At 47.7% G+C, this 144,179-nt stretch overlaps 1 protein-coding gene across 2 annotated transcripts; it reads left to right on the forward strand.

Annotated features, from left to right (window-relative positions):
- Positions 1-20,062: 20,062 nt before the first annotated feature.
- LOC144805754 (uncharacterized) lies at positions 20,063-106,044 on the forward strand. 2 transcript variants are annotated; one of them, XM_078672233.1, is made up of 3 exons: positions 20,063-20,255; positions 35,555-35,674; positions 99,077-106,044. In XM_078672233.1, the coding sequence occupies exon 3, from the start codon at positions 100,387-100,389 to the stop codon at positions 102,514-102,516; it is 2,130 nt and encodes a 709-aa protein (XP_078528359.1). In that variant the 5' UTR covers positions 20,063-20,255; positions 35,555-35,674; positions 99,077-100,386; the 3' UTR covers positions 102,517-106,044. The 2 variants fall into 2 exon arrangements, with proteins under 2 accessions (XP_078528359.1, XP_078528361.1); XM_078672235.1 differs by lacking the exon at positions 20,063-20,255 and adding an exon at positions 28,566-28,593.
- The last annotated feature ends 38,135 nt before the right edge of the window (positions 106,045-144,179 follow it).

Below are 144,179 nucleotides of genomic sequence, written 5' to 3' on the forward strand. Positions count from 1 at the left end.
TGTATTCTTCTTTTCCTGGATCGTTGACCTCTTCTGGTCTTTTTATGTTGGGGTTCTGACGCTGTTGGGTTCTTTGCTCGCATCTGATGGTTAAGATTTCGCCGAACAAATTAGTGTTCCTTTCTGTTTCAGTTTCATTCTCACTAGGGATGGTGTTAAGAGAGGATGAGCTTGATGCGTTGGAGGCTGCTCCTGCTCCCAATGTTGTTTCAGGTGTCTTGGGTTTTCTTACTATTTGGTCGTATTTTTTTGCAAACGTGAAGACTCTGCCTTCCCTGTAGTCCGCTTCGTCACGTTTAAGTGGTCTGCTTTTCCGTTCCTTTATTTCTTTCTGGTGTGTGGTGAGGATGTCCTTGAGTATAGCGTAGTTTTTATCTGTAGCTTCCTTGAGGTTAAGATCTTTAATTTCTTCCTCCAATGTCTGAATTTCTGCTTGTAGCTTACACACTTTTCTTTCCCCGCTTTCAATGAGAATGTTGATTAGTGTATTTGAATTGATGGTCAGTGCTTCTTTCCATTTGCCAAGTAAGTTGTCGTCTAGGTCGTCGAATGTAGGAAAGATTTGTGAACGGAGTCCACGGGGAACGCTGTTCAGTCTGAGATATTGCTTGAGGTTGGCTCAGTCTCACCACCTTAAGTTTTCCGTTTTTCTGAGCCTTTCTAGTTTGATAAACTTGTCTTTTAGTGTATCTCTCCATAATGGGTTGCTGCTGGTAGAGGGATCTGTAGTTTGTCTACCTTTCTCAAGATTGTCGAACAGATCAGATGCCTCTTTGTCTCTATCCATCACCTAAGACACGGATGTATGGTTAGTGAATGCTGTGGAGCTGCTCAACTGTAATGACACTAATGAGGGTCCGGCTAGAGGTTTAAGTTGTACAGAATAGGGTGCTCACACAGTGCAGTTATAGTATATAGTGATGGATAAAATGCAAATTGCGTTGGACGGTGCTGCCAGTATAGAGGAAAACCCTGTAACCTCTCAAAGGTGGTCAGTCACAGGATGCCTAAACACCATACAAAATATACAACAGGTACTGGGCACACGTGTGATAAAGACAAAGTTAGTATTACAGTAGTTTTGAGACATAAAAACACGATGAACACCGGTTGTAAGGTGAAGACAGTATGTGATACTTTATACAAGTCTTCTTTTCTCTCAGTTGTTTAGAAACGCCAGCCGACACGTGTTTCATCAACAGGGCAATGCCTGTGACTCATCAGGGCTGTAAAACATATCACTGTAAGTAAACACGGTAATTGGGCATACTTGTGAAATAAAATGAAAAGAAATAAAATAAAATAAAAGGACTTAAGCCAGCAGTCCCAAAATTATAAGGGATTTGTGTCAAAGGGTGAAACATGGGATGTGCACGACAATAGACGGTGGGGATGGGAGAGATGAAAAATTTAACCAATAATAGTGACTAATTCAGCACATTAGAATAGCATGTGCAGACTGGAACCTAATCGTGTAGGGAGTATAAGTAAAAGTGAAGTGATATCTATTGAAATGAAATGAAATGAAATGAAAAGTACATTTATAAAGCGTGATTGCTGCCCAGAGGCGTCCAAGCGCTAGAGGCCAGAATAGAAATTGCTTGACAGAGGAACCTTGCAGAAATTATTGAGGGGCGTTAAACAGAAAGGTCTTCAGCTGTTTTCGAAATGAGAGAAGGTTAGGGTTGGATCTGAGGTGGAGAGGCAGTGAGTTCCAGATCTTAGAGGCATTGTAAGTAAACGTCCTGCCACCAGCTCTTGCCTTTTTTATTCTGGGAACTATAGCCGTACAGGCCTGGCTAGAGCGGAGGTTTCTGCTGGGAAGATACTGTTTTACTAGGTCCCGGGCAATCATTGGTCCTGTGTCCCAAAAGGCCTGATGGGCCATACACATGGCCTTAAAGATGACTCTTTGTCGTACTGGTAGCCAGTGCAGGCTGATCAAACCCGGGGGTGACCGTCCGGAGCCTCTCTGAAGCGGTCGCTCCCCTCGCTGCTCCCTGCTCACCTACGTGGTATCGTAGCGCTGTAATTTGCCTCGCACTGCTTTTAATCTTGCACTACCATAGTAACGCTTATTGCCAGACTTGAGCGTACTGATATATATAGAATCATCGTAGCGCTTTATTAACAGACCGTGATCAGAATCATCGTAGCGCTTCATGAGCAGACCGTGATTTGTATTGTACTGTGCCATAATCAATTGCTGTGCCACTCGCTTTGAATATTGTTGCCTGATTGTGCTGCCCAGTCGACATTGCTTAAGTAAGGTCGTGCCCAATCTCGTCCTGTTCCCACTTGTGGCTTGCAGCCATCTTGTTGTTTGTTTGTGGTGCCTCCCAGCCCGGCCCTCCACCCCGCTCCCGCCTCCCAGCTGCTCCTCCCTCGCCCCACCCCCGCCACTATCCACTTATGACAGATGCATACGCGCGCAGCGTTCACGCGCAGCGGTCGCGCCCCATGCGCGCCGAAGGCGCGCCAAAGGTAAGCCCGTCTACGCCCGTCCGCGCCTGGACCGCGCCCAGCGCCAGACCCCCTGGCCCCCGCAAATCCCATTCCTCCCGCATCACTTATGACGCCGCTACCCTCTCAGCCCTTAACCCCGGCCGCACACCACAATGCTACCAGGACACACCCATGGACCCTTCACCTGCCTCACCTGCAAGTACGATTGTACCAGGACCCACACCAAATCCACTAACTCAAAACATAACTCCGACAACAACCACCTAAAGTGCATCCGTATCAAACACCCGCTCGGTCCACAGACACTCCATTGAACTTTGGAACCTACTCAACACCACATCGCCGGACATCACCTTCCTTACAGAAACCTGGATAAACGCCTCATCAGCGCCTGACATCGCCATAGCTATCCCGGACGGCTACAAGATCATTCGAAAGGACCACATCAACCAAACGGGAGGAGGCATAGCCATCGTCCATAGGAACACCATCCGCATCAAGACCAGATCCGACGATAACCTCGCTACTGCCGAACACCTTCACTTCCAGATCCACACCGACCCCATGACCACACTCAGAGGCACCCTCATCTACAGACCTCCAGGACCCCGCACACAATTCAGCGAAGATATCACTGACTTCATCAGCCCACATGCCCTCCCCTCCGAGAACTTCATCCTACTGGAAGACCTCAACTTCCACCTGGAAAAGAATAACGACAACAACACCACCACCCTTCTGGACAACCTGGCCAATCTCGGACTCAAACAACTTGTTGACACCCCCACCCACCTTGCCGGACACACGCTCGACCCAATCTTCACCTCCAGCAAACACATCTTCTTCAACTACACCACAGCTCTCCACTGGACGGACCACAGCTGCGTACACTTCAACTACAAAAAGACCACGACCCACAACCCCCCACAACCTATCCCCCGAAGAAATTGGAACAAAATCACCACCGCCCAGCTCTCCTCCTCGCTTCACCTAAACCCTCCTGCCAAATCTTCGGACCTAGCAGCCACCAACCTCACACAATGGATCACCCTCAGCGCCGACGTACTAGCACCCTTGAAAAACCAGCAAATCAAGCAAGGTAGCAAAAAAGCCCCCTGGTTCAACGATGACCTTAAGAAATCCAAGAAGCTCTGCCGCACCCTCGAGAAAGCCTGGAGAAAAAACCCAACCACTGACAACCTGGCCATCTTCAAGAACGCCACCCGCAAACACCACCAACTGATCCGATCCACCAAGAAATCAGCACTCAAAGATCGACTGGACAACAACGCCCAAAACAGCAAGGAACTATTCAACATCGTAAAAGACTTTACCAACCCCACCGCCGGCACCAACGACATCACTCCCTCCCAAGACCTCTGCGACTCATTATCCTCATTCTTCCACAACAAAATCGCCGACATACATAACAGCTTTGAAAATCAATCAGAAGACCAGTCAACTCCACCCACCCCCGAACCAAAACAGCATTCTAACAACCTTTGCGCCTGGAACCCAATCACTACTGAAGACACCATCCGCCTGATGAACTCCATACACTCAGGATCGCCAACCGACCCATGCCCTCACCACATTTTCAACAAAGCAGACTCGATCATCGCACCCCATCTCCGCGATGTCATCAACTGTTCCTTCAACTCCGCTACCTTCCCGGAAATCTGGAAACATGCCAAACTCAGCGCCCTTCTGAAGAAGCCCACAGCGGACCCCTCTGAACTCAAGAACTACCGCCCCATCTCGCTCCTCCCATTCCCTGCCAAAGTCATCGAGTAAGCCATCAACAATCAGCTCGCCGCCTTCCTTGAATGCAACAAATCCCTCGACCCCTCACAGTCCGGCTTCCGAGCCAAACACAGTACGGAAACCGCCCTCATCGCAGCTACAGATGACATCCGAACGCTTCTGGACAACGGAAAAACAGCTGCCCTCATCCTACTTGACCTCTCCGCCGCCTTCGACACTGTCTGTCATAACACCCTCATACAACGCCTCAGCAATGTCGGAATACAAGGAAAAGCCTTGGACTGGATCATCTCATTCCTCACCGGAAGAACTCAGAGAGTCCGCCTCCCCCCATTCAAATCAAAGGCCACCGAAGTAATCTGTGGCGTACCACAAGGATCATCACTCAGTCCCACCCTCTTCAACGTTTACATGAGTCCCCTCGCATCCATCGCGCAACAACACAACCTCAACATCATCTCCTACGCAGACGACACCCAGCTGATCCTCTCCCTCACCAAAGATCCAAACACCGCCAAAACCAACCTACACGAAGGAATGAAAGAAGTAGCCGAATGGATGAAGAACAGCCGTTTAAAGCTGAACTCGGACAAAACGGAAGTCCTCATCCTTGGATCATCCCCCTCTGCCTGGGACGACTCATGGTGGCCACCGGCCCTGGGTACAGCACCCACACCTACAGATCACGCACGTAAACTGGGCTTCATCCTGGACTCCTCCCTCTCGATGACCAGACAAGTCAACGCCGTCTCATCATCATGCTTCAACATCCTACGCATGCTCAAAAAAATCTTCCGTTGGATCCCCACCGAAACAAGAAAAACGGTCACCCACGCACTGGTCACAAGCCGACTGGATTACGGAAATACCCTTTACGCCGGAACCACAGCCAAACTACAGAAAAAACTCCAACGCATCCAAAACGCCTCAGCCAGACTCATTCTGGACATCCCCCGTCAAGCTCACCTTTCCGGTCACCTGAAAGACCTCCACTGGCTCCCCGTCAGCAAGAGAATAATGTTCCATCTCCTCACCCACGCACACAAGGCCCTCCACGACCTAGGACCCGAATGCCTCAACACACGACTATCCTTCTACACCCCCACCCGCCAATTACGATCGTCCAATCAAGCCCTCGCCGCAATTCCGCGCATCCATAGATCCACCATGGGGGGTAGATCCTTCTCCTACTTAGCAGTCAAAACCTGGAATTCTCTCCCCACCCACCTCCGCCTTACACAGAACCACCTCTCCTTCAGAAAGCAACTAAAAACCTGGTCATTTGATAAGTAAAGCACCCCCCCCCCCCCCAAGCGCCTTGAGACCCTCTGGGTGAGTAGTGCGCTATAGAAATCTCTGAACTTGAACTTGAACTATTGTCTGCGTGGTAGCTGTCCGCACAATTCTGCACTATCTGTAGTCTGCGCAGGATGTATTCCGGGGCGCCAAGGTAGAGGATATTATTAAAGTCTAAACGAGACTGTATCAGCCCTTGGATGGCCACCTGCTTTGCCTCCATAGGCAAAAGAGGAAGGACTTTCTTTAGCATCCTAAGAAGTCCAAAGCAGGTAGCCGAGAGTTTTGTGGCCTGGGTGTTAAACGAGAGGGTTTTGTCCAACCACACCCCAAGGCTCTTAATATTGTCCTTGGGTACTGGGGGGGGGGCACCTAGGCAAGGGGGCCACAGGGAGTTGAAAAAGGTGGGGTTTGAGGGGCCCAGGAGCATCAGCTCCGTTTTATCCCCATTGAGCTTTAGGGACGAGGAGGTCATCCAGCCCTTTACCTCCTCTAAGCACTTTATTAACCCACCTGACGAGATGTTGAAAAGCGCGGGGCTTAAGGAGGAGCCTTGTGGGACTCCGCACCTCAAAGGTTTGCTCTTGGACACTGTATCTCCATCAAAACTTGGAAGGATCTGTCACTCAAGAAGGATTTGAGCCATAGCCAAGCTCCGTCCACTATTCCGACACTCGAGAGGCGGCGCAGCAAGGTGTCATGGCTGACCGTATTGAATGCCGCGCTTAGGTCAAGGAGGATCACTGCCACTGACCCTCCTTGATCTAAGATTTTTCTGGTTTCCTCAGTGACTGCTAAAAGGGCAGTCTCTGTACTGTGTTTCGGTCTGAACCCCGTCTGGGTGGCATCTAACAGCTGGTTGTCCTCGAGAAAGTTCACCAGCTGGAGGTTGATGTATCTCTCAAGGATTTTGCTCACCCAGGTGAGCAGAGAGATCGGCCGGTAGTTGCTAAAGTCAGAGGGATCCAGGTTGGGTTTTTTTTAGCAGAGCTCGGACCATGGCCCGCTTCCCGGCGGGAGGGACAGTACCAGAGATGATGGAGGCGTTCAGGAGGTTCATGATAGTTGGTAGAGTGAACTGTGATGCCAACATCATGACATCTGGAGGTGCTGGATCGCATGGAGACCCAGATTTTACCTTGCGAGCAATGGAATCCAGCGATTCAAGATCTAATTGAGGGAAGTGGTCCAGTGTTAGCAAGGGTTCCGAAGGAGTGTCACCTAGATTTATTTGATCCTGAGCTGTAGGGACGCTTGCTATAGGGGGGAAAGATGAGTAGATGTTATTAACTTTCTGGTGGAAAAAATCTGCCAGGTCATTACAATGGGCTGCTGTTTTGTCCTCATGCAAACTGGGAGAGTTGGTCTACGAAGATAATGCGTGTCTTCTGTGAGGAAGAACCTTGTATTGGTAGTGTGAGAGAGTGCTGGTGCAAGGATATGGCAGGGGCTATATATTATTGGAGCATAGCATAGGTGTCTTAGAATCCCTGGTCAAAATAGTGCGCCATGGAAAAACGATATTTATAATCAGAAGGATGGAAGTGAAATGGTTAACGGTGCTATGAGAAACCGCCAGATGTGCATGGTAATATTACGGCGTGGACAGTGATCAGAAGGCTGAAAATTACCGGATAACGTTGCGTGTGGACAGTGACGACGGCGAAGATAAACATGCTGTGGTCATTTCGATCTTCCCGCGGAAAAATACATGTGCACAGTCGGACAGCGAGTGCGCGTGGTCGACAGTGCACGTTACTTATAAAGCATTTCAACTGAATCAAATCGATGTACATGATCCTAAAATCTTAGCTATATGTCGTAAAGCAAGCACCCTCTGAGGTAGGCAGATAATAGCTATTCATTCAAAAACATAAGGCGGTTCGGAAGCCGCTTGAATTGGAACAATAGAATTAGAAGTTAGCAAAAACAGTCTTAAGTAGTACAAGACACGCTCTGTATAAACTGTAACAAGTGGGGGAAGGAAACACTGTGATTACAGAGTCGGCAGAGGAGAAGGATGTGGAACAGTGAAACAACTACAGTACGTTTGAATGGTGAATACATTGTATGTTAATTGGAGCCATTAGGGCGTTTACATTACGTATGGGGAATTCGTGCCTAGAAATTCAACTTAATGAAAAACAGTTGTTGGCAAAATGCCGGAACGGTTTACATTGTTTCTGCAGGTTTAGATTTTAAGACTAAAATATGATCCCAAGGGGAGTGTATAGATAGAAGAAAAAAGAAGAAGAGTGGTGTGTGGGGCGGGTCGGCAACGGTTGAGAATGTAAAAATATTACCTGTAAGAGACGCGTGGTTCAAACTATAAAGGGAAAAAAAAGGGGGGCAAATGAGGGAGAGAATTCAGTAAGGACACATCGGTGACAGGATGAAAGCATCAGAATTGTAACTATAATACAGACACTCACCGGGAATCCGGCGGAACTGAATATGACAGGACGAGGTAGTAGTCAGCAAGGGTATGGATAAAACCAAGATGTGCGCGATGCAGTCGGGTACGACTGATGCGGCGTATCCTGTTGGTGGGGAAGAAAATAAATGAGAACCGCTCTGCAAAAGGGTCCGGGCCGTGTGGGTTGGGAGCATGAGGGTGGTGCTGCAAGTATACAGGAGCTATGTCGTTACCTTCGGACAGTGGGATTGCTCCGGGCCGTAGTATGGCAATGTTCCTGAGAGCGAGGTGCTGCTCATACCGTCATAGAAGTACTGGCTGTGTGGAGTCGCGCATGCGCGCTCTGGAGTGCAACAGGAAGTGAGGAAGTGCGCCGTGGACCACTGGAACGCGGACTTGGTAACAGCAGTTAGAATGGGTGTACCGCGTACGGGATCATATTTGTACAAAGAATGAATATCGACTAGGCGGAATAATAACATTTCAGAATTATGTTAGCAATCCAGCAAATTGTTGTCTGGCAATGTAAAAATCACCACGGGAGCGTCCTGCAAGGGATCATATTGGTACATATTAAGGTGAAACGCTAAGCTTGAAGGAAAGTTAGAAATTATACATTATTTCAACAAAGTGTTATTTCGTACTAAGAATTAAAGAAACACAGTCTGAACAAAGGAAGTATTGAAATACTGGGCGGTGTATTGCAAGGATGCCACGGTTCAGTGTGTAAAAGGTGACCTCATGGCTCGTGACATGGGAGGGAAAAAGTCATGTCTGGGTCTAAAGACATATGTAAGAGGTGGGAAGCGTACGGAAGAGAAAAAACACACGCTACTGAGCTAGGATATGAAGTATATTTCACATGTCCAAAAAGTTTTGTAATTCAGAATCCATGTTCTGGCCGTACTTGACCGTGTGCAAACGCATGATCCAAGTGGCTTCCAATCTCCGTAGACGGAGTTCACGGTTTCCTCCGTGTATGTTGGGTTTGGCAATGTCTAGCCCAAAGAATTCGAATCTCTTTGTATGTAGATTGGCTCGCACATTTCGCTATGTGTAGGGCCATGGCATATTGGGGATCTTGCTGGTGCATGGTCCTGGCATGTTCTCCAATACGGTCTTTCAAGGGCCTGATTGTGCTGCCGACGTACTGGCTCTGGCACATACATTCCACGACAACTGAGAGAAAAGAAGACTTGTATAAAGTATCACATACTGTCTTCACCTTACAACCGGTGTTCATCGTGTTTTTTTGTCTCAATACTACTGTAATACTAACTTTGTCTTTATCACACGTGTGCCCAGTACCTGTTGTATACGTCTTAGGCTGATGACTGCTGGCCCATGCTACCACTAGGATAGCTTTCTATAAGGTTGACTTTACAACCATCATCAATAAGGGTTGATTAGACTGATGCAAGGTGCCCACTAGAACTAGTGAACATCATATGCCAGGCTAACTTCTCACAGAATACAGGAATACTAAACTCAAATTTCTATCTAGTTCCCTGGGTCAGTTAGGATTATAAAATGATATAATCAAACTACCCATTCTGGCCTTTGGGAGCAGGTAGCCTTGCAACAGTGAAAAACGAAATTGGCTGTAATTCACTATCAGGACATGCCACACATATTAGGGCATGTCCTACCTTTTACATACAATGCACCCTGCCCATGGGGGTACCTTGGACCTACCTTAGGGGTGTCTAATATGTAGAAAAGGGAAGGTTTAGGGACTGGCAAGTAGGTTCACTTGCCAAGTCAACATGGCAGCCCCAGGCTGCACACAGGCTCTGCAATAGCAGGCCTGAGTCACATTTTACAAGCTGCTCCTTGGGTGGCACAACCCGTACTGCAAGCCCACCAGCAGCATTTGATTTACAGGCCCTGGGCACACATGGTGCACTGTACTAGGGTCTGACAAGTAAATCAAAGAAGCCAATCATGGAGTCACCAATCCATTGCAACAATTTACAAGAGGGAGCACTTGCACTTTGGCCCTGAATAGCAGTGGAAACGTGCCCAAAGCATCTAGACCAGCAAAAACATAGCAAAAATACAGGAGGTAACAGCAAAAAATGGAAGGGAGACCCATGCCAATGGTGCCAGGTCTAACAGAGCACTTGTGTATGAGGTTGAATGAACTGCACCTGTAATATATTCATGCCTCTAGGGAGGAGAGGGATAGCCATGAGGGACAGCAGCACCTGCCAACTTAGAGGCTAGAGATATTGACTTGTTTTTGATTATGTAGTATGTAGTATTGGGTGCAATTGAGAGAGTAAAGTACTTTTTTTTGCCAAGATAAGCAGTGTGCCGGTCATTCATTTTATTAAGACTCTTGATTCATGGCTCAGCGCTGAGTTCAAGCAGCCGACATTACCAAGCTGGGAAATCTGTAACTGCTCGCCCTCGCTACCTTGAGAGTCAAGTACAAAAAGGATTTACTCAGCCCAGTTTGCACAGTCATTCTGGGATAGGTCTCAGGACATCAAAGGAAAATGACCTCAACCCAGTAGCCCCTGCCCACACCGTGCCACCTGAACTGGATTGAACATAGAGGCAGTGCAGTGTCTGCTTGTCCTCGTGACCCAGGCTGGAAAGAAAATCCCTTGCTTGGGTTTGTCAAGCTAAGGCCTTTGGTCTTTGGCAAGAGACACAGCAGTGTCTTGTCATTTACTTATACGTATACAGTAAATCACATACAGACAGCTTTCTTATTATCTTTTTCTTTTCTCTACTCTTCTATTTGCCAGTGATCAATACTCTGGACCTGATTTTAGGTCCAATGGGCTGCCTGTCTTGTGTAGAGATTTCCGCTGGCCCTGGGGGGCACTCCGTCCATTCAGAGGAGCCACAGTGGTTTCTCTGAAGGCATGGAAAGATTGGTGAGCGGCTGCCGTGTTTCAGGTGGCCACTCACCAACGCTGGTATTTTTTTTAAACACGCTCCCAAAGTGGGTGTTTGTTTTTAAAAACAAATAACTACCCACCCTCCCATTTTCTGCCAGGGAGTGGGTTTCATTTTAGAGGTTTTCTGTTCATGACCGCCACGTTTTCCCTGGTGGTCCTGAATAAGAGAAAAATACAGACAGCTTGATCTAGAGAGGAATGGTCGACCGATGTATTTACATGGATGCCACTCAAGTCAGGCTGGACACAAGACAATCCACCTGACTTGCACTAGGACAGGCAGACCATCCGTTTGTTGGACAGGATACTCCACCACGCTTGTGAAGGAGTACCCTGCTCACCAAACTCTAAATCAAGACCTTCATCTTGTCTGTGCTATGCATGTATCTCTAGGTCTGCTTCATTATGTCCATCAGTCTTTGTATTATCTACCTATTATTGAGAATTGTGTGTTTAGTACAGGTTTAAACTTGGTGGGTGTATGTGTGTAGGTGTGTATATACCCTGCGTTTTCATCTACACTTGTTTATGCTGTGTTTACACCCTTATTATTATTAAAAGTGTTACGTGCGACCAGGTGTCCCCTGTTCGTGACTTCTGAGGAACCCACAGGTTCCTAACAGAGATACAAAGGCGTAGGGGCCCTACAGGTAAACCTTTCCTAACCCTGTGCTACAAATGCTATGTACTTACTGCAGCAGGACTGGGCGCTCTAGGGCAGCAATTAAGTTGCTTGGCATTTATCTACCCTTAGCTAAGCCACGTAATATCGGCTGTAGATCAGGATGATTCTCTTCGATCAGAAGTAGCTCTCACTATTGAAAAGGTGGAGACCCTGGTATAACACAAACGCAGACATGCGGTTAGGCTCTACCACGACATGTAGTAAACTATTAATTTATGTATATGAAGGATTAGATTGCATTGCAGGTTAATTCTTATTTCACTATTTCATAGCTGCCAAGGTTTCAGATTGCAATGTGTGACATTTTCATAATTTCATTGTTATTATGAGTGACATTTGAACATCTATGAGTGACATTTTACCATGAGCAAAATCATGTGATAAAGATGAGGGAAACGTATAAAAATCAGAAATTACACTCAATTGAGTAATGGGAACCTCTAAAAAGATCTTAAAACTACTACAAAGCACCAGAAATGGAAGGGCACTACCCAGAGTTAGACTGCGTGACTGCAGTTCTCAGTAACGTAAGGCAAGCAGGCACTGCAGCTGGTCAGAAGATCTAATTGATTTGAACATTCATGACAGCATGCTAGCCTAAAAAACAAAGTTCATAGCATAGCAAGTGCAATTTGGAGATTATACCTTAAATCAGGCCTCTCCGAGACCGGCCAAACTGAATGACAAACTAACTTTGTTTTTCATTTCTGTTCGAGGACTGACTAAAGCACATCCTGAACATTAAACACAGCAGACACCATCCCGCATGCATACATTTGACACAGCAGACACCATCCCACATGCATACATTTAACACAGCAGACACCATCCCACATGCATACATTTAACACAGCAGACACCATCCCACATGCATACATTTGACACAGCAGACACCATCCCGCATGCATACATTTAACACAGCAGACACCATCCCACATGCATACATTTGACACAGCAGACACCATCCCGCATGCATACATTTAACACAGCAGACACCATCCCACATGCATACATTTGACACAGCAGACACCATCCCACATGCATACATTTGACACAGCAGACACCATCCCGCATGCATACATTTGACACAGCAGACACCATCCCACATGCATACATTTGACACAGCAGACACCATCCCACATGCATACATTTAACACAGCAGACACCATCCCACATGCATACATTTAACACAGCAGACACCATCCCACATGCATACATTTGACACAGCAGACACCATCCCGCATGCATACATTTAACACAGCAGACACCATCCCACATGCATACATTTGACACAGCAGACACCATCCCGCATGCATACATTTGACACAGCAGACACCATCCCACATGCATACATTTAACACAGCAGACACCATCCCAATGCATACATTTGACACAACAGACACCATCCCACATGCATACATTTGACACAGCAGACACCATCCCAAATGCATACATTTGACAACGCAGACACCATCCCACATGCATACATTTGACACAGCAGACACCATCCCACATGCATACATTTGACACAGCAGACACCATCCCACATGCATACATTTGACACAGCAGCCACCATCCCACATGCATACATTTGACACAGCAGACACCATCCCACATGCTTAACATTTGACACAGCAGACACCATCCCACATGCATACATTCGACCCAGCAGCCACCATCCCACATGCATACATTTGACACAGCAGACACCATCCCAAATGCATACATTTGACACAGCAGACACCATCCCACATGCATACATTTGACACAGCAGACACCATCCCACATGCATACATTTGACACAGCAGACACCATCCCAAATGCATACATTTAACACAGCAGACACCATCCCACATGCAAACATTTAACACAGCAGACACCATCCCACATGCTTACATTTGACACAGCAGACACCATACCACATGCATACATTTAACACAGCAGACACCATCCCACATGCATACATTTAACGCAGCAGACACCACCCCACATGCATACATTTGACACAGCAGACACCATCCCGCATGCATACATTTAACACAGCAGACACCATCCCACATGCATACATTTAACACAGCAGACACCATCCCACATGCATACATTTAACACAGCAGACACCATCCCACATGCTTACATTTGACACAGCAGACACCATACCACATGCATACATTTAACGCAGCAGACACCATCCCACATGCATACATTTAACGCAGCAGACACCACCCCGCATGCATACATTTAACACAGCAGACACCATCCCACATGCATACATTTAACACAGCAGACACCATCCCACATGCATACATTTAACACAGCAGACACCATCCCACATGCATACATTTAACACAGCAGACACCATCCCACATGCATACATTTAACGCAGCAGACACCACCCCACATGCATACATTTGACACAGCAGACACCATCCCAAATGCATACATTTGACACAGCAGACACCATCCCACATGCATACATTTGACACAGCAGACACCATCCCACATGCATACATTTGACACAGCAGACACCATCCCAAATGCATACATTTAACACAGCAGACACCATCCCACATGCAAACATTTAACACAGCAGACACCATCCCACATGCTTACATTTGACACAGCAGACACCATACCACATGCATACATTTAACACAGCAGACACCATCCCACATGCATACATTTAACGCAGCAGACACCACCCCACATGCATACATTTGACACAGCAGACACCATCCCGCATGCATACATTTAACACAGCAGACACCATCCCACATGCATACATTTAACACAGCAGACACCATCCCACATGCATACATTTAACACAGCAGACACCATCCCACATGCTTACATTTGACACAGCAGACACCATACCACATGCATACATTTAACGCAGCAGACACCATCCCACATGCATACATTTAACGCAGCAGACACCACCCCACATGCATACATTTGACACAGCAGACACCATCCCGCATGCATACATTTAACACAGCAGACACCATCCCACATGCATACATTTAACACAGCAGACACCATCCCACATGCATACATTTAACGCAGCAGACACCACCCCACATGCATACATTTGACACAGCAGACACCATCCCGCATGCATACATTTGACACAGCAGACACCATCCCACATGCATACATTTGACACAGCAGACACCATCCCACATGCATACATTTGACACAGCAGACACCATCCCACATGCATACATTCGACCCAGCAGCCACCATCCCACATGCATGCATATGACACAGCAGACACCATCCCAAATGCATACATTTAACACAGCAGACACCATCCCAAATGCAAACATTTAACACAGCAGACACCATCCCACATGCTTACATTTGACACAGCAGACACCATACCACATGCATACATTTAACACAGCAGACACCATCCCACATGCATACATTTAACGCAGCAGACACCACCCCACATGCATACATTTGACACAGCAGACACCATCCCGCATGCATACATTTGACACAGCAGACACCATCTCACATGCATACATTCGACCCAGCAGCCATCATCCCACATGCATACATTTAACACAGCAGAAACCATCCCACATGCATACATTTAACACAGCAGACACCATCCCACATGCATACATTCGACCCAGCAGACACCATCCCACATGCATACATTTAACACAGCAGACACCATCCCACATGCATACATTTAACACAGCAGACACCATCCCACATGCATACATTTGACACAGCAGACACCATCCCACATGCATACATTTAAGACAGCAGACACCATCCCACATGCATACATTTAAGACAGCAGACACCATCCCACATGCATACAGTCGACCCAGCAGACACCATCCCACATGCATACATTTAACACAGCAGACACCATCCCACATGCATACATTTAACACAGCAGACACCATCCCACATGCATACATTTGACACAGCAGACACCATCCCACATGCATACATTTAACACAGCAGACACCATCCCACATGCATACATTTGACACAGCAGACACCATCCCTCATGCATACATTTGACACAGCAGACACCATCCCACATGCATACATTTAACACAGCAGACAGCATCCCAATGCATACATTTAACACAGCAGACACCACCCCACATGCATACATTTAACACAGCAGACACCATCCCACATGCATACATTTGACACAGCAGACACCATCCCACATGCATACATTTAACACAGCAGACACCATCCCAATGCATACATTTAACACAGCAGACACCACCCCACATGCATACATTTGACACAGCAGACACCATCCCGCATGCATACATTTGACACAGCAGACACCATCCCACATGCATACATTCGACCCAGCAGCCACCATCCCACATGCATACATTCGACCCAGCAGGCACCATCCCACATGCATACATTTGACACAGCAGGCACCATCCCACATGCATACATTTGACACAGCAGACACCATCCCACATGCATACATTTAACGCAGCAGACACCATCCCACATGCTTACATTTAACACAGCAGACACCATCCCACATGCATACATTTGACACAGCAGACACCATCCCACATGCATACATTTAACGCAGCAGACACCATCCCACATGCTTACATTTAACACAGCAGACACCATCCCACATGCATACATTTAACACAGCAGACACCATCGCGCAAGCATACATTTGACACAGCAGACACCATCCCACATGCATACATTTAACACAGCAGACACCATCCCACATGCTTACATTTAACACAGCAGACACCATCCCACATGCATACATTTAACACAGCAGACACCATCGCGCAAGCATACATTTGACACAGCAGACACCATCCCACATGCATACATTTCACACAGCAGACGCCATCCCACATGCATACATTTAACACAGCAGACACCATCCCACATGCATACATTTAACACAGCAGACACCATCCCACATGCTTACATTTAACACAGCAGACACCATCCCACATGCATACATTTAACACAGCAGACACCATCCCACATGCATACATTTGACCCAGCAGACACCATCCCACATGCATACATTTGACGCACTAGACACCATTCCACATGCATACATTTAACGCAGCAGACACCATCCCACATGCTTACATTTAACACAGCAAACACCATCCCACATGCATACATTTAACACAGCAGACACCATCTCGCAAGCATACATTTGACACAGCAGACACCATCCCACATGCATACATTTCACACAGCAGACACCATCCCAAATACATACATTTGACACAGCAGACACCATCCCAATGCATACATTTAACACAGCAGACACCATCCCACATGCATACATTTGACGCAGCAGACACCATCCCACATGCATACATTTGCTACGGTGGCACTTTCAGGGCCGGGACCCAAGGGCCCCTTCTACTCTGTGGGTAGGGATGGTGTTGTCATACCCTTGCCATTAACGTCCATAGATACTATATTTAAACAACCATATAAATATATCTAGGTTGGCAGCCGGCAACTTTTGTGTTTAGCAAAGACTGTATACGGTCTTTTCTCACCCACATTGGTCCCTTGCCCACTCGGGCCAATCCATAACATGCTTCATCACCACCCCCTTTTCTGAATCGTTTTTGGCCACTATAGGTGTGGCAGGGTTTACTCAGACATGAGTCCCTTTCTCACTGCTCCATCAGGATTCAAGCAAGCCGGGCCGAAGAGGCTGAAATGCCAGAAACCGGTCCCCGGTAGCTTGTCTCCTTTCTGGTGAAGAATTGGCTTGGTAGTTTGGTCTGCCCTGTTCCCATGATGCACTGGGCCAGGGACAGACTAATTTGCATATAGCCAGGTTCTGAGCTGGGATGGGGCAGTGAGATAAATAACTGTGATGGATCAAGCCCTGATCTTTGGACTGGGTAAGAGTGGTCTGCTTAATTCAGACACTCTGTTCATCACCACCCCCTTTTCTGAATCATCCATAACATGCGGCATATCAGGTTGGAGACACGTGTAGACGTCGCTTGCGCGGGTAAGTTTAAAACTCGGCATCACGATAGGGAGACCTGTTTTATTTCAATGGTATGATTTTACCGTAATGAGAGTTAACGTTCGAAGATACTATATCAAAGCGACAATATAAACATGTTTATACTGGCAGCCGGTAACCTTTGTGTTTGGTAAAAACTGTATTCAATCTTTTCTCACCCACGTTGGTCCCTTGGCCACTCGGGTCAAACCGTAGCATTTCGGGCATTAACAATTGCCTATACTAATGTCTAGTATGTCCTCTAAGCGATATTTGATCGAGGGTTGAATCTAATTCAGCCGCAAAATAACATATAGATATAGAGGCTCTCAGTTCCTTTTTCCCTCTAGTTCAGCGTTGATAGGGACACTTCGATTGTTTTCTCCGTATTGGTAATGGCTGTATGATATACTCAGGTCAAACTAAGAAACACAAACACATAGTTTGTTACCATCGACTACAGTGTGATATCTTTGGGTAGTCACAGACCCAGTGCGTCACTTTGTATCAATAAGCTGGATGCTGAGGTGTCTTGCAATTTGTATACATTGTAGAGGTCCATGATATCATAACAAGGGACAACAGCCATCCATCTACTGTAGAAGCATCTCCGATAAGGGACTGATTTTTAAGCGGACACAGGTAAAGAGTATAGGCTCATAGATATCAATATTGAGTAAACCATGCTTTCCGGTCATCACATAGATACCCCTTGATTTACCTTTGTAATGTGCAGTGTACCGCAGACAGAGAATATAGGGATAAAAGGTCATCACCTGTGGACTGACTGTCAAGCGTATAAAGGTAGAAGCATCTCCGATAAGGGATTGATTTTTAAGCGGACACAGGTAATGAGTATAGGCTCCTAGATATCAATATTGAGTACACTATGCTTTTCGGTCAACCACATAGATACCCCTTGATTTATCTTTGTAATGTGCAGTGTACCGCAGACAGAGAATATAGGGATAAAAGGTCATTACCTGTGGACTGACTGTCAAGCGTTTACAGGTATAAGCATCTCCGATAAGGGACTGATTTTTAAGCGGACACAGGTAAAGAGTATAGACTCAGACATATCGAGTGCACCATGCTTTTCGGTCAATATATATTTCGGAGAATATATTGATAAACGGTCATCACCTGTGGACCGATAGTAACGTGTATGGACTCTTAGATACAAATATTAAGAAAGTGAAGTATTGTGTGTTTATCTCCATAGTTATCTTCTTGTCTATCGCTTGTGTGTGTAGTTTCCACATTCACCAAGGCCTTCAACATTAGGATCCCTCGCGCCAGGCTCAGGCGCTTTTTGTGGCAAATATGTCTTGTCACATATAGTGATCTATGTGAACAGGAAAGGCAGAGCTTTGCTCTTAAAATAGAAAATGCAGAAGAGAGATCATTAAACATGAAGTGTCCAAGTGTCCATCTCTCTTTCCAGACCCCTGGATCATTCTAGAACCAGGTCTCTTTGTACTTTCTAACAGTCATTGTTTCTTAGCGATCGAGATAAAATACCCTGAGAGTTTCACAACAAGGTTGACTATTAGGTATAAATAAATAAATAAATATAAAAGCAAAATCGAGCAGCTTTGTACCCTAAATACCAGATATTCTGTCTCATAAAACAGAACCCCTCTGATACCATGTCCCTCCTGCTCTTCATTAAACGTGTGGACCCGCGGGGTCAGAGGCCTCCCTCCCCTCTGCTCGTGCTCCAGTCAGTGGGGGCTGCGGGGGCTCCCCGGGGGCACCGGCCGCCTGTGAGGAGTGGGGTCCGGTGTGTTATTCCCCCAAGAGTGACGCGCGCGCTCACGCCGCTGCACGAGCCACCATCGCGCGCGAGAACAAAACATGGCGTCTCACGGCTGCGCACGCGCAGAACCGCGCGTTACAGCTGCGCACGTGCGGGGCGAAGACCCTACTTCCCATCACCGAGTGAGGACCTTGCACGGAGCGCAGCCTATGACCTGCCGTAGACAGAGGACGCCCAGCCTCAGTGCGCATGCGCAGAGCAAAGACACGCCCGCTCCAAAGAGAAGCTCTGCCCTGACATACCTCTCACCCTGTGCTGTGGCGCGAGGCGCCTCGTGCTCCGCGGCGGGGGGCAGCTGTTGCTTCTCACTCGTTGTATCCCCGCGCGGACACCGTCATTGTTGGGCTTCTTTGTGTCCCTGCGAGGACCCCGTCCCACCGGTGCTGGCTCTGAGGTGTGGCCCTTCCCTGCGCTCCGTGCTGCGCATCTTTCTTGCAACGACTTCTGAAGTTGGATTGCCCTAATAGCGGCGTCTGTCCTCAGCGCATGCGCAGTTAATCCAAGGCCTCTAACCCACGTTATGGGAAGCTCTATCTGTCCTCGGGGCATGCGCAGTTAGTCCAAGGCCTCGTTATCCCGCGCTATGGGGAGCAGTATCTGTCCGCCGCGCATGCGCAGCTGTCCACGAACCGCCTCTTCTCCCCGCGCTCATGGTTCAGTCCAGGGTTACACAAAGACCTTACAAAGCTCAACACGACCCACAGCAGGGAGCCCAGGCCCCCAGCAGGGAGCACAGCACCCACAGCAGGGAGCCAGACCCCCAGCAGGGAGCACAGCACCCACAGCAGGGATCCAGACCCCCCAGCAGGGAGCACAGCACCCACAGCAGGGATCCAGACCCACAGCAGGGAGCACAGCACCCACAGCACCACATTAAACCCCAGGTGAGGTCCAGAGATACAAACACTGTCTGGGGCTGGAGGGTCTCGAGCCTGCTCTCCGGGATTCATCTGTTGTTGTTGTTGTTGCTGTTGTCTGCATTGATCCTCAGACATGATTATTTTGTCTCAACAATGCTCATTGGCCCTCACTGCTGGAGTTGGGTCACTCTTTTGAAGACCTCAGCAAACGGGGACATTTGTTTCACCTGAAAAGTCTGTGATGAGAAGATCGACTTGAATTCCGTTTGTGGCTTTCACCAGAGTGAAGGGGGACGCCCCGCCAATCGAAAGTGAAAGAACGCACTCCCAGCCAGCACCGACTGCGCCTCATTGTCCCTGGGCCTGGGCCTGCAAAGCATCATCTGATGAGGATAAAACTCCCCCAAATATGTCTCAACCTCACTAGGGCCTCAGTAACCAGGCAGCGGTCAGCCAATGCCCATCAGGTAAACAAGCATTGGCAACGCACTCCCAGGCAGCACCGATGCGCCTCATTGCACCTGGGCCTGCACAGCATCATCTGATGAGGATAAAACTCCCCCAAATATGTCTCAACCTCACCAGGGCCTCAGTAACCAGGCAGCGGTCAGCCAATGCCCATCAGGTAAACAAGCATTGGCATAGCCAGTAGGTCTCGCCTCTGGGACCTTATACGTGTTTAGTTATCCAGCACAATATCCTTGGTGCAACAACATCAACTGCTGCATGGCTAAACACTTATAAGGTCCCAAAGGCGAGACCTATTGGCTATGCCAATGCTTGTTTTAATTGGTTCCTGTTTGTGCCTTTTAGAGATGCAAGGTTCTGTTTCGTCCTCCTGTCTAACTACTCCCGCATTTTGTTGATCTAGGTCACAGGTACTCGCAAACATTTTCGCAAAGTTTGGTCTGTGGTGTGACCGAGGGCCGCACTGATGCCAGCACGGTGTAAAGTCGGGGTAGGGAAACAAAGCATGTATATCTAGTGGCTGCCTTTAAGAATGAAGGTGTTCCTAAAGTTAACGGCCTAGTTACTTCCTTTTCCTAACTGCAATTAACCTTTAAATAAGTGTTTGCTGTATATGTACGTTTCTTTTTCATGTTAGTTCTAAGTCAAGTAAACGGCAGCCCAGTGCTGCTGCTGCCCAGGGGTCCGCAAGTAAAGACCTGAAGGGCTTTATGCGGCCCCCGGGCCGTACTTTGAGTATCACTGATCTAGATCCTCCCGGCGACCACCCCAGCTACATGTGTATTTCCATGTTCTTCGAAAAGGGGTCGCAGTTGAGCAGACAGGCTTGTCAAGTTTTCAAAGAAGTGTGAGTGTGACGAGGCTGGTGTATTTATTCACCACTTAACTAATCAATCTCCTGTCCCTCCGTCCTCACGTAAGCCACAATTTGTGACACATTTGCTATTTTAAGGATTGTAATAATATCACTTTTGTATATTTAAGTCCATACAGATACTGAAAACAGCAAACCGCAAGTACAAAAATGAAAAGTACAGGGGGCACGAGTCCTAAACAAAACAAAAAATAGGTTTCAGAGGACATTGCAAGTCTAATATGCCTCTCTTTAATGGTAATGAACCAAGATTCACGTAATATAAGCACGCACTTGAGCAGTGTATACCCTCATGTACATAAATAAAGAAGGCTTAAATGTATTTTGGTACAACAATGTGGGAGAGTTTTAATGAAACGTGGGGGAACATGTTAACATTGACTTTTATTGGGCAGAGCAAGTTTCCAGTGGGAAAAAGCTAAAATATTGTAATGCATGATATAGAATGAATATAGTGCTCTCTGAATCTGACTTGCATATCTATGTACTTTTTTTTACTGCATTGCATAGATATTCTACGCAGTAGTCTATTATTAATTTCCTTTTGCATGATAACTGTGCATTACAGTTAGCTTATAGATGCCACTTCTTCAGCTATTCACTAATGGTGAGCATTTTTATTTTGGTGCCCGTAAATATTCTCTATCTCAGTGCGACCCTGATAGTTGGCAGCTCACTAGCAATTCATTTGATGTTTACTAAATACCAGGCAGTTGAAGCAGTTGAAGTAAACCCACTACTTGCTACCAAATGGGTGTTTGGACCCGCAACAAACTGGAACAAGCATTTGCAAAGCAATTGGTCTCACATTTACGCAAGTTTGAGCTATTGGCATTGTAAATGACAATGCCTTTTATTTATGTTTTGGGTTTCAAAACATAAATAAAATGCTTTGTCATTTACAATCCCAATAGCTTAAACTCGTGTAAATGGCCTACCTGTTGCATTGCAAATGCTTGTTATCTTCAGTCTCATGGTCTTTTTAGTAACATTAGAAAACTTAAATTTGAAGCTTTTGTGTGGGCTCTTATGGCCTAGGGCGCTGTACACACAACGATACATTTCTAATTCGTTGTCAACAAAGTTTGAATTTGAATGATTCTGCCCAGGTTTAACCAAAAGCTGTCAGTTACTGAAACATTTTACATAGTGTATTTTCCTGTCAACAAATAAACATGTGTGTGGCATAAATGCCTTAGTGGCCGCTTACTTCCTTGAAGTACTATTTTCCTTACAGTAAAGTCCCCAATTTAATTATATTCAAATGGCATTAGATTTATGGAATTCCCCCTTCCCACCCCACAACAGAAGCAATCCTATGGATTACCTAGATACCTGTGTGTGTGGTTTAATTGTCACAGTTGTCCTTGAGGACTCAGATTCTGGTGTGCATTACTGGGTCAATGGTGAAGATGGACATATACTGTTTGAAGAAGTTATGTCCAGTGGTCCTTTTGGCAGCGGCTATAAACCACTCCCGCCTCTTTGTCCCATGCTCCACTGGCATCCCACTGATTTTTCATGGAAGATTAAATCTGCCCCTGTAAGTGTATCCCGCCCCTGGGAAGCCCGTGCAATCTATTCAAAGCCAATGGCCTGTTACATTAAACCACGCGAGCTACCGGGGCAGAACCCACAGAAGGCCGCCGCGGTGTGTGCATCTGCGGCACGGCGGCCGTGATCTCAGGGCTTCTACGCTTGGTTTCTTGGCCTCCAGGTGTAATATTACTGTAGCACCAAGGCCGCAGGCCACGGCTCTCATTCGGTCCATTTTTTTCGTAAATGTATTGTTTAGGTGAGGGGTTAAGTTTCTCTTAATTTCCAACAGGAAGAGGACTTTTCTGCGGATGCGCCCTGAAAAATCTGTTAACGTTATTCATTGCATAGGAAATTAAGGTGGTGGACATGGTGGTGGTGGTGGGTGCGGTGGTGGTGGTGGTGGATGTGGTGGTGGACATAGTGGTGGTGGTAGACTTGGTGGTGCTGGACGTGGTGGTGGTGGATATGCTGGTGGTGGTGGACATGGTGGTGGTGGACGTGGTGGTGATTGACGAGGTGGGGATGGACACGGTGGTGTTGGACATAGTGGTGGTGGACGCGGTGGTGGACGTGGTGGTGGTGGTGGCGTGGTGGTGGTGGATGTGGGGGTGGACGTGGTGGTGGACGTGGTGGTGGACATGGTGGATGTGGTGGTGATGGACGAGGTGGGGATGGACACGGTGGTGTTGGACATAGTGGTGGTGGACGCGGTGGTGGACGTGGTGGTGGTGGTGGCGTGGTGGTGGTGGATGTGGGGGTGGACGTGGTGGTAGACGTGGTGGTGGCCTCGTGGTGGTCGTGGTGGACATGGTGGTGGTGGAGGTGGTGGTTGTGGACGTGGTGGTGGATGTGGTGGTGGTGGATGTGGTTGTTGTGGACGTGGTGGTGGTGGATGTTATGGTGGTGGACGTGATGGTGGTGGATGTAGTGGTGGACGTGGTGGTGGACATGGTGTTGTTAGTGGTTGTGGTGGACGTGGTGGTGGATGTGGTGGACGTGGTGGTGGTAGATGTAGTGGTGGTGGTGGACGCGGTGGTGGTGGATGCGGTGGTGGTGGACATAGTGGTGGTGGACATAGTGGTGGTGGACATAGTGGTGATGGACGTGGTGGTGGACGTGGTAGTGGTGGACGTGGTGGTGGTGGACGTGATGGTGGTGGACATGGTGGTGGTCGACGTGGTAGTAGTGGACGTGGTGGACGTGGTGGACGTGGTAGTGGTGGATGTGGTGGTGGTAGTGGATGTGGTGGTAGTGGATGTGATGAAGGACGTGGTGGTGGTGGATGTGGTGGTGGTGGTAGTGGTGGTGGACGTGGTGGTGGTGGGTGTGGTGCTGGTTGACGTGGTGGTGGAGGTGGGTGTCGTGGTGGTGGTGTACATGGTGGTGGTGAACGTGGTGGATGTGGTGGTGGTGCACGAGGTGGTGGTGGTGGAAATGGTGGTGGTGGATGTGGTGGTGGTGATGGACGTGGTGGTGGATGCGGTGGTGGTGGATGCGGTGGTGGTGGATATGGTGGTGGTGGTGGACGGGGTGGTGGATGGGGTGTTGGTGGATGTGGTGGTGGTGGACGTGGTGATGGTGGTGGACGTGGTGGTGGTGGACATGGTGATGGTGGTGGACGTGGTGGACATGGTGGTGGTGGACGTGGTGATGGTGGTGGACATGGTGGTGGTGGACATGATGGTGGGGGACGTGGTGGTGGGTGTGGTGGTGGTGGACATGGTGGTGGTGGTGGTGGACATGGTGGGGTGGACGATGTGGACGTGCTGGTGATGGATGTGGTGGCGATGGACATGGTGGTGGTTGTGGACGTGGTGGTTGTGGTGGAGTTGGTGGTGGTGGATGTGGTGGTGGTGGACGTGGTGGTGATGGATGCAGTGGTGTTGAACGCGGTGGTGGTGGATGCCGTGGTGGAATTGGGGGATGGACGTGGTGGTTGACGTAGATGTGGTGGTGGTAGACGTGGTGGTGGCCTCGTGGTGGCCGTGGTGATGATGATGGACATGTTGGTGGTGGACATGGTGGTATTGGTGGATGTGGTGGACATTGTGGTGGTGGTGGATGTGGTGGTGGTGGACGTGGTGGTGGACAAGGAGCCTCGTATACCACACATATAATAATACAGAACAGAGCACCCTTCGAGTGGATGACAGTGTATGCCACATAACTTTCAAGCCAGTAACCCCCCATGCATGCAATCATCCTGCACACACTTTCCTTAAAGCGACTTCCTAGCTGGTGACCCGCATGCATGCACTCACCCTGCAAACACTTTCCTTAAAGCGACTTCCTAGCTTGTGACCCCCATGCATGCCTTCGCCCTGCACACACTTTTGTTGCAATAACTTCCTAGCCAGTGACCCCCCATGCACGCACTTACCTTGCACACACTTTCCTTGCTGTGACTTCCTAGCTGGTATTCACCATGCACGCACTCACCCTGCACGCACTCTCCCTGCAGTGGCTAGTGGCTACCTAGCTGGTGACCCCCTTTGCACACACTTTTCTTGCAGTGACTTCCTAATCGGCTGTGGTGACTTCCTAACTGGTGACCCCCATACACGCACTCCCCCTGCACACACTTTGTTGTAGTGACTTTCTGCAAGAAGCCTCTCTATGCACAATCTCACTGACACACTCCCTCTGATATAACGTCTGCACAATGGTTCCCGGTGCACACATTTCTCTGTAGACACGCGTCTTGCACGCACTTTCCATGAGGGGTGTCACAGCGATATATATACCGCCAGCGCGTTTTCAGGGTATCAGTGACGTATCACGCACTGCTGGCAACAGTTGTTCTCAGACACTACCTGCACTCACAGTCCCCTCACAATCACGCTGCACACACCTTCAACGAGCAGCCCTTCATCGCTGCACACAGCCCTCCAGCAGACAGTCATTATACACACTGGTTCACCCTCTCCTTGCTTCCTCACCACCTGCACGGATGCAACCTTCACACGGTGATTTCATACACTCACTATCACCCGTGCACACATCCAATCTCCCCACAGTGACTTCTTGCAGTGTGCGCCCTATTCACACCTCAACCACACGCGTGCACATACAGTCCCGGTACACAGGGTCTTCCCCTCCCATACAAACTCACTCCTTTCAAGATCTCACTGTGACGGCTCACTACCAGACCTCTGATCACTCCCCGAGTTACACCTTCAACCAGTGATGCGCTGATCGGCCTCCCTCCGTGGGGCATCCAATCTCACACCAGAGGGGCGCCCGTTTACACACTTATCACACTATCTGCTCCATCCTTTTGTTGTTGTTAGCCACTGCCATGGCACTCCTAACTGTGGTAGTGCCCCCAGCCGCCCCTCTTCAATGCCCTCGATGAAGTCTGCAGCGATCCCCTCTCGTGCACAGCTCCCAGGTACACGTAAGTGCCCTTCTCCCACCAGCAATGTCCCCTCTCCCCCCTTGCAGGGCATCCCTTGCCCCTGCAGCCCATGTCCCCGAACCCTGTGTTACCCTTCTAACCCCCGAATTACTGCTTGTCTACTACAGTGCCCTTTCGCTCCCTCTTCAGCACATCTGTTACCCCCACCAGGCTCAAGCAGTGCAGCTTTCACACCACCTGGAGTTCTTTCTCACCTCTAGCAGAGCCCCTCTCACCCTTAGTAGCGCCACTCTCATCCCCAGCAGCACCCCTCACAGCGTTCTCTCCCCACCCCACAGCGCCTCTCACATCCTCGCAGCACCGATCACACCCTCGCAGCGCCCATCACATCCTCGCAGCACCCATTACACCCTCGCAGCACCCATTACACCCTTGCAGTGCCGCTCTCACACCCTCGCAGCACCCATTACACCCTTGCAGCGCCGCTCTCACACCAGCTACAGTTCTCTCACCTCTCGCAGCCCCCTCTCACCCTTAGCAGCCCCCCTCAAGCTTTGAAGCCATTGCTGTTGCATATTTATCTTATGCAACTAACAACCATTGACAAAGCCAATAGTCCTGGCTTGTAGTAGATGTAATGTTACTTGTTATATATGGATGGAATGGCGAAGCAGCAAAATACCAGTGGGGCGACACACTATGCCGAGCATGGATTTTCAGTTTGGGTTTTTAAGCCACGCCCTTCATTACATCGACCACGTCCCTCTGGGAGCCATCACAAGGTTTTTCATTCCACTTAAAGCCCTTTCTCCGGTATAGTGGCTTCCTGCTGAACTGGGAGAACAAGTTCACTCAGACTTGGCAGTCAGCTCCAGAGAGACTAATCCATGCCCCGGCCCCTCATCCATTGGCACCTTGTGATTCTTACAGCGTTACAGTTCATATCTCATTCCCCTTTTTGGATTTTGTCATTTTAGTGTCATTTTGTTCAATACATTTTACTTTTTTTTTTTCTATTTTGGTTTGGGTTTTTTATTGTTTTGCATTTTGACTTTTACTTTTTTTGGTTTCTGCATAAATATTTGACATATTACCTTAAGTTAAGCCTGCCTGTTCCGTGCTTAGGTACCAGGGGGTTGATCCTAGGTTAATTGAATGGCTTTGAAAGTTGTGATTGTTCCTCATCTACCGTAAATAATAATTCAGTTTCTTACAGAAACTATCTGAAATTATCTGCAAAACAGGCAGGAGACAACCTACCAGGCTTGAAGCACCCTGTGGACAAACTGGAATATGAGAATAGTATTGTGTGGCAATAGAACCTCTAAAAAAATTCAGCTTGGAGAGGAACCAAGAATCACGCTTGAATGTCACAACTTTTTAAAACAAAGTAGTCAGGAAAGTGTGGTGAATATATTGCAGCTCTTTGCATTTTGGCAGCCCCAAGCAAATTTGAGAACAGAGTGGATGTATGTAGCAGAGGCGAGTCTGTTCACCCAATGTGAGTGGTGAGATCCGCTTTGCTGGTCTGCCTGAAGTTATGATGCTGCTGACAGTGGCCTGTCTGCTAATAGCGATGGCGTGACTGGTAGATCTATGAAGCCAAATAAGAGAAAGTTATCTTCCGACACCACAGTCTTCGTGACTGAGACCAGTAATACTGAAGACTCTGAGACTCACAGCAGTAATTTCTCTTTTCAGAGCGTTATTGCTGCAGATGGAGTAAATGTAAATGTAAATGTAGTATACTTGTAAAGCGCACAGCTGCCTCAGCAACGGGGCGTCCCGGCGCTGTATAACTCTGGGGAACCCGTCCTGGCTTTCCCTGTGGGATGGTCCCTTGCTGGGAGTCCCCAAGGTGGAGCCAGGCATCCCCGGAATTGGTGGGGCCGTTGTGGTGATTAGGCAAGCTAATGCCCAGAGTTGCCGAGTGGAACCCCTGATTAGAGTAAGCACCGAAGCGATAATTATCGAGTCCGCTGACCAAGGTCCATGACCCTGCCGCATCGGTAATTGAACCCTGGTGCCGGGCTGACTTCTGCTCTCAGGTCTGCCACCTCTAACCAGTGAGCCACACTACTCCACCAGATGGAGTGAAGCCCAGAAGTAAGCACATTACTAAGGTACCAACAAAGTTTAATTGTTCATTTGTATTAACAGTTTCTCTTTTGCAGCTTTTGGAAATGCATTTTCTAGTTTTGTTGCTTTTTGGTTAGTTTTTTATTGTAGGCTGTTATCTTCGGTTTAAAGGGAAAGATGTTGTAGTGTGTGACTGTGGTGTTGGATCAAGAAGAGACCTAAGACCAGTTCGGGGTAGGTAAGGTTTTATTTTGGAAAACGTCTTTTTATGACAGGTTGTCAAGGTGTCTCTCTGAAAAGCTCTGGGGTCTGTGATGGCGTCTGGTTATGGTCTTGTTTCCAGATGGTTAAGAAGCAGACTTCAGGGGATTTTCCGTTCTTCCTAACTCCTCGTTGGACTCCGCCATGGAAAAGAAAAAGGTACAGGTCGTCAGGATATGTACTCTATCTGGACTCTCCCACAGGGAACCGGGCAAGTGCAGGGGACACCCGTGCTAAGGTGCTAAACATTTTATTAAACGTGCGAGGGTGCAGAGGCGTGATTACTGGTGAGAAGGGGTATATTTACACGGTGAGGACAAAGAAAAGTTGGGCATATATTGTGGCAAACACGCGGCTACGGTTTACAAGAACCCCGTCTTCCACGGATTTGGTTGCCTCCTCTCGATCCTCTCGATTATCGGTCAGTGACGTCACACGCCAGGACATCTTCTTCCGCGTTTTTACCCACTAGGAATCCCGCGTCGTCATCAGGGGCTGGAGCTGCATACTCGTGTGTCTTCCAGTTAAAGGGGCCGTCATCCAATGCGTCGGCTAGTTCCCAGGAACAGGCTTCTCCCCTGTTCCAGTTATGCTGATAATGAGGCAGAGAGGGGGAGGAGGTCAGTTCACTACGCCACCACTCAACATTATTTGGTTCTGTTCCTCCCGTCCCCTGCCTAGTGTTACATTCCTCCCCCCCTGGTTTCTGCCGATTGGGAAGAATGAATTGTCTGGATAGGAAATCAGCTTTTCCATTCTCAGTGCTCTTTTGATGTTGTATTGAAAAAGAAAAAGGTTGTAGAAAAAGCAACCACCTGAGTACTCTAGGGTTATGGGCTTTGGTCCTATTCATCCATTGTAGCGGGCGTGATCTGTATAAAGTACAAAAGGCTTGCCTTCTAGGTAGTACTTTAATTTCTCCACCGCCCACCTTATCGCCAGGCATTCTCTTTCGATCGTGGGATATTTGCACTCCCTAGGATGTAGTTTCCGGCTAATGTAGAGGATCGGATGTTCTAATTCGTCCCCTCCTATTTGGGACAATACTGCTCCTAAGCCCATGTCCGAAGCATCCGTGGCTAAAGAGAAAGGTTTACTGAAGTTGGAAGGTATCAAAATTGGGCTTGTAGTTATGGCCACTGTAAGGGTCTTAAAGGCTTGTTTAGCCTCCTCCAAAGTATTTAGAATGGAGGAGGGTTTAATATCCTTTCTTAAAAGGTCTGTGAGCGGAGCTGCTGTCACCGCAAAGTTGTCTATAAATCTCCTGTAATGGCCTACAAGGCTTAGAAAGGCTCATGATGGCTTTTACTTTTTCCTCTTGAGGGGCTATAACACCTTCCCCCAACATATACCCCAGGTATTTAACCTTGGAGTATGCCGCTCTAGATTTTTTTGTGTTAATGTGTAACCCCTGCCTTGTGTAGGGCTTCCAGAATAGCTGTTAAGTGTGTTAAGTGGTCTGACCAGGTATTGCTGAAAATTACAATGTCGTCAAGATAGACGGAACAGAAGGAGGAAAAGGGGTGTAGGATGGTATTCATCAACCTCTGGAAGGCCACAGGCGCCCCATGCAGCCCAACGGGCAAGACGTTGAACTCATATTATTATTATTATTATTAAGTGAAATTTGTAAATAGCGCGACTAAACCCGTAGGCATCAAGGCGCTGAAGATGGAAAAGAAGAGGCTCAGAAATCACCCAAGGAGGAGTTATGGATAGGCATCTTGAAAATATAGGCCTATAGGCCCTCCTCTGTTGCAAAGGCAGTCTTTCGTTTATTTTCTTCCCTAAGGGGTACCTGCCAGTACCCCTTAGTGAAGTCTAGCATGGTAATAAACTTGGCTTCGCCTATCCTTTCTATTAAATCATCCACCCGGGGAATGGGATAGGCATCAAAGGAGGAGATGGTATTTAAAGCTCTAATGTCCATACAGAATCGGGTCGTCCAGTCCGGTTTAGGAATCATTACAATAGGGGACGACCAGTTACTTCTAGATGGACGGATAACTCCCAACTTGAGCATGTCCTGTACTTCCCTTTTTATATCCTGTCGTCATGCTGCCGGCACCCTGTAGGGTTTTTGTTTAACACATTTCCCTGGTTCTGTTTCTATTTTGTGCTCTATCAAAAGTGTTCATCCTGGCAGGTCCGAAAACATTGAAGAGAAGGGATGTAAGGTGTTTTGGAGCTCAGTTTTCTGGGCGTATGGAAGTTCTTCATTAACAGGCAGTTGTTCTAAGGTGCTTTGCTCTGACCCAGTAGGGATTCCGAATTGAGCTACCTTGAGTATCGGACCAATCCATTATTTTAATAGATTGATGTGAAAGGTCTGCCTCCTCGAAGGGGAGATCTGGACCCTGTAAGTGGTTCTCCCTATGGTGCCTACTATGGGATAGGGACCCAGCCATTCACTCCTGAATTTATTAGTGGATGAGGGTAACAACACTAAAACCCAGTCTCCCTTTTCTAAGGTTCTCCATTTCTTGCCTTTGTCATAATATTTCTTTTGCCTGTTCTGGCTATTTTCTAAGGAAGAGTATGCCAAATCTCTCAGTTTGCTGAGCTAGGACTACAGCTGTTGAGTATACTCTAGTAGGGTTTTCTGTTTGTGGTGTTTCTCTTGTTCCCAAGTGTCCTTCGTTATTTCCAAGAGGGATCGAGGTTGTCAGCCGTACAGCTGTTCAAAGGCTGAGCAACCTAAACTACTTTGTACCTGGGCCCTCAGTACATATAGTGCTAACGGTAGGACTTGGTCCCAGTCCTTGTGTTCCATGGAGAGCATTTTTTTTAGGGTTGTTTTCAAGGTCCTGTTGTACCTTTCTACCAACCCATCTGTTTGGGGGTGGTAGGCTGAGGTTTTTATGTGAGACAAATCTAGCAATTTACAGACTTCCTTCATCAGTCTGGAGACGAACGGGGTCCCCTGGTGTGTTAAGATTTCCTTTGGAAATCCCACCCTTGAGAATAATTCTATCAATTTCTCGGCTATGTTCTTAGCATTGGGGATTCTTAAGGGAAAGGCCTCCGGAAACCTAGTTGTGTAGTCCACTAGGACCAGGGCATAGAAATGTCCATTTTGCAGTGAGCTGTTGGGGTAGCACTAGTTTCTTTTGGATCACGGACTGCCTGCATCCTGAATCCAACAGCGCCCTTATTTGTCGTTGATTGACCGTTACCCTTACATAGATGGTCCCATCTCAGCGGTGTACATCACGGCCATAGGTATGTACCCCACCTCCATTGGTTTTTCAGGGGCCTTTCTTCTGGGACACAGTCTAGCGATATGGCCCCATTCGCCGCACTCGAAGCACTGGGGGGCTTTGAAAACTGGTTCCTTTCTTATGGGTTTCACTTTTGGCTGCTCTGGGCTCACTTTAAACTTCCTCTCGGGTTTTGGTACTGCGGACATCTTTGTAGTTTTTTCTTGGTCCCAAGCGAGAGACCTAGTCTGCGCTCGGGAACAATTGGTGGCCATCTCTACGGCTTGTTGGGCAGTAAGGCCACAATGTTGCTTAAGCCAACGTTGGCATCCGTATGGTAACGCTTCCAGAAACTGTTCCAAGTATATACTAGTCATTATCTCTTCTTTGGACCTGCTCTCGGGTTTCAGCCACTTATCGGCTGCCATTTTTAATCGGAGACATAGAGTCTTGGGGTTTTAACCAGGAATTCCTTTTTCTTTCCTGAACCGTACACGATAGGCCTCTGATCTAATCCTATGTGGTCCAGGATTATTTCTTTGATCTCTTGATATGGCGTATTCCCTGTGGCATTGGCCACCTGGTATGCAGCCTGAGCTTCCCCGGTTAACAATGGGGCCAGAAAGAAGGGCCATTTTTCTTCTGCCCAACCACAGGCTGCTCTTTCAAAGTTAGTCAGAAAGGCATCTGGATCCTCCCCAGCGTTGTATTTTTGTAATGATACTCCGAGGGATGCGTTGGGTGGCTCTTCGTTCCCCACCGGGTAAAGCACTGGGTTGTTGGACCACCTTATTTAAGCCTTCGATTTGGGCCGTAATGGTGTTCTTGAAAACTTCCCTGTCTGCTTGAGCCGACGTCATTTATCTTTCTACCGCCCATTCTAACTTTTCTTGTCCCTTTATAAGGTGTTGTATGATTTGGTCCATCTTCTGTTGCGGGATGGAAGGGGGATATCCCACTTCTGACACCTGTTGTGGCGTGGGATCAAGAAGAGACCTAAGACCAGTTCGGGGTAGGTAAGGTTTTATTTTGGAGAACGTCTTTTTATGTCGGGTTGTCAAGGTGTCTCTCTGAAAAGCTCTGGGGTCCGTGATGGCGTCTGGTTATGGTCTTGTTTCCAGATGGTTAAGAAGCAGACTTCAGGGGATTTTCCATTCTTCCTAACTCCTAGTTGGACTCCGCCAGGGAAAAGAAACAGGTACAGATCGTCAGGATATGTACTCTATCTGGACTGTCCCACAGGGAACCGGGCAAGTGCAGGAGACACCCGTGCTAAGGTGCTAAACACTTTATTAAACGTGCGAGGGTGCAGAGGCGTGATTACTGGTGAGGAGGGGTATATTTACACGGTGAGGACAAAGAAAGGTTGAGCAGATATTCTGGCACACACGCGGCTACGGTTTAGAAGAACCCCGTCTTCCTACCCAGCCCTCCAAACGCTGCCGTACCTGTTGTAGCCACACTCCTCCCTCGGGAGTGTGCCACGGCGATTCACGGATCCAGTGGCCTCCTGGCTCCCTCCTGTCGTCCTCGGGTTCGCCTCCAAAAGCTCCGTTCTCTGCTCCTCCGGGCCGCTCTCCCACTCTCGATCCTCGGACGGTGACGTCACACGCCAGGACATCTTCTTCCGTGTTTTTACCCACTAGGAATCCCGCGCCGTCATCAGGGGGCGGAGCTGCGTACTCGTGTTTCTTCCAGTTAACGGGCCGTCATCCAATTCGTCAGCTAGTTCCCAGGAACAGGCTTCTCCTCTGTTCCAATCATGCTGATAATGAGGCAGAGAGGGGGAGGACGTCAGTTCACTACGCCACCACTCAACATTATCCGGTTCATTTCCTCCCGTCCCCTGCCCAGTGTTACAGTGACCTTAATGCTGCAATTTGCATTTCATTACCATCATTTGTTTACTCTGGAGAATCTCCAGGGTGTAGGAGGTTTGCTGTTCCAGAGTTCTTTCTTCAGCTTCTGGGCAGTTATCACTCTGTGGCGATCTGTGGTCCTGTTTCTCTGCTCTTCTTGTAGTAGCTCTTATCAGAGCTTCATCCATCCGCCAACGATAATAAGATGCCAGGCATCACCCAGCACACAACACAGACTATGTTGGGCTACGTCGGCGCAGTTAGAGCGAGGATAAAGTTCTCCGGACCCATCAGGCTGTGAATGTACCCTAAGGGCTTACGATGAAATGAAGAGCTTACCTCCTTCCTGAGTGGCTCCAGACTGGTGTGTGCAGACCCGATAGCTGGCAGTACCCTGGAGTATGTATGTATAAATCAGATTATGTTGAAAGTAACCTGCAATATAGTGGCAGGCAGCACCCTGCCATAGAGTAGGGTTTCTCATAGTGTTTTAATTACTGACACATTAATGGAGATTGTCTTTTAACAGGCAGAAGAACAACACTGACCGTACATTTTTCTGGGTTTGTCTTTAAAATGACGTACACATTAGGAATGGCATTTCGTTCTGCTGGAATAATAACACAAGTTATCTTGCACTCTATGTTGTTGCATGAATTGTAAGCTGCAATAAATTCCATGTTTCATTCAAACAAGCTTTCTACAGGGCACATACATGATTTGCTGCTGTAGAGAAATAATGCTCCTGTGTACTGTGGCAGACTCAGAAATATTGAAAAACTTCATGATTTCTCTTTCAGTACTTCCTAGTAAAATCTTTCACTTTTTGACTCCTACATTTAGCAGAAACATAACTTAGTACCATTAAAATAGTTGTGATGGGGAACATTCATGTGGGGTTAGGACTGGCTCGACCAGAGAGCATGCTGACTTGGAGGAGTATGGAGTTGACCACATTGCCTGGTCCGGTGTGGAACCAAGCCAGCGATGCTTTGCTGCAGGCTCATTTGCCCTGATAGCTGGTCAACAGTTTGAGGAGGAGGAGGTGAAGAGCTGGCTAAGTGTGCCATGAGGCTGGCATTTCAGTACATCCCTGAGAAGTGAGCTTTTATTCGATGTAGTGTTCCTCTTATACCACGTGCAATTACTTCTCTCCAAAGCCTCAAGAATTCCTGGGTGTGAAGGGCGGCTGATTTTGATTGGGTGCTTGATAGTTTTCCAGAAACTCAAGTTCTTGATTGTTCATGTTTGTCAGTAGTTAATGAAACACGCCCAGGGGTTTTATCTCTTCAGTTGACACAAGCTGCAATAAAAGTTTCTTTCTCGTTGCAAGAAAATATGAACGGCTGACGAGCCTCTGTCTGTCAAAGAATGGAAGGGCTGAGGAACTGTCATTCATCTCACTGCTAAGCAGAGCAGTGTCATGCTTCACCCTCACTCAGGCCTCTGATTTTAACTAACATCGCTTAGAACACTGGGACTTTAGAACCCATCCGTTTAATGAGAAAAACAAAACTACAAGTCCCATAAGCAATAGTGGTGGAAGGTGTCACGCATGACCTGGGGCAACATCGATTCAGCACATCCAGTTCCATTTTTTAAGTATTTGACATAATATTGAATTTATAACCTTTGTTTTAATGATCTTGAGTCACCAGAATACTAAAAACTTCTTTTATTTTCAGGGTCAATTAAGTAATGGTCACCAGCTTGGAAGCTCTGTTCATTCTTCAGTATTTGTCATTGATCTCCACGTGTGGCTGGTTTGGTTCTGCCCCCTGCATCGTTCCCGATAACTCGCTCAGGTAAGGAGATTGTAACAGCAACATGATAACCCCATACTCGTCTGTAAGAAGTGCGCTCTGAGGCAGGTATCCGATCATTTTTGTGAAACAAGCAAGCGCCGATATCTGCTATGTACATTTGTTAAAATAAAACACAATCAAATCACAGTATACTGTTCCGGAGGTTCTGTCCCAGCGACATTATCTGTAACTGAACGCAGACACCCTAGGAAGCATATGCTTTTAAGACCAGTTGCATTCACTCACCTGAAGGTGACATGCTTCATTATTGGGCTATACTCCTCACCAGGCCGGCGCTACAATGCCTGGCGGGCACCACCAGAGGGCACTTTGTTGGAGATCTTTTATTAAGTATGCCGGATGAGCATAGTAGGACAGAGGATGTTGTGTCATAGGATGTGAGATTGGTGAAGTCTGAATAAAAGATCAACTATTGACCAGTTGCCGCAATATAGTTAATGTGATCATCCTGGTCCATGTTGAGATTAAAAACAGTGGCAGAGAAATTGAGGAACTAATGGCCCCTATCACTGTGTGAAAGTGTCGATCACCTATGAACCTGCTGGTAAGCTGGGGTCTATACTTCAGGTCAATGTTTTTCATGCCTTCTGTAGTCATGGAGCCATCTGTTGCCATTTAATCAGGACCAAATATGAGAAAATGGGTAAATGTGACCTAATCTTCTCCACAGTGTGAGGAGCTCTGTAACTCAAAGCCCTGCACCGTGCATAGGTGATAAGGTGCATATTAACATCTTATTACCACAGGTGAGCGCTGTCTAACAGAGTGCACTAGATACGGTAACCCTCCTAAAATTCAGGACCTATTGACTTATCCAATAGCGAGGACGCCGCATCAGAGGGCAACTGGTTTGAAAAGCACATGCTTCCGAGGGTGTTCAGTTAGAGATAATATCTGTGGGACTGAACCTCTAGAACATTATACTGTGAGTTGATTTATATGAAGAATGCGTATCCTGGACTGTCATTTTCTTCAACATTCCTCATCAGGCACTAGTCACCTCACACCTTGACTATGCCAATGGCATGTACACTAGCTTGTCTGTAGGGCTCTGTCATCGCCTCCAGACGGTTCAGAATGCTGCGGTGCGACTGGTCAGCGGTATCCCCCTACGTGAGCATATAGCGCCTCACCGTCATGAACTCCATTGGCTACCGGTCCAAAAAAGGGCAGAATTCAAAGCTCTGGTCCTAGCTCATCGTGCCTTGCGAGGCAAGGGCTCTGCCTATCTTGCCACGTGCCTGATTCCCTATAACAACTCCAGGACCCTACGCTCCTCTTCAAAAAACTTCCTCACTGTTACTAGATTTAGGAAATCTCGTTCCGGTGGAAAATCTTTCCCCGTACTGACGGCAGCTCTCTGGAATAAATTACCCAATGCCATCCGGTTGATCGAGGAGGAACAACCCTTCCGGAGAGCCATAAAAACCCACCTGTTCTGTTGATTGTTATTTTTTAACATCCTTCTATGCAGTATGAAGTTACACAGAAGCGCTGGGACACCCCGTTGGGGTAGCTGTGCGCGATACCAAAATACACTAAATAAATAAATAAATCTCTTGTGCTATGTAAAATAAAACACAACACACCGGGAGGCCAACACATCTATCATACATTTAATGCACAAATAGCAAAAGGCCAAGCAAACTACCAAATGACAATTGTCTTTGCAATGGACGAGAGCATCCACCCTAAAGCAAGTTGAAGTATATAATGCTAATGCTACACAATGTATTTTTATACACGTTTCTGAAGTACTGGGTTTTTAAGAACCCAGCGGTGCCAGGGGACACACCCAAAGACTTCGAGTTCTCCTGTCTCAGACTACAGAAACGCAGAGACTTCTTGGTGACTTCAAAGATCAAATTTATTGGCTGCAGCCAGTAATAACAGGTATCCTAGAAGACCAACACGGTGTATATTCTCATGAGACTGCTCAACCTTACAAAACCAGCCTTCCCCTTTTATACAAAATATTATGCTTCAGGCAAACATTCCTTATTTTACAGTTGACCATTCACATATTTCTTCGACAAAGAAAAGCAGAATCATGATGACAAGCTCATTTTCAGTTTGTTCAACCCACAATCAATTACCCGGCAAGGCCCAACACTTTTCATCAGATAATCGGCTGGACCCCTAATAAAAACGGGCACCTCCTCCTCGTAAAACAGGTCATAAAGAAAAGAACAGAGACAGGTGTGAGTAAGATTAGACATAGTTGTGTGCAATGAAGGGTTTATGGCATGCTGCGCCTTGGTTCCTAATCTCGATCGGCCACTGGGAAAGGAACTGGCCAAACAGGTTTGGCTTCGGGCAATGGAGTCAGCTTGCCCAGGTCACACAGAAGTCAGCAAAAGTGTACGTGTCCCTAAGACTCGTTTTCGCCTTAGTCATCGGCCTATGTGAGGGCAACCACAAAATGGCTGCCGTACTCAAAATGGAACCTGAGGGTTCAGAACGGAATCTCTGATTTTATGGTGATCTTGTCACTCGAATACGCCGAAAATACTCGTATATAGCATACTCGTCATTTTCGGTCTGCTGATACCAAAATCGTCATGCTACGATGATGTTTATAACATGGGTCCAGAATTCACGGAACCACATTTCTCCTAATACAAGTCAATGAAACATGAACACGTGATAGAAACAGTTACTGAAACAACACTAATGAGTAGGAGGCAGGATCTTCTCTCGAGAGAAATGTGAGGAGTCCGTGAGGTGCAGATAAAAGATACACAGACAAGCTGCAGAATTCACTGTTTCTGGAAATAACACTTCTGTTTGTCAATATTCGATTTACTACAAGATTTTATTTATTTATTTATTTAAGAAGCTTATAAAGCGCGCAGCTACCCCTATGACGGGGGTGTCCCGGCGCTGGTAGATTAACAGCTAAAAGTGTGAGTAGTGAGTTAAAGAGAGGTAAACAACCAGGTTTTAAGTTTACGTCGGAACAGAGGTTCGGTCTCAGTAAACCGCAGGTCAAGAGGAAGACCACAGTTTGGCCGTAATTACACCAAAGGCTCTGCCTCCGCACCTGGAACGGCGAAATCGAGGAACTACCAAGAGGCGGAGGCTATTGGATCTCAACGTTCTTATAGATTGAGAGAGTTTGAGTCTTTTTTGCAAGTAGACCGGACCAGAGCTGTTGAGCGCGCGGAAGGCAAAAACAAGAACCTTGAACTGGATGCGGTGGGAAATAGGAAGCCAGTGGAGTTTATTCCGGTATGAAGATATTGAGTGACGAAACTGAATATTTCCAATCAGCCTTGCAGCAGCGTTTTGTACCATTTGTAGACGATCTGTAAGGTACCGGGGAGCGCTGGCATAGAGACTATTCGCATAGTCTAAATGCGAAGTGATCAGAGCGTGAACAACGGTTTTACGACAGTCTATTGGCAAGTAAGGAAACATTTTCCTAATCATGCGGAGTTTGACAAAACAAGCCGAAGAGACTTTATTGATCTGGGCTTTGCAGGATAGATCAGTGTCAAACTGAAAACCAAGGTTGCGTACTGTCAGGGCAGGGGTAGGGGGCGGATTCAAGACAGGTGGCCACCACAAGGAGCTGGAGAGTGTTGTTTTTTGATTAAAAAACAAGACCTCAGTTTTGTCAGTATTCAGAACAAGGTGATTAGTGGCCATCCAGGAGCAGATGTTACTGAGACAGTTCCGAAAATTGGAGAAATTAGCATCAGAGTGATCTTGGAATGAAAATACTAGCTGAGTATCGTCAGCGTAGGAGATCACTCTGACCCCCAGGATTCGACCTCCCGTGCCAGAGGGCCTAAATAAACATTAAAGAATAAGGGGCTTAGGGCAGAGCCCTGAGGTACTCCACACAGGAGAGGTTTGTCCTCAGATTCAAAGGGACGGAGAAAGACCTTCTGAGTCCGGTCAGTGATGAATGATCTAATCCAAGTTAAAACCTTACCACCTATTCCCAACTGCCTTAGGCGGTTAAGAAGAATTTCATGGGAGACAGTGTCGAAAGCGGCGGACAGGTCGAGGAGAACCAACATGGCCTCCTCACCCCTGTCCGCACACTCCCGGATGGTCTCTGACACCTCAAGAAGAGCGGTCTCAGTACTGTAGCCCTAAAGCCCGACTGCGAGTCGTGGAGCAACTGCTCGGTTTCCAAGTATTTAGCCAGTTGGTACTGAGCCGTCTTTTCCAAGATCTTAGCTGGCTTAGGCAAGAGGGAAATCGGATGATAATTACAAAGTTGTGATGGATCAGCATCTGTTTTTTTCAGGATGGGAACCAGAGGGAAAAGACCCGAATTTAATGAAGAATTCCAAATGGAAAGAAGAGGGTTAATCAGGATAGGGGTAAGATTCCCCATTACCTTAGCAGGGACTGGATCTAGGGGAGACCCGGATTTGCCTTGGATAAATAATTTGGTGGCCAGCTCAAGAGTTAGCTCTTCAAAGGAAAATAAGCCTGTCTGAGGCACAATATCCCTCAGTGGAGGGGAGGGTAGAACAGGTTCGAAAGGTGTGATTAATTTAGTGATTTTTTCCTGAAAAAAATCAGAGAGGTCATCACAAAGCGCCTGACTAGGGGTGCACAAAGTAGTCAAGGCAGGAGGGCTGACAAAATCCTTCACAATTTTAAAGAGTGTTTTGGAAGAGTTCTCAGCGTTTTTAATTGACTGTGAGAAGTAACCTCTCATCGTGGCGCGTTTTAGTTTTTGGAATTTATTCAGCGCCAGCTTGTAAATAGCTTTGGAGTCGGCATCGTAAGTCTGACGCCATTTACGCTCCAATTGTTTACACCGGGTGTTTTCCTCACGTAACGCAGGGGAAAACCAAGGGGCCGAGGGTCTAGTTCGTGAAGAAGTAATGACGTTAGCAGGGGAGAGAGTATCGATAGCGGCCAACACGGCAGCGTTATATTTAACAACTTCTTCGTTAAGGTCCCTAGTTGAATCGAATTAGTAGGAAAAGCAGGGATCGATGGCATCGCAGGTGATTTTGTGCCATTTTCTCCCCGTCTCTCCATTCAAAGTAGAATGAGGGGGCGGGATGGGGACAGACAGGCCAAACGGAAGAAGGAAATGGTCCGACCAGGTAAGGGGCAGGGAGGGAAGGGATGAGATGCCTGGGTGATTAGAGAATATAAGATCGAGAGTGTGACCGGCAGTATGGGTAGGGCCTTTAACTAATTGGGGCAGAGTTAGTCCAAGTAGAGTCTCCGTAAGGTGAGATGCTTGAGCGCAAGCGGGATTATCAACATGTAAATTGAAATCTCCTAGTATCGTAAAATACGCATGTCTGAGGGAAAGATCAGCGATCGTGTGCAAGAGGAAAGTAAGTGAGGTAGCAGAGGCATTAGGGGGATTGTAGACCAAGATACCCGCCATAGTAATAATGGAAGAGTCCAGGATCGTGAAGTACATGGCTTCTATAAGCCCAAGATTCGGAAGTTTTTTAACAGTAACCTGGAAATGAGATTTCAAGATTATGGCAAGGCCGCCACCTGTTTTGTCGTTCTCACGGTTGATACCCACCAGACGGTAGCCCGGGGGGGTAGCCAGGTGAATATCAGGTTGAGACGAGTCGTTGATCCACGTTTCGGTAAGGAATAGAATATCCCAAGTCAAGGTGACAATGGATAACCAAATATCAGTGGCGTGCCGAGGGAGGGAGCGACAATTGACTAACGCTGCTTTTATCGATCTGGGGGAGCGGCGAGGAAAAGAGGACTCTATAGGGGAGGCACGACATTTGGAAGGGGAAGTAATCATGAAATCACAGTGACTACATTTAAAAGGCAGGTCAACCGGGTTGAAAAGACAGCATAGGTCGGGAGGGGAACAGGTACCTTGTCTTAAATTGAGGAGCTGATTGCGTGACCAGTGGATATTTGAAGTCAGAGTGGCAGGGGTTCTGGCGCTGGGCGCGGGTCCGGCGCGGACGGGCGCAGACGGGCTTGCCTTAGGCGCGCCATCGGCGCGCCCGCTGCGCCCGCCCGCTGCGCGGACGGGATGTCCGTCTTCTAATATCCAGTCTGGAGGAGGGTGGGAGGCGTCCAAGAGCTGTAACGCTACCCTGCCTCCCCCCAAGATGGCGACCTCGCCCTCAGCGACCGGTGTCAGCCCTGCACTGAAATGGCTGCACCGAAAATGAGACCCCCCGCTGCCCAAGCCCTAGAACGATGTAACTCTCGTCCAAGGAGTCAGCCGGGTGGGTGAGTAACAGGAAATTAAAACAGCGTCAATTAAAATATTTACATTTCTTAAAATAAACAATCGCGCTATTTCCTGCAATGTCAGCGAGTGAGGAGGGATAGGAAGAATGCCCCCGGCTTCCGCCTCAGGGGAAAGTAAATAGCAATAGATACGGTAGGTACCGCACTATTTCACACGCTCCCAATAGCAATAGATGCAGGAAAGTGTGCAGATGGACTTCACAAAATGAAATGGTTCTGGGCCCTAATAGAATCATGTAACTTTTGCAGGCATATTAAGGCGAACAGACACGCCAAATTAATATAAGAATATTGTAATTTGGTAATGTAATATATCAATGCACGTTGTGACAGTGATGTGTATGATGTGTAACAATTATCGGTATTAAAGAAACCAGTCTATCCAGTTATGCTTTCTCAATTCCTTCTTCTTGGAAGCCACCACTGCTGCTATCCAGCTGTATTCAGCAGTGCCTCCTGTGACCTGGAATCCTGCATTTAATCAATACCAAAGGTTGTCAATGCTTCTAGCCAACTCCAGTCACTGGTGCCACTCGCACCCCCACCACCCTTGGGCCTATTATTCTTTTAGCCAGCTCTAGTCAGTAGTAGCCCCTGGGACCTGTATGTAAGCCTACTAGCCAGCTCCTGTTAGTACTGGCCCCTGGGACCTGTTATCATTCTAGCCAGCTTGAGTCATTAGTAGCACCTTGGGACTAGTGATCATACTAACAACTTCAGTCAGTATTGGCCCCCTGAGATCTATTATCCTGCTAAGTAACTCCAGTCAGTAGTGACCCCTGTACCTTAAATCCTGCAAATATTCAAAGCCAGAGGTCAACTCTACTGCCAACCAGTTCCAGTCAATATTGACATGTATTTTTACCCTGCCTGTAATGAATACCAGAGGCTAGCGTTGTTGCTAGCCAGCTCCAGTCACCAGTGGCCCGTCACATATTATCCTCAATCGGATCAATGCCCAAGGCCTGTGCAGCTGCTAACCTGCTCTAGTCAGTAGTGACCTCCCAGACCTGTTATTCTGCATATAATCAGCAAGGCTTCGGCCATAATAATACTCACCCCACATCCTTATGGTATATTAGGAATGTAATTTATTTACATAATACGGTAGGTACTGCACTATTTCACACGCTCCCAAAAACAAAGAAAATCAAAATTTGCCTAACTGTTCAGCACTGTTAAAAAATGACCAAATCACACCACGCACTATAGCCTGCCACATCACATGGCACACTCAGCCACAACATGACAAGATACCACGGCAGGGATTTGGTGCCATTAATCCTCTGTTCGAGGCTTGTGTGCTGTAGATGCACATGCTTTCCATACTCCTGCCATCTTGTGTTCGGTCCGGATGTTTGCAAGTTGTTTTTCTTTGAAGAAGGCTTTACAATCACGAGGTAAGGTAACTCCACCTTTCGGTGATAGTGCGCATGGGCATCGACTCCATTGTTAGATTGTTTTTTACCCCAAATGGGTTCGAATGTGTATTGCTGCGCTCCGAAACCGCTCTTTGGGTTCCCCGCAGTCCACTCTACCCTCAACGGTATTGTTTCAGTACCCGTTTCCCTGTTCTACGCATTTCAAACAGGTCGACAAACTCTCCATTTTCGATAGAAAACCTCGTGGGCAACCGTCGGACCTTGCTGCGTAGGGCCAGCCATCTGCAAATGGAATGGACTTCATTCCATTTCTGTCCTGGGTGCCACGCCAAGTACCCTCGCACCGACCTACATCAAGTTTGTAAGGAGGAAGACTGTGGCGCTTGTAAGTCGTTTCGGTCCAAGAGGACTCTACCCGATCATCAGGCTCGATGACGAGAGAGGCAGCGTCAAAGCATTCAACACACTCTGGATATCTTCTGGGAAGAAGCGTCCGCCATAGAAGAAGAGGCCCATCTCTGTGCCAGAGCTCAATCGTTGGGGCATGCTGGGGCAGCCATGTGATTGCAATTCTACGTCATGCCAGTTCCATAGGCGACTGACCAAATGTATAGGTTATCTAGCGCCCTTCTGGCATCTAAAGAGGCCTAATAAACAGCATTTGGGTGTCAGCTCAATACTTCGTTGTGTGGCATGCACCATTTCTTCGACAGCTAGTTGCCAGAAGGAGTGTATTTCATCGCAGGACCATGGTTAATGTAAGAAATCAGACCCCACAGTGTTGCAGTGCAAGCATATATCTGGGCAAGACCTGACCATTCGATGAAGGTGTTGTGGCGTTAAGTAGGTTCTTTGAAGAAAATTATAATGTATCAGTCGAAAATGGGCATTAGTAGAAACCATGCATATTAGTTCCTAGCCCGCTGCCAGTCTTGATCTTCCATTGGAATGTCGGGCCCGTGCGTAGTGCCTACTGTATCTGATCGCATTGTTCTGTAAAGATGCATAATTAGGTGTCTACACGCTCCATATGTTAGCAGTATCTCAAGGGTTTCAGTATGCGGAGGACCTGTCGGATAGCATGGCCAGGTGTGCTTAGTGTTGTCTGCCAAGCCCGCATGTTGTAAAAATTGCCCCTGGCTTAGACCAAACTCATCTGGGTTCAATTTACCCTATGGCTTGCATCCCCCTCCCTCCATGCCTGGAAGGACATACTGAGTGCTATCTGCCTGATTGGTTTTAATATCCAAATTGGGAGCTCCCTATGTTATGGTGCGCGCTTAAGTACTCTCACTACAAACCATTGCCATACTCTGGCCATCTGTCGCACAATATATGGAGTATCTCTCGGTGTACCTGATTCCTCCATTAACAGCTCTGGAAGACAACCCGCCGCGTCCACCATTCCCACCAAGAGCCACATTTCCCAACTAGGGACTGTGTTGAGCCATCGAGCTGCGTGTTGCAATTGAACGGCATAATATTAGGGGTCCAAATGTGGGACCTCCAATCCCCCGCTGCATTTTATTTTATTTTTTATTTATTCAAAGTTTTATATAGCGCGAACAAGATCCTTACAGATATCAGAGCGCTTCACAAAGACAGGGTAGGGGCAGTAGGAATGAGCAGAGGTAATTGGAGCAACGTAGTAGTCACAAACATAATAGGATAATAATAACATATATAAAACATATCAATATACAATCAGTTAGACAAATAATATAAGACGACCATTGATCCCCCTACAGAGGTGTTCAGGTGCACCTTGGGTGTGTGGAAGGCTTATACCAATATTTTAGTATAGAGAGAGCATTGAGTGGGGGCATCGGGAGAGTGAGTCTGTGGCTCAGCGTGTATCATGTATTGGTCGTAGTAAGCAAGTAGCGTAGTAGTGTCCCCATCAGGTAGAGGTATAGTGCCAAAGGGCAAGGTGTGCATTGACACAAGGCAATGCAGGGTCTCTGATCAGCACCTATAACGTTCAGGAGAACTTGGCCAGAAGGATGTTTTTCACCTCTTTCTTGAAGAGTGCAGTGGAGGAGATACGCCTGGTTTCAGGAGGGAGCGCATTCCAAATCCTGGGTGCCATTCCTGAGAAGGAGCGCTTGTAAGTTTTCTCTTTCCGGAATCTACGCGGTTTCAGGAGTAGATTTTTTGAGCTTCTATTGGTTCTCGAACCTCCTGATATAGACAACTTTTGGGCGAGGTAGTTGGGTGCATTGTGGTGCACGGCCGCTTGTGTCATAACTGCAATTTTTAGCTGTATTCTGGCTTCAAAAGGCAGCCATTTTAGGGACTTTAAGTCTGGGGATATGTGCGAATGTTTTCTTGAGCCAGTGATGAGTCTCGCAGCAGCGTTCAGGGCGGCTCTTAAGGGTGCTGTTGTGGATAGCGGGAGTCGCTGAGGGCCACAATTCCGTAGTCTATTCGAGGGATGACTAACGCTTGTACAGCAGTTTGGAAGTCTTCAGCAGGGAGGAAGGGTTTAATTTTCCTCAGTGTGTTGATTTGGAAATTAGCTGCTTTTGTAGCTTTGCTGACGTGCTGCTGCATGTTGAGCTTGGCGTCCAGTGTGATGCCTAGGGATTTCGCTGAGTCCACGATGGTGGGTTGGACATTGAGTGCTGTTAGGTTGTTGAGCCATGTTTGGGTGGTGGAAATTTTCGCCGGGGGTGAGATGAGTAGGAACTCAGTTTTCAGAGCATTTAGTTTGAGGTGGTTATGGGCTAGCCAGGCTTGAGTGTTAATAAGCGTGGAATTCAGATGTTTGATATCATCCGGGGATTGAAGCTTTAGGTACAGTTGTGTGTCGTCGGCGTACATATGGAATTGGACACTGGAAGCTTGTAGCAAGGTAGTAAGCGGTTCCATGACAAGGTTGAACAATGTAGGGGAGAGGGAGGATCCTTGTGGAACGCCTAGATCTGCAGGCACAGGTGAAGATAGCACATTGTCGATCTTGAACTTCTGAGACCGGTTGTGAAGGAAGGACGAAAACCATTTGAGAACTGTTCCCGATAGACCCATTCTAGTGCTTAGCAGCTCCAGCAAGTTCTCGTGTTTGACCGTGTCAAATGCTGACGAGAGGTCGAGAAGGATGAGGAGGCAGGACTCATTGCAATCAAGAATTTGGAGGGCGTCATCAATTATGTGTGTCATAGCTGTTTCTGTGCTATGTTTCACTCGGAAGCCTGATTGATGAGAGTTGAGGAGGTCAAATTGGTCAATGTGTTTTGTTAGTTGGAGTTGGATACATTTCTCCAGCAGTTTGGCCAGGGTGGGGATATTGGTGATGGGCCGGTAATTGTTTAGGTCGGACGGATCAGCTGTAGGTTTCTTGAGAATAGGCGTGACTTGCCCCACCTTGAGGGAGTCTGGAATGAGGCCTTGTTGCAGGGAGCTGTTGATGATTTTGGTCCAGAGAGGGAGGAGCAAAGGGATGAAGTCTTTTACAGCATTAGCAGGTAGAGGGTCTGTGAGGTGATTAGAGGGCTTCAAGGTGCAGAGCAGTTTGTATATTGTTTCTTCCGAGTAGGTATCGAAGTACAGCCAAGATGCCTTGTTTTTAGGTTGAGTGTTAGCCATTCTGGTGTGGTTGGGGAAACGGCTTACATCCATGATGAGGTCATTTCTTATGTTGTCAGTCTTTAGCTTAAAGAAAGCAGCGAAGGCTTCACAGTGTGGGGCGTCGCTTGTTGTGCTGTTTGATGGTAGGGGTTGTGTCTTTGTTTGGGTCTTGATTAGTTCGAATAGTTTTCTTGGCCTGTTTTTTGCTTGGTCCAACTGATGGCTGAAGAAGTCCAACTTTGTGCGCTTTATTTTCCTGAAGTAGGCATTTCTCTTGCTTTTAAGCCTTTTGAGGTGCAGTGCTGAAGGGTCCGATCTCCAGGTGCGCTCTGCCATTCGCATAGTACGCCTGTCATCATTGAGACTATCGTCATACCAGGGGTTAGATGTTTTGGTGGAGACTCTCTTCAGTTGCAGTGGGGCGACTTCATTGACTATTGTATTCATAGATTCAAGGTAGTGGTCAGTCAGTGATTGAACATCCGAGCCACCAGAAGGGGAAAGGAGGAGATTGCCGATGTGGGGAGGCAGGGTAGATGGGTTAAGATTCTTCATGTCCCTCTTCCATGTTTTGGATTTGATTGGTTGAGCCGGGTTGGGTTTAACTTTTTCATTGATAAAGAAGGTGATAATGTGGTGATCTGACCAGTCGCATGGTAGAATCGCCTCCAGTTGTGTAGAATTCTCTTTGGCAATGATGAGGTCAAGTATCGCGCCTTTGTCGTGTGTTGGTTTATCGCATATTTGGGTGAGGTCAAGTGCATTGAGGAAAGTTTTGAGACTATTCACCACTGTGTCTTTCTGATCGTTCAAATGGAGATTGAAGTCACCCAGGTAGATTTGGGTGGTCTGCCGACCGGCATTGGAGGTGATCAAGTCTATGAGTTGTTGGGTGAATATGAGATTGTCACCAGGCGGGTGATAGATGAGATGTAAAGCACAAACTTGTTTGCCCTCACTGGTGATGTCGAGGCAGAGGAGTTCACAGGAGGAGAGGGAAGGGGAGGTGACTTTAGTAACGGAGAGGTTGCTCCTAAAAATGCATGCAATTCCCCCGCCCGTCTTGTCTGAGGACCTGTCTAGCCTAATGATGTGATAGTTAGGGGGGACTAGTATGTCCATAATCGGGGTGGAGGCTTCAGTAAGCCAGGTTTCTGTTAGAATGGCTAGGTCCAGATCCCTAGCTGAGACGAGGTCAACGATGTCGGAGGAGTGTCTATGGGCAGATCTGCAGTTGAGTAGGATGCATTTGAGTTTGGGATAGAGAAGGGTGGTCGAGCTTTCTAGAGTGAGGGGAACTTTTCTGAGGTTGTTAGGGACGGAACCTCTGTTGTTGAGTGTTGGGAGCCTCAGAGGGTTTGTAAGAATTGTGGGTATGGGGATGTGTGTGTTGGATATGTGTTTTATCGGACCTGGGCCATAAGAGCCTAGGAGAGAGCATAGGTCGCGGTCCGACAATGTGTTGAGGACACGACGGGGGCGGTGGGAGTTATTGCGAACGGGGATAGTCGGCCAACGCTGGTGTCGTTGGAGGCGAGGGTATGTAGAGCGGGTGCGTCGTTTGTCGGGTAGAGGGATGATAGGAGGTAGACTGGGCTGTGATGAGAGAAGGTCTTTGATTGCGTGGAAATCTATTTTGATTTGTAGAATATCCTCTTTGAGTTGTTGGAGGGTAGATAAAGTCAGGTCAGGAGGTGTATTGGGGATGGCGTTGGTGGTGAGAGCCATTGGCGAATGGTTGTGTAGTGAGCTGGAAAGCGGGCAGGGTATCGAAGGGGGGGATATACTCGCGTTGATGGAAGGTTCTGCGGTGCTAATGAGTGGGATGGCCTTCAAAGTGTGGGGTGTGGGTGAGGTAGGTGAAATAGGCGGTGGGTGGGAGGCATAGGTAGTGACGTCAGTGGGAGACGGAGACGGTGAATAGAAGAGCGAGTGGAGGCTGAAGACAGTGTGGGAGACAGGAGGGTAATGCGTGCTGAGTATAGGAGGAAGGAGAGAGGGGGATGCTAAGGTAGAGGAGACGGTATGTTCTGTATCTTTTGTTGGGAGGGTGAGAGTGTCGAGGGTGGGAGTGGGGAGGGAGCTAGGGCGGGAGAGATGTCCGCCGTGGGTGGAATGGGAGGGGGGGTGGATAAATTCCGGCTGGTGGTGTGTTCAGATGGTGGCGTGTTGTGGGTGAGAGTTGTTGTGTCAGGTGTGAGAGTCTCGGGGGTGGGAGTGGGGAGGGGGCTGGGGAGGGAGCGGGGTCTACCGCGTGGGGGATGGGGGGGGTGGATAGACTCCGAGCGGTGGTGTGTTCAGCATAAGTCCTGGTCAGTGTGGCCAAAGCCACTCTGCTATGTGTAATGGCCTTGTTGAAAGATTTAACAAGACCATGAAGGGCATGATCGTTGGACTCAAAAGAAGATGGGATGTCTTACTTCCATGCCTGCTTTTTGCCTATTGGGAAGGGCCACGGAAAGGAGTGGGGTCCTCCTTATTTTAGCCTATGTTTGGGTTTGCTGTCGGGACCACTGTGCCTTGTGAAGGAGGGATTGGAGAAACCTCTTGTTGACCGTAGCAAGATATAGTGGACTATGTGCTTGGCTTTTGCTCCAGGATGTATGAGTACGTGGAAAAAGCAAGCAAAAACATTGCGGCCAGCCTAGAGCTCCAGAAGCTCTGGTAATGCCAAAAGGCTGCTATGGTTGAGTTCCAGCCAGGGCAGATGGTGTGGGGTTTGGGGCCTGTGGTTCCTTGGGCTCTGCTAGGTAAGTGGAGTAGACCCTACCCTATCCTAGAAAGAAAAGGGGCGGTCACCTACCTGGTAGACCCTGGCTCTGACAGGAATCATAAGAGGGTCATCCATGTCAACCGTCTGACACCCTACTATTACATGGCAGATGTGACCTTGCTCATGGTTACAGATGAGGATCAGGAAGCAAAGAGTGAACCTGTCCCTGACCTGTCCAACAATCCAAAAGGTGGGTCAGTGGAAGGTGTGGTCTTGTCAGACACCCTACCTGCCCATCAGGAGACTGATTGCAGGCAAGTCCTAAATCAGTTTGCTGAGCTCTTCTTTTTGACCTCTCGCCAGACTGGCTGGTGTATCCATGATGTAGATGCTGATGGAAGCCTACCGGTCGAGAATAAAACATACAGGCCGACTGAACATGTGAAAGAGAACATCAAAGCTGAAGTAAGCATGATGCTGGAATTGGGAGTTCTTAAGCCTTCTGAGAGCCCCTGGACCTGCCCAGTTGTCTTAATCCCCAAGCCTCATAGCCAGGATGGTAAGAAAGAAATTAGGTTTTGTGTGGACTATTGGGGCATGAATGCTGTGACCAAAAGCGATGCATACCAAATTCCATGGGCAGATGAACTTATTGACAGGTTGGGAGCAGCCAAGTATCTGAGCATGTTTGTTCTCACATCAGAGTACTGGCTGATTGGTCTGACTCCAGGAGCAAAAGAAATATCTGCATTTTCAACCCCAGATGGGTATTATCAGTTCACTGTAATGCCCTTTGGTTTGAAAAATGTATCTGGCACTTTTCAAAGGTTGGTGAACTAAGCCCTTGCTGGATTGGAATCCTTGAGTGCAGCATATCTACACAACATTCATGTCTTTAGCTCAACCTGACAGGATCACCTGATCCACCTTAGGAAAGTACTGGAGGCTCTGAGAAGTGCAGGTCTCATTATCAAGGCATGCAAGTGCCAGATAGGGCAGGGAAAGGTTGCATACTTGGGTCACCTTGTGAGCGGAGGCCAGGTTCAACCCTTACAACCCAAGATCTAGCCCATTCTAGACTGGGTGGCTCCAACTACCCAGACTCAATTGAGGGCCTTCCTTGGCTTCCCTTCGACTATAGTAGGTTTGTGAGGGATTATGGCACCATTGTGGCACCCCTCACAGAACTGACTTCCAGAAGAATGCCCACTAATAGTGAACTGGACTGTGAGCTGTCTAAAGGCTCTTGACACGCTGAAGGAAACAATGTGCTCTGCAGCTGTTCTGAAAGCTGCAGATTATGTCAAGCAATTCATTGTGCAGACTGATGCCTCTGAACATGGTATAGGAGCAGTGCTATCCCAAAAACATGACCAAGGTCAAGATCAGCCAGTGGCTTTCATCAGTAGAAGGCTAATCCCCAGGGAGCAGCATTGAACTGCCATTTAGATGGACGCCTTTGCTGTGGTTTAGTCCCTTGAGAAGTTTAGGTCAGACCTGTTTGGCTCTCACTTCCTAGTTCAAACAGACCACAGGCCTCTCCAATGGTTAATGCAAATGAAAGGTGAAAATCCCTCATGGCTAAAGTAGTCCATCTCCATACAGGGAATAGACTTCGAAGGGAAACAGAGACCTGGGACTGCCAATGCAGATGGACTTACCAGGTTGTCCTATTTAGACGATGTTAAATGTTACGTTATGTTAAAAATACTTATAAAGCGCGTGCACACCACAAGGTTTCATGGCGCTGCGAACAAGGGAGTCCTGCCGCTAAGTGATTCATTCATAAGCCTGGCGAAAGAGCCCGGTTTTTAAGAGTTTCCAAAATTGAGGATATGATATCATCAATCTAATGTCCTGAGGGAGAGAATTCCAAAATTATGGGGCCAGGACCGCAAATCTTAGTCCCCCCAATTTCAGCGTTTAAAGGACGAAGTAGCTAGGGGATTCAAATGGGAAGACCTAAGATCCCGAGTGTGGATATATCTCTGGACCCGAGTAGATACAGACAATGGGTAGTTGCCACTTTAATAACTTGTCCAAGTCATTGGATATGGTACAAACTCCAGCCAATCAGGCTACAGCACCCTCTGGAACCTTCTCCTCAGAGGCTCAGGCTCTTGGATTTTCTACCGCACGTCGTGTGAAGGGAGTCTCCCTGAGCTCTGCTCAGTACCACTACCTTTTCCCTTCAGAAACTCTTCAGAATATCTTCACTGCTTTGTCTACTACAAAGAGGTCACTCATCAAACACTGTGAGTCTTTTGGGAAACTCCGGCTTCATTCCGAAGACCCCCACAAAAAGTGTATCTACTGCCTCCACCCTGAACATCAGGTGAGAGATTGTAAAATCTGCAGGACTTTTCCTCAAAAGACTTAAAGAGACAGAGAGGGACGTCTACTTCTGTGGTTACAGAAACTCAAGACCAAGGATAATCCCTTATCACATGTTGAGAGTGATTCCTCTCTCAGGACTGTCATCTTTAAGAAGAGGGCTAGTGAGGCGGAGATGGTATCTGCTAAGGTTAAGATGCTCAAGAAACACCACACCTCTACTCATGAAGGCCAGACTTCCTCCTCAAAAAGGGCTCCTGCTCCTTCTAAGGGACTACTTATGCCCTCTACGCCTCCGAGATCTGCCTCTAAGTCTCAGACGTCTTAGTCTATTCCTGCAACAAATTTGCCTAAAAAATTAGTTCCTCGTCGACAATGACTTCCGTCGCCACTTCTACAACGACGACTTCCACCTTCTCTTCTCCTCAACCTACAATGATTATGTCGTCAGCGTCCTCTCCGTCGACGTTTGTCATGGTGTCGGTGAAGCCTCGTTCGTCTGCCACCTCCCTCACGTCGTCGTTGACATAAAAGAGGTCTGTCTCCGGTCAGTCATCGACGGATGCTTCCTCGCTGACGAGACGGTCGATGGCTCTCAAGGCTCCACCTGCTTCGTCAACGGTTGCCTCGTCGACGGTTGCCTCGTTGACAGCACAGACACCTTTCCTTACGGAACTTCAACCACGCTCTTCGTCGTCGACCGCTGAGTCGGCGGCGGCATCCTTGGTTCCACCTTCAGCTTTGATGTCTCTAGTCCCCTTGAAATCTTCAGCAACACTTTTGCCGCCTTCAGGAACGACGGATGTTTCCCCACTTCAATGTCAACTTGGGAACTCTTCTTTGGATCTATTGCCATTTCAACCATCTCCAAATCTTTCTGTGGAGCCTTTTGACTATGGGGCTAATGAGGAGGTTTCGGAAGAGGATGATCGGTTCCGTGCTGCTCGTACTCCTTCCGAGCTTCTCATCAAATGACAAGATATTGATGATGACCAAGGATATGATTATTACCCTGAGCCTAATGCTCAACCACCACTTGAGAATCCAACTGTGCAGATGCCCATGTCTCTCATCACTAACTTGCAACATGTGCTTGATGACTACTACCGCCGATTTCCTCCCTCGGAGTCGGCCTTATCTGTCCCACAGACGCCTCTTCCTCTGCCTTCATCAATCATCGGGCTGCCCCCTCCGGTGGCATCGATGTCTCATCACCCGGAGGACGCACACACAACTGACGACAACAGAGAAGAAGGGGAGTGGGTGATAGATCCCTCCTTACTGAGTGGGACAATTATTAAATTCAGACTCCGTCACCTACTGACAAAACTGAGGAGCCGACCTGGCACACATCCCTGTGTGCCATTCCCATGAACACTGCTAGAGGGATGTCTTAAACAAATCTCAGGCAGTGAGTTAAAGTTCGCAGATTTATATATTGCAGCTCATCACCTGTGAGGGTTTACAGACGCTGTCTATGGGCACCGGGAGATACAGTGATTGCCCAGAATCACAGGATGTTGCGCTGAAGCACAGACTTGAACCCGGATTCCCAGTTCCCGAGTCGGCAGCTCTCGCTGCTGCACCACATCCCCTCCCCCCTGAGAGGGCATATCTGCATGAAATGCCCCTGATGCTCCTGCTATATCTTAGTCGATTCCTGGATATTGTAAGTGACCAGGGAAGTCATAGTAAGTACATAGGCTGGACACTCGTCATTATGAGTTTGCCAGCTCCATGATGGCTTCACTGAAATATGTGATGTTTGGCACCAAGCATCTCAACATAATAAACTTGTGCTGATTCAAGTGTAGATTTTATTACAAATTGCACACACAGGGCCCCTCAGAGGTGTCCCCTGAAACCTACCAATCCTTAGTGTGGTCATTGACTGGCCCGAGCCAGTTGTTACCACCTGAGTGTGTTCTGACCTCAGGGGAGAGTGCCTGTGCACTCTGAGGCTGAGAACAATGCCTTTCCAGGGTGGAGGTGTTCACATCTCCCACTGGACAGGAAGAGCCATCCGTGGTGGGGAGCTTCAGAGGTCTTGCCTCCTTTGTAATGAGACCCCAGCCTCTCCTGTTCAAGGACGCTGGCCTCCATCCTGTCCTCACCCCCTTTTTGGTGGCAGGACAGGCCGGAAACCTTTGGTAGAATAGGAGATGTGCCCCCCTCTGCCAACTACACCCCTCGGGTGCTGGAGGCTAGGTCAAGTACACTTTTCAGTGCCCACCATCTTGAAGATGATGGGACTTATCCACTTAGGGCTAGGACTGTGTCCTCCTCTCACAGAAGGTGGGCATGTTAGAGGGCCTAGACACCCAGGCAAAGGGCCCATTGGACACTACCTGTCACTCTCTTGTAACACCCTTAAATCTAGTTTTTAGGTGGCATCACCAGTCCATGAACTTCAGTTCCGGACGACCTAAGAAGAGTCAGGCACTATCAATCTGCACCAGCAGAGAAGATTGCAGAGAACTACTGTACACAGGTGTTCCAGGACCTTTTGTCTAAAGTAAAACCTGGGGGGTGTGTCTAAGATGGCGGCTTGAGCGGACGTGTTTCGCGTGGCTCCCCGGCCCTAACCCCGAAAATCCCGAGTAATTGCTGTGAAATCCCCCTGAAACTCCTCCACGCCGCTGCAACAGGGCTGGGCCACGAAGCGACGCACTTTTCGCCGACTTCTGCAACGGCGGTGGGTGCCTTCACACCGTAGAAGCCGGGACTGGCGCAATGGCGGCGCCGAACTGCCCAGCGGAGCCCGCGGCCTGACGACGATCCGCTGGAGTGGGATCCTGCCTTGCCGGGGACCTTAAGGGGCAACTGGCCCGCCGGCGCAGCGGGAGGCCAAACCTGGGCGATCGACGGGTCCGACGGGCCCGAGCACCACCTACGGCCCCGAATGGCCTCCACTACCTGAGGCCCCGGCGTTGGGCCTAGCCTGGACATCTGCGGGACTCGACCCCAGGCGAGTGCCGAACCGGAGTCCCCCACGCAGCATCCCTGGGCGGACGCAGCCCGCAGATTGCACCGATGCAAGGACCTGGGCCCAGACACAGACGAGGGGTCCTGACCCGGAGGGCCGAGTCCCACACACCAGCTAGCGGCCCTCCCGGCAGATAGGCGCCAAATGAGACTCCGGCGCCGGGCCTAGTCGGGAGGCGGGAGAACATAGCCGGCCAGGCGGCCTCCAGCTGTACCCGAGCGCACAGACGGGCCTACACCTGTACACTGGCATCGCACCACTGGCGCCTACGACTGGCAGCGACGCCCCGATGGGCTATCGGACCCGGTCCTGATGAAGTCGGGCCCACACTTCCGAGGCCCCCCAGCTCAGGTCAGTGCAGCGGCACCTTGGCGCACCCCCAATACCGCAGGAGGCAGGGCCTTGGGAGCTTGACCCTAAGCGGCCCAAAGCGGCTTATTGAGAGCGGTTGACCAGACCCCGGAGCCTGCGGCCTCGGGCCCACACGGCGGCAATCACAGGGAATAAGCTCAGGGCGCCTAAGCGAACTACGCCTTGCCGAGGTCCCTGCTATCGCTGAGCTGAGCCAAGCCTTGCCGGTGGTGTCCCGCTGCCACTGGGCTGACCCTGCCGGACCTGGCCCGACTGCGCAAGGAATAAAAGACTAGACCCAGACACCCTGAGAGGCCTACACCATAGGAGAGGGGGACACGCAAGCACCGATAGAACCACCCCACCAGCCCCCATTGCCTGCAGCCGCACGCAGCACCCCAAGGAACACCGGACTGGGCGGTGGGTGGAAGATACCTCGGGCCCTAACCCGCTGCACAGCATCATCCTGGACTGGCTGACGTAGTCCCCCCAAAGCGTCAACTCTGCACCCACTTGCACCCAGCTTCACTCACTGAGACTCTGGGAAACGCTCTGCCTTTGGAGCCCTCCTGATCCACCCCGATGACTGGGGTTTTGGCAAACACAAGTCGCAGAGAAGCACGCACAATACCGGACATGCTAGCCAAGACCGCCACGAAAGGAGATAAGGCCCGCACACCCCCATCGCCTACCACCCAGGCCACCGCTACACTGCAGGATGACGGTAGCCCCCCAATCACGAAGGCGTTCCTGAAAACCCTATTCAATACCCTGCGGGACGACTTTACGGCCCTGAAACAGGATCTGGCCGGGGAACAACGAGAATTGCGCAGAGACGTGGACAGCCTGGGTGAACGGGTGGAGGCAGTGGAGACCACAGACCAAGCTCGCAGCGAAGAAGTTGAATTCTTGCGGCAAGAGGTGCTCCAGCTCCGAGAACAACAGGTAGACCTTCAGGCGCACACGGAGGACCTCGAAAACCGTTCCCGGAGGAACAACATCCGCGTGCGGGGAATTCCATTAAAAGCCGAGGAGAACAGCATAGCATGCTACCTACAAGAGCTCTTCAGGGAGATCCTTAGGGAACCAGCCGACTTTGAGGTCCGCATTGACCGAGCACACAGAGTGGGGCCGAACAGACGGGGCCCTGCCCCTTCACCAGACGTTCTGGCCTTCCTCCCCGATTTCCCGCTGAAAGAACGTATCCTGAGGGAGGCACGCCAGAAGCAGCATCTAACCATCCGAGGCCACTCGGTGGCCTTATTTCAGGACCTCTCGGCCATCACACTACAGAAACGGAAATCCTTCTGAACTGTCACGACCTTTCTCCAAGAGAAAGGGATACCATATTCATGGGGCCATCCTTTTCGAATAATCTTCAAGTGGCAGGGTGCCCTACACCAGATGAGATCCTTCGTTGACACCTGTACCTTGCTGGGCCTCGACGCTGAGGAGGAGGAGCCGCCTGGGGGACTGTCGCAGAGGCGGCGAGGCGGGGGTCCCTCCTCATCGCAAGCTGATGGATGGCAGCAAGTAAGGAGACGACTCCACCCTAAAAAAGGCCTCAAACCAGACCCTGAAACAGTAGCCCAGGAACAGCTGCTATCCAGGAGGTGGTCAAGGACACAACGAGCCCGGACTGACGGAATGAGGTTTGGGGGTTGATTTAATGCATCAAATTCACAGAAGGGGTGGGGGGGACCGGGGAGCCATGGGAGCTAATGGTGCCGCGCTCCTCTACATTGAACCTTCATTTACTGACTCTACAGGCCTGTCTGACTCTGGATAGGCCTGGGACTATGACTCAAATTTGGGACTCACAAGTTGAGGTTGGGGGGTTATCTCTGGCTATTGGAGGAAGCAGCGTTGGGAAGTTGGGGTTAGGGTGGGATCCAGGGGTGTTGTGGGGTGGGGGTGTTGGGGGGTAGGGGGTGGGGCGGGCCCTCCTTGTCCAAGGCCATTTTATTTTGAAGTTCCAAGTCCTGTTCGGCGGGACACGCTACTTAGCACAGGCCACTCTAACCAGTTAGAATATCCCGCCCACTGACTATTCTTTCCCTCAATGTAAGAGGGCTCAATAACCCCATTAAGTGCAAGTGATACTCTCCCTCCTGGAATATACTGCAGCCGATATATGCCTTCTACAGGAGACGCATCTGCTGCCAAAGGACCACCACCTCCTTAAATCCCGAGCCTTCCCCTTGCAGTTTTTCTCCTCAGCAGCTAAGAAAGTGGCAGGAGTAGCAATATTGGTGTCCAGGTCCTTTCCCGGTCAGGCCCTACAGAAGGAAGCAGAGCTCAAGGGTAGGCTGCTAGTACACCGCTTTCTGATGGGGGGGGACGCATTCCTAATAGGTTCCATATACGCACCTAATGAGGGCCAGGAGAAATTTCTTCACGCAGCACTAGAGTCAGCCACCGCCAACACGCACCCACACCTGCTCCTAGGCGGAGATCTCAACATAGTGTTCCACAACACAGCTGACCGCTCTCACCAGCGATACGGGCAAGTAGGGGCACTCTCTGAGGCAGCTCGCACACACCTGGCTGACCTGGGTTTGACAAATTTATGGAGACGTCTTCATCCTCAAACCACGGCATACACTTACTACTCGGCAGCTCATAAGACATACGCGAGACTTGATTATTTTTTATGCTCCCCACAGCTGGTCCTCCGCGCACAAGATGTCGACATCCTACCGACCTCACTATCGGGCCATTCCCCGATGCTGGCATCCTTTCTCTTCCCGAGCACACCCGGCCCGCAACGGCACTGGCGCCTTCGGGACAATCTGCTCCAGAGCCCTCCTAACGTTAAACAGATATAGTCCGCCATCTCTCAATTCCTCACTCATAACACTAATGAAGACAATACCAAAGCCACCCAATTGGACTGCGCTTAAAGCAGTTCTTAGGGGAGAATTTATCTCCATAGCCTCGGCCAACAATAAGGAACGGGCTCAGAAACGGGCTGAAATAGCCCAGCGGGTTAAGGAGCAGGAGCAGATGCATCAACGCACGGGGGCGGTGCGAGCGTGGCACCAACTCTGCGTAGAGAGGAAGCTGTTGGCGGCCCTAGACCAGGATGTGGCAGAATACACCGCACTACGTCTTCGGCACGCTTACTACACCGGAGGGAACAGATGTGGGAAATTACTAGCGAGCAAGCTACGAGAGCAGTGCCAAAGGCAGGGTATCCGCACGCTTAGGACAGATCAGGGAGAGCAGATCACGGATGATGCCCATTGCCGCGACATTCGCTGACTTCTATGCCGACCTATACACGGCAGATGCACCCGATATGCTAGCAAGCCAGGGATACCTGGACGGAGTGTCTCTCCCAGCGTTGAACGAGGCACAGGCGGAGCTCCTGGATCGGCCCATCGGACTGGAGGTGGTGATAAAAGCAATATCCCGCCTCAAACTAGGGAAATCACCGGGCCCTGACGGCTACCCAGCGGCCTTCTATAAGACACTCTGCCATCAGGTGGCCCCGATTATGCGAGACCTCTTCAACACCTTTGATCAAGCAGGGGGGATCCCGGGGGATTTGTTGGAGGCGGCGATATCAGTTATACCCAAACCAGGCCGTGACCCTACCCGATGTAGCTCTTATAGGCCGATTTCCCTCCTGAATATTGACCTTAAGCTCTACACGGGCATTCTCGCAAATAGACTGGCACCATATATGCAGCAACTGGTGGAGCCTGACCAGGCGGGCTTTATACCCCAGCGCCAGACCAGTGATAACACCAAACGAGTCCTTCATCTCATAGAGGCAGGATCTCGGGCACGGCCGGACTGCATGCTGCTCACGATCGATGCAGAAAAGGCCTTAGATAGGGTACATTGGCCCTATCTAGAGCTCGTACTGCGGCGATTTGGTCTGGGAGAGACGCTCTGTAACCGCATATTCAACTGCTATCACCATCCTAACGCTACGGTTCGAGTCAAAGGCCACACATCCCCGAGATTCCCGATAGGCAGAGGCACCAGACAAGGGTGCCCCCTTTCCCCGATCCTATTTGCGCTCTATACGGAGCCGCTGGCGCAGCGGATCAGGCACCACGACCTCATCAAAGGGATCAAATTTGGCGAGGACATTCACAAGATTAGCCTATATGCTGATGACGTCCTGCTTTCTCTGACCGAACCGATGCAATCCCTTAGGGCCCTTTTTATTGAGCTCCATGCCTTCGGAGCGGCATCAGGTTTTAAAGATAACATTGAGAAATCAGAGGCCTTAAACATATCCCTATCTGCGGAAGTGCTCGCCGACGCCAAAGGAGAATTTGACCTGAAATGGTCCGACTCCACGATCCCGTATCTGGGAGTCCTCTTGGGCTCGACCCTGCAAGCTACCACGGAGGCGAACTACACCATGCTCCACTCCCGTTTCACAGACGAACTCAGGAGGTGGAAGCGGCATTCACTTTCCTGGTTGGGTCGGATAGCGGCCATCAAAATGACCCTGTTGCCACAGTTTCTGTATGTGTTCCAGACACTCCCGCTGTGCCCCCCAGTGGGCTGGCTTCAACGAGCACAGACAGATCTGGCACGTTTCATATGGAACGGCCGCCGTCCACGATTTAAGCACACGATCGCAGCGCTTCCCCCTGAACACAGAGGTGTGGGGGTTCCTGATCTCACTCTGTATTTCCAAGCAACACAACTCCGCACCTTGGTTGAATGGCATCAGCTAGAGTCAGGTAAAACCTGGCTCTTCCAAGACCATGCGGTGGCAGCTAAGCCTCTACAGGGCATCCCGTTTCTGCCTAAGGGACATAGACCACCTAACCTCTATGCGTCCCACATCACGAGCACAGTGCTGGAGATATGGGACAAGGTGGCGGTCCGGCATGAACTGGCCTCATTCCCCTCACCGATGACCCTGCTCTTTGATAACCCCGACTTTACTCCGGGCCTGGACCCCAGGGCATTCACGGATTAGAGACGCACTCCCTGCAGGGAACTGGGACACATGTTTGATTTAAATGGGATCCTACCCTTTCAGAAAGTAAAAGAGGATTATGGCATTACGGAAGAGGATCGTCTGCCTACCTACAGGTACGGCATTGGGCCTTACAACCCACGGTCAGACCTGGTGCACAACGCTTCCTCACCGCATACGAGAAGTGGCTCCTGACACGCTCCTCAGATAAGAAACTGATCTCAGACTTATACCAACAACTCCTCCTCACCAACAAATTCACACACAACGCGGGGAGGGTCCGGTGGGAGAGAGACTTAGGAAGGCAGCTCACACACAAGGAGTGGGGGGGTACATATCACAGGGCCAGACACTCAGCTTATCACACAGGCCTCACAGAAACTCTGACTAAGGTAGCCACCTATTGGTACCACACACCAGAACGTCTACACCAATGGGACTCCTGTGTTAGTGACCGGTGCTGGAGGAGCTGTAGAGAACAGGGCACATTGGAGCACCTACTATGGAGCTGCGACTGCTTGCAGCCCTACTGAAAATCCATTCTAGATGAGATAGACTCCCACCTAGACACTCAACTTCCCAGATTCCCAGCATATGTCTTGCTCGGCCTCCCTAACACGCTAATGTACCCATTGAAGTCCAGGAGAGGGCGACTCATAGCAATAGCATTGGGGGCAGCTGTACAGAACATTGTGACACTCTGGCGGTGTGCTCAACCGCCCCCGCACACTGGCTGGCTACACAGACTCTGGACAATATTGGGGATGGAAAAGTTATCTCTAGCAAAGACGGGACAGAGCGAAGAGTTCGCGACTCTTTGGCAGCCGTTCCTGACTCTGCTTACTGGCGAATTCAGGGAACTAAGTTGCCCCGGTTACTTGCGCTTAATGCGACTGGCTGACACCCCAATTGAGGAAGTAGACGCCCGGCCACGGAAGCGCGAGTCCATACCCAGGGTTTAACATACATCCCCATACCCGAGATGGAGGACTATCTCCCTGCACTTGGTTTTTCTTTTTCCTTTTTATGGCTTTGCCTTACTGGACAAGGAGGGGACGAGGGAGGGAGTGGGAGGGGGCGGAAATCGAGACCCAAGCTTCCCACGACAGGGGCCCTGTTCCAGGGACGCCGCTTGTATTTCTTTTGCATTCCAAATGATAGAAGCTCCCTGTATGTGGCTCAGTACTGATATACCAATTGACAACTGTGGTATCTTTGTTTTTTCTGTTCTGATGAAAATAATAAAAGATTTAAACCATAAAGTAAAACCTGGATCCCCTATGGACTGCTGCCCACTACACGTCCTAAAAGAAGCCTTCACCGGCCTCCCGGGTCCAGCCCGCTCTCTTCTGAATGAGCCCCTAGTCCAGGGTTGCGTCCCTAAGGCCTTTAAAGAGGCAATTGTGGTTCCCCTTCTGAAGAAATCAGGGGCAGACCCCCCGATCCTGTTGAATTACCGCCCATTCTCCTTGCTGCCGTACTTGGCAAAGGTACTGGAGGCTCATGTGGTAATGTAATGTAATGCACACTTGTATAGCTCAGCTGTCACCCAAAGGGTATCCTGGAGCTTAAAGATTACCAACAAGCAGGGACAGAGCAGAATTGTCCAAGATCACTTATCTGGGGAAAAGTCTAATTTTCAGTTCCTTCCTGAGCCGAGACAGGGCATTCAGTTGCCTAAGTTCCAGGGGAAGATCATTCCACAGCCTGGCTGCTGTAAAGCTGAACGATCTTCCACCCATTTGAACCTTTTTTTGCTCGGGGGACATAGACCAGATTCGCAGAGGAAGAGTGCAGGGATCTGGCGGGGGCATACCATACAAATTTCCTTTGTACGATTTTAGGCCCAGTTTTGTGTACAACCCTGTGGACAATAAAGAGTGCCTTAAACTGTACTCTCTGTACAACGGCAGCCAGTGGAGATCTTTTAAGGGCAAAGAGGCCGGGTCATTGGCAATTTAGCCGCCATAGTCTGTATTCTTTGTAATTTCTTTAACAAGGAGCCTGGAGCACCCAGTAGGAGTGCATTACAATAGTCTATTCTGCTCAGGACAATACTCCGTACCACTAAAGGTCTAGCGGAAGTGGGTGGTGAAGTGCCTGTCCAATTTTATTGAACAATCCAACTATCGCGACTCACATTAAGCTGGGTTTCGGCCTGCCCACCAATGGAGACCGTAATTCTGGCGTTATTGGACTCCCTGCGAGAGGGGTACTCCTCAGGCCCTGGTGCTGATGGATCTCTCGGCCGCCTTTGACACGGTCGATCATGGTATCTTGGTAGATCGTGTCAAATAGGCTGGCATTCAGGGCTCATCCCTTAGCTGGATTAGCTCCTGTCTAGAGGATCGATCCCAAGCAGTCTAGAGCGAGAGTCCACCATGAGCTGACCTCTTATGGACTTCTCAACGTTACCTGCAGCCTCTGCAAGGAGACCCCCTCAACCGTGACCTGCTCTGGTATGCCTTTTCTGACACCAAAGGGCACCCCTGCAACCACACGTCCTGGGCTTTGGTGAAGAGGACAAATGGTGTTTCTACATCCCAGAGAATCAAAACTTACCATGACAGCTTTTGGTTTCCTTCGACCAGCCTCCTGGCCTGAGCCGGCAGATATTTTCCAATTTGGCCTGTCTTTGATGCTGTGTTGGCATCCTGAACCCGGGCGTCCCCGTACCGCTGGTGGTGTGGTGTTGTCATGGTGCTGCCTTGGGCCATGTCCAGTGTTGGCCTCAACCCCCAGAGACTAGTTCCCCCAAGCCGCTGTTACTTACCTGTAAGCAGCCTCTGTCCGATTGCCCCCGTCCCCCTTAGTTTGTATTGGGTTTCCAACCTTGAACTTGCACCTGCACCTTGGCGCCCCATTGCCGCTGGTGGTGCACTGTTGGTCCTGAACTGAACCTTGTTCAATACTAACCTTAACTTCCGAAGAATGGTCTTGTAAGGAGATGTTCCCTGTATGTATGTTGAATGTTTTCTTCACCCCATAGGTTAACATTGCAAAGTCTGGAAATTGCACTAATTGGCCTCTTTTTATATTGAACAGAATTTCTATTGCAAAACGTATTTACTCTAGATGAAATTCTGTGGTTCCACAAAATAAATGTAACCAAGTGTCATTTTATAAATTGTTCTCAAATTTATTCATGAGAGTGTGTTATTTATTGCCCCTTTGTGTACAACACTGTGTGTCATTTATTGCCACTGTGTGTACAACAAATGCTTAACACTACCCTCGGATACGTCTAACTGCTCCCCCACACTACCACAAAATACCATTAGTATTATGTTCTTTAGCCTCTGTAAAATCTCTGGGGATCCACTGGACTCTCTGCACACTATACCTCTTTTTGGCATAGTATAGTGAGAGCCGACTCCCCACGCTCAAGTACTCACACTCAGACATAGACAGACAGACAGACACACACACTCTCTCTCACACACACATTCTCACACATACCCTCCTTACCTCATACAAGAAACATATGTTTTGCTTCTACATGACACCTTCAACTAGGACCATTAGTAAATAGGTTCATGCAGAATGCAGAAGATCCTACGAGTAAGGATATCTGTGCAGTCATCCCCATGACAGGAAAGAAGAAATGGAAATGAATGAATAAAATGCTTTAGGAGGCTGAGCACTCTTAAATTAAGAAATGAATGAAAGATAAACCAGGAATAGAGAGAAACAAAAAAATAAATAAGAAAGAGAAAAAAGAGTAAAATAAAGATAATAAAAACAAGGGAAATAGAAAGTACGAAAGAAAGAAATGAGGCTCCCATATATTATATTCAGTAGTGCTTGTAATATGGCGGCCAAGATATCCGTCACGTTTGTGTCTGAGTAACCAAGGCCAGCGAACTCTAAATCAGGCTCTTGACACTTTGCAATGTTGCTGCTGTTAACTGTGCACACTTACTTCCTCAGAAGTCACGGGCAGGAGACACCTGGTCGCCTGTAACATACTTTTTATAATTACAAGGGTGTGACAGCACCACATAACACTGCATAAACAACAAGTGCAGATTAAACCACAGGGTTCAAATAAACCCCCACACACACCGTAAGATTAAACCACACAAGCCTCAGTAACAGGTAGATAATACAAAGACTGATGGACATAATGAAGCAGACCTAGAGATACAAGCATAGCACAGAAAAGAAAAAGGTCTTGGTTTAGAGTTTTATGAGCAGGGTACTCCTGCACAAGCGTGGTGGAGTATCCTGTCCAACAAACGGATGGTCTGCCTGATCTAGTGCAAGTCAGGTGGATTGTCATGTGTCCAGCCTTTCTTGGGTGGCGTCGGAATAGAACGGATGGTCTGCCTGACCTAGTGCAAGTCAGGTGGATTGGCATGTGTCCAGCCTTTCTTGGGTGGCGTCGGAATAGAACGGATGGTCTGCCTGACCTAGTGCAAGTCAGGTGGATTGGCATGTGTCCAGCCTTTCTTGGGTGGCGTCGGAATAGAACGGATGGTCTGCCTGATCTAGTGCAAGTCAGGTGGATTGGCATGCGTCCAGCCTTTCTTGGGTGGCGTCGGAATAGAACGGATGGTCTGCCTGATCTAGTGCAAGTCAGGTGGATTGTCATGTGTCCAGCCTTTCTTGGGTGGCGTCGGAATAGAACGGATGGTCTGCCTGATCTAGTGCAAGTCAGGTGGATTGTCATGTGTCCAGCCTTTCTTGGGTGGCGTCGGAATAGAACGGATGGTCTGCCTGATCTAGTGCAAGTCAGGTGGATTGGCATGTGTCCAGCCTTTCTTGGGTGGCGTCGGAATAGAACGGATGGTCTGCCTGATCTAGTGCAAGTCAGGTGGATTGTCATGTGTCCAGCCTTTCTTGGGTGGCGTCGGAATAGAACGGATGGTCTGCCTGACCTAGTGCAAGTCAGGTGGATTGGCATGTGTCCAGCCTTTCTTGGGTGGCGTCGGAATAGAACGGATGGTCTGCCTGATCTAGTGCAAGTCAGGTGGATTGGCATGCGTCCATCCTTTCTTGGGTGGCGTCGGAATAGAACGGATGGTCTGCCTGATCTAGTGCAAGTCAGGTGGATTGTCATGTGTCCAGCCTTTCTTGGGTGGCGTCGGAATAGAACGGATGGTCGGCCTGATCTAGTGCAAGTCTGGTGGATTGTCATGTGTCCAGCCTTTCTTGGGTGGCGTCGGAATAGAACGGATGGTCGGCCTGATCTAGTGCAAGTCAGGTGGATTGGCATGTGTCCAGCCTTTCTTGGGTGGCGTCGGAATAGAACGGATGGTCTGCCTGACCTAGTGCAAGTCAGGTGGATTGGCATGTGTCCAGCCTTTCTTGGGTGGCGTCGGAATAGAACGGATGGTCTGCCTGACCTGTGCAAGTCAGGTGGATTGGCATGTGTCCAGCCTTTCTTGGGTGGCGTCGGAGTAAATACATCGGACGGCCATTCCTTTTTAGATCACACAGTCTGAAGTATTTTTCTCTTATTCAGGACCACCAGGGAATACTTGGCAGTCGTGATGAGAATTTCTTTTTAAATGAACCCCACTTCCTGGGGGAAAATTAATCAGGGAGAAAGTTCCAAGGGTGTGAGGGTGATAAGTTATTGGTTTTTAAAAACAAACTCCAGCTTTGGAAGCTTGTTTTTGAAAAACACAAAAGTTGGTGAATAGTCGCCTGAAACATGGCAGCCGCTCACCACCCCTGCGGTGCCTTCAGAGGAGCCACCATGGCTGCTGCTCCTCTGAAGGGCCAGAGAGCGCCACAGGGCCAGCAGAGATCTCTAACAAGTCGGGTGACCCTTTGGACTTTAAATCAAACCCATAGCCTTGACAAATGACAAATAGAGTAGTGGAGAAAATAGAAAGTTAATTCGAATGCTGCCTATATGTGATTTCTTGTATGTGAATAAGTAAATGACAATGCGCTGCTGTGTTCCTAACCTTAACGATGCCTTTTTAAAAACAAATCTGCTATATAAGTCGCATTGGTTTATCTCAGCAATGTCAGCTTAACAAGTTACTGGTTATGTTAAATCATGTCATACTGGAAAAAGATAAAAAGCAAAAAAAAGAATTGTTGTCTAGAAAACATAAAAGGACCAAACTTCAGCTTGACAAAGCAAGCACGTTTCAGTCCCGCCTATATGTGCAATCCAGTTCCGGGGCCACGGGATAGGCGGGGGCTACTGGATTGAGGTCCCTTTCCTTTGATATTACAAGACATGTCCTAGTAAGGCTGTACAAACTGACCAAGTAAACCCTTATCTGAAAGAAACAGGTTAGTGTTAGATTCCTTTCCTTAGAATATCCCCAGGCGTAAGGCTGGATCTGGAAAGTTTTCCTCAGCAGTACCCCTGCACATCGCTAAGCGTCGTCTGCGGCTCCGCGTCCGTTGTCAGCGTCATGATCGCCAGGATGACGTCGTCGGAGTACTTAGACTCCGCTCTCGCGCGCTGATATCAGTTCTTCCTTTTTCCACGCCAGCATGCGCAGATCCGGGAAGAGCAGTACTCTAGTCATTTTTTTACTCGTATCGTATCGTATCGTAAGGGGTGCTTATAGAGCGCACTGACACCATGGGTTTCCTGGCGCTGGTTGGAAGTAGAGGGGACAGACAGACTAGCCAGATTGGGGGAAGAGCCAAGTTTTTAAAGACTTACGAAAAAGAGTTAAAGAGTTAGAAGTTTTGAGAGAGAGGGGGAAAGAGTTCCAAAGCTTGGGGGCCAGGTAAGCAAATCTCCGGCCACCAGATCTAAAAAGCTTATAGGGAGGAACAGTCAAGAGATGGAGGTGGGAGGATCTCAGATTGCGGGATGAGCAATAGGGTCTGATGAGGGATTTGATGAAGGCAGGGCAAGGGCCAGCTAGCGACTTAAAAATAAGGCAGCCGATCTTAAAGGCTGCCCTGGAGCTAACTTCAGATCAAAACTAACTTTTTGATCTGTTTTGATCACTTTTTTGAGTCGACTTCGACTCGCAGTGCCAATAGGGATGCCTGGGTTTAAGCCTCGTGATACCTGTCACCGCCTGATGTCGGTGACCGACCCACACCGTTGGTGCCATTACTGCCTTGGGCCCGACCACGATGACAAGTCGTGCCCCGACTGCTAGGCCTTGACCTCGAAGGCTAAACGGGAGTGGTCCTGTAAGCTGCTCGAGCTCCTGTAGTCTGCTGCATGCCGCTGTAGGTCCCAGTCGAGGAGGAAGTCGAGGGACTGGTCGCGGAGCCGCAGTTATCGCCCCTCGTCGAGTTACCACTACTCGTCGGGCTCCAAGTCCTCCGGTAAGTCGAGGCATTCGAAAAAGAAGTCGAAGAGACGTCATCGCTCTTCCAACTCCCCCCGACACTCGCGTGACTGGGTCTGGGTTTCGGGCGACACCCCCCGCGTGGCTCCACCAGAGCCGTAGGCGCCACGTCCAGCTTCATACCCGCGGTCCCTGGGCTGCATGCGACGTCGGAGGAGATACATGATTTCATCGTGGCCATGAGGACACACTTCCCTCCGTCGGAACAGGGCAGCTAAGGCCTTGGCTCATGAGCTCCCTGTCGTGGCCGTGAGGACTAACCTCCTCACTTAGGTGCTCAAACCGCAGGCAAGCTCCTCGGAGCTTCTGCTGCGGTTTAACGAAGCCATCACCGATGTTCTGATGGGCACCTGGTCCAAGCCCTCTACAGGCCTCCCGGTGGATTGGAACGTGGCCTGACGTCACCGCCCGGCTCCGGGCGACCCCTTCTTTCTGTCCTCCGGATCGGGAATCCAAAAGGTACGATCAGTTTGGAAAGAAATGATTCTCCTCTCTGAGTTTGGGGCTGCAGTCTGTCAACACCGCCTGCCTTTTGGGGCGTTACACCCACTCTCTGTGGGATACGGTTGCGGACGTGCTGCCACAGTGTCCGGAGGAGGCCCGGACACGGCTCGCCCAAGCCCTGGCGGGTGGGCGGGATGCGGCACGGTACTCCATCAGGTGTGGACTTGACACCACGGACTCGCTGGGCAGGGCGATTTCCATGACGGTGGCGATTCGTCGCCACGCCTGGCTGAGGTCTGCCCATTTCTCGGGAGAGGTCCAGGCCACGCTCATGGACATGCCCTTCGATGGCCGTCGCCTGTTTGGCGACAAAGCGGATAGTGTGCTAGAGCGTTTCAAGGACTCAAGGGCTACGGCCAAGTCCTTGGGCCTAGGCCAGCGCCAGCAAACTTCCGCTTTTCGTAACTTTTGTGGCCAAGGAAGGGGCGCAATACACATCCAGCCAGCCACAGGCCGCAGAACCAACCTCAACGCTTTCGTGGACGTGGTAACCGCTGTGGCGGTGCAGGGGGACAATGGCAGGGTCAGTCCACATCCACTCTCGCAGCATCTGCCTCAAAGCCTTCCTAGTCCGGCATTTCAGGCCCATTCGACGCAAGTGAGGGGGCAGGGTTCGCCATCACCACCTCCACTGGTGTGCCATCACGTCGGACAGGTGGGTGCTGCAAATCATCCGAAGGGGCTACTCTCTCTCCTTCGAGGCGACCCCTCCAGCCATGCCACCGCAGTACCACTGCATGTCGGGGGATCACTTGCAACTTCTGCAAGAGGAAGTTATGGCCCTTTTGGCCAAGGGGGCTGTCAAGCTCATTCCTGGGCCAGAAGTAGGGTGCGGTTGTTATTCCCACTACTTTCTGGTTCCCAAGAAGGACAAAGGAGGCCTACGCCCTATCTTGGACCTCCGGAACGTCAACAGCTTCCTCCGGAAGGAGAAGTTCAAGATGCTGACATTGGCTCAGGTCTTAGCTGCCCTAGACCCTGGAGACTGGATGGTGGCGTTGGAGTTGCAAGACGCCTATTTCCACATCCCCGTCCTGCCGGCCCACCGGCGCTACCTGCAGTTCACGGTAGGCCACGAGCACTTTTAGTTTACCGTGCTTTCCTTCGGCCTTACCAGCGCCCCTCGGGTGTTCACAAAAGTGATGGCGGTGGTCGCAGCTCATCTGCGCAGATCAGGGGTTCCAGTCTTCCCTATCTCGACGACTGGTTGTTGAAGGGGGCTCGCCATAGACAGTCGTCTCCCACCTTCAGACTACAGCCGACCTCCTGCACCTGCTGGGGTTCTCCATCAACATACCGAAGTCACACCTGTGCCCCTCTCAGAAGCTCCTCTGCATCGGCGCAGTTTCGGGTTTATCCCCCTGAACAGCGGGTTCGGGATTTTCAGGCTCTGATTCCAATCTTTCAGCCTTTATCCCGGGTCTCGGTCAGGTTGACGCTGCGGCTCCTGGGGCTGATAGCCTCCTGCATCCTACTGGTCCATCACGCCAGGTGGCGGATGCGGGCTCTGCAGTGGGACCTGAAGTTTCAGTGGGCACAGCATCAGGGCAACCTGTCTGACCACGTCCTGATCTCGGAGGGCGCTGCGAGACAGTTGCAGTGGTGGCTCACGGACCGCGATTGGGTCAGCGGCAGATCCCTCTCCCTTCTTCAACCGGAGCACGTAGTGGTGACGGATGCATCCCTCATGGGATGGGCGGGCCACATGGGAGAGGAGGAGTGAAGTACCGGGTTTTTAAGAACCCAGCGGTGCCAGGGAGAACACCCAAAGACTTCGAGTGCTTCCTGTTTCAGACTACAGAAACACAGAGTCTTCTTGGTGAAGTCAAAGATCGTATTTATTGGCTGCAGCCAGTAACAGGTGTCCTAGAAGTACAACAGCATGTAGGTTCTCAGGAGACTGCTCAAAATTACAAAGCCAGACTTCTCCTTATATACAAAATAATGTGCTTCAGGCAAACATTCCTTATTTTACGGTAAACCATTAACATATTTTCGCTACAAAGAAAAAGCAAAGTCATGATAACAAGCCCACATTTCAGTTTGTCCAGTCCATAATCAATTACCCGGCAAGGCCCAGAACTTTCATCAGATATTGACGGACCCCTAATAAAAACGGGCAACTCCTCCTCGTAAAACAGGTCATAAAGAAGAAACAGGGACAGGTGTGTGTGAGATTAGGCATGGCTTGTGTGAGGTGATCGGTTTATGACATGTTGTGCCTTGATTCTGATCTCGCTCGGCCACTGGGAAAGGAACTGCCCGAACAGGTTTGGCTTCAGGCAGTGGAGTTAGCTTGCCCAGGTCACAGCGGAGTCAGCAAAGGTGTACGTGTCCTTCAGGTTGGTTTCGGCCTTAGTCATTGCCTTATGTGAGGGCAATCACAAAATGGCTGCCCATCACAAAATGGAACCAGAGGGTTCCGGATGAAAAATCAGATTTTAGGGTGATTCCGTCACTCGAACATGACGGAAATGCTTGTGCATAGTATTCGAACCATTACCGGTCTGCTGATACCAAAATCGTCGTGATACGACGATGTATATGACACGGGTCCAGAATTTTCAGTACCACAGACCCTCCTTTTGCCCTTACATAGGCAATAACCTATACTCACGCTAATCTGTGTCCAGGTCTATATTCATAAAGTCATTGAGATGTTGCTGTAGCATCATCCTATTACTTAGTTTGTTTCTCGATACAGGTTTCCTTACACACGATGTAGCACAGAGGCCACATATTGCAGGAGCACATTGTATACATAGACAGAACAGGAAAAGAATGGCTACGATCACCCCAATGACTATCAGAATCTTCCATCCCCAGGCAGATATCAGTTCCCGGAACCACCCCATCAAAGACCAGTCTCCTTTATCCACGTGAATGGATTCAGAGATCTTATGCAGTTTGGAAATGGCCTGGTATACTATCGGAGCGTTGTCTGGGATGAAAATGCAGCAACTCGATTGGATCACTTTACATACCCCACCTCGGTCTGCAAGTATGACGTCTAATGCGACCCTGTTCTGAAGAGTCATAAGGCGATCCGACTGGAGCTCAGCAGTCAAATTACTATGGGCACCGGCTGTTTCGATGACAGTGGATTCAACCATCTCCGGCCACCAGATCTAAAAAGCTTATAGGGAGGAACAGTCAAGAGATGGAGGTGGGAGGATCTCAGATTGCGGGATGAGCAATAGGGTCTGATGAGGGATTTGATGAAGGCAGGGCAAGGGCCAGCTAGCGACTTAAAAATAAGGCAGCCGATCTTAAAGGCTGCCCTGGAGCTAACTTCAGATCAAAACTAACTTTTTGATCTGTTTTGATCACTTTTTTGAGTCGACTTCGACTCGCAGTGCCAATAGGGATGCCTGGGTTTAAGCCTCGTGATACCTGTCACCGCCTGATGTCGGTGACCGACCCACACCGTTGGTGCCATTACTGCCTTGGGCCCGACCACGATGACAAGTCGTGCCCCGACTGCTAGGCCTTGACCTCGAAGGCTAAACGGGAGTGGTCCTGTAAGCTGCTCGAGCTCCTGTAGTCTGCTGCATGCCGCTGTAGGTCCCAGTCGAGGAGGAAGTCGAGGGACTGGTCGCGGAGCCGCAGTTATCGCCCCTCGTCGAGTTACCACTACTCGTCGGGCTCCAAGTCCTCCGGTAAGTCGAGGCATTCGAAAAAGAAGTCGAAGAGACGTCATCGCTCTTCCAACTCCCCCCGACGCTCGCGTGACTGGGTCTGGGTTTCGGGCGACACCCCCCGCGTGGCTCCACCAGAGCCGTAGGCGCCACGTCCAGCTTCATACCCGCGGTCCCTGGGCTGCATGCGACGTCGGAGGAGATACATGATTTCATCGTGGCCATGAGGACACACTTCCCTCCGTCGGAACAGGGCAGCTAAGGCCTTGGCTCATGAGCTCCCTGTCGTGGCCGTGAGGACTAACCTCCTCACTTAGGTGCTCAAACCGCAGGCAAGCTCCTCGGAGCTTCTGCTGCGGTTTAACGAAGCCATCACCGATGTTCTGATGGGCACCTGGTCCAAGCCCTCTACAGGCCTCCCGGTGGATTGGAACGTGGCCTGACGTCACCGCCCGGCTCCGGGCGACCCCTTCTTTCTGTCCTCCGGATCGGGAATCCAAAAGGTACGATCAGTTTGGAAAGAAATGATTCTCCTCTCTGAGTTTGGGGCTGCAGTCTGTCAACACCGCCTGCCTTTTGGGGCGTTACACCCACTCTCTGTGGGATACGGTTGCGGACGTGCTGCCACAGTGTCCGGAGGAGGCCCGGACACGGCTCGCCCAAGCCCTGGCGGGTGGGCGGGATGCGGCACGGTACTCCATCAGGTGTGGACTTGACACCACGGACTCGCTGGGCAGGGCGATTTCCATGACGGTGGCGATTCGTCGCCACGCCTGGCTGAGGTCTGCCCATTTCTCGGGAGAGGTCCAGGCCACGCTCATGGACATGCCCTTCGATGGCCGTCGCCTGTTTGGCGACAAAGCGGATAGTGTGCTAGAGCGTTTCAAGGACTCAAGGGCTACGGCCAAGTCCTTGGGCCTAGGCCAGCGCCAGCAAACTTCCGCTTTTCGTAACTTTTGTGGCCAAGGAAGGGGCGCAATACACATCCAGCCAGCCACAGGCCGCAGAACCAACCTCAACGCTTTCGTGGACGTGGTAACCGCTGTGGCGGTGCAGGGGGACAATGGCAGGGTCAGTCCACATCCACTCTCGCAGCATCTGCCTCAAAGCCTTCCTAGTCCGGCATTTCAGGCCCATTCGACGCAAGTGAGGGGGCAGGGTTCGCCATCACCACCTCCACTGGTGTGCCATCACGTCGGACAGGTGGGTGCTGCAAATCATCCGAAGGGGCTACTCTCTCTCCTTCGAGGCGACCCCTCCAGCCATGCCACCGCAGTACCACTGCATGTCGGGGGATCACTTGCAACTTCTGCAAGAGGAAGTTATGGCCCTTTTGGCCAAGGGGGCTGTCAAGCTCATTCCTGGGCCAGAAGTAGGGTGCGGTTGTTATTCCCACTACTTTCTGGTTCCCAAGAAGGACAAAGGAGGCCTACGCCCTATCTTGGACCTCCGGAACGTCAACAGCTTCCTCCGGAAGGAGAAGTTCAAGATGCTGACATTGGCTCAGGTCTTAGCTGCCCTAGACCCTGGAGACTGGATGGTGGCGTTGGAGTTGCAAGACGCCTATTTCCACATCCCCGTCCTGCCGGCCCACCGGCGCTACCTGCAGTTCACGGTAGGCCACGAGCACTTTTAGTTTACCGTGCTTTCCTTCGGCCTTACCAGCGCCCCTCGGGTGTTCACAAAAGTGATGGCGGTGGTCGCAGCTCATCTGCGCAGATCAGGGGTTCCAGTCTTCCCTATCTCGACGACTGGTTGTTGAAGGGGGCTCGCCATAGACAGTCGTCTCCCACCTTCAGACTACAGCCGACCTCCTGCACCTGCTGGGGTTCTCCATCAACATACCGAAGTCACACCTGTGCCCCTCTCAGAAGCTCCTCTGCATCGGCGCAGTTTCGGGTTTATCCCCCTGAACAGCGGGTTCGGGATTTTCAGGCTCTGATTCCAATCTTTCAGCCTTTATCCCGGGTCTCGGTCAGGTTGACGCTGCGGCTCCTGGGGCTGATAGCCTCCTGCATCCTACTGGTCCATCACGCCAGGTGGCGGATGCGGGCTCTGCAGTGGGACCTGAAGTTTCAGTGGGCACAGCATCAGGGCAACCTGTCTGACCACGTCCTGATCTCGGAGGGCGCTGCGAGACAGTTGCAGTGGTGGCTCACGGACCGCGATTGGGTCAGCGGCAGATCCCTCTCCCTTCTTCAACCGGAGCACGTAGTGGTGACGGATGCATCCCTCATGGGATGGGCGGGCCACATGGGAGAGGAGGAGTGAAGTACCGGGTTTTTAAGAACCCAGCGGTGCCAGGGAGAACACCCAAAGACTTCGAGTGCTTCCTGTTTCAGACTACAGAAACACAGAGTCTTCTTGGTGAAGTCAAAGATCGTATTTATTGGCTGCAGCCAGTAACAGGTGTCCTAGAAGTACAACAGCATGTAGGTTCTCAGGAGACTGCTCAAAATTACAAAGCCAGACTTCTCCTTATATACAAAATAATGTGCTTCAGGCAAACATTCCTTATTTTACGGTAAACCATTAACATATTTTCGCTACAAAGAAAAAGCAAAGTCATGATAACAAGCCCACATTTCAGTTTGTCCAGTCCATAATCAATTACCCGGCAAGGCCCAGAACTTTCATCAGATATTGACGGACCCCTAATAAAAACGGGCAACTCCTCCTCGTAAAACAGGTCATAAAGAAGAAACAGGGACAGGTGTGTGTGAGATTAGGCATGGCTTGTGTGAGGTGATCGGTTTATGACATGTTGTGCCTTGATTCTGATCTCGCTCGGCCACTGGGAAAGGAACTGCCCGAACAGGTTTGGCTTCAGGCAGTGGAGTTAGCTTGCCCAGGTCACAGCGGAGTCAGCAAAGGTGTACGTGTCCTTCAGGTTGGTTTCGGCCTTAGTCATTGCCTTATGTGAGGGCAATCACAAAATGGCTGCCCATCACAAAATGGAACCAGAGGGTTCCGGATGAAAAATCAGATTTTAGGGTGATTCCGTCACTCGAACATGACGGAAATGCTTGTGCATAGTATTCGAACCATTACCGGTCTGCTGATACCAAAATCGTCGTGATACGACGATGTATATGACACGGGTCCAGAATTTTCAGTACCACAGACCCTCCTTTTGCCCTTACATAGGCAATAACCTATACTCACGCTAATCTGTGTCCAGGTCTATATTCATAAAGTCATTGAGATGTTGCTGTAGCATCATCCTATTACTTAGTTTGTTTCTCGATACAGGTTTCCTTACACACGATGTAGCACAGAGGCCACATATTGCAGGAGCACATTGTATACATAGACAGAACAGGAAAAGAATGGCTACGATCACCCCAATGACTATCAGAATCTTCCATCCCCAGGCAGATATCAGTTCCCGGAACCACCCCATCAAAGACCAGTCTCCTTTATCCACGTGAATGGATTCAGAGATCTTATGCAGTTTGGAAATGGCCTGGTATACTATCGGAGCGTTGTCTGGGATGAAAATGCAGCAACTCGATTGGATCACTTTACATACCCCACCTCGGTCTGCAAGTATGACGTCTAATGCGACCCTGTTCTGAAGAGTCATAAGGCGATCCGACTGGAGCTCAGCAGTCAAATTACTATGGGCACCGGCTGTTTCGATGACAGTGGATTCAACCACCCTTGTCAATTGCCTTATGTTCCTGCTGTTCACCATAGGCCCCCAAAACGGCAGAAAACCTTTTACAAAATCACAAAATTCGTGTCCGGCAGTGACATCTTTACTGATGACACCTCTAACTATCCTTGTCCTATAGTAATCCGCCGTGGCCGTGTAGGTGGGGGGCAACAAGAACGAGACAAAGCATGTGCCTGAGAAGTCAGGGGGCAACCATGTATAGGCTCTATCATGGCAGATGAAATAGGTACCCTTAGCTGCTAAGAACGAAGGGGAATTTCGAGATGCAAAAACATATGTTTCAGTGCAGACGCTCTTCCCCAACTGAGCTCGCGGATTTTTGCCATTACCTTGCAGACATAGGTGACCCTGATGGGGTACAATCCAAATCGAGGAGGATCTCTTTGCTTGCTGGTTCTCACTCAAAGCAACTCCATATTTTGTTATTTTCCATCTAACGTAAGCTTGCAACTCATCCCTAGGAATCGTTCTGTACGAGTCAATTGTTCTGCTCATATTTGCTATTCCTACTACCAATGCTTTGTTGCTTGAGTTACTTTTTGTGGAACGTGGGGGGTATGGTTCGATGGCAAATATGAACATTGTCTGAAACGCCCACAAAGAACAATTGTAGCTAAATGGTAAGACCAGGTTTGGGATACCCTTATCTGTCATATGCGGCATAAGACCACACACCCAGCAGTTAGTTGTGTTTACTACTAATTGGTGTTGGGGTAACAGTTGAATGAAATAGTTATTTAAAAACTCTAATCTCCTAGAGGACTCATGTTCAGGCAGAGGGTGAAAAGAGTGCGAGGAAACAGTAGGAGGAGGCATGGGCTATGTAGTGGGTGCAAATGTCACTTGAAAAGTGAATAGAGCACATCCTATTAAAAACATCATTACACCAAGCAACATGAAAGTACAAAATATCAAAGATCTTTTCTTCGTCATATATTTACACAATTCGTCTTGAAAGTTCGTTTGTTTGGCAGGTCTCTCCATCTTAAAAAACTCCATCCTCTCTAATTTGCTGCCTGCGGTGGTAGGATGTTCAATGCTAAAGAGTGCTTCTGTCAGTCCAGGGCAACTCCCTTAGAACGACCAGAACTGTCGACCTAACGTCTTCAACTGCACTCCAAAGACTTGGGCAACCGCGACCCTAGCAGCAGAACCGGATGGCGGTTCGAAAAACAAAAATAAGCAAGTTTCTCAGACAAGAGAGCTGCACAATCAAAAAGTAAAAAGAAATATTTTATTTGTCCATAGTCATAGTTCTTGGCCTCAAATTGTAACGGTTTCTTCCAAGTACTGTTTGGTCTTGGAATAAGAGTTCAGGCTTTGTAGTGTTCAATCGAATTGACGGAGGCACAGCTTCTTGCAAAATATTGTCGCTTTCCTGTTCAGTAATTATTCCTTTTACTCGTGCATCGCTAAAAGGTAGAAAACGCCGCACAGTCTCAGTTTCAGTGTCAGCGATCCCCTCCTGGACCCTACGGTCGTATGGAAGAGGTAGTGGGACCCTTTTACAATGAATGCCGTGGATCCAGTGTTTTTTCCCTTCCACTCAAACAGCTGATCTTGTTGAGAGAAGGACTAGATGAGGGCCGGTCCATGCGGCTGGTCATTCTTTGTTCGCTGAAAAGTTTTCCCGAGCACCCAGGATCCAGGATCGATCGGATGCCCCGGAGCTTCAGAGGCCTGAGGTAGAGTGTCGTGGACCTGTTGGTGTAAAACACGCAATTAGCCGTCAATTCACACAGGTAATCAAGCAACACGGGGTGTTCAAGTTCGCTAAACTTTGTTGGTCTTGGCACGCCCCAAATATTCGCCGGGCGGCCAAACACAACCTCATACGGACTCAAACCCATTCGGGAATGTACAGTCATTCTCGTGGACAGGAGAGCTAGGGGCAAGGCATCTGGCCATTGTAAACCAGAGCTATCTTGAATTTTGGGCAATTTCAATTTAAGGGTGCCGTTATAGCATTCTACTAAACCAGCTGATTGGGGGTGATTTGCAGCGTGGAACTTTTGTTGAATGCCTAACCCTTCACATACTTTCTTCACCACTCGAACCACAAATTCACTTCCATTATCACTCCAGACCATTCTCGGCATTCCAAATCTGGGGAAGAATTCCTTGACAAGGGCTTTGGCTGTGGATAATGCAGTATTATCCTTCAGGGGGTATGCTTCCACCCATCTTGAAAAGGCACAAACAACATGAGTACGTATTTCAAATCGTTGCACCTCTCCATGTGGATGAAATCTAGCTGCAAAACCTCGAACGGATACGTTGGAGGCGCAAAATGACCAGCTGGAGTTGGGGTTCCCCTACCAGGATTGTATTTCAGACACACCATACAATTCTTGACCACATTCTCTGCACACTTGGGTATTCCAGCATTTTGCCATACCGGGGCCAACAACTTACAGATCCCTTTCACACTGATATGGGCCATTCCATGAGCCATTGTCACCACTGCAAGCACATACGCATCAGGCAGCAACCATCGCTGATGCTCTGACAATTCAACCCAACATCCATTTGTATCCAATTTACCCGTACTTTCTCTCCACACACTCAATTCTTTCTCTGTAGCTTCAGCTTGAATGGATTTCACACTCTCAATCGTATCTTCACACATACCAACGTCACCAACCCATCGTGCAGGACCTGCAACATACATTCGACTCATTACTTTCATTGCAGTTTCTTTCGCGACTTCATCCGCAAACGCATTTCCGCGACCAACATCATCGGTAACCTTTTATTGAGCACTGCATTTCACAATCGCAACTTGTAACGGCAAGGTCAGTGTCTCGAGAAGCTCATTCACCAACTGACCATGCTGGATCTTAGCACCATGTGAAGTCAGGAACCCACGTTCTTTCCACAATCGTCCAAAACTGTGAGCCACACCAAATGCATACTGGCTGTCCGTGTACACATTCACTCGTTTTCCTTTCGCCAACACACACGCTCTTGTAAGTGCAATCAACTCGGCTGCTTGCGCTGAATTGTGTGGGATGCGTGCAGCTTCAACAATCGTATGCAAAGTCGTCACAGCGTATGCTGCAGTCGTATCACCATTCAGCAACTTGAAATACGAACCATCAACCCACAAAGTACCATCACATTCTGGAAGAGGAGTATCTTTAAGATCTATCCTCCCTTTTGTTTCTTCTTCTGTCTTGAGACTGCAATCATGCTTTTCAACCTCATCTGTCTCTACTGCAATCAGCAATAGCGTGGCTGGATTCAGAGTATTGCACCTCTTAATGTGCACATGACTCGCTAACAGTGTCAGCTCATAACCCGACAATCGAGCACTAGTTAAGTGCTGTGTCTTTGTTCTGTTTAGCAGAGTGTCCACTGCATGCGGGACCATCACAATTAGCATGTTATTCATCACTAACCCAGCAGACTGTCGAATAGAAACAGCTGCTGCCGCAGTGGCTCTCAAGCAACTCGGCAACGCCTTAGCTACCGGATCTAAAGTTGACGAAAAATACGCGCATTAATATGATGTAATGCCCAAGAAAGCACGTACTTCTCTCTGTGTCCTTGGCACACTCAATTTTGCAATTGCCTGAATTCTTTCTGGGCTCAGTTTCCTTCCCTCCTTCGATAAGAGATGACCTAAGTAGGTCACTTCTTGTCGACAATATTGCAACTTTGATAGAGACACTTTGTGATGAAGATCAAACAAATGACGCAACAACGACAATGTGGCTTCCTTACAAATCTCCTCAGTATCTGCAGCGATTAGCAAATCGCCGACGTACTGAATAAGAGTAGCGCCGTCAAGTAAAACAAACGTGTCAAGCTGTGTTTTCAATGCCTGACTGTATATCTATGGACTTTCACAGTAGCCTTGAGAGGCGCGTTTGAAGCGGAAGCTTCGGCCTCCTAAACTGAAGCCAAAAATATCCCTGCTCTCCTCGGCAATCGGGATGCTGAAGAAAGCATTCTTCAAGTCAATCACTGAGAACCAAGTTGCGGAGGCTGGAATCATAGTCAATAGGGCAGTGATATCAGGGACAACTGGAAATTGTGGCACGACTATTTTATTGACCTCTCTAAGATCAATCACAAACCTGTAAACAGGCAGAACAGGACTATTACAAACGTTGCCCCTTGTCTCTTCAATTACATCCTTTTCAATCAGATCGTAAATTATCGCTAACAGCGCCTTCTCACCTTCGCTAGAGATCTTATATTGGGGAATGCGCGGCATTCTAACATTGGCTTTCAATGTCACAACATATGGTGGTATTTCCAAGAGATCCACATCATTAGGACCAGTAGCCCAAAGAATATCCGGGAGAGAAGACAATTCTGTCGGAAGTTTATCCTTCGACAAATACATCGGTGAAACCACTCTCTTACCCAGTGTAAGTTGTACTCCCGAAAGAGAACAGTACAAAGTCGCATATAATCTTTTCAACAGATCCAATCCCAACAAGTTTTCACCATAACCTGTTGTAAGAATAAGGGGTGCTTCGAATTCACAAGGTCCAACAGAAAGAGACATGGGACAAGTAATCGGGTTCCTAACCGGGGCGCCAGAAAAACCTACTGAAACATTCATTTCGCCAGACAAAGGTGCGCCAGGGAGTTTTGAGTGCATTATAGAACTCTTGGTAGCACCAGTATCCAACAGAAAAGGTTCCGACACACCTGATGTAATCACCTCAACATAAGGTCCACTCTGATCTACTGGAACTGAAACAACTCCCTCTCTTTGTCCAAGGCTGTCCTAGCAATCATTACTTCCCATATTCTCATCTTCTGCATAGTAGTCATCAGCATAGTACTGAGCTGTTCTACCAGACGCGTTATTCTGCTGGTCAAAACTATTCATTGAATTCTGAGGCGGGAAGGAACGTGTGTTCTGGGGGAAATTTCCACGCCCCCTACCTCTAGGGGCTTGTTGAACACCTCGACCTCTCGCACCAGAAGTACCATTCGTGCGCTGTAACAAAACTGGACAACTACTCTTGAAATGACCCTCTTCTTCACAATACGCACACTGATTGGGTCCATACGGTAAACGTTGTTGAGGAAACTCGTTTCTCTGCGAGTTCCTCGAATACTGCTGAGGTTGCTGATAATCGCGCTGACTATTAGTGCGGGGTGGATAAGCTTGCTGCAGGAGGACTTTAGTCTTCAATTCCTTATTTTTCTTATCCGCTTTCTCTAACTCATCTTTGCGCCTATTCTCATAGTACTGGACGTAGCTAAAATCTGCGCTGACGTGGAAACAGCCCAAGCACTCTCCGAATCCTTCAACTTATTGCACAATTCAGGAAGCAAATTATGCACAAATTTGTCGACAAACAATCTCTGGCCACCCTCGGTAGCCATATCCTGACCACTATGATCTACAAAAGTCTCTTCAAACCGTGTAAAAAAATCGGATACAGTCTCATCTTTCTTCTGCTTACATGCAGACAACTTGTCCCAATTAACACGCAATTCGGGCATCAAAGTCTTCATATAAGTAATAATTCTACCAGGGAGTTCAGCAATCAAATCATCAGGCTTAGCACCGCCTACTTGCCCGTTGTCGGCATTTCTAAGATTAACCCACGTTTCACCTAATTCCTGCGCATGATCTGTGTGATGAATCTTACTCCAAATAGGTTGTGGAACAACATTTCCAAACAACATGTCGATGTCCGCCAAATTCATAATACATGAACCCACAGTCAACTCTTTATAGTACCTTGCTGGATTTTTGCACGGGTCAGGCAAAGACTGCTTAATGGCTAAGACTTCAGCGCGTTTCCAGGGGACATGCACCCATACACGCTGGAAATGAGCCGGTACAGCTGGTGGATTATTACCTGGACCAGCGACAACCGCTTCTTTCCATACCGGAGGGACCTCTCTCATTGGATATTGTCATGCTTTTCTCTTATCTGATGAGTCAGACTCAAACAAACGCTCAGAAGGAGTGTCACCACGGAACGACAAAATAGTCGCAACTGCTCTTCCAACACCCTGGGGACCCACAATGGACCCTTTCGCAAACTCCGAACGCACACGATACAACTCATCGGGAGCTTTACCTACTTCTGCATCCCACTGTTCATGGAGAAATCCACACATCGTCTCAAAAACGTACCGTTGCTTCGGTTCTTCCCATTGAAGGAAGACATCCATATCACCCTCCAGATCATACTGAGAAGCATACATAATCCACTTACGCGCCAAATGATCCAAAACTGTACGTTCATCTGTGTCGGGCAACTGACTGTCTATGCTCACTAACTGGAGACATACTCAAATGTCCCCATAAAGGAGAAAGAAGACAAGACAAGGCCGCAGTCATTTTCCGTCTTGCAGAAGGAGAAGGTGAAAGAATGAGAGAAGACGGAACAATAGTAGAGGAATCCAAGGTCGAAGCAGAAGGAGTAGTGTAAATAGGCGTAGGAGTAGCAGACGAAGTAGGAGGCAAAGTTGGCGGCCCTTGAGAAGGCTGCGCCAAAGGAACAGTAGCCAACGGAAGAGGAGCTGGCTGTGGAGGAATCGCAGGTGGCACAACAACTGGATGTTGCGCAGCTAAAGGTGGCGGTGGTGCCGTAGCACTCTGTGCATAAGGGGGTGGCGAATTTAACAGATGTGACATTAAAGGAGCTTTCTCAAGATCTTTCCTCGTTTCCGGTTCTTTAGTTGGCAAAACTGGGTAGCACTTATCTATCGCTAATTTCCTAATCCTATGCATTTGTTCGCTCTCTTGCTCTTCCTCATTATCCCTAAACGCAACAGCAGCTTGTACCATTGACATACCTCGTTTATTTTTTTCGGTAATTTAATTTCTTTCTGTTTGGCTTCTTTGCGCCATATGCGAAAAGAGTCAAACATTGCCGGCCGGGCTTTCTTCTTAAAAAGTTTAACCTCAAGACTATCCAAAATCTCTATGTCAAAACTACCGTATTGGGGCCATTTTAAATAACCATCTCTTCTGGTGTAGCGGGTCCATATTTCATTATATGCAATGGGGCCTACGCCATGTTTCACATATAGTTCGTAGGTTGAAGTTCCAATCGGAGGAACCGGACACGAGTCCTCCAATCGGGAATCCCTATTACAACCAAGACAAAACAAATTTCCAAGTCTGCTAAGACCAGGCATCTTCGCTCTCTGGTCTAGCTTCAAACTTCAAAGGATTATCGAATACGATAGTCTCGTGAATACACGAGTCCTTTGGTTTTGGCACTTGCAAGTTCCAAACAAAGCGATCCTCGAAGGGATACCAAACAAAACTAAGGACTGGGAGACGCTCCACTTATACTTAACTGAGGTATCGATGACGTCACCAGAAGACTCTTCTATCGTTTCGCTCTACCAATCATCAAGGGTCCAAAACAGGGCGATAGTCAGGGCAGCAGTCCTTCGTAGCCGTCGGGACGCGGGGAACCTCGCAGGAAAGACTTTCGGACCACGTCGACATGCAGGGGTCGATGAAGTGGTAGGCCGTCCTCCAGAATTTTCACACGAAGCTCCTCACGAACCTCTGGCTTGGACCGGTACCACTGATACCGCCCTACGTTGGGCGCCAACTGAAGTACCGGGTTTTTAAGAACCCAGCGGTGCCAGGGAGAACACCCAAAGACTTCGAGTCCTTCCTGTTTCAGACTACAGAAACACAGAGTCTTCTTGGTGAAGTCAAAGATCGTATTTATTGGCTGCAGCCAGTAACAGGTATCCTAGAAGTACAACAGCATGTATGTTCTCGGGAGACTGCTCAAAATTACAAAGCCAGACTTCTCCTTATATACAAAATAATGTGCTTCAGGCAAACATTCCTTATTTTACGGTAAACCATTCACATATTTTCGCTACAAAGAAAAAGCAAAGTCATGATAACAAGCCCCACATTTCAGTTTGTCCAGTCCATAATCAATTACCCGGCAAGGCCCAGAACTTTCATTAGATATTGACGGACCCCTAATAAAAACGGGCACCTCCTCCTCGTAAAACAGGTCATAAAGAAGAAACAGGGACAAGTGTGTGTGAGATTAGGCATGGCTTGTGTGCGGTGATCGGTTTATGACATGTTGTGCCTTGATTCTGATCTCGCTCGGCCACTGGGAAAGGAACTGCCCGAACAGGTTTGGCTTCAGGCAGTGGAGTTAGCTTGCCCAGGTCACAGCGGAGTCAGCAAAGGTGTACGTGTCCTTCAGGTTGGTTTCGGCCTTAGTCATTGCCTTATGTGAGGGCAACCACAAAATGGCTGCCGGTCACAAAATGGAACCCGAGGATTCCGGACGAAAAATCCGATTTTAGGGTGATTCCGTCACTCGAACATGACGGAAATGCTTGTGCATAGTATTCGAACCATTACCGGTCTGCTGATACCAAAATCGTCGTGATACGACGATGTATATGACACGGGTCCAGAATTTTCAGTACCACAGGAGATCAGATGCCTCTGGTCTCCGGCGGAGTCCCGGCTTCATTCAACCTTCTGGAGCAGTGGGCGATACGGCTTGCACTGAAGGCATTCCTTTCCTCTGTCCGGGGTTGTGTAGTGCAGGTGTTCACGGACAACACCACCGCCATGTGGTACTGCAACTAACAGGGCAGGGTGGGGTCGTGGACCCTTTGTCAGGAGGCTCTGCGCCTCTGGACATGGCTGGAACGCTAGGGCATCACCCTGGTGCTTTAACACCTGGCAGGTTCCCTTAACGCCAGGGCGGACAAACTCAGCCGTCGGTGCATGATGGATCCCGAATGTCGTCTGAACTCGGCGCAAGGTCTCTTTCGGCAGTGGGGAGAGCTTTGGTTAGATCTATTCGCCACCGAAGAGAACGTGCAATATCATCCGTCCTGCGTTTTGGAATTTCCAAGACGGCACTCGCTTGGAGACGCTTTTCGTCGTGAGTGGCGCTGCGGTCTGTTGTACGCCTTACCGCCTATACCACTTCTGCCCAGAGTGCTGAAGATCAGGCGAGACCGAGCCCAAGACATCCTTGTGGCTCCGGACTGGGCACGAAGATACTGGTATCCCGAGCTACTCAGCACGTCAGTCGATCCCCCGATTCGTCTGCCTCTTCAGGAGGACCTTCTGTCGTAGCAGCAGGGGACTGCCCTCCACCCGTACCTGTCCAGTCTCCACCTACATGCGTGGAGATTGAGCGGCGACAGTTGAAGCCATTTGACTTGATTCCTGAAGTCTGTAATGTGATTCTGGCAGCCAGGCGTCGCTCCACAAAATCAGTATACGCCTGCAGGTGGAACAATTTTGTGGCTTGGTGCACAGCAAAGGCTGTGGATCTACTTTCTGCCCCCTTTCATAGGTTCTCCTCTTCCTTCTTTCTCTTGCCCAACAGGGCTCTACTCTGGGCACTATCAAAGGCTATCTCTCTGCCTTTTCAGCCTTCTTGAGGCTTCCTGATCAGCCTTCTCTTTTCAAGTCCCCAGTTGTAAATAGGTTCTTGATAGGCATTACTCACATGTTCCCTCCTGTTCCTTTCGTGATGCCTCAGTGGGACTTGACCCTTGTTCTAACCTATTTGATCTGTGCTCCTTTCGTGCCACTTCACAATTGTTCTCTTCATATTCTGACTCTTAAGACTGCATTCCTGGTTGCCATCACCTCTGCCAGGAGAGTGAGTGAGCTCCAGGCTCTATCTTCTAAGCCTCCTTTCCTCTCTGTCCATCCGGACAAAGTTGTTTTGAGAACTCGTCCTTCTTTCCTGCCCAAGGTGGTTGCAACCTTTCATATTGGGCAGTCTATCAGCTTGCCCACCTTCTTTCCGCCTCCGCATCCCTCGAAAGAGAGGCTCCACCATCTGTACCCAAAACGTCCTCTCACGTTCTTTCTAGAACGCACACGCCAGTTCTGGGTGGACGACCAGCTCTTTGTTGGTTACGTGGGCTCTAAGAAGGGACGGGCGGTGGACAAGCGAACCATCTCAGGGTGAGTCGTGTTGTGCATCAAGGTCTGTTACTCCTTGGCGAAAAAGGAGCCTCCTGTTGGGCTGAGGGCCCATTCCACTCGGGCCACGGCAGCTACTACTGCCTTGGTCAGGGAATAAACCCTTACAGGACATGTCAGTCAGCTACTTGGTACTCACTGTACAAGATTGCTAAGCACTACTGCCTGGACAGCCAAGTCCGGAGAGATGGTTTTTTCGGCCGTTCTGTTCTCCGGGACTTTCTGGTGTGATATTGGTTCGCAGACCCACCACCGGGGTTGGTATTGCTGGGGTATCTATTCTAAGGTAAGGAATCTAACACTAACCTGTTTCTTTCAGATGCACAAGTTACTTACCTTTGGTAACGATATATCTGTAAGAAACAGTAGTTAGTGTTAGATTCCTTACCGCCCCACCCATCCTCCCCGTTCTGCGAACGAATATCTAGGGTTAAGGACTTCCCTTTCAGGGCCCTAGTTTTATGGCACCAGTGTCGGTTTCTATCGTGGCTCTGCGTCCCTGGCGCGTAAAGCTATATGCAGAACTGACGTCAGCGCGCGAGGGCAGCGTCTAAGTACTCCGACGTCATCCCGGCGATCACGATGCCAACGCTGAATGCAGAGCCGCAGACGATGCCAAGCGACGCGCAGGGATACTGCTGACGAAAACTTTCCGGATCCAGCCTGACGCCTGGGGATATTCTAAGGTAAGGAATCTAACACTAACTACTGTTTCTTACAGATATATCGTTACCGAAGGTAAGTAACTTGTGCTTTTGTACTTGACTCTCAAGTTAGCGAGGGCAAGCAGTCACATAATTCTCAGCTTTGAAATGACGGCTGCTTAAACTCAGAGCTCAACAATAGATCAACAGACTCGATTGAATAAATGACCTGCACACTGCTTATATTGCCAAGACACATGTACTTTTTAAAATTCTTTTTATTGAACTAGTGCTCAATCGATAGTGTTGACACCGAAAATGCGGTGCACATTAGTGAGAGTGCTAAGACCAAAAAGGCAAAGTCTGCAAATATGGAGTGAGTAACATAGCTTGGCTTGTCCTGATACTCCCTGGCCAAATCCCACTACATAAAACTAGATCGCAAAGATGGTACATATTTAACTTTCACTACTTCATGGTGCGTCACATGGCCCGGTAGCTCTACCATCCCTCCCATATCTTTTACCATTTACAAGGGCAGCCCCTACTGGGATACACCCTGTGTCCACCCGTTGACACCAATTGAGATCTGCTTCCCAATCCTCCAGCCTGGGGGGGGAGAGCTGGCTCCCCATCGGCTGCAATATTACGCTTGCCAACCGCTGAAGCCAGGGCCAGTCATATTCTGCTAAAACTATGCCATGTCACTTTACTTGTAATATTCAGGAGGTGCCATTTGACCCCCATGGGGGATCACTAGTCCCATGACCTGGGACATTATTCTCATGATCTCTACCCAGTAGCATTGAATTACCGGACAGCTCCACACCACATTAAAAAAGCCCCCCCCCCTCACATTCCCCCTACACAGAGAGGTGGCCGCTCACCCTATTCGGTGCAACAAAGCTCTGGAGTAGTAGGTCCTATGTAGAATCTGTAGTTAAATTAGACCAAAACGAGTTCTAATTGCCACCTCCCTGGCACCCTGAATGGCCTCAACCCAATCGCCCTCGCCAAGTGTGCCTGGATCCCTCTGCCACACAGCTCTCCGCATCCCCAAGGGATCCAGAGAACTGTAGATCAACTTCCTATAGATGGTTGAGATTGCTTTTTCAGTCATGGGATTAGTTAGCAGCTGGTCCTCCAGTGGGGATGCTTCAGGCAACTGCCCCCCTTCCCGGATGTGACCTTGCAGAGCGTGATCCACCTGCAAATGTCAGAACCGTTTTTAGTCACCTAATTTATACTTTTGTTGTAGGATCGTGAAGGACACAAGCACCTGTCCCCTCCACACATCGCCCAGCCGTTCTAAGCTAATCAATCCCCATTTTGTGAAGCCCTGCAATCCTCCCACTGCACTTAAGAGATCACCATCATACAGTGGAGTAATTTCAGTCAGCTTACCTTCTCAGCCTAAATTCTTGGTAGCCTCTCTCCACACCCTTACCAATGTTTGGGTATGGGTAGGTAGGGTGCCCTCAAGCTTTCTTCGATAGAGCACCGGGGTGGGGTAACCTCTCTTGCCCATGGCCAATCTATCTACCCGGTAAGCAGGATCCTTACGGTCCGCAAATACCCAGTTGTTGACTGCCATCAGCTGCGTGTCCCAGTAATACTTGAGAATGCTCCGGACCACCAGTCCACCTTAATGAACTCCCCTCTGCAGCTTACTCAGTGTGAAGTGCCACCATCCCACAACAGCAGCCAAAGTTCTCAGACTACCTTTTGAAAGAAAATCTCTGGTGGGATCTTAAAGGAAGTTTTTTGCACGATGTACTAGAGGCCCTGGAGGGTGATCACTTAAAATAGGGCGACCCGGCCCAGTAAGGAGAGCGGGAGTGCCCACTAGTGTGGGGCATCCATGCGAAGCCGATCTAATTTCGGGAGTACGTTCCTGCCTGTGGCTCTCTTGTAATAAACACGCCCAATATTTAAAGCCATGTAGTACCACCCGAACTGTGCACCTAGAGTGCAGCCGCAGGGTCCCTGCCACCAGCAGGAATATTAAGTACTTCATCCAATTAATCTTATATCCTGAATAATCTCAAAATATATGAAAAATGTGTAGGATTCGTTCACTCAAGAAGGCTGATTACGTGTCCTGTAGCAAAACGTCAGTGTAGAGGGAGATTCTCTCCCCCCACTGATCAACTGGAGTACCCCATATGAGAGGTCCTGGCGAACCCACGCACGTGTAAAGAATATAGGAGATAAGGGACATCCCTGTCGGACGGCAAAGACTCGGGAGACTGTGTTATTGACGCGCATGCACGCTAGAGGGGCCACATACGAGAACTTGACAGCAGCACCACTGGTTCAGCAAAGGAATTCCCCGTTGCATTTGGTACTCCATTAAGGTGTCGGGAGATTTAAGCGCCTTCCCTGGTGTGGCATAAAGACCGATTGATCAGGATGATCCACTGTTGAAATTACTGTCCGCAGGCAGATCGCCAGGGCCTACGCAAGGACCTTAGTCTCAAAATTAGGCAGGGCGGTAGGTCTATAAGACCCACACTCAGTTGCTGGTTCGTCCATTTTTGGGATGACCGCCACTTCAGACGTTCTTTGGTCCTCCAGGAGACTCCTTATTTTCAGGCAGTCTGAAACCTCCTCTGTTAGCATTGGCAGGGTCAGGTCTTTCAGGAAGTCTCTCCCAGTATTTCCGTCCCCTTGTTGTCAGTGTCCTCAAGGATCCAGTTCCGTCCTTTGTCTTGTCTCTCTAACCATGTAAGCAACTCATTGGCTTTATCACCCACATCATAGAGACAATGCTGGGTAGCCAGCGCATGAGTGCCCGCTATTTTCCATTACTGCTCTTAATGTGTGCTGCTTCAGTTGATGGTGTAATGGGAGAGAAACTGATTCCCCACTTGCCAGACGTGCCTCCAGGAAAGCATATTCCCTGTTCTGAGCCTCGCACTTCAATTTACGTTCCTTCAGCATTCCCCCAATCAAGGCTTGTGTCTGGCCTCGAATCACTGTCTTGAATTCATCCTATAGCACGCAAGCTGATTCAACAGGCCGCCCGTTCTCCTTAAAATAGAAGTCTGCTCCATCTCTCATACGAGCTTTCAACGTCTTGTCTTATAAATATCATGGATCAACCCTTGGGGGTAGCATGAAGTCCACAACCGGACCATCGAGTTGCACCTCCACCAGCGAATGGTGGTATGTGTGTAGCGGCACTATAATCAACTTTATGGACAGTCTGGGTGAAAAGATAGTGCAGGCATGCCAGACTACCATGTGCAGCAGACAGGTGCGTCCGGTTCTGATACCCCCTTCCCTCTAGGGGCATTTAGGAGTATATAGTATAGGTGCAGTTCTGTCACTCCAGTCACCCCAATGCGTTTATGCTCTGTCGTAAGCGTCTTACCCTTTCACAGGATGAATCAGTCTTGTCTGGGTCTCTTTCCTATTTCCCGGCACTTGAATGGCACGCCCGAAGACTCGAGAGAGCAGTGACCCACCAGCAGGCTTTTGTGGAGAGCTTTTGTCCTGGATATAGTGCTGCATTCAGTAGGGCACCCACTCTGTTTTTTCTTTGCAGTTGCCTGAAGATCAGCAGTCCCAAGGTAGCAGTCACACTAGGCCTGTCGTTAAGTGTAGCCCCTCTGGAGGCCCGACCGTCAGCAATTGAGCCCACACTGTGGCCGGCTGGACCACAGGCGTAAGCTCAGACAGGGTGTTCGACACTGGAATAAGTGTAGTCCCTCATGGGCCTCTGACACAGAGTAGTCTGGAATTCAGCCACTAAAAGCCCAACACAGGCTCTCCAGGAAGCCAGTAGATTCAGACCCTGTTTTGTTAGGAATTTGGCAAATGCAACCTTGAACGGGCGGGTTGGCAGCACACAATCGTCCAACTGGGCCTCAACAATCACGTTGTCGTAGGGTACTATTTTCTGCCCTGAACTGTTGGGAGAGTCTTGGGGGTGGAGGTGGGGGGTGTCCCTTAGACTAGCACTCTCACATTGCATTTATCCTACGCACACCAATGCCCTAAACACGCACTTGATGTTAGCTCAAAGTTTGGGCACATGTATAGAAATGGAGCATTACATGGGTGTGTCAGTAGAAAGCCACTCCGCTGACCATTATGCAAAGATCACATCAGGCTATTGATCCTTACAACAGGGTGCATTGCCACCACCGCTCTAGCTGTTAAACCCATGACAGTCCTCTGACTTAAATAAGGGCACAATTGGTGTGACCCTCCAGGTCACAGGACCGGTCCAAGACCTCTCATAGTCCCTTGTTAAAAGTTGCACAGTGCTGGAGTGGCAGAAAAATCTCATGTAATTGTTTTTTTTTACTTTGTGGTGGATTTACCCCAGTAACGTCCAGTTACAAGTTTGACGCCATGGACTGGGCAGTTGCCACAAGGAACAGATTCTTCTGCCTGTCAAACCACATGCCTTTCACTATTTCATAGTGTTTATCTGCTTTTATTTACCACTTGTTTTAAGCAGGTGGTAGATATATGCATGTGGTTGGTTGGGGGGAGATAGGTGAAGCAGGGTAGGGAAGAGGAAAGCATTTTCTAACAGAGGGAGTAAGGTAAATTTTATTTGCATGATTAACAAAAATCTTACGATTACTGCATTCTTAAAGGAAGCACACCAATTTAAATACAGACCAACAATTTTAAAATTTCAAAAAATCCAAATTAGTTTTCGTAAATAACATAAACACAATTTATAGACATTACATCAGACCGTCATCTTTCCAGGACTTAATATCAATTGTGTCAATTAATATTTCTGTAATTTATGTGTGATGTCATAAAAATAGTCCTAAATGTTGTCCTTAATTATCTTAGACTTCCAGATTTCCTGTCGGCAACTCACAAGTATCCAACTTCTTTTTAACAAGTATTAAAAATGTAGTAAAATTGGCGTTCAGTTTAATACCCGACGGTCTAAAAAAAACTACCATGGCATGTCTGCAGGTACGAACAACTCTGCCAATGAAGCAGTTTTTCAAATATCGTTTTCTTTCCGCCGTCATTACTGCACATATACAACAAAATGCAAAATACTTTCGTCCCATATGTTGCATAGGCTGCACATAGTCGGCTTAGATGTTCTCAACCAGTGCACTAAATGTTTTAAGCCAGGTAAGTTGCCGGATCGTGCTTTCATAAAGGTGTTTTTGGTTTGTAGAGACCATGGTATTTCTAACTATGGTTGGACCTTAAGACTTGTATATTCCTGGACCAACATCCATGCGTGGGATCTAGTAATAAACAGTTCTTTGTCTTTTAAAAGTGACATTTTTTTATTTATTTTTATTTTCAAAAACCTTTATTAAGGAATATCAACATGGCAGACACAATACACCGTGCAGAACCGCCGTGCGCGGTAACAAGATAAATTACAATACAGACATTGAGTTGCAATTGGGTTACGTTTACAGCAATTCAGTAAAACCAGGAATGTTAAAGTCACAGAACCACAGTCCAGGGCTACAGCCTCCCAAGGGGAAGCACGCATCAAAGCACAATGACAGATGAAAGTCTAAAGCAGCAGGGGTGCTGATGGGAAGTAGGGGAGGTGGGAGCATTCACTAACCAACACCGGCGGCCGCCACGGACCCAGGGCCGGCGGCGAGAGCAGGAGAGATAGCGCCGCTGGGGTGGGAGCGGGAAAGGAGATAGACGACCGGGGGGCCCAAATGTCGACAGGGCGGGACCTGGCTGGCATTAAATAGCAAAACTCAGAGAAGAGTCTGGCATCGAGAGACATCCTCGAACTAACTCTCGACCCTAGGAGCAGGCCGCCGACCCCTACACATGGCCATCCTACGTCTGGCGAGTACCAAACGCATCGAAATCAGGCGGCGGGAAGCATCAGGGCAAAACTTAACAAAGCCAAGAAGGCACCGGGGAGGGTCTGGGCGCACTGCAACACCGGTGATGTCAGAGACGGTGGAGCACACTGCCTGCCAGAACTCAGAGACCTTGGGGCAGAGCCAAGCTGGGCAAAGTCTGCGGCGGGAGCAGCGCAACGCATACAAGTATCGCCAGGGGTGAGCTCGAACCAGTGGAGCAGCACTGGGGTGCGGTACAGTCTGTGCAAGTACTTGAAGTGGATCAGGCGGAGCCGGTAATTCGGGGACAACTTTTTGGTTTGGTTACAGCAATACAACCAGTCGGCCTCCGAAATGTCAATTCCAAAGTCTGCGCGATCCGATGAGATGGGGGGCAGACCCCAAGGACAAAGCGTACAGTTTGGTGACTAACTTGTGCGGCGACGTGGAAGTATAAATGAACTCCAGAGCCGGGAGAGTGGGCTGGGGCTGAGGCAATGTGGAGTGCAGTTTCTGGCAAGTGGCACGTAACTGATAAAATAGTAGCGTGTCCTGCAACCCCGGAGACTCTGGAGTTCTCAGGCCCAAACGCACCGCGTGTCGGGACATGCTGGAAGACTGGAGTGAAGGGAAATCTGGGTGATCCGAAAGTCAGGCGCACCCATCCCACCGGCAGACATAGGGAGGGTGAGGATATCGTAGGCCACCCTGGGTTGTTCACCTGCCCAAATACTCGAAATGACTAGAGAGCGAAGTTTGTGAAAGAAATGAGAGGTGAGGGGGATAGGTATGTTCAAGAAGAGATAGAGGAATTTAGGCAGGACCACCATTTTTGGTATGGCGATACAGCCAGCCAAGGATAGCGGCAGTTGGCTCCATGAAGGGATTCTGGATTCAAGCCAATCAACAGCCCACCCTAAGTTTGACCTCCACAATTCATCCAAATCTGTACTTAACCAGATGTCCAAATAGCGTGTGGGGCCAGATGCCCACACAAATGGAAAGTCTGGTGTGAAGGGGACAGTAGCATCAGTCAGGGAAAATAGGACCGACTTACTCTAGTTCATCTGGATGCCCGAAAGCCCGCCAAAAAGTATGATTTCCCGAACCAGGGGGCTAAGGTTTTCCTGGGGGTGGCAGATATATAGGGTGACGTCATCCGCATACATTGAGACCAGGAGAGAGCGGGAAGAGAAACCAATGTCCCTGTGTGTATGGTGCTGCCGTAGCCTGGCAGCCAGGGGCTCCATGGCGATGGCAAAAAACATGGGCGATAACGTACACCCCAGGCGAGTGCCACGGGCAATGTTGATCGGGTCGGATACCTGACCATTAATGCAGAGACGTGTGGAGGAACTGGTGTAAAGGAGTTTGATATTACGCAGAAAGTGAGCGCTGAAACCCATACGCGGTAGAATGCTGAACAGGAACGGCCACTCCAACATATCGAATGCCTTGGTGGCGTGGAGCAGTGTGGCCACGGGTGGCAAGTTAGGGTTAATTTGATGCCGTACAGAGAAAATGGTCCGAAGATTATGTGAGGTTGCCCTGCCAGGTATGAAGCCAGATTGATCAGGGAGATTTGGCGAAGATTTTATTATCTATGTTTATTGGGTTGGGTGTCATTGTCCAGTTGCTGCAATATCATAATTATCAAATTGGTCGCCATTGTTCTTCGTAATTATATACGTTGATTACTACAAGAGATGTAATTATATTTTGTTCCTTGTATCCTATTTTGACAATTAGATAATCCTTTTGACTTGGGACGTCCATTTCACTTTCCATTTTTAGCTCAGTTGATATAAAAATAGCCAAACCCCTACAAGGTCTGCCATAGTTACTTGTTCTCTTAGCTAATGAGTAATAACCCTATACCCTTCCAATCTAAAAAGAACTAAAGCCCAAGTCTCTTGTAAACAAATGATTTGAAAACAGCACAATGTAGCGAGTTGGTTATTCTGAATCTTTGCTTGAACCCCCATTTATATTCCACGAACATAATCTGACCCTTTTATTCATAATTGTTGGCCCCCTTAAAAAAACTTCAGATTGTAGATGTCAGTCCTGCCTGACATTATGGAGGGCTGCTGTTAGCCAACCTAATTTGACAGTGTCAAATAATAGGTCTACTTTTTTTACCTCTAATAATGTTAAAAGATGCCCGTTGGTCATACCTGTGGGTTTTTTAATATTGAGTATTTCTTATTATTATCGGTTCTCTTTGGTTATGATTTTGTAATTTTGTTGAAACCAAAGGGCTAGGATAGGGAGGTTGCAGGGGAGTCTATTTTTATTCCCCAGTCCTGAAAGAGATTATGTTCTTGCATAATAAGGCTGGCGGCAGTAGAAGATGTCCAAATTACTAATGTTGATTTGCGATTATTATTCTTGATGTGTGGAATTCAATTGATTCTATGTCGGTACATTTAATTTTCTTTAATGAGGGTACTGCATTACACAATTTTAATATGTTCCCACGAGTCATGATATCATTATTACCCCTAGATTTATATTCCGGCGTAGAAATTACCTGCACCACTCCTTTTTAATCTGGGTTGTTTAATTTAATTTGTTGCAGGTTTTTTTCACCTTGAGCATGCTCAATTAACCTTCCATTATGATTATTAACAGTTTGAGACCATGATTGTCGATGTTTATGTAACTGCTTCGTTTCGGTTCCCAGATCTTGTGGTAATTTAATATCCTTCCAGGTTTTTAACAAATCTCTATTCGTTTCATCCCCTCCGATACTCTCACTCTTTGCTCTATTTGTTTCCAATTGTGATGGCTTATTCTCCACCTGCTTATTACATTCCTCCACTTGCAGCATTTCTAAGGACTGAATTTTCCCATACTCTATCATATTTAATACTATCCGCTTGCTTGTTTAGGCATTTATTTTTCATAACTGCATGTTCCGAAATAGAGGGTAAAGGGTTTTGTTGGAGACATTTCTTTACCCTCACCTTCACAATATGATATTTGGTCATGGTTGTTTCCAGTGTTCAATCTCACTATATCTGATGCATTTGTATTTTTTTACACTTTTAGAAGCTTTATTTCTTGCTTTCCATTGTTTTTTCCTCTGACTTTTTGATAGTTAAACTTCCGGAGCTGCGTCTGTCATTGTTGATTGTGTCGAGCATAGATTTATCACTTCTTGATCTTTTGTTTTATCATCTATTTTATCTTTAACAACAACAGTATTGTCTTTACATTTTATTGTATCTTTAGAGGGGCAGTCGGTCTTGATGGGTTGAATTCCCACATAAGGAAAATTCCCTTTTACATCGTCAATTATTGTTTATAAAATATCCAGAATGGTAGCCAGTTTGTTAATTAGTGGGGCACAACTACACTCTGCATACGTAGATATTGGCTGAGATTGTGCCCTTACTATTAGATTATTTTGTGTTGTTATCTTCTGCTCAGTTCTGGCAACAGAGGATGCCGTAGCACTCAAGAGATCTATTTGGCCCTCCTTTTTGTTGGACTTATATGTTAAAGCTTCCAGAGTTAATTGCGAGGTTTTGAAGAATAAATCCCAAATTGCTCCAGCATTCCCACTTCCTGGTACCTGAGTACCTGGGCTATGGTGTTGCCCATTTATGAATGATAGGTCCTTATACTCCTCTTTTTGTGGTCCTACAAAATCATGTCTCTCGTCACAAGAATTAATGAATTGTGGACTACTATTCAAAACGTCTTTTAGATACGGAGTACTCCAACGCTGCAGAGTTTCTGGGTTGCTGTTGTATTCGTCCTTATTAATTTGAGATCCGTTATTTTGATTACATTTCGGCTGGGCCTGTTTTTTAACTGAATTTATTTTAGACAGAGTAAGATCCGATTTCAGTGCTGTATTGGCGTCCTTTATGATTTTCACCCCACCATTTAGTTCATTTGGAGCTTCTTGCTCTCGTTGATTTATTTGTCCTAAATTAGATGGTTCCCCTATCCCGTGAGCTGTTCTGATTTTCACTTGCACTTCTATTGGCATTGGATGCCTAGTTGGTAGTAATTGCTGAGTATCTCCCATTGTTAAATTTGTGCATTTTGCGTCCTCTTGTTGTGAACGACCAGTAAGTGGAATAGTTAACATCTCTAGGTCCGTTATTTGACCCCAATGGTTGACTCGGTCCTTAGTTGAATTTGACATTGGTTCGACTTCAGCTTCAGACTCAGGGTGGCCTGGTTCACTTACTCCTTGCTTAGGGGATATAATATTTTTTCTACTCAGTGGTTTAACCGGAGTTTGAAGATCACATGGGTTAGTTAGCAATTTTAGCATAGCACCGGTTGGATCTTTCATAAAATCAAACTTTGACGGCGACTTTCCCAGTTTCCCAAATGTATGGACCTTAGATGATTTAAAGGACTATATGTCACCTGCCTGTTTTATTTTAAACGTATCTAATATTAGTGTTTGTTGTATTTTTCTTTTCCTTTTGATAGGAGGGAAAGGTGGCCGCTCCTTTCCTGACCTCATAATACATCCTCTAAGGTGAAGAAGTCTTGCTTCTTTCAGAGAATCAAACAGGCCAGTGACAAGACCAAACGGTGCTTTGATTGGACAAAAACACCTCCAAACACCTCCAAGGGAAAACACCCCCAAAGCACACCTCCGTACAGAACCCGCTGGTGCTGCTGGTTACCTATTTAATTAACTAATTAATTAATCGATTGATTAATATCCGATCTCCGGGTAGGGCTGTAGTCTAGGCATGCAGAGTAATTCAGGGGTCGAGGGGTGCTTCAACAGGATCAAAGTCTATTGTCACTTTCCCCTTTGCATAATTTCTCAGATTTTGTATTACAGACTTATTACAGACTGAAATGGCTCAGCGACTTACGAACCGATCAACCTTAACTACTCGCCACATGCCACACATCTCTTGTCACTTGTCACTCACCACTCACTGTTCATTGCTTGTTCGTTGCTATTCATCGCTGTCAATAGTACAAGGGAGAATTCTGGCAATCATTCAGGAGCAGTAGCGGGATCCAGAGCCAGTCCACCTACAGACGGCAGATGTAGGCACTTCCCTCCACTCCTTTTCTCATCTCTGCTCTGCTCAATGCTTGGTGTATACGTAAAATCAGGCGGCAGTTCCCTGAGTTCTGAGGAATGATTGAAGCGTGCGATGTCGGACCATAGATGCGTCCATTCCTCATCGGAAATAGGACGGTGAATTAAGTCTTCCCACATAGACATATACCGGGGGCGTGTGGAAAGCACTGTTTTAAGGAGGAAGCTATAGATAAATGAGATCACCCCTTTCATGTTAGCAGTCTTGGTGAGAAAGGCCTCAAATTTTGTGAGAGGTCGAGTAGCAGCCTCCCGTATCTGAGGTGTGAGGGCCCAGTGCATTTACTGGATATACTGATATCTTTCCGTGTTCTTCAATACAAAGTCCCTTTGACATTGATCAAAAGTAAGGGGATCAAAATTGTGGAACCAATGTATTAGAGCTAAGCAGCCTCCCCTTCTCCAGGCATCAAAGGGTCCCTCATGTTGGGCCGGGGGAAAGCTGGATTGAAATGGTTTGGAGTAAATGGGGATGGAAAAGAAGTCCATCCCCGATGTCGCCCGAAATTGAGTCCCATACTTTAAGAGTGGTGCTTGTAGGGCAGCTAAGGTCACCCTGACAGCCGCCTGGAAGAGAAGGGAGGCTCCAGCTATTTTCCTATGGCACTCTCGTCTTTGGAGACTGCTTAGCCTAGAACGTATGGCTGATATTTTCAGGGATGATGAAAAGAATTTTGAATTTAAATGGGGCCCCCTTGTCTCATTCCTCTCCCAGGGCCGTCCGTCTGCGGTGTGTCCCTCCACCATCAGAGCCCGCCATCTCTTCCAGTTTTGATCACAATCCCAGTGTCGACCAACCTCTCATTAGTATGAACACGCCACCACCACGGGTGAGGTGGGGAGTGTTTTTTTTTTTTTTTTTTTTCTTTGTTCCTTGTTAGATTCATAATTACTTATCCCATGTTACGATGAGTTTTTCCACGCCTTTTGTCTATTCCGCATACAACACCTCGGTGGAGCAACCTGGAGAAATTACCGTTACAGAAGGACGTTGAATTTTCTTTAGACCTATCTGCTGGCTTAGCAAAGTTGCATGATCTTCTTTATCTCTATCTCTCAGCTCCTGGGCACTTAGAAGCTGTATCTTTCATTTGGCGTATCTAATAAGAGGAGGAGCTGATTTATATTGATCAATGCACTTTGTCCACCTGTTATAATTCTGTTGAGGCTTTCTGATCCCCTGCGTGGGACCAAGTGATGATGTAATTTTTGCCTGTAGACAGCAGAAAAAAAAATTAATAAACACATTTTTGACATAAATCAGGTGGCAGGCCAAGGCTCCTCTGTGCTCCTGGGTGCCCTGCAGCAGCCGCTGCACGAGCAGCACCAGCAGCGCCTTAGCACCGCTGTGCCGGCAGAGGCCGTTCCTGCCTCCATCGCAGATCCGTAGAACTTAAAGCGCCCTTATAACAGGACGCGGGTGAAGCAGGAACCGGTCACAAAACAAACCCTGGCAGTCGTCCCAGGCTCCGCTCCGCTTGCTCGTCAACTCCTCCTCGGCTCAGCCCCTCGGCTCTAATCGATACGCTCTGCACTCAACACCGTATCACAGGCCGACAACAACTGTGAACACCAACAGAGGGAAGAATCGTGTGTTTCCCCCAGTTAGTGAAAAAAACAGCATAAGTCTTGGCTGCTTCTGCTGCACCCAGAGTCTTATGCGTCTTTTCAGTCTGATTTTTCTGTCTGGAAAAAGATTGTGTCCTGGTTTTCTGCACCCGGTAAATCCAGGTGCAGAAAAACCTAACAACTGATAATCAAGTGGAATAAAATGAACACATGAAAGTCCGCCTTTATTTCATTGCCCTTGATTCATACTCTGGACCATAGTTGAGGGATAGGTCTAGGTATAGTCCTCGCAGCACACAATAGATTTGCTTGAGGCAGAGGCCAAAACTCAAAAGTCAGGAAACCAGATACAAGTAGGTGGTAACTCAGGGCAGGGGAGAACGCCTGTTGTCCGTGGAGGAGTCATTCCCTTCCCAGAAATCTGCATTACAAATTAATTAATAGTATATATTTTTTTAATATCTGTTTGGTGCCAGTCCATATGACTTTCATATCTGCCTTTGGGATTCTATGTTGCAACTCCATAGGGTGCATGTATCCTTTGTGAGCTTAATAAAATGTTGAAAATTCTACAAATCCTCACTCCTACATCCAATTACTCTCATGCTACCATTCTACACTCTGCTCTGTCTGAAAAACAGCTCAGCAAATTCTGCATTGATTTGGCTTGTAAATTATATTTTTGGAAATGCACATGTATTAACTATTTAATTTTAATACTATAGGTGATTGAAATTACGGACGAAGAAAGCAAGATTTGAATGTCAGTGCCAGAAGAAGGATTATTTTGAAAAACTGAAGGACATCCAGCATTCTACGTTTAAACAATTTCCAAAAATCTAAGTGTGGCGAGGAAAGTACTATACCTGTAAGTGAAGTCTCTAATTTTGCATTTCATTAACCCAGAGCAAAGCCATATCTGTGCACACAGCATCAGAAATAATGTAGAAAGACTGCTTCAGCATCCTCATCTGAAATATTATCAGAAAGACAAATTGCCTCAGCATGACAGAATAACGTTCATCCAAAGCATCATGTAATTCTAGAGAGGAAGCACACACTGCATAAAAAGTTACAACTAAAGGTTTCTTCTGCATACCATCAAAGAAAAGACACTGAAAGAAGACTCCGAAGCTGACACGTTAACAACTAAGAGATTGGAAAATCGCCTTTGTTCAACAACCGTTTTAACCAGTTATGCAAGTTTGAGACTATCTGCCTCGGGATATAACACCTTGACCCACTCTGCTCACTCTTGCGAAAACCTTAAAAATTCACCACTTTATTGTGTTAATGACCATCTCAGATTGTTTCCTTTTTATTGTGTACTGTTCTGTAATTCTATGTAAATCGCCTCAACATTATCTGTTGTGCAGTAGTGATATGTAAAACTGTTAAATATAAAAATGGATTAAAGGAGCACAGTTGCGCTATAGCTAATGTAAATAAATCCTCATCTTCAGAACTACAAACCTTAACCTTACACCAAACATAGAAAGGGTAGAAGGAACTGATGTTCTGCGACTAATGATCCACAATAGTACTCTGCACGTTCAAACGCCCTCAGTTACTGCCATTACATCAGTGCAAAAAGGTACTTATCAGTTTAATCATTAAATATCAGACTAACACCTTATTATTGCATTGCTAAGAACCTATACAAATCGATTTGAGAAAAACTTCAGTCACAAATTAAGTTGCTGCCGGAGAGGCTATAACCTAAAGACTATTATCTGCTAGGAAAATTTCAACAGGTGTTACAGGACTGCTTCCCGACATTTTTTGCTCAATTCAAGTGTTGAGAAATTTACACACAATTTCTTTTAGAGATGAGTGCTGAACATTATCTAAACAAGCCCGACTCTAAAATCGAGGCAAAATAACCGAAGTTGGGGAAAAAAGTTACCTGTGTCAAAAAGATACAGCCATAAATCTTATCTCACAGAATTTGACAGAATGCACACAGGGGTAAACCACTTTCAGTGCAAAGTATGCCAAAAAAAGTTTCAGGCGTAAATCTTATCTCACTGAGCATATGAGAATCCACACTGGGGGAAAACACTCTCCGTGTAAAGTATGCCAAAAAAGTTTCAGACGTAAATCTTATCCCACTGAGCATATGAGAATCCACACTGGGGAAAAACCTTTTCAGTGCTCTGAATGTCAGAAAAGGTTTAGTTTCAAACTGAGTCTATATCGACATGCATTAACCCACTCTGTGGAAAAACCTTACCAGTGCGCTGAATGCCAAAAAAGATTCAACCAAAAATCTCATCTCACTGAACATATGAGAATCCACTCTAGGGAAAAACCTTACCAGTGCTCTGAATGCCCAAAAGATTTCAAACTTAAATCACTACTAATGGCACATGTGAGATTCCACACTGGGGAAAAACCTTATCAGTGCTCTGAATGCCAGAGATGTTTCATTGACAAATGGAGACTCACTAAACATACAAGGACCCACTCTTGGGTAAAACGTTATCGGTGCACTGAATGTGACAAATGTTTCAGTGAAAAAAGCAGTCTCACTCAGCATATAAGAACCCACACTGGGGAAAAACCTTATCAGTGCTCTGAATGTTACAAATGTTTCAGCCAAAAAAGCAGTCTCACTGAGCATATAAGAATCCACACTGGGGAAAAACCTTATCAGTGCTCCGAATGCCAAAAATGTTTCAGCCGTAAATCTTATTACACTGATCATATGAGAATCCACTCTGGGGGAAAACCTTACCAGTGCTCTGAATGCCAGAAAAGTTTTTGTAAGAAACAGAGTCTATCTCGACATGCAATAACCCACTCTGTGGACAAACCTTATCAGTGCCCGGATTGTCAGAAATGTTTCAAAGACAAAAGCAGTCTCACTCAGCATACAAGCTACCACTCTAAGACTAAGGAAAAACTTTATCAGTGCTCTGAATGCCAGAAATGCTTCGGTAATCAAAGCACTCTGACTCAGCATACAAGAACCCACACTGGGGAAAAACCTCATCAGTGCACAGAATGCCAGAAATGTTTCATTGACAAAAACAGTCTCACTCGGCATACAATAACCCACACTGGAGAGAAACCATATCAGTGCACGGAATGCCAGAAATGTTTCAATGAAAAACGCGATCTCACAGTGCATATAAGAACACACACTGGGGAAAAACCTTATCAGTGCTCTGAATGCCAGAAAAGGTTTTGTTACAGACAAAGTCTTTCTCAGCATGCAATGACCCATTCTGTGGAGCAACCTTATCAGTGCTCTGAATGCCAGAAATGTTTCGGTAATCAAAGCACTCTGACTCAGCATATAAGAACCCACACTGGGGAAAAACCTTATCAGTGCTCTGAATGCCAGAAATGTTTCAGTTTAAAAAGTAGTCTCACAAAGCACATAAGCACCCATACTGGGGAAAAACCTTATCAGTGCTCTGAATGCCCAAAACATTTCAACCGTAAATCACTTCTAACTGTACATGTGAGATTCCACACTGGGGAAAAACCTTATCAGTGCTCTGAATGCCAGAGAAGGTTCAGTGACAAAATGAGACTCACTAAACATACAAGGACCCACACTTGGGTAAAACGTTATCGGTGCACTGAATGTGACAAATGTTTCAGTGAAAAAAGCTGTCTGACTCAGCACATAAGAACTCACACTGGGGAAAAACCTTATCAGTGCTCTGAATGCCAGAAATGTTTCAGGGGAAAAAGTAGTCTCACACGGCACATAAGAACCCACACTGGGGAAAAACCTTATCAGTGCTCTGAATGCCCAAAAGATTTCAAACTAAAATCACTTCTAACTGCACATGTGAGATTTCACACTGGGGAGAACCCTTATCAGTGCTCTGAATGCCACAAATGTTTCATCCATAAAAGCCATCTCACTCAGCATATAAGAATCCACACTGGGGAAAAATCTAATCAGTGCTCTGAATGCCTGAAATGTTTCAGTGAAAAAAGTAGTCTCACACGGCACATAAGAACCCACACTGGGGAAAAACCTTATCAGTGCTCTGAATGCCCAAAAGATTTCAAACTAAAATCACTTCTAACTGCACATGTGAGATTTCACACTGGGGAAAAACCTTATCAGTGCTCCGAATGCCAAAAATGTTTCAGCCAAAAATCTCATCTCACTGAACATGTGAGAATCCACACTGGTGAATAAAATTATCAGTGCTCTAAATGTCAGAAAAGATTCAGAGGTAGAGATGGTTACAAGTGCCATAAGAAAACACACTGTAGGAAGGTGGATATCTGACTATGGTTACCCCCAACTTTTTGCCTAGTGTTTAGCTGGTTTTCAACTTAGTTGGCCTGGGATCCTGCTATTCAGGGCCCCAGGCTATCGGCTCTCTCCTTAAAATGGACTCCATGTACCTTAGGTACATACACAATTGGATATTGGTTCACCTTATGAGTCCCTGTATAGTGTACCCTAGGTACTCAGGGCATAGGTGCAACCAAGGCCTACCAGGGGCTGCAGCATGTTTTATGCCACCCCTGGCTGGCCACCCAAATAGACACAACTGGCTGATCACTCAGCTGGGGCAAGGTCGTGTAATTACCCCTTGCTTAGGTGTAGTATTCCTATACCTACATACATATAGATACATAGTAATAACTATAAGTCACTCCTATGGCAGGCCTTAACAATCCTGAAGGCAGAGTGCTTGGTTATATGTGAGATGGTGCTCTAGCATGAGCTGAGCCTGTCTGCAGCGTTCGGAACTACTTCCTTATAGCTGTTCTATGATATTGCCATACTATATACTCTTAAGTGCATTATAATCCTCGCGGTTAATGCTAACTTTGGTCTGGCTTTATCGAAACATGTCGTGTAAGGTGTCATACGCTTTGGAATACTACCCCCTCGCCAATTCTGGAGACGGGGGTAGCATTCCACTCTTCTAGACGGAGAAGACATGTTAGTTCTGACGATCACGGTTAAAGTTAACCAGAGCCCCAGCGTTACAAAAAGAACGCTGCTGCCCCAGACACAAGTCTGGCCTCCTGCTGCTGGGAGTCCTTCCAGCTAGGGATGCCTGGACAATAGGTTTACTGCCTGGAGAGGTGCGAGCGCCGCCCCATACAGGAGTTTGTATATTAGGACAGGGAGGGTTGAAAAGAAACACACTGTCTGGAGCACTCTAGGTGCTCCATGCATACCCCAGTTCAAACCGGTTGCTGGGGCAACCCTGCCCCAGCTCTGGCGCGAAACTGGAGAAAGGAAAGGGTGGTTAACCACCCCCCTTCCTGGTCCCACCAATAGGAGGGACCTAGTAGGTAAACCAGCCCACTTTAGTTGTATAAAGATAGGAGCTGACCCAGGAGACTTTGGATTAATCCTGGAATCGAACTGAAGACGAAACTCTGGACCCTTCGACATTCACCTGAGCTGAAGACTGAAGAATCTCCCTTGTGGCCAAGGAGTGACCACCCTGGGCAACCAGGCACCATCCAGCAACTTGAAGGCTTGCTTTGCCCCCGTTCCCGCCGGAACCCGAGCGCAGTGCCTGACAAGATCCTGACTCCCTGAGCCCTCTGACCCCACTGCACGACTCCAGCACAGCTGAGCACTGTGGACGGCGTTAGACCTTGTGGACCGGACATCTTGAAAAGTCCTTCTTCTTGCTACCAGCGCAGCTCCTGAGGCATCCTCGAAGCTGTGCACTGGGGACTGAGACACCCCGAGACTGAGCACCACCTGCACCGAAGATCAGCCCTCCGCATTCCATGTGTTCTGCGTGGGGCCCTTCTGTTTGTGTTCTACTCGACGCGTTGTCCCGGTTGCTGGCCAGTTGGCTAGTAGCCCTGAGACGACTATCCTTTAAGAAATCCATCGCTGGTCTGGTTGCTCCAGACTGGCACTTGCTTCCCTGAAAAGGTGAAGTACCTCAGACCCTCCTGGTCTGCACCAGAAGCCTTTTGTGTATCCTGGGTGGGTTACCTTTGCTTAGGCTTGTTGGCTCCGATCTTGAAGTCGACCCCTCCTTCTGCGAGAACCTTCGTGGGACAGCTCCTCGCTAGCGTCTGGTCGTCCTCGACCCCTCCTGGTCCATGTGGCTGCAGAGACCCGCTTCAGAACAGCACCTGATTGCTCCTCGACGACGTCTGGTTTCTTCCTGGTTTCACCCGGTCACTGGCTAGTGACCTAGACTCGTCCCCTCTGCTTTTAGGTCCTTTTTCAACTTCGATCCACCCTTGGATCCACCCGGACATCTTCCTCCTGGTCGCCTGCAGCATCTTTCTTCACGGCTCCATTGGAATCAACGGCGAAACCCGACACACTTTGACACCTATGCACCCGCAACCCGTGGGTGAGGTAAAGCGAGTACTTCGGTGCTCCTGCAGGGATTGACTATCCTAGTGTCCAGATTTGCTTGTAGTTTCCTCCTATCTAAACCGGAAGTGTCCTAAAACTATATTTACTTACCTTTTAAGTTCCCATAGGCTTTCTATTGACTCCCGCGTGAGTGTTCCGACTCTGCACGCGCCGCCTGTGGGCCTCCTACTCCTAACCTAAGGGTCAGATAGTGTAGCCCCAGCGATGCCCTAGGCCTTCTCCTTTCACAAGTCGTGGTTCTTATACCACTTACTTAGTATATGGTTTTACGCGCCCCTAGGGCCTAACTGTAAATTGTGCTATTTAAAGTATTTCTAAGTGTAACTTGTTATGTGCTTTTGCTTCTGTCCTCATAAAGAGTGCAGAGGAGTGTGTTAGTGAATAAATACATATACATTTTATATATATCCTGTGAGGTGCCCCTTTCATTTGGTATTCAAGGTGTTACATATGGTAAAACAGCTGGCTTTACACGCCCTCTAGAGTTATAGCCTAAGACTGCTCTGTCCACGCTACCCCTAGGATAGCTGGTCTATAAGGTGTCACGTGTTTGTAATTATACCTTCACACTGTGTTAAGTTAGCATGACCGTTTTACAAGTTTAAAAGCCATTTTCCTTTTCTGCTGCCTCTGCAAACGGCACATTATGTTATTACAGCTTTTCGCCCAGTTGCATATTTTGCTTGACGCGAGAATAACAAGGTTTGCTTGATAATCTATGTTTGTACAGTGAGTGCCGAGGCCTTCAAGGTTTTTCAACACAGTGCTTGTTGTTCGAGTTGATCAGCGCACGGTCTAGACATAACACATATGCAGCTGTGGCCAACTTTGGGTTTGAGCGGGTTTAATAATGCACTGCACAGAGAAGTAAAACACACTTGATGGAGATTCGTATGCTGAGTGTTGGTGCAGGAGATGATGTGATCCGTTTCTGCTAAGCACAAGAGGTATGGGTCTGCCCTACTAAACCCAAAAGAGACCTTCTTTAGATATAATATAATATACTGGCTAGGGAGGGTAAACTTACGTTTAATGTAACCGTTTACTATTAGCATTTCGACATGCTTTCTCCTTTTGTATTTTATGGAATAGTAACAATGCTGATAACCTTGTTCTTGATAATGTTTCCTTGTATTATCTAAGACACTGCGCTTAAGAACACGGCATTAGAAATAAACATTTCAAAATTGCACGTGTCTTCATTTACTCCTCGTTCTGGACTGATATGTTGGTATGACGAAAGAGTGTTCATGTATTCCACTTTACCTGAGGTGTTCTGAGTTCATGTTCTGGGTTGTCTAATCATTGGGGATGAGAAAGAACCAATGAGACACTGGTTGCTAGTCTGGTAGGGGATTTTGGATACTGAGGTGAGTTTTTGGCGCACCCTCATTCACTGAGGTTCTGGGTCTCTATGCACAGTTCTGTATAGGTACAGAATCCCTGCTACAAAGGTTGACTTTACAACCATCACCATAAGGGTTGTTTGGACTGGTGCAAGGTGCTCACTAGAAGAGTGAACATCATTTATGTGTGTTCTGAATGTCAGATAAGGTTTAGTCTTGAATACAATGTCATTTCACATGAGAGAATTCACACTGGACTAAAACATTATACAGGAGGAAAAAGCCAGAAACGTTTTACTCAGAAAGAAGATCTCACTAAACATGAGAAATGCATCCACACCAGGTGAAAAGTAAGGTGTATCTTGAGTTTGCAGAAAAGCTTCTAACAACCTGACTTTACATGAGAGAGCACATATTGTAGTTGCAATAGAGTTCATCAAGAAACTCTTGCAGGATAACTTAGGCTGCCCGCATGCAACATCCAAAGAAATTTCAGACCTGGAAATATTTTTAATTGCAACAGAATCCACAATTTGAGTATCTGAAAGTCACAAAACTCTCAAGGTCTTTACTTTACACAGAGACGTTTTAGTGCTTGCAAAAATCAACTAATTGCCTTAAAAATCATAATAATAATGTCTTAGATTTTACTCCACCCAAAAGGTTTCTACTCACCTTTGTTTCTTAACATATGACTGATATCTATTTTTTCATGATAAGATTAAGCCTATGTGACAAAAAAACTCTGGCTGTCTACGCGGAGTTCCGCAAGCAGCGGAATGCGAAAGGGTCATGCCGTTTGTGGTGATTTCATCCCATGTCGGAGGATCATTTGGCCCTTCTCTTCCAAGAAGTTATGGATCTCTTTGCCAAGGGAGCTATCAAACGCGTCCCTGTGCCAGAAGTAGGTCAGGGTTGCTACTCCCACTACTTCTTGGTACCCAAGAAGGACAAAGGCCTGCATCCTATCTTAGTCCTCAGGGACATCAACCGCTTCCTCCTAAAAGAGAAATTCAAGATGTTAACCTTGGCTCAGGTCTTGTCTGCCTTCGAGCCTGGAGATTTGATGGTAGCATTGGACTTGCAGGACACTTACTTTCACATCCCCGTCTTGCCTGCCCACCGTCATTACCTCGGTTCACGGTAGGCCACACGCATTTTAAGTTTACCATGCTCCCCTTTGGCCTTACCAGCCCTCCCCCCGGTGTTCACTAAAGTGATGGCGGTTGTCGCAGCTCATCTGCGCAGATCAGGGGTTCCAGTCTTCCCCTATCTCGACGACTGGCTGTTGAAGGCGAGGTCGCCCAGGCTGTCGTCTCCCTCCTCCAGACTAAGACTGACTTCCTGCATTTGCTGGGGTTCACAGTTAACGTGCTGAAGTCGCAACTGATTCCCTCCCATAAGCTCCTTTTCATCTGAGCGGTTCTGGACACAGCACAGTTTTGGGTCTATCCTCCCTAGCAGCAAGTCCAGGATATTCGGGCTATGATACCGATGTTTCAGCCTCCATCCCGGTGTTCGGTGAGAATGACCCTGAGGCTGCTGGCCTCATGGCCTCCTGCATCCTGCTGGTGCATCATGCCAGATGGCATATACATGCTCTGCAGTGGAACTTGAAGTCCCAGTGGGCGCAGCACCAGGGGAATCTTTCCGATGACGTTCAGATTTCGGAGGGGACTCCAAGTCAGTTGCAGTAGTGGTTCACGAACCAGGATTGAGTCAACTGCAGATCCCTCTCCCTTCCCCAACCTGAGTTCACAGTAGTGACGGATGCGTCACTCCTGGTTTGGGGCAGCCATATGGGAATGGCAGAGATCAAAGGCCTCTGGTCTCTGGCGGAGTCCAGGCACCACATCAACCTTCTGGAGCTCCGGGCGATTCGTCTTGCATTGAAGGCATTCCTTCTTTCTGTCAAAGGAAGAGTGGTGCAGGTGTTCACGGACAACACCACTGCCATGTGATGCTGCAACAAACAGGGTAGGGTCGGGTCATGAACCCTATGTCAAGAGGCTCTTCTCCTTGGACATGGCTGGAACATCAGGGCATACCTCTGGTGGTTCAACACCTAACAGGTTCCCTGAAAGCCAGGGCGGAAAAACTCCGCTGCCGGTGCATGATGGATCACGAATGGCGTCTTCACTCGAAGGTGGTGCAAGGTCTCTTTTAGCAGTGGGGAGAGCCTTGGTTAAATCTATTCGCCACCAAAGAGAACGCGCAATGTCAGCAGTTCTGCGTGTTGGAGTTTTCAAGGCGGCTCTCCCTCGGCAACGCTTTTCGTCACGAGTGGAGTTTCAGCCTCCTGTACGCCTTTCTGCCTGTACCACTTCTGCCAAAATTGCTGAAGAAGATCAAACACGACCGGTCCCAAGTCATTCTTGTGGCTCCGGACTGGGCACGAAGAGTCTGGTACCAGGAGCTCTTGAGCATGTCCATCGATCCTATTGTTAACAGATTTCTGAAGTGCATTACTCATCTCTTTCCTGCTGCTCCTTTCGTAATGCCCCAGTGGGACTTGAATCTTGTCCTCACTTATCTAATGTGTGCTTCCTTTGAGCCCTACATAATTGTCCTCTTCGCCTCCTTTGAAGACTGCTTTTTTGCTTGCCATCCCCTCTGCTCGCAGGGTGAGTGAGCATCAGGCTTATCTTCGTGACCTCCCTTTCTTGCTGTCCATCCAGAGAAAGTAGTCCTCCGTACTAAGCCCTCTTTCTGCCCAAAGTGATTACCTCTTTCCACATAGGTCAGACCCTCACATTGCCCACCTTCTTCCCGCCTCTAAACCCTTCCAAAGAGGAGGGTAGATTCCATTGTCTGGACCCAAAATGTGTGCTGTCTTTCTACCTTGACTGCACTAAAGACTTCCGGGTGGACGATCAACTCATTGCAGATTATGTGGGCACCAAGAAAGGTCGGGCAATGCACAAAGGTACCATCTCTTGATGGGTCGTCCTATGCATTAAGATCTGTTATTCTTTGACTAAAAGGAACTTCCTGTAGGACTGTGCACCCACTCTACCAGGGCGACGGCAGCCACTACTGCTTTGGGCCGTGGAGTTCCACTGATTGACATCTGTCACACAGCCACGTGGGCATCCCTGCACACGTTAACTAAGCATTACTGCCTGGACAGCCAAATCCGGAGAACTAGCTTTTTTGGCTGTTCTGTTCTCCAGGACTTCCGGGTGTGAACTTAATTCGCAGACACACCACCTGGTTTGGTATTGCTGGGGTATCTATTCTAAGGTAAGGAATCTATAACTAATAGTCTATTTCAGATGAACAATTTACTTACCTTCGGTAACGATGTATCTGTAAGAGACATATATTAGTTATAGATTCCCTACCTCCCCACCCAGCCTCCCCATTCTGCACACGGACTTCTAGGGACAGGGACTCCCTTACAGGGCCCTAGTTTTGTGCACCAGGGGTCAGTGTCTTGCATGGCTCTGCCCTTCTGGCATGGACGTCGTATCAGAACTGACATTAGTGCGCAGGAGCAGAGTCTAAATAGACACCACTGCGTCATCCCGGCGACCATGATGCCCATGACAGATGCTGAGTTGACCGATGCCACCTACCGACACGTAGGGGTACTGCTAAGTAAACATTTCTTCGCATCCAGTCTGACGCCTGGGGGTAATTATAAGCTAAGGAATCTATAACTAATATATGTCTTACAGATACATCGTTACCAAAGGTAAGTAACTTGTTCGTTTTGTGCCTACCAGGGATGGTGCATCAATTGAGAAAGAGGGCAGATAATGAACAACATTATTATAGAAAGAAAACTGGGTGGGCGCCTGTGCACAGCCCTGGTGAACACCTTAATTGATAGTTAATCGTTCAGTCACCAGGCCCTGGGTTCTCCAGCGAACCTGGGCATAATTACCCTCATGTAGACTGATCACTTGGCTCAAGAGCCTCCTGGGATGGCCCATATCACCCCAGACCTTCCATAGCCTGCTTCGTGGAACCAGGACAAAAGCAGATTTAAGGTCGATGAACGCAACATACAAGTTTCCCTGCCGACCACAACGATCTTCCAATAGAGTAAAAGGAAGCGGAAACCTGATGAATCGTGGATATCTTTTTCCTAAAGCCTGTCTGAAAGGGGGATACAATGGCTTTAGCTGCTGTCCATTCCTCAATCTTGCTCAAGATCAATTGGGGAGAAATGCTCTTCACACAGTTGATCAAGCTGATCAGCCTGTAATTGGCTGGATGGAATCTATCCCCCTTCTTATATATTGGGATGTTGTCCGCTCCCTTCCAAGATTCAGGTACTGGGGCACCACTGATAATGGCATTAGTTAAGAAAAGGTTATACCAAGACAATTTATCTCTTTCTAGCAGAAGCATATAAGCTGGAATGCTGTCTAATCCTGAAGCTCTACCTCTGGTTATTGCATCCAGAGCTGAGGATGTCAGCCAGGTCAAGGAAAGGGCCAGGTACAGCTATAGAGTAGTCTGTTTACACAGTCCCCAGCACAGTGTCTGGCTCATTAAAAGGAGTGACTGAATAAAGATTGGAGAAATGTTATTTTGCAGAGGTGAAGCAGAGACCTCTCTCCCCTCCACTTTACAAGTGCCCATTACCTGGTGAAGTTCTTAAAAGAGCAAGCCACTTTGAGTTCCTGCCATTCTTTCTTAGCCCGAGCCTGGGCCCTTTTATACCTCTCTCCATCCAGACTGATTTCTGAGATGTCCTTTGTGAAGGATATCTACGTGAAAGTCTGAATTCCTTATTAAACCAATGGTTTACTTCATGAAAATTCAGTTTGTGGACTTTAATAGGGACTATAAGGTAGTACAATATTTTCTTGAAGTTGTTGTGGAAGCAGTCATTGGCATGCCACACTCTTAGTTCTTGCAAATCGATTTCCTGAAGGTAGTGATAGATTGATCTTCACCTCGCCAGATGATCAAAATATCGTTGATACACACATATAACTGAAATCCCAATTGGCACAGACAAACCATGGGAACCAAAGCAGTGATTTGGATCGGACGGGGCCTAAACACCATTCTCCCTTGTCCATGTAGGATAGTCCCAAATCTCCATTGGTTGCAATGGGAACAGGGGAGTTGTCCCTTCTATGACGGAAGGGGCCCCATTAGACTTGACCATTTCCACATGAGCGATTTTTCAGAGTGTGTGGTGAAGTGCCACCGGCCACCTAACATACAAGAGAATACGTATGGCTAACCATATAGAACTATGGCTCCTGATAACCAGGTGCCTTAGAATATGTGCGAGGGACACTGCCTGTTCTTTTCTATATTTTCATATATATGTTTTTTTTATTGTACTCTCATAAGCTCAGAAGATTACCTCCACCAGATACATGTGACAGACTGTCCATTGGACATGGCCCAAAGATCCTACACTTATACATACAAGATTGGGCACTCTGATTCAGGTGCACTGACCTCTCTATACCCTTAGACATATGGGGCTGACCGCTTGCAACAGGATACATGTGTAGTACAAGGGACATGGTTTACACACCCATCACTCATTTCTACTTTCGGGTGTGCTGATTTTTCTAATGATTCTTTCGCCCTTGGGTATACAGCGCTGACCCTTTAAAAACACATGCCAGTACATCGTGGTATTTGCATTTAACTTCGATGGAAACACGTCTTTAGTGATTCTATTCCACGTGAAAAAGCGACTGTGTGTGACAGAGGCAAGAAAGCCTGCAGCATTTAGTGCGCGTTCATTCAGATTCATGCTGCCGGCATGGGAATACATTTCCCAAGTACTCGTGGTCACGTGACTGCATCAGAGTAATGCGATTATACAACCTGAGTGAGTAACCTTAGTGGAGTGGTGTGGCTCACTGGTTAGAGGCGGCAGACCCGTAAGCAGAGAACGGCCCGGGACCAGGGTTCAATTCCCGACGCAGCAGGGTCGTGGACCAGGGTCAACGGACTCGATAAGTCTCGCCTCGGTGCCTACTCTAACCAGGGAACACACTCGGCAACTCTGGGCATTAAGCTTGCCTCATCTCTACAACAGCCCCCCACAGACGCCGGGGATGCCTGGTTTCACCTTGGAGATACCCAGAACGGGACCATCTCACAGGGAAAACCAGGACGGGTTCCCCAGCGGTCTTCAGCGCCAGGATACTCCATGGAGTCACAGTGTGCTTTACAAGTACACCCACATTTACATTTACATTTAGCCACACACCAAATTCAGCTTTAGCTAGCTCCGGATCCTCTATTCGAGCAACTGCGATTACTCTGGACACCGTCCTCCATCTGCTGTGGTATAACGGATTGCTGGCTCCCTGTATACAGTTATGGGTCTCTGACCCGCCGTTTGTTATATCTGTAATTTTTTCTGCACCGAGGCAGCTTGTTCCCTGTGTACAGGAATGGGTCCCTGAACCTACCTTTTTGTTTAACTTGAATCTTTCGTGGATTGAGCCCGTCTTTTTTTTTTTTTTCTTGTTATGAAAAAGTAAAGAATGCTGCATTCATGTTAAAGATATGAAAGTGTCAAAGCACACTCTCTCATGTCGTAGGAAAGTTCTCAGTGCACATGTGGCAGGTGTTGTGTCTTGAAAACAAAGCACGCTGCCCCATGCAGAGGTCAACTATTTTAAGTCCATTTCCTCCACTGCATTGCAGCTTTGTTATTGGAGTGCACATCAAACACGTCCGCAGTTTTCAACTTGAAGAATGCTGCATCTATGTTTAAACTAGGCAGTGTTATCATGTGCTTTACCGCTGCATATTTTAATGGGCCAGTTGCTTCTGAAATCTAAGCACGCTGTACTTGGTGTTCGGCCAACTAGCTCTAAGAGTCTTTTTTCCCCCATAACACCGTTGTTCAGCGAGGCTTTTAGTAAGGGCTTTAAACTCTGAACACATGTGTGTGTGCTTATTTATCCTTGCTGTCTCTGTTTATCACCTTCCCCTTTTCTGCCTTTCCCTCTCTTGCTTTGGGACCTTTTCAATGTTTAACAAAAAGCTGTAAAACCCCGGGCCAAAATCTTGGTCAACGGTTGCCTTACAGACTGGTTTAACATCTCAAGAGGAACAAGACAGGGTTGTCCCCTGTCTCCCCTCCTTCTTGATATATATATTGAGCCCTTTGTGTGTTCCTTAAGATCAGATCCAGTAATTCTACCTTTTAAAATAGGGGATTTGACGCTTAAGACAGCACTATATGCTGACGATCTCCTCCCTATACACGTCCAATCCGGTTGAGGCTATCCCTAGGCTGTTTGAGTTAGCGGAGGATTTTGGTACTGTGTCTGGATATAAAATAAATAAAGATAAAACAGACATTATTAGCTGGAACAATACAGTACAGATACCTGAAGCTAAACAAAAAATCAGGTACCTAGGAATTTATGTTACCCATAATTTGGATAATGTCACGAAAGTAAGTTGGGAGACTGTAGTAAAGGAAGTGAGGAAACTATTGACCAGATGGAATACCCTGCCGCTTAATATCTATGGTAGAGTCAATCTGGTCAAAATGATCATCTTGCCGAAAATCACCTTCCTATTTAATTCCATCCCCCTCAATTTCAAAAAAACAGATATTGCTAATCTCCAAGGAAGAATTGGTTCCTTCATCTGGGCAACTAAATCTCCAAGGATCGCCTGGAGGAAATTGAGAAGAGGGTTGAAGTTAGGTGGGCTGGCTCTTCCTGATTTGCTTCTTTATTGTTATGCTTTTCAGTTTAAGAACTTCAGACTTTTAGCAAATAAACTTGATTCTTCATCTCAGGGTAAACTCTTTCAGGCTATGCTTTCTGATCTCCCACATGCCCTAGACTTTTTTCTTTACAAATTCGGGGATCACAAGTTTTTTAAAAAGGTTCGACTGAAGCTCCTAAAAACTGCACTCAACAACTGGCAAACATTACGTGGAATGTTTAATATACCTTATTACCATTCCCTAGCCCCAATCTGGGACTCCCCAGGCACACCAGAATGCCTTTTGGACCGATTGGCGCTACCTTTGAAGGCGGCAGGTATCACAAACTGGGGGGACCTGTGTATCAATTCGGCTTTATTAAGTTGGGAATCCCTCTCGAACCTAACGGAGGGTACTATTACTAGGTTCAAATTTTATCAATTGTCCTCGTGGTGGGCGAGGCAGTGTTGGGCCTATAATTAGGAAATACTCTCATTGGAATTAATTAATAGGGACAGGGGATGGAAAGGTGAGGTTGCGCATTGGTATAATAAATTTGTGGGGGTTAAAGAAAATCTAGAATCTGAAATTGTTAAGCTATGGAATGACCTTTTAGACCCTGATGCTGGGGAGGTCTTGAAGGTCTGGACAGATTCTTTTACACTCTCCCAAAAAATTATAAAACCTTCCAATCTTAGAAGAAACCACCTATTCACATTGCATAGGGTCTATTGGACTCCAGCAAAACTAGCTAAGCTGTCAGCAGAAGTATATTTTTGGCCAAGATGTAAGTCTCCAGCAGCGGATGATAGACATATGTTTTTCGATTGTCCGTCTATCAAGGGTTATTGGAGTGAGGTGTGTGAATTCATAGAAGAAGTGGTATCATCCCCAATTGTTCCCAGACCCAGATTGATTGTGTTTGGTCTCCCTAATGATTATAATACTCGAAATTGTGTGTCGCAGTTTATTTTTTATGTTATCGTTATTGCCAGGAGAGAAATCTGTAGGGAGTTGAAGTCTATTAACCCTCCCAGATTCGTAGACTGCCTTAGAAACATCATGGCGGTCAGTCGTTTAGATATGTTGTGTGGTGGAGAAAGCGCCAATGAGATCTGGTGTGCTCTGAATGCATGGACTGAACGATAACATCCAATGAGTCCAATGATTATGCCAGAGGTTAGTGGTCCTATTCTCCCAAAGTGGCAAGCTACATCGCGAATGGGAGTTGGCTTAGGAAACAACCTACCTCTTGGTGACCTCCATCGGCTATCCATAGACCCCAGGGCCGGAACAGCTGGTTTATGCCTGTGGCCAGGAGAGCGCCTACCTAGAGTTGACATTATCTGGTGGCATGTATGAGGACAAAAAAAAAAAAAAAACTAGCTCTAAGAGTCTTTTTTCCCCCATAACACCGTTGTTCAGCGAGGCTTTTAGTAAGGGCTTTAAACTCTGAACACATGTGTGTGTGCTTATTTATCCTTGCTGTCTCTGTTTATCACCTTCCCCTTTTCTGCCTTTCCCTCTCTTGCTTTGGGACCTTTTCAATGTTTAACAAAAAGCTGTAAAACCTTCTGACCGATCTTTGTTCTTTTAATAAAGCGTTTTTTTGATCACCCTGTGCCTGGAAGCTGTGGCAGATTGGAGTACGACAAACCCCTGAAAAATTGACCTTGTCTGCCGGTTTCTAAGCATTAACCAAGGAGAAATGTATTGCATGATAGCTTGGAGAGATGAACTGACCAGTCGGAGATCCCATGGCAGCTCTGTGGAGACTCAAATTCACGAGCTCCTTCTTGCAAGGAGTTATTGGAACCAAATCATGCACGCCATGCCCTCTGACCTTTTGCAGGCGACATAGTTGATTTTAAATCCCCCCTTGCACACAAAAATTCAGAATTCCTAAGAATCCATTCTTTTGAGGTCTGGAGCGTGGGGTCTGTTTTCTATATCTATGCGTTTTAATACAAAATAATGAAAGCGCCTAGATTTTTGCACCATATATGTCAAGGTAGTTAACGAGAACGCTGCGTACCCCATTGCATCTGTTCCCTGCGGCACGTGCATCATTCCAGAAATCCGACCCAGAGATGGAGGCTCCCGCTGCATTCCTGTGCTTTGGTAGCCGGGTTCATCGAATTGTTGCCTTCTGAAACATTTAACCCCGGTTTGTCCAAAATGCCTTCAGTATTGATATAGTGCCTATTTATTCCTTTACATTTACTTTCCAGTTTGCCCAGTAACATTTTCTTTTTGGGAGGAGGTATGTTTTTTATAATTCAAATGTAACTCCCGTAGAGGCGCACATTTCCACAGAGGATATCTCATTCACAGTATATCCTTCCTGCCACATGGGAGATGGATGTGGGCCGGAACGTTTTTCTAAATCATCCAATTTTATTTTGTATATTTAGAAAGCTTTTTTCCTATCCTTGTGCTTGCGAACATGAATTGTATTAAAAATGCAAGCCTTGACTCAGCCAATAGACTCTTCGATAGATATTTTTTGCTTTGTTTTTCTCTGCCAGGCGCACAACATATAGACTGTTCACAGACTTTCTGTAGTATGCTTCATTCTGGGTAGATCAACTCTAAGCCCCATTCTACTTCTATCCTTGTGTTAGTACAGCCCGATGTAAATAGTAATTGTAATGTATTTGCATTTATATAACGCTTACTGCCCCTGACGAACATTGAGGCGCTTTTTCGGCGAGTAGTACGCTACTTCAGAATCCAAAAATGATTAGTGGTGAATTAGTGTAGGGAAATATAAAATTAATTTGAGAGCTGGACATGTTGGTCTGTTAGTTCGGTTGAAAAAGAGAGTGGAGGGATAGAAGAGGGAAGGTTTTGCATTTATATAGCGCTTACTACCCCTGATGAAGTGTTGAAGCGCTTTTCAGCGAGTAGCATGCTACTCCAGAACCCAAAAAGATGAATAGATAGATCAATTATTGTGGGTAGGTTGTTTTATTATATAAATACAACTGTCCGAAAATTTATAAAATTCTGTTGTACAAGAGGCAAGTATAGTCTCTGATAATAATGTATACAAAGTTGGCTTGCCATCTAGACTGATGCCCCGTAATATTGATGCAAAGTCAGTGGTGCTGAAGTATTTTAGACTCTTGTTGAATTGTACTATCCACCTTGTAGGTACTGTTGTTTGTATCAGGTCCACATTGTAGGCAGACACAAACGCCGAAATTATGCACTATTTATATTAAGCATAATGTAGGTGTACAGATGACAGTAACCACTGTACAAGCTGTAGTAGGTGCTTATAAGTAGAGTGACATAGAGGGCAATAAACACTCCACTAACTCTGTCACTCGCTTAGTACAGACGAACGCCAAAGGCTGCGTACATGATGAAGCATCAGAGTGCACCCTCTTTCTGTGTCCCATGGGCATTTTGGCTTTTGTTCTACGGAAGAGGCTGCAGACACTTACATAGCCCTTTATGTAGTGTGGATCACATTGGAGAGATTCTCAGCGGGCATGCTTTCCTTTGTATTGGGCATGGCCACATTCAAATGTGGGAAAACCTTTTGTCTTGCGACTGCACTGTATTATTGACACAGGCGAAAGGGCAAACAAGCAGTGAGGAGACGCACTGATTGTATATCACCACCTGACAGGATGGTGACAGACCCCAACCACCTGCAGGGGAAACGTGCCACCTCGTTTAATAGCTGCCAGACGCTTTACTTTGTAAGCAGACTGGTGGTTTACAACTGTACCTACGTTGGGGCACCACATGCTTTTTCCAGCATAATCTGGTGTACTCCCCCTGTGTGACATGACAGCACCCACTGAAGACTGCACCGTTGTGTAGTCTGGGACAGTGCACCTTCCATGTAATTCTGAACTGGGCCTTTAAATACGGTATTATTTTGTGTGCCTATTTAATTCAGGTATCCAAAGAATGTGGCACTACTTGTATACTAAGGTACATAATGAGATTACGTAGATTACACCTCTGTGTGCCTAATGCTGCCATTTGCATTTCAAGACCAGTGATTAATGTGGCTTTAAGAAGTCCAACGCCATAGGGTGTTCCCGACCTGTCTGATACTTGCATATGGAAAAGATGGGCCATTTGGAACCTAAAGATAGATAAACATATTCATAGGTCACGATTTAAGTCTGCATCTAAAATAAAACTGAAAATTAGGAGAGGTGATAAGTGAGATGTTAAAAGGCAGCCGCTTATCGAGTCACATTTGTAAGTAGGCCTCCCTATATTATGAGATCTATTCCTGCTTCAGTCCTTAATTGCAATGAATACTTTAATACCCAGGCATGAAGTCATTGTCGAGCTGTTTAAATATCCACCTGTCTCCCCACCTCTTCCCCACTGCATCCTTGCCCAGTGGCCTAGCCAGTGTGCCCTGGGCCCCAAGGCAGGAAAGGAAATGTGACCCCTGCCCTCTGTTTGGACTGTGGAAAACAGCAATAATCATTGTTCTGTGGGCCCCTCAGGCCTCTGTTTGAACTGTGACAAACAGCAGTAATCAAGGTTCAGTGGGCCTTTAAGGCATCTGGGACCTGGTGCCACTGCACCTGCTGCACCAATAGGAAGCTGAGCCCCTGCCCTTAACAGCTTCTATTCTAGCCCCACTGGTGAACTGAACCAGCCAAGTACTGATCTGGCCATATGTGCAGGCATGCAGCCGCCTCTTCGACTGAAGGGATTTAAGTCGCATTAAAGCAGCATGCGGGAAACAACTATTTTCTTTCCCCTTTGTATCGCTTTGTTCACCCTAAGTGTGGCAGGGTATGCTCAGACGTGGGTCCCTTGTTCACTTGGCCACTGGATTCAAGATAGCCTGGCTGATGAGGATTATGAATCCGAAACCGCTCCCAGGATGCTTGTTTCCGGTCCAGGGAAGACATGGCTTGACAGTTCGGGCTGGACTGTTCCCATGAGGCACAGGGTCAGACTGATTTGCATATAGCCATGTCTGAACTGGGGTGGCTGAGTGAACTAAAGAATGGTAATGGATTAAACCCAGATCAGTTGACTGGGGGTGAGTGTTTGATTTGTTCAAACGCTCCGTCCATCATCCCCTTTTGTATCGCTTTGTTCGCCCTATGTGTGGCAGGGTATGCTCAGACGTGGGTCCCTTGTTCACTTGGCCACTGGATTCAAGATAGCCTGGCTGATGAGGATTATGAATCCGAAACCGGTCCCAGGATGCTTGTTTCCGGTCCAGGAAAGACATGGCTTGGCAGTTCGGGCTGGACTGTTCCCATGTGGCACAGGGTCAGACTGATTTGCATATAGCCATGTCTGAACTGGGGTGGCTGAGTGAACTAAAGAATGGTGATGGATTAAACCCAGATCAGTTGGCGGGGGGTGAGTGTTTGATTTGTTCAAACGCTCCGTCCATCATCCCCTTTTGTATCGCTTTGTTCGCCCTATGTGCGGCAGGGTATGCTCAGACGTGGGTCCCTTGTTCACTTGGCCACTGGATTCAAGATAGCCTGGCTGATGAGGATTATGAATCCGAAACCCGTCCCAGGATGCTTGTTTCCGGTCCAGGGAGGACATGGCTTGACAGTTCGGGCTGGACTGTTCCCATGAGGCACAGGGTCAGACTGATTTGCATATAGCCATGTCTGAACTGGGGTGGCTGAGTGAACTAAAGAATCGTGATGGATTAAACCCAAATCAGTTGGCTGGGGGTGAGTGTTTGATTTGTTTAAACGCTCCGTCCATCATCCCCTTTTGTATCGCTTTGTTCGGCCTATGTGTGGCAGGGTATCCTCAGACGTGGGTCCCTTGTTCACTTGGCCACTGGATTCAAGATAGCCTGGCTGATGAGGATTATGAATCCGAAACCGGTCCCAGGATGCTTGTTTCCGGTCCAGGGAAGACATGGCTTTGCAGTTCGGGCTGGACTGTTCCCATGAGGCACAGGGTCAGACTGATTTGCATATAGCCATGTCTGAACTGGGGTGGCTGAGTGAACTAAAGAATGGTGATGGATTAAACCCAGATCAGTTGGCTGGGGGTGAGTGTTTGATTTGTTCAAACGCTCCGTCCATCCTCCCCTTTTGTATCGCTTTGTTCGCCCTATGTGTGGCAGGGTATGCTCAGACGTGGGTCCCTTGTTCACTTGGCCACTGGATTCAAGATAGCCTAGCTGATGAGGATTATGAATCCGAAACCGGTCCCAGGATGCTTGTTTCCGGTCCAGGGAAGACATGGCTTGGCAGTTCGGGCTGGACTGTTCCCATGAGGCACAGGGTCAGACTGATTTGCATATAGCAATGTCTGAACTGGGGTGGCTGAGTGAACTAAAGAATGGTGATGGATTAAACCCAGATCGGTTGGCTGGGGGTGAATGTTTGATTTGTTCAAACGCTCCGTCCATCATCCCCTTTTGTATCATCTGGGACCTGGTGCCACAGCACCTGCTGCACCAATAGGAAGCTAAACCCCTGCCCTTAACAGCTTCTATTCTAGTCCCACTGGTGAACAGAACCAGCCAAATACTGATCCGGCCATATCTGCAGGCACGCAGCCGTCTCTTCGACTGAAGGGATTTAAGTCGCATGAAAGCAGCATGCGGGAAACAACTATTTTCTGAGGCAGTCAACCAACACCTTGTCTGTTCCAACCTGAATCCATTTAAAACCAGGGACGAAAAAACGGTTCATCATCATCTCTTGCTTATCAAAAGGGTAAAACAGATTCATCTAACATTACAGTGTACCACATAAAAAAATTGTGATTCTGTGTACAAATTAAAACTAGCATGCATAAAGAAAGGGGAGCCTTTGGCCAAAATAGCCATTTCCCCTACCCATACTTCTAACACATCTTATACAATGAAATGCTACCTACATTGTCATCCGGAAATAGTCATTAGCGCCTACTCATAAGCAAATGACATTTAGAATTCTCTTTCACTTCAAGCTTTCAAAAGTAAATTGATATAAAAGCAGTATGGAATTTTTTGACATTGTGTACTCTTACCAAAATTTAGAGCATCAATTTTATATGACACGCCATAGAAAAAAGGATTTCTTTATATATACTAAACCTCCAGAAACATTTGATTAACCAGTTATAAAGTCACGTCTACCTTAGTTAGTTTATAGTCTTCTTTTTTAAGAGAAATTATTTCACATTGTTACTGGACCTGCATGGGTAAACACTTATAAGGTCCCAAAGGCGAGACCTATTGGCTATGCCAATGCTAGTTATTGAGTGAGTACAATGAGCAGCAACACTTTTGATTAGGTCCTGAAGAAAGCCGCAAACACCTCTTTGGAGGGTTCATAGGCTGAAACATATTGACCTCTTATTACCTTTCACCCTGCTGCCCCCACTACCCTGAGCTCATTTTTGTGGTATTTCGTATACCATTCTCTATAACAAAACATGCCTGAACTCCTCCCTCTCAGTGAGGGGGCTGTACCCTGTACTGTAACTAGGTATAATGGTGGGAGGAGATTTCGAATGAGGAAGCATGCAACTATGGTGGGTGAGGGAAATCTTCCCTTTAGCTAGGTCTTCATTTGCAGCTGTAATAGACACAAGGGTTTCTTGATTGTGGTAGAAATACATATTTACCCCTTCATTGTACGTTTAAGCACAGACCATTGCTTGAAATGTTGTGATCAATGTAGGAAAAATACTCTGTGCGCTGAGAAAATGTGTTAAAATAACGGAAAGTTGATAATTGCATTTAATACCTTCTCATACCTGGATTTAGCTAGAAGAGAAGTCTGTTAATTCTAGCAGATTTTTGATACCAAAAGGTATAAGAAATTAAGGGATCTTTATCTGATATCTTTATCAGTAAATTATCTGAAATTATTGGACATAAACTTTTGCAAGTATTATTTCTAAAGATAAAGGAAGTTCTATATTTGTCTTTTCTAAACTAACCTCAGTGCGAATGACTACAACAACCACCTCTATCAAATCAATATTGTGCCTGTTTTAGTGAGAAAGCTAAATGATCTAGGAGAAACCAGGACTGCGTGTCAGTATTTTTCTTAGGAAGCTTTAAGGTAGAGAGTGAAAACACTTTTTAGAATGCCCCAAAAATTGTGACATAGATATTTCAATATGTTTGACAAAAAGAATAGGTACATTTCATGACAATATTGAAATGGAAAATAAAATAATGGAATCAAATATTTACACCACATGACAAAAATATTAGAGACTACATTTCAGGAATATGTAGGAAATACTGAGGTTCATGTATTAATAATCCATTTGTTAAAAGTGGTTGCTTGTGGAGTCAGCACACTACTGTGTCTGTGATTGCTTTTAAATAAAGGCATTTTTAATGCACCCCATTTTACTTTCAGATTCACGAATGTCCCCTTTGGTTACTACCTCCTGTTACTGTTTTTCAGCCCACGTATTTTTTCAAAGCTTAATACATACCTTAAGGATGTATTACGTATTTAGAAGGGACACTATTAACATTCCCCTTCCAAATTCTTAATTGTTAAATGGGCTTAGTACATTTCAAAAAGGGGTTTAGCATTTGCAAACTCTGTGAATTACCGAACCAGTGGATTTTTGAATATTAAAACCCTTGGTACATGAGTCAATTTTTCTCAATTCCCTCCAAATTAAGTTTGCTAATAATGTTAGTTGAATGATAACCGGTGCACGTACCTATTTAGTGTTAGTGTTGCTTCAGATCAAATAAAAACCATCACACATAACTCTTACACAATGCTTAAAGACAGAATTTCTGACGTCCAGCTTTAATGTTTTGTTAAATATATTTGCAAATGTTGTTACTTAAACAGGAGAGAATCTAAACCGGTCTCTGGACTTAAAATAGGTTGTAATCATAATCTTTTGATACATTTTCTGAGTTTCAGGAACAATGTGTGTCATCTGTGTTTACTCTAAACCACTATAATAAACATATTCAATGCTTTTAGATTTGATCTGTTTGTACTGGTTTCTATTGCAGACAATGATCTAGATTAAGACCAAGGATCAATTCCACCCATGGCTATTAAAACCAATTTATCATTGATCTATTTTAGTGTTATCGCAAATAAAACTGTAATAGAACTGATCTGAGAGATGGACCTTCAAGTATTATGCTCAGTCAATTTATTGAACAAACTATAGAGTTAAAATCTGATTAGATTAGATCCACAAGCATTGCCTGACCACTGTATTTTACATCAATAGATTACTAATCTGCACATGTTGTCTAAGTACAATTCAATCATCTTCAATTTGTCACGGAGCTCATGCTGGGTCTGTGTGAATTCTTTTAAAATATGACATTTAAATGTCCAAAAGTTCAGGAATTCTAGTTTCAAGCCTGGTCAAACCTTAATGAATGCTATACCAAAAGATGCCCTTCTGTTCCTACATTTTATTGTGCACCATGTTTCAGAAATGGCATGTTTTTGCTTTCGGAGGTAAAATTCTAAACATATTTATTGTTGTTGCCATCTGACACATTATCACTAATTGGGAAGATAACAACAAGTGGTCCTGTGATGCTTACTGGAATGGGAAGTGTTTAATCAAAAGGTGGATTGAATTCAAGTTTAGGTGACAATTTTACAAAAGTGTATGGATTTTGTATATATTTAAAATTGTTGATCTCCAAAAAGGCCTAAATCAATAAATCAAATTTTAATTTAAGTTTATCATTTTAATCCTATCGTTGGAAAAGATGTGATTTTGAACCCCATACGGCGGTTCCTTTCCAGAAAGCATTCAGGTTGTAATCATGAGTCAAATAATGCTGAGAAGGTTAAAATATTCAAATTGAATTCTAATTACACATGAAATGTTCATTCTTCAATATATTTCTCTTAGCATTTTAATGTGAGGACTTTATTGCTTAAGAAAAATAATTAGTATTTGTTTTTCTATATGTAGGAAGCATTACATTAATGAAACTACTGTATCCCACCTTCTTTCTTTCCTTTTCTGTTCTTTATGAATGTTTCTATTGTTGAACTTTAAAGACTGCCCAAAATTAAGAATTGTGCTCTACATAACTTTGCTGTGTTACAGTTTGTTGATTTTTATGTACAACTTTCGTCTCTTATGTGTATGGCAACTGATGTTTTGGTTTGCTTTAATAATCAGCTTATGTTTATTAGGTTTTCTTATTCAATAAAATGTTTCAAACACAACAAATGGTAGTTGATATGTATTTACAACGGCAGCATTTTTATTGTATGGGCACTTTCAAAGGGGCCAAAAATATGGTCTGCGGGTTGATGGAGGACCACATTGGCATCAGCAGGGAGAGGTTTGGGCTGGTGATTGGGGATACATGTAAAGTTGGAAGTAGGGGAAACAACGCATGTACATTGTGTGGACTGTGACTCCTGGAGTTATTGTGAGGGATACCATGCTACCCTGTAAATGAATCCCCTAGTGATTATTATCAACAAACTTTATTCGGTTTTATAGCAGAAAACCATAAAAGTCATACATAAAATGATAAAAGATTTTCCCGGTTACAGATTGATAAATATAATATGTACAAGTTAATCAAAACACAAGATAAAAATTCATGAATTACAGTACAGTAGTTAATCGCAGCTTGACCTGAGTCTAACAGCGAACCGTAAAAAGTAAAGTGTATGCAAAACAGTGTCTTTAGAGAGGAGTTGTAAAAAGATAAGAGCTGATCTCACCTTCCTAAAACCTGTTTTTTTGAGAATGGGAATAATAAATAACTTTCTAGGGACAGCATAAAAACTACAAAACATTATAAAGTGCATCATGTCCTGACGAGACTCACTGTTGCAGCTACAGGGCATGAGGCACTGGCCTCTGTGGAAGCCGAGAGGGTGTGCCATGAGGTAATGGAAGAGGTTGAGCCGAAACCGGGTTATTGAAAATGATTATGGATGCTTTTAAGCCCTAGAAGATAAGGTTCGCTGGTTGGTAATGTTTTTAACACGATGTACATACACACACTAGGCTTACAGAGCTCATTTCCCTCTATCACAGTGGCTCATTCCTAAAAAATACTCTATGACCAGAGAAAAGTCACTCTTACATCTGCGCTCAGGGTTAGCGAATAGTTCCTACCTACCCTGGAGAGGCCAACTCTTATATACTGGAGCCATCGGATGCGTGAGACACTGCCAAGTGAAAGGCATTCCCGTAGGATATCTTTGCTTAGTGTATTTTCTTGCTTAGTCCAAATATTAAGCCACAAAGCCAGGGGTCGGAAAGCCAGTACATTTGAGAGGAAAGGCATACCCAACTCTTTGTGCACGACATAAACGAAGAGCTTTGTGGGACAGAAAGGGCCCTTCGCAGGAAAGAGTTTTCAGTACTTTGCACTGCTCCTACCCCAATGTGGCCCAAAATCTCACTCCCATAACTAACCTTTGAGATATATTTGTCTTCATATGTCTTCAAAAGAGCCCCTATTGGCTTCCCTCCCCCTCTGCTGGCAAAGTTAAAAACAGCTGCAAAACCTTTCACTACATCCCCTTTCTTCTAAGTAAGCAAAGGGCACCAACTCAGGGAATCGTCAAACACAACTCCCAAATAGAAGAAAACATTGGTCTTCGGTATTGATGAAAGTCAGAGTTTAAAAGTGAACTGCTTAGCTTTACGAGGTCCCACCTGCATAATGAACGACTTGGCATGATGAAACAACAGGTCCAAGTCCTCCATTAAAAGGGCAAAAGAATTCAGAAGAAGTTGTTGGCCCCTAGCTGTCCTCGCCAAGAGGACTGCGTCGTCAGCGTATAGGAGGACTGGCAGGCTATGCTTGCCTACCTGGGGCCAATCCGCATTTGTGGCCAAAAGGGCCTTCTCTAAGGAATTAATATATAGGTTAAAAAGAAAGGGTGCTAAAATGCACCCCTGATACACCCCTCTCTTGATGTCAAGCTGACAGGACACGTTCAGGTCCTTTGAATAGCGACAACCGCAGTTTAATCACGGTGAATAAAATGATGTTACTGTCAATGCCAATGGAGGACATCAACTGACACAGCTTGGACTTATTGACCCAGTTGAATGCTGAGGACAGGTCCATGAAGGCTAGGTATATGGGGCTGGAACAAGCCACAGTGTATTTGTTCAGAACCATGTACAGGTTTAAACACTGTTCCACAGTGGAACGACCTGGGCGAAAGCCGTTTTGGATATCGGATACAAAGTTGTTTTCCTCAACCCATGATACAAGTGTGTCAAGTACCATGCAGCCCACCACCTTCACCACAGAGTCCAGCAGAGAAATGGGCCTATAACAATAGGTGCTGTCCCATTATCTCCTTTTAAATGCTGGGACTGTAATCGATAAAGCCCAAGAATTTGTGTGGCCAATCTGGACTGCAGTATTGATGACAGCTGTGAGGTCAGGCACCCAGGTTTTTAAGTGGGCAATGTAGAGATCTGGTGGGATCCCATCTGGCGTCGGGGCCTTGTTTTAAGATAGACCCAAAATACCGGCACTCACCTCTTGCGTGGTAAAAATAAGTTCTGACTTGCCTTCCACCCTTTCCTGCCCCTCAATTGGAGGGCTATCCGACTGGAAGATACCCTCGAAATTATGTACCCAATCGTCCTCTGTGATTTGAGCATCTAGTAAATTAGCATTATTTCCAGATAGAAATGGGCTGTTAATAATGCCCCAGAACTTTGAGCTATTATGCAGTGTACTAGCCTCCACTAAATTGATCCAGGCCTCCTCCTTCAGGACAGACTCGCGAGTTGCTAGAGCAGCCTTATATGCTCTTCGTAGTCCGTTGACCGTCACCCGGTCTCGGGGCTTAACACCTAAGGCCTGTCTCAGGTTCCTGGAAGCCTGGGAGCTCGCAGAGTCAAACCATCGTGGACCTGGTTGCTAACAGGCCTGTAGAAAGTTCCTTATGACAGTAGACATGAATCCAAATGCACCCATGATGTCCGGAGCACTTCCCTCATCGTCGAGACAGGTGGCAAACTCGCTGCGACACCGAGTTAAAAGTGACTCGTGGAGTAGCTCTGGGACAATCCACCCCCACTTTACGCTCCTTCCCGCTTCCACCTCTTTAAGGGGGACACCAGCCCCCCGCCCACCTTGGTGAGTCCGAGTGTTCAGGTCCAGCCAGTTGAGACACAAATGGGGTTGTGGTCACTGCATTCACTGGCCTGCACAGAAAAATCGGTAAACCGATACCCCGTGGCCATTCCCCTCCGCACCACAATGGCCCCCGTGGTGAGTCGGGCGTTGATGGGGATCTTTTCCCGCGTAGGTTTTCCCCGAGAGGTCGTGAGCGACCGCGGCACGAATTTCATCTCCAAATACATGATGTCCCTGTGGCAACAATGTGGAGTGTCCTACAAATTCACCACCCCGTACCATCCCCAGGGAAATGGCCTTGTAGTGCGGTTTAACCGGACTCTGAAGGGGATGATCACTGGGTCTAGAAGAGCCCCTCCGGCGTAAGTGGGACGTTCTCCTCCCCTACCTTCTGTTTGCCTACGGGAAGTCCCCCAAAAGTCCTTGGGGTTCAGCCTGTTTGAATTGCTCTATGGGCATCCTGTCCGGGCCCCCTTAGCCTGGTTCAAGGAGGGGTGGGAGACGGCACCCCGAGACCCACCCCAGGATGTGTTTCGATACATCTTGACCCTCCGAAACCAGACTCGGAAGTTCCGAGAGCTGGCCGAGGCCAAACTCGAGGCGAGCCAGGAGGAAATGAAATGCTGGTATGACCAGAATGCCACTCTGGTCGAGTTCCAACCAGGCCAACAGGTCTGGGTGATGGCCCCGGTGAAGCCCTGCGCCTTCCAAGACAGATGGACAGGGCCCTTCAAAGTAGTAGAGCGGAAGAGTCAAGTCACATACTTGGTGGACGTCCAATCCCCTCGGAACCCCCTTCGGGTCCTTCACGTGAACCGCCTCAAGCCTCACTTCGTGCGGACGGAGTTGAGTTTGCTCCTAGCCACAGACAATGGGGCGGAAGAGGAAACGGAGCCTCTCCCTGACCTCCTGTGTGCCAAGGAGAACGATGGCTCCGTAGAGGGAGTGAGCCTCTCTTCCCTCCCTCACTTCCCAGCAACGTGAAGACTGCCGCCAGCTCTTGGGGCAGTTCTCAGACCTTTTCTCCCTCGTCCCAAAGGTCACCGACTGGTGTGTCCACGACGTAGACACCGGAGACAGCTGCCGGCGCGACACCGAGCCTACAGCGTTCCCGACCGAGTCTGGACCTGCATCCAGGCCGAGGTCTCGAAAATGTTAACCCTGGGTTGGTCGAACCTTCAGACAGTCCCTGGGCCAGCCCGGTGGTATTGGTCCCAAAAGCAGCTGCCCCTGGGGTCGCCCCCGAACTCAGGTTCTGTGTGGACTACCGGGGGATCAATGCAGTCACCCGAGCTGACGCTCATCCTATTCCCCGCGCAGATGAGCTCATTGATCGCCTCGGGTCTGCTCCCTACCTCAGTACCTTCGATTTGACCTGCGGTTACTGGCAAATTGCGCTCACCGAAGTAGCCAAGGAGCGGTCCGCCTTCTCCACCCCAGATGGGCACTATCGCTTCTGAGTGATGCCCTTCGGGATGAAAAATGCCCCGGCCACCTTTCAAAGACTGGTTAATCGAGTCCTGGCCGGGCTGGAGGAGTTCAGCGCCGCATATCTGGACGATATCGCGGTATTCAGTTCCCAATGGAGTGAGCACCTCCAGCATCTCCGGAAGGTGTTGATGGCCCTACGTCAGGCAAGCCTAACAGTGAAAGCCAGCAAGTGCCAGATTGGGCAAGGCTCGGTGGTCTACCTGGTGCACCAGGTCGGAAGTGGGCAGGTCGCCCCTCTCCAACCTAAGATCGACGCCATCTTGGCCTGGGAATCCCCCACCACACAAACAGTAGTCCGAGCCTTTCTGGGCCTCACCGGTTACTACCGGAGGTTCATCAGAGGTTACGGCAGCCTAGTGCGTCCCCTCACTTCCAAAAGACAGCCTAAAAAGGTGCAGTGGACCCCCGCCTGCCAGGAGGCGTTTGACGCCCTGAAAACCGCCATGTGTACTGCCCCCGTGCTCCAAGCCCCCGACTACTCCAAAGAGTTTGTGGTGCAAACCGATGCTTCCGAGCATGGCATTGGAGCCGTTCTCTCCCAGCTCAACGAGAAAGGCATAGATCAGCTCGTATCCTTCATTAGTCGAAGGTTACTGCCCCGAGAACAACGATGGAGCACCATTGAACGCGAGGCGTTCGCCGTAGTCTGGGCTCTAAAGAAGCTACGGCCCTACCTGTTTGGAACCCACTTCCGAGTCCAAATAGATCATCGACCCTTACGGTGGCTCATGCAGATGAGAGGAGAGAACCCCAAACTGCTGCGATGGTCAATCTCCCTCCAGGGGATGGACTTCACAGTAGAGCATCGCCCCGGTACTGACCACGCCAACGCTGACGGCCTCTCCAGATTCTTCCGCCTCAGCGAAGAGAACCCCCAAGAGGATGGGTAGTTCTCTCCGGCCTTCAGCTGGGGGGGACGCGTGTTAGACCCGGCCTCATGGCATGGTCCTCCCTGACCCGTAGCGACCCAACCCTGACCCGAACACCACACCAGGCCCTGAGTACCACGGCCTACCCGGCCCACTCCCTCCGTGACCCCACAGACAACACTGGACTTCCCTGTCCTCACCCCCATCTTCCTGGTACCGGACGCACCCAAACCCCATCTGCCCAAAAGGCCTCCGGTGACCATTCCCCTGCTCCTAAGATGGCCGGCCCCGGCCCCAGCGCGACCTCGGCCCTAGACGCTCCATGCCCGGCTGGGGGGGTAAAAGGCTCCCCGTGAGCAAGAGCGGGAGGAGCAATTTCGATCACACCTCCGACCTCCCTTTGATAAATGGGTTTCGATCACCCCTCCGGCCTCCCTGAGGGCTGGCTCCACGCCTGCTGCGTGTCTGGGATCCCTCCAGACCCAACTTGAAAGGATCGAAGGGCCGCGTGGCAGGAAACCCCGACAAGCGACCCCCCAGGGGCCAAGACCCCTGCCTGCGAAGACTCCGGACATCAAAGAGGAGCAGACCTATAACAAGGGGTGCTCTGGGTCTATCTGGCAGATGGAATCCTGGACCTAAGAGAGCCCTGCTGACATGGTCGCAGCTCGACGGAACATCGAGAAGAAACTCCCTGAACCTCGGAACTTTGGTGAGCCCTGCTGACATCGTCGCGGCTCCCACCTGGCAGAGAAGGACTTCTGCCTGAACCAACTGAGCCCTGCTGACATGGTCGCGGCTCCCTTGCAACCTTGAGAACACCTGAGCCCTGCTGACATCGTCGCGGCTCCCACCTGGCAGAGAAGGACTTCTGCCTGAACCATCTGAACCCGGCTGACGTGGTCGTGGCTCCCTTGCAACCTTGAGAACACCTGAACCCTGCTGATTGGATTGCGGCTCCCCGAAGATCGTAAGAACTCCGACATCCTTGCACGAACCCTGCTGACTTGGTTCGGGCTCAAGAGCCTATTCTGGTCCGGCTGGACCCAAGATCATATCGTATCCCCCGGCTCGAGGATTGAGAGCTGTGCGCCGGATACGCACCTGCAGTGACCCTTAACCTTAAGACTGTCCCGCTACCCCTATCCTTGCTGAGACTCTATGAACCCGTGCTCTGTTTGTAAATATGAACCTTGCGGATCATAAAGATCCTGATACATTGCTAAGATAAAGAATACGTTCTTCAGAACTCACGGTGTGGTGTCCCTTTGTCGAGTCGTGCTAACTCAGCGCATGCGACCCTAGATTCGAGATCCTTTCTCTGAAGGGTCCCCCGCCAGTGCTCGGCAGTGTTCCTAGGAGAGTTGGATCACAGGGTGGTCAGGTACACACTCTGTCCCCCCCCCCCCCCCCCGAGATCGCCCCTTCTAACAACATTGAAATGAATGGGCTTCTACAATAAATTGCAGGTAAGTTACTTTTCGTGTTACTTTTCTAACTCAGTGCTGGATACCTAGATTCCGTCCATCATCTTCTTTTGTATCGCTTTGTTTGCCCTAAGTTGGCAGGGTATGCTCAGACGTGAGTCCCTTGCTCACTTTGCCTCTTGATTCAAGATAGCCTTGCTGATGAGGGTTATGAACCCGAAACCGGTCTCAGGATACTTGTTTCCGGTCCAGGGAAGACACGGCTTGGCAGTTCGGGCTGGACTGTTCCCATGAGGCACAGGGTCAGACTGATTTGCATATGGCCATGTCTGAACTGGGGTAGCGGAGTGAGCTAAAGAATGGTGATGGATTACAGCCATATCAGTTGACTGGGGGTGAGTGTTTGGTTTGCTCAAACGCTTCGGCCATCATCCCCTTTTGTATCGTGTTGTTTACCCTAAGTTGGCAGGGTATGCTCAGACGTGAATCCCTTGCTCACTTTGCCACTGGATTCAAGATAGCCTGGCTGATGAGGGTTATGAACCCGAAACCGGTCCCAGGATAATTGTTTCCGGTCCAGGGAAGACATGGCTTGGCAGTTCGGGCTGGACTGTTCCCATGAGGCACAGGGTCAGATTGATTTGCATTTGGCCATGTCTGAACTGGGGTGGCGGAGTGAACTAAAGAATGGCGATGAATTAAACCCAGATCTGTTGACTGGGAGTGAGTTTGATTTGCTCAAATGCTCCGTCCATTGTTATGTTATGTTATGTTATGTTATATATGGGTCTTATATAGCGCAACGGCTACTCCAAAGGAGTATCCCATTTTGTATCGCTTTGGATACCTAGATTCAGCACTGGGACATTCCCTTGAAACGGGTAAGTAAACACGTTTTGGTTATTTGTACAATTTAAAAAAATATTTTTAGATTTCAAAACTCCACACTTTTAAACATTTTTGAGAAAAAGTGTCCATGTTATCCTATGGAGGGAAAACAGGTTAACGGTTCTCAGGTAAGTAATTGACTGTGGTAGTTAAGGTTCTGGGGTTAGACTCCGGGGGTCTCCCAGGGTCAGTGATGCACTGTTGTTGCACCCTCAGCGGCACTAGGACGGCCGGGTGCAGAGTGTTGAGGCCCAATGTTATCCTATGGAGGATAGGGGGCTTTGTTTGATGGCGGCTGGCAAGCAGGCCACAGGATTGTGGGAGCAAAGCTCCGAGGGTATAGCTCAGGGCAAGTTGGGGACCAAAGGTGCACCCTCAGCGGCACTAGGGCGGCCGGGCGCAGTGGCTGTTTTGAGGTCGGGGGCCCTGTTGATTTCAATGGAGATTCTCCGGGACAAAGAAACACTGCAGGCTTGTGGACAAGGATCTTCCAGGAGCTACCACCACTTCGACTGGTAAGTTGGGATCTTGAAGGTTGGTTAGGCACCGCTGGGTTGGGCACACAAGGCCGTGGGGCGTCAGATGTAGGGGTGCCTTTGGGCATCGGATTTTCTTACCCGCTCCGGTCAAGGTAGGGGGAATTCTCTGGATTGAGGCTACAGATGTCTTCTGGAGGCTTGAGGCAAGTCATGGGTCGCCGGATCTCGGGTCAGGATTGCCGGGGGGACCTCCTTGTGGTGGTTTTCCACTCGAGCTTGGGTCGGGTTCGGTGGGTGTGGAGTGGGCTGGATTCTCGGTTTCTGGCTGGCACCAGAAGCTGCAGTTTAAACACGTCCGGTGTTCACAGGAGAAACAGTCTTGAAAGTGAAGGCAGGCAGGTCCTCTGGGGTTTGTGAGGGTGCTGGCTGCTGGAAAGGCCAGGGTTACGCAGGAGCAGGTTCAAGGGGAGACAGGCCTGTAGGGCTGGGGCCAAGTCAGTGGGCTTTGTCCTCTTGTTAGCTCTGCACGGCTTCTCATCCTTCTCTTCTTTTCTTGTTGTTGCTGGATCTGAGGAAGGAAGGTTCAGGCTGCCACTAAATACTAAATTTAGGGGATTTACAGGTAGGTAAAGGGCAGAGACCAATGGGTCCCTTCCCTGGGGTGGGTACACACCTTATTATGTCACTTTCCAGTGGGAGGGGGCAGGAGCCTGTCCCAGGTTGGCTGGGTCCCCCCATCCTCAGGATGGTGGGGACTCGAGGTTGTGCTTCACCTCGCCTCCCCACCTTAGGGGTGGAGTTGGCAGAGGTGGGCACACCTCTCTTCCGCACTTGTTTTTCCCGCCGGTTCTCCCACCCAAAGTGGGGGGTAGAATCAGTGGGGACCCATTGCTAAAAGCGGCAAATGGTCTGGAGAGTCTCATAAAGGTGGCATGCCTTTGAAGCTTCCCCTTCGTGAACCCTGCCTATCCTGGGGGAGGAAGCTAGGCACCTCTTCCCAGGGTGTGCATTGTTTCAGGCCCCCAAGAGCAGCAAGCTCTCGGCCCAGGCGTCCAGAAACATGTCTGGTGGTGGCAGCCTAAGCAGCCACTCAGTCAGGTCACTAGGAGTTGGTTGACTTTCAGGGGGCATCTCTAAGTTGCCCTCTGTTGTGCATTTTACATTAAATACCACACTGGCATCAGTGTGGGTTTAATGTGCTGAGAAGTTAGATACCAAACTTCCCAGTCTTCAGTGTAGCCATTATGGTGCTGTGGAGTTCGCAATGACAAGCTCCCAGCACCATATATTCTTAATGGCAGCACTGCACTTACAATGCCCAGGAATAAACTTGGGCACTGTAGGGATATAGAGCTCATGCACCTGTACTCTCACCACTGGCATAGGGCACCCAGCTAGAGAGGTGACTGATGTATGCCAGGGCAGTGGTTTGTGGGCATGGCACACAAGGATGTATGCCATGTCGACTCTTCACTTTGTTCTGCACCAAGTTACTGCAACAGAAACCCACTGTTCGAGGCATATGAGCTGCAGAATTCACGCTATGTGCATAGATCGCCATCTGGTGTTGGGTTTGGATGCTTGCACCTTGTTGTCTTTGAAGAAGTCTTTTGTAGTCACGAGATAGGTGACTCCTCCCTTGGACGATAGTGTGCATGGGCATCGACTCTATCCTCAGATTGTTTTTTTCCGCCATCTAGTTCGGATGTAACTTCTGCGCTCCGGTTCGGCACCATATCTCCAAACCTTTTTGACGCGCAAACCATCATAAAATTCGACGGTATTGTTTCTCGATCGCGTGACCTTCGACGCGCTCCTCAAATATCCCATTCCGGTCGTCAACACAGACCGCTGGGCCTATCGACGCCATTCGGGCTTACGGCTCATGGAAAGGACTCCACACAGTGACCACCACAAGGTCTGTAATCTGGGTATCTCGACCAAGCACGACGAGAATAATTGCCATGCCTGCGCCTCCTTTCGATCCAAAAAGACCATCCGTGATCGCCGGGCTGAGGTTCTTTGATTTTCAACTTCATTCCGTATTCAGCCGCCATTTTGTGCCCCGTCACCATTTTTTATTGCTTTCACTCAGGCAGCACGGCTAACAGAGTGTTTTTGCCGTTTCCAGCTGCTACGTGTCATTCTGTTAAAAAGTAACCTGCCCTTGCTTACAAAACCGATCTCAGGGACTGGCCGAGTCCACTAATCCATGTCTGGACTAATTGATCCCTGTCTCGACTGACTCTGTCTTATCCGACTGGCCTTCGCTATTCTGTTCTTGTATTCTCTTGTTACACAACTATCCTTTGAGGCACACAAATATATCCTGCCACTTGCAAACTAAATTACAGGCACTAGTACTGATTAACTGGTGGGAAGGATTGATACACGGGGTCTGAAAGAAGGGCGTATTTGGACATTCGATACCTTGTTTTCCAACTTTTCCTATTGGCTAGCTTTGTATGTATTGGGAGTATACGTTGTAAATATGTGTGCTATAAAAGATTGTGCACCACGGAATAGAAGTGGCAGTCTCCTAAGCGCCTACTTTGTACTTCTGGGACAACTGTCCTTAGCTGCAGCTAATAAACCTAGTTTTCTATGCCTAACAGAGTGTCTCGTGTCTCTGTCCGACAAGGCAGGTGAACTCGGAGATTTAAGGCGTGCCCTGCGCCACCAGGCCCATAAGGGAAAATTTTGCCATGTTCTGTGTCCCTACGTGTCATCCATCATATGTTATGTGTGCATGATTAAATATGCATATGTACTCCCCATGTCCGATTAATGACGCAATTACAGTTGTGTCCCCCTCTAGTATGTCAGTTTCCAGTCCTCGTGAATACTACGAATATCAGGCCTATGTAAAGCTACGTTGCCACGTTTCTCAGTGTGCACGTTATTCTATTATAAAGTCCCCGTTTCTAGGCCTCAAAAGGGCCTGGACACTAGATTCAGATCCTGTCTCCTGAAGCCTCGCTGAGGAGCGATACAGCCCCCACCTGTATCCTCGACCCTTCACTTACTTCCTGCCTCGCAGTGCCCGGCCCAGCCTGGCTCAGTCTCTGAGTCTGCCAAGAATATGTTATGATTCCAGTTATCAGTTCAGCCCTCCTTCCCTGCATTCCTAAACTACTGAATCGCATCAATAGTTTCCGTCATTGTCTAGCCTTCACGTCTCCACGTTAGAGAAATACTGCATTTAATGGTCATTTCATATTCTTCATATTCTTCATCACGCACTACATGTAGAATAATGCGTGGTCCAGTCTTAGAATCAAGTTAGCCTTTCCCCTCCTAACTTCTAGTTCATATCAACATGTTCCCTAAACATCAGATACTAGATAGGGTTTAGGTACATGTCGCTCCGACCCTCCAGACTCCAGTCTCTGCTCCTAGCACAGAGTTCATAGCCCCCAGCTTCTCCTAGTGATACGTCATTGCCAGTTTGCGCGCACCATCAGGTTAGAGGTCCCGGCTCCTCAGGTAGCCCCCTCCATGGTTTCCGCCCTATTCATGACATATCCTGTTACGTCTGCACCACATGTCTATGTATACGCCCAGTTACACCTACTTTCGCCCTTATCTTTCGCGACTGCTACGCGTCACGCCTTCTGCTCCACCCACTGCTACGCCTACTGCAATGAAATGCTATGTGTTTGCGTTATGTATATATGCTCATGTATTGTTATTAAAAGCCAGCGCGCTCATCCCAGATCCAGCCCCAGCAGCTGCTGGGCCCTGTCACCCTGTCATCCTATTCCTATGCAGGTTGTCCTGTTCCTGTCCTTATGCTGTATTAAACCTGCAAAACTCCTACTACCTCGAATCTTGACTCTTATTTATTGAGCTATCTGTTATGATATATGTCTAGTCAAAAAGAGAGGTATTATTTATTTATTTACCACATAATGGCGCCCGAATAGGGACTTGCCCTTTCCCCACGCGTCGGTGAAGCCACGCCGACCCCCTGACCCTCTGCAGTCGTGACGGAACTCTTCTGCGCAGTGGCAGATATTTCTGCTCAAGTATCCCTCAGGCCCACGGAGGAGACAGAGGAGGCGGTCCAGCATCCAGACGAGACGGTGGAGGAACGCGGCGAGTCCCGACCAGAGCCCAAGCCAAGAGTCCAAGGTCCGAGGTATCCGGAGGTCCACCCGTAGCTGAAGTCCGAAGTCCGAAGTTCGTCGTCCGTCGTCGTAGCAGTCCAGTCCAGTCCGAGGCTTTCCGTTCTTGCTGCCCGGTGAGTACCGTTACTGGGGTGGTATCTAGACAGGGTCAATTTAATTGACTCTGGTCTGTGGGTTGGTGGTACACAGTCCCACAAACGAAGTGTCCACTTCGGTGGATGCGGGTCCTGACGTGTCTCTTTACGAGACCGGTAAGTTTCGTACTGTTTCAGCAGTGCATCTAGTTTCTGTTCTAGCCAGTTTCTGTTCTCGAGAAGATTTATGTGTTCTGTTCTCAATATTTCCAGGTAGTATTCTGTTCGAACTGTTATTTTAAATGTTTTTCATGTATTTTAAATGTCGTGGTATGAATGGGGAATAAGTATCGTGTTCATTGTGTATTGTATTGTGTCTAGATTACAGTTCAGTCATGCCCATATTTTCCAAGTTACGTCAGTTAAAAACTAGAAAGGGTCTGCTGGAAGCAGCAGTTCCCGTCCCGCCCAGGGACAGTCCAGGTCACTTTATGTATCAGAAACATGGCATAAGCGCCATATTGTATCTAGATTTATGGGTAGAGTATACCAAACAGTTAGAAGAAAAGTATAGATGGCCCGTATCGGGTACATGGGATGCTGAGTGCATCATGCGAGTAGAAGAGGCATTATGGAAAAAGAAAGCCAGACAGTCACAGAAAGATGCCATCGAGTTATGGCGCAAAGAAGCTCATAAAAGAACCGAAAAAGAAATCAGAAAGTCAGAATTAAGTAGAGAATCCTTAGAACGAGCACAAGAAAAAGAATTAATCGAGATAGGTGAACAAGTCAAAACTGAACAGAGAGACAGACAGAGGAATGCCCTTATTAAGGGTATGTACCCTCTTCTTGCCGAGGGCTTGCCAAAAGCGACCCCAGAGGCATCCAGTAATTTCCCGCCACCATTAGTTCCGACCAAGCTACGTCACAAACCGACCGCAGCTGATATTTTTATTTCGTCCTATCTGGACGACACAGTCCCTGAATATGCAGATCCTGTTCGCGCTCCGCCAGTCCCAGTAAATCCGGCACATCCTGCTTCTCCAGACACCGGGGCACCCAATGCAGTACCTGCTACGGTACCCCCGGTCCAGCCAGCATTTCAATTTCCCGCTCCGCCACGAAGAATATCAGTCGACGATTCTAGTCTAGGGGCCGCAGGAGGAGGTCCTCCTCAAACCCCGCCGCCACGCAAGCGTTTATCAGCACTCGAATTACATGCTCAAGCATCACAGCGTACTCCCAAGAGTAATAAGTCTGTTGCAGAAATCAGGCAAGCCCTTGGCGAATGTGCCTATGACCCAGTCCCAGGCGAGAATAATATGGTTTTATATTCAGTACGCGTTAGGAGGGTGACCGAGTATCTAGTCACCCTACCCAATATGAAAGAAGATCTAGACAGAATATATCGTTTCATCCGTACAGGGGATGATCCAGAAAGTATTAGTGATGCCATGTCTCAAAGGAAAGCTGAGATCCAGCGTATGATATTAAAGTTTTTAATTAACTGTCTAATAAGAGAACAAGATTACCCGTCTAAAGATCCGGCCGAAATGAAAATCCTGACAAAGTGGAGTGATAATATAGCCGAGGGTAAGCACAATACCATTAGTGCCATGGAGAGTATGTACAAGAAAATCCGTAGAGAAATAATAAAGATACACGAACAACGTAAAGCAGCACAAGTAAGCGAGAAAGAAAGTAACTCTGATCCTGAAGAGGAAGACGACGAGAATACCGCCAGGATAGCGTATGTAGGAAAATCTAGATTTCCAGATCGCCATTTACGCCTAGAACACAAGTCAATTTTCCATCATTCAGCACCAGAACAAGGTTCTCTAGAACAAGTATTTCAAGCTACCGATCACATTCTAAAATCACGAATCGGTTACAGTGAATTAAGTACCATGCATGAACAAGAACTAGCCCGATCAGCAGTCCGATGGATTACTGATTCTACCACTTTTCCAGACGAAATAGTGGCACAAATGTTTCTGAAATTGCCCCCAGCCGAGCAGCGACTGGTGGGTATGTATATGATCCAGCACCTCATTACTTTGTATGAGGGTCAGCACTCTGATCCAGGTCCGTTACATGATATCCTGAACGAGTTACTCCAGTATAGATGGAGAGGTCTAGGTACCGATTTAATTAGTGTCATTCTAGAACAGCGCCACAAATATAGAACGTTTCTGAACCCGCATTTTGTTCATGTCTCACCCCCAGAGAGTAAACCATTTTACATAGAAAGACAGAACCCGTTACGAGAAGTGCATCCAGTTAAGACAGAAGACGGTGAAATGCAACGAGTGTTTGTATACACCCCGATTACAAAGATGGAACTCCTCGAAATGAAGAAATTAATTCCCTGTCATGATAAAGATCCAGCAGGGTTCCATAGAGAATTAAAAGACATGCTCCGTATGGGAGAATACACTTTCCCAGATATCATTAAAATGTTAAAGGTCCTGTTGCCCGCAGGGGTGTATGAAAAGCTAAAGGAAAAAGAATGGGAGGTGGGAGAGAAAAAGATAGATTGGGCAGTTCTAGAAGCCGAAGATAAGTCACGTGTACCAGGTACCGGTCTAGGAGAGAAATGTAAAGAATTACCAGAATTATTGATTCAAGTTTTACCCAGATTATTAACAACGAAAAAGGAAGACTGGGATGCAATCTCAGCCTGTAAGCAGAAACAAGAGGAAGATATTAGTGATTTTTATTCTAGGTTTGAAAAATGCTTTAGCATCAATAGTGGCCTCAAGACAAGTAGTGAGTCATACCCTCACCTTTTTGTTACTAAATTAGTCGAGAATTCAAGCCCACCAGTTAAAAATCGAGTTTTGAAAGTCGAAAGTACCTGGCAAGCTAATACCCCGTCCCAGATGTTGCAAATGCTTCAGTACCACCAGAATAGAATCAGAGAAGAACAAGAACACGAGAGAAAACGTATGAAAGACACAAAAATGAAAGTACTAGTTGCACAATCTGTTCCTCAAGACAGTCAGAAGAGGGGTCCGAATCAAGCCAGTCATCCTGCAGCTCCCGTTAAAGGGAACTGCAATTATTGTAAACAACCAGGACATTTTATAAATGAGTGTGCAGTTCTGAAACACAACATAGCTACTGGTAAGACTAAGGAAAGACCACGTCCGCCGAGACAAGAGCAAGTTTCACAGACTCCTCAGCCACAGAATGCACAACAGATAGTTACAGCACCGCAGCCTATCGCTGCAACACAGCATGTTACATCGCAGATGTACCAGTATGCACAGTCTGAGTATCCAGAGTACCAGCAGTATTCATGAAACAGCCTAGAGAGGGAGGTAGGCTTGCCTCTCATCGAGATACCTGTAGATCAAGAAGGTCCCTATGTTCATAGTCAAGTATTAGGGAAAGACAGAAAGTTCTTAATTGATACAGGGGCAAGTAGGACCACAATTAGTCACGCCGAAGTTCCAGGGGCTCCGCTCTCAGGCTCAAGAAATGTTTCCCTTGGATTTTCAGGAAAACCCATTATAAATGAAATATCAAAGCCAGTTACTCTAGAAGTAGGTCCATTGTCCCGCACTACTGATCTGTTACTTACTAGGTCATGTCCAGAAAATCTATTAGGCATTAAGACACTGAAAGAGTTAGGTGCAGTTATATGCTGTTCCCCAGAGGGAATACGTCTGTTCCTACGTGACTTTAAGGGTCACTATGTTTTACGAGATTTTGATCCAAGACTGTCTAATGTTCCGCAGCATTTATGGGCGCAAGGTCCAACTGATGTAGGGTACATGCAAATCACACCCCATCGTGTGACTCTCAAACCAGGTGTAGTGTTACCACGAATCAGACAGTACAGATTGCCACCTGAGGCTGTAGCAGCCTTATCCAAAATTATTGACGAGCTCATCGCTCAAGGAGTAGTTGTAGAAACTGACTCCAACGTATGCAATTCTCCGATCATTCCAGTCATGAAACGTACTGATCCAAATGCATCCCCAGTATATCGATTAGTGATCGACCTACGAGAGCTTAATAAATGTATTATTCCGCAGTACCCAGTTGTTCCAGACATCTCTTCCCTATTGACAGCCATTGATTCCGAAGCCATGTTCTTTACTGTAATCGACCTCAAGAATGCATTTTTTAGTGTTCCAATTCATCCAGACAGCCAGTTTCTTTTCGGATTCTGTTTAAATGGAAGGAGCTATATGTTCACACGCGCTCCTCAAGGTTTCACAGAAAGTCCTAGTATTTACAGTCAAGCACTTAAGAGACAACTAGACAACATTCACATGCCAACTGACACTGCCCTGCTCCAGTATGTCGATGATCTACTGATCACAGCCCGTTCTGAACGTGATTGCGAGCGAGCGTCACTTACAGTCTTGTATTTTCTAGCCGAGATGGGGCACAAGGTGTCCCCTTCTAAACTTCAATTCTGTGTCCAGCAAGTGGTCTACTTAGGACACTTACTGTCCAAGAGGGGTAGGCAGTTGACACCAGACCGTATCCACTTAATAGCGAGTCTTCCTCAGCCCAAGACCCAGAAGGAGGTACGTGCTTTTATCGGCCTTACTTCTTACTGCAGACAATGGATTCCCCAGTATGCATTTCTAGCCAAACCACTGATACAGTTAACGACACAGGAGGCAGCCGTATCGACTGTCCTCCCTTGGACATCTGAACATACACTTAGTTTCAATGAGTTAAAGAAAGCTTTATGCCAAGCTCCAGTTCTAGCTACACCGAACTACAGTAAGCCTTTTACACTTTTCGTTACTGAACGTGAAGGTACAGCATTATCTGTTCTCACACAAGATCAAGCAGGACAATACAAGCCCTGTGCTTATTTCTCTAGCACATTAGATCCGGTGGCCCAGGCTTTGCCTGCGTGCCTCAAGTCAGTTGCAGCCACAGCACTAGCTATCAGACAAAGTGATTCCATAGTCTTAGGACATACCTTGACAGTACAAGTCCCACACTCCGTGGAAGTTCTTTTAAACCGAACACAAACTCAGCACTTGACAATTGCACGTTTAACAGGTTATGAATTGACACTGTTCCAGCCACACATAGAAATCAGACGCTGCAACGTTTTAAATCCTGCTACACTGTTACCATCAGCTAAATCAAATCCTGACCCACATGACTGTGTGGAAGTAGTTAACATTACGACAAAGCCAAGACAAGATCTGACAGATATTCCGTTACCAGACCCTGACCTGACACTTTATGTGGATGGTTCATGTATGAGAACAAGTACAGGAGAACTAGTCGCCGCGTATGCAGTGACTACTGACACTAAAGTTATTGAGACACACCGTATTGATACCCTGTCCGCTCAAGCAGCAGAGCTAGTTGCTCTGACACAAGCCTGTATACATGCCAAGAACCAGAGAGTTAATGTTTACACAGATTCACGCTACGCATTCGGAGTCGTACACGACTTCGGAGTGCTTTGGCAGGAGAGAGGTTTCATGACTTCTCATGGAACCAAGATTCAGCATGGTCTCCTTATTCAAGCTCTGTTAGATGCCATACATTTACCGACATCTATTGCTATCATGAAATGCAAAGCACATACGAAAGTTACTGACATTATTTCCCAAGGTAATGATCTAGCAGATCGCACAGCCAAGCTCACAGCACAGACTCCAGACATTCAAGTTAATCCGACACAGACACATACTCCAGATCCGACTACATGTATGACAGTTAAGGACCCTACACAAGATGTCATAGATATCCAGTTACATGCTACTCCCGAAGAAATCAAGAAATGGTCCGAACAAGGAGGGGTCCAGACAGATCAAGGATGGGTAACGAAGGGTAGAACCACATGGTTTCTCCCCGACTCTATGGTTCAAGTCATTATTAATACCGCACATAGTCCAGCACATCTAGGGGAAAAAGCTATGTTAGATAGTATCCAGAACATTTGGTTCAACAAGCATTTACGAGCTGCAGCCAAGCAGAAAGTCCGTACCTGTATGATATGTTGTCAGTTCAATCCAGGTAAAAGTGTCCCGGTGGAACAAGGTGGTTTCCAGCCCCCTGACCACCCTTTTGAAGTCCTCCAGATGGATTATATTCAGATGGAGCGATGTCGAGGTTTCAAGTATGTCCTTGTAGTTGTATGCGCTTTGTCCAGGTGGACAGAAGCATATCCAGTCCCAGATTACACAGCCGCGACCACTGCCAAGCAGTTGGTTCGTGAATTCTTCCCTCGTTATGGACTCCCTAGAGTCGTATATTCTGATAACGGCCAGCCATTCTCCTCAGAGTTAATGAAGCATGTTTCCCTTTTGTTAGGGTACCAGTGGAAGTTCCATTGTGTACGCCATCCTGAAGCAGCCGGTCTCGTAGAGAGACATAACCAGACTCTGAAAGTCCGAATCGCCAAAGTATGCAAAGAAAAAGGTGTGGACTGGCTAGTAGCTCTGCCAGTTGCTCTATTTTACATGCGCATGGTCGCACATTCCAGATCAGGTCTGTCCCCGTATGAGGTCGTATTCGGCCGCCCCCCTAACATGTGGGGTACTCCTAGACCCCGAAGTATTACCGATGTTTCAAGTAATATGCTGACAGATTACCTAGCTTCCTTGATGTCTGCCCTCAACTCATGTCGTTCACAGGTTGCCGCCGCATTTCCAGACAATACCGAGGTGGCACCGCATGAAATCGTTCCAGGATCCATGGTGATGGTCCGCAATTTTGACAGATCAAGTCCGCTGGAGCCTCGTTGGAAAGAGCCCCGACAGGTCCTCCTCACCACCCGTACAGCCGTGAAGTTGGAAGGACGCAAGGGCTGGGTGCACCTTTCTCATGTTAAACTTTTTTATGGACTAAAACCCGTCTTAAAGAACATTTCCCAGGATTCAAAGGATTGCCAGAATATTGCTCTCAAGGACTGTCCCGCAAATGACATTGTTACAACCCCTCCCCTGTTAGAGAAAACTCCGCAACAGGAGTATAAACAGAAACTCCGGTCTAGTAAAATTAAGTCAGCCAGTTTGATTGTCTAAGTCCTCCCCTAGGTGAAACGGTTAGACTGTTTCTGACATGTATAAAATAGACCCCCATAGTGAGAGAGTCAGTCAAAACTCAATCCGATGTATCGTTTTTCTATGTTTCATATTATTTCTCAGCATTATGATTTCCTGCACCAGTTATGCATTTTTCCTGTATCTCCCAGTTCTTCGTGTAAATAAGTCTGCTAATGCTACAGCAGAGCACACGTTTAGTGATCTGCCCCCTCATGAACTCTCTTACCGCCTCGCTATGCGTAATAACTCCTTTATCCGTATGTTACATTATTCACACCAGACCAGCAATGCCACTAATTGTTGGGTGTGTGGTCGACTCCCCCCTTTCCAGACCCCGAAGGGAGTTCTGCCACTCTTTCCTTATCCATTTTCACATAATGGTTCGTGTGGAGCATGGTCCACGTTAACGTTATCCTCAACAGATATGTCTTTTCTTAACAGTACATGTTTCCCAGACAAGCAAGGTCTCCCTCACCGAACAGGTTTAGATCTAGAAAATGAAGTGTATAATTTAGGTAATTATTCGTCGAATTTTATGGTCCTGAATGTTCAGTCTGATACTACTCCAGACTTACCTGCTATTTCAGTACTACCAGTCAAAGGCGAATTATGTGTCCGAAATAAGGGTTCCGTACATGTAGGACATAGTGATTGTACTACTGTTGTCAAGTATAGTGACAGTGGGAAATCTATTTTCAAAGCTTCACGTCATTCATATTTTATTTGTGGTCAAACCGCATATGTTCGTCTGCCCCTCGATTGGGAGGGAACCTGTTACATTGCCTTCCTACTGCCACCTGTTTTTCTAGCCCCATCTGATTATCATAGAAATACACATCTAGTACACATTAGACATAGAAGGGAGTCCCCAATTGTCGATTATACTGAAACTGCTCTAGAACAGTATACAGATTTCAACAGAGGGTTCTTTTTCTTTATAGGACCTATCCAGAATAGTAAACTGATCCGTAGGTTAACCAGAACCCTTGAAGCTGTAGTAAATGAGACTGCCTCTGCTCTAGGTAACTTA

Source organism: Lissotriton helveticus (assembly GCF_964261635.1).
Source record: "Lissotriton helveticus chromosome 1_1 unlocalized genomic scaffold, aLisHel1.1 SUPER_1_unloc_22, whole genome shotgun sequence".
NCBI lineage: Eukaryota > Metazoa > Chordata > Amphibia > Caudata > Salamandridae > Lissotriton > Lissotriton helveticus.

Bases quoted from the DNA above. Each gene is read 5' to 3' on its own strand.
- LOC144805754 (XM_078672233.1), top strand. From the start codon at position 100,387: ATGAGAATCCACACTGGGGGAAAACACTCTCCGTGTAAAGTATGCCAA.